At 42.2% G+C, this 144179-nt stretch overlaps 1 protein-coding gene and 2 pseudogenes across 3 annotated transcripts; 2 read left to right on the plus strand and 1 right to left on the minus strand.

Annotated features, from left to right (window-relative positions):
- The first annotated feature begins 6711 nt into the window (after nucleotides 1-6711).
- On the plus strand, nucleotides 6712-7216 carry LOC138757763 (large ribosomal subunit protein eL28 pseudogene; annotated as a pseudogene).
- A 33351-nt stretch (nucleotides 7217-40567) lies between these two features.
- mfhas1 (multifunctional ROCO family signaling regulator 1) lies at nucleotides 40568-113255 on the minus strand. Of its 3 annotated transcripts, XM_069925567.1 has the most exons (3): nucleotides 110189-113252; nucleotides 50454-50576; nucleotides 40568-42226 (listed from the first exon to the last, which is right to left on the minus strand). In XM_069925567.1, the coding sequence occupies exons 1-3, from the start codon at nucleotides 113028-113030 to the stop codon at nucleotides 42222-42224; spliced, it is 2970 nt and encodes a 989-aa protein (XP_069781668.1). In that variant the 5' UTR covers nucleotides 113031-113252; the 3' UTR covers nucleotides 40568-42221. The 3 variants fall into 3 exon arrangements, with proteins under 3 accessions (XP_069781668.1, XP_069781678.1, XP_069781657.1); XM_069925577.1 differs by lacking the exon at nucleotides 50454-50576 and having other exon boundaries at nucleotides 110189-113255; XM_069925556.1 differs by lacking the exon at nucleotides 40568-42226 and having other exon boundaries at nucleotides 50446-50576; nucleotides 110189-113254.
- Nucleotides 87580-88988, plus strand: LOC138753953 (phosphoserine aminotransferase pseudogene; annotated as a pseudogene).
- Nucleotides 113256-144179: the final 30924 nt, after the last annotated feature.

Below are 144179 nucleotides of genomic sequence, written 5' to 3' on the forward strand. Positions count from 1 at the left end.
TCTATTTGAATATTTTCTCTCTTTTGGTAGGTATTTATCCTGCGCCTTCCTCGTTTCTTTCAAAGCTCCATCCATTCCCTATTAGTGCCCTCTTCCAATCTATTTTAGCCAGTTCCCTTCTCGTGCCAGTGTAATTCCCTTTACTCCACTGAAATACTGACACATCTTGACTAGTTTCGCCTTGTTAAATTTCAAATTGAACTCGATCGTATTGTGATCACTTTCCCCTAATACTGTAGTTCCTTCAAGTTCTCTAATTACCTCTGGTGGATTACACAACACCCAGTCTAATACAGCTGATCTCTTTGTGGGCTGCAATAAAAAGCCATCTCCTAGACTACAAAATCTCTCTTGAGATCCAGTTCCAACCCAGTTTTCCCAATCTACTTGCATGTTAAAATCCCCCACGGCTACCTTCTGACAAGCCTTTTTGTAATTCGTTGTCCACATCTTGGCTACTGTTTGGAGCTCTATGTATAACTGCCAACAGTTTTTTTTTTACCTTTGCCATTTTTTTAACTCAATCCACAATGATTTTCTATCTTCTGATCCCTTGTCACCTCTTTCTCATGATTTAATATTGTTCCTTACCAATAGAGCCACCCCCTCTGCTTTCCTGCCTATCCTTTCAATGCACTGTGTATCCTTGAACATAAATCTCCCAACTACACCCTTTAGCCACGACTACGTGGATGGCCATAACATCATGCCTGCCAATGTGTAGCTGTACTACAAGGTTATTCACTTTATTTATTGTACAGAGTAAAGATGAGATTATCAAACATACTTCTTAAGTTGCATTTTGCATTGAGTCCTATTTCCCGTTGAACGTGCTTACTGATTCAGAATCATAAAAATTCCTATTTAAATATTTCCAACAACCTCTGCTTTCCCTGTTCCTGGAATCTGCTTTAGCCCTACAACATTTTTTTTAAACCAGCACTCTTCTAATTCTGGCCTCCTAGAATGCTCACAGATCATTTTAGTAGCAGACATATTTTCAACTACCTCATTGCTAAACTCTGGCACTCCTTAAATCTCCTTCCTTTAAGATGCTCTTTATGATGCTTCTGCCTTGACCTTTTCATATGGGTAGATGTCAGATTTTATTTGATAATGTTCCTGTGAAGCCACCTTGTAACATTTTAATGATTTAAAGGTGCAGTGTAAATGCAATTTGTTGCTTATGAGTTCTATGTGCTGGCCATTAATTTCATTGTTTATATTTAATCTTTGGACGATGAGAGGTAGGAAATTTAATAAAACATAAGAAATTTTCAGTAGGCTTAAGCAAAAATAAAGTACATTCCATGTTGATATTTCATAGATTGTGGATCTGAAAACTTAGCAGTTTGTCTCTGTAGATCTTTCCACTGAAAATTTTCAATGATTTTAATATCACCCTGACTGAAAGTCTCATATTCTACTCTCTGTAAAATGTCACTGCTGCTCCTGGCAAGGTGTTGCAAACCAGACAAGTTACTGTACAAAGTAAGGTCTTTATTACTGGAACATGAAATGTAGAAAGTAACGTTGCTCTGTCACATGTAGTATAATAGTGAATGTATTATTGGACTTAATTTATTTACATTTTAAAGGGCACAAAGCAAGCTTCTCTGAAGCTTGAGATTTTACAGAAGTTCAGGACGCTGCAACAAATTTATTGAGGATGAGATGCAAGTGACTGAAGTTATTGCCACCTGAAAGAAGACCATTTAAAATTGAGATTTTCAAATTTATCCACTGCTTTGAAGGTAACCACTGAATGATATTTCCTTTAATTAAGTCAATGTCAAAAGTGATTTAAAAAAAATTTTCCTCAAAGGATTCTAATTCAGTAAAAGTTCTGTGTGCCAAGGATTGTTGAAGCTGGATTGATTTGTCAGTGATTGAGATAGAAACCATTGACTTAGCTATAAATTTGGAACAGAGGTTACTGGTAGCTAGTAAGAACAGCAGAATATAGGGCAAACAAAGAGAAGCTGGGATGGACTCGTTCGGTCAGGCAGCATCCATGAAAGAAATGGTCAGTCAACATTTTGGGTTGGGACCCTTTCTCGAAACTAAAAAGAGAAGGGGAGATGGCATAAAAGTGTGGGGGGGGGGGCAATACTAGACAAGGAGGAAGAGGTGGAGAGAGATAGAAGAGGAGACCACAGTTGTGGGGATTGGAGATTGATAGTAAAGTGAGAATAGGAGCACCTAAAGGGGGAGTCAGCAGAACCAAATGGGGTGAGGAGCGCCTGAAAATGGAAACTTCATTGTTAATACTGTTGGGTTTTAGACTGCCCAGGTGGAATATGGTATATTTCTCAAGTGTTTGTTTGAAGGATGAAAATGGCTGGGTTAGATCCCATCAAGTTCCTGGCAGTCTATTTCAGAAGACCTTTGCTTGAAACAATCATGAAGAAGGCACACCAATGCCTCTACTTTCTAAGGAGATTTGGCATGTTGTTGAATACTTGCACTGTGGAAAGTGCATTGTAGCCTGGCTTGAAAAAGCAAATGTCTAGGAAAGCAGAAGAGTCCAGAAAGTAACAAACATAAGCCAGGCCTCCCATCCATTGCAGACATCTATGTATGGCAGCCAACATCCTAAAGAATCTCCATCTCCCTGGTCAAAACCTCTTATCACTGCACCCTTCAGGCAGAAGGTTTAGAAGTCTGAAAAACAGCACCTTTAGGTTCAAGAACAGTATCCATCTGCTATCAGGCTCTTGACTCTCCTCTTGTTACATTAATTATATATTACTCTGACACCATAAAAGAACCATTTGCAGTATTTTAAAGCCACTTTATTTGGACTAGGATTTTTTTGTATTTATTGTCACTTTTTAACTCAATTAGGTATATTATTTTTAGTGGTTTTATTTTACAAAGTTCCTGTTTTCCTGCTGCAAGAGTTTTCTGGGCATATAATCATATTACAATATACGTGATAAACTCTTTATTGTCATATTAGTTGAAGCAGTCGGCTCAAAAACTTAACAGATACAAAAGGGAAAAAGACCATTGGGATGTCGCCATGGTGGCAAAAAAATATGTTGAGACTAATATGGAGCATAAAGAGTAGCACAGACCAGTTGTGTCCATATCTTTGCTGAAATTACCAAGTGTTATTTGCCAAGAGAACCTGTCATTATTTGAAGACTGGAAACTTTTAGTTATCAGAAATAGAGATCATTCTCTCCCTTGAGCTTGTTTGCTTTTAGTTAATCATGGGTGATCCCATTCTTAATCTTTTCAAAGCTTTTGTTTAAAGCCCTTATCAAACCTTTTAGAAAGGGTATACTTACCTGTCAACTTGTTTCAAGAAATGATGACTAGAGATAAAAAAGAATGATCTTTGCTATTTCCATTAGGCTGGCTATTGCAGAGATATTTGTTATGATTCTACTTCAAATGAAGTTTTAACAATTTTTTGAAGAAATTCCATGAGGAAAATATTTGGATTGTCATCAAATATTAGCGTGAATATGTAGAAGATTAAAGGATTGAATAAATTGATTTTTAATTTCTTTTAAATTGTAGTTTCCACAAGTCACATGCTTAGGCTGAAAACTGCAAGAATTTACCAATTACCTTTACCTCCTATTTATTTGGCATTTTTCAAAAAAACCTGGATGGCAACTTAATAGTGTCAAATGGAAAACAGGTGCTTATGAAATGGTCTCCTTGCCTTGGCATTTCTGGTTAAGTTTAAGTTGAACATTTTAAGACTGACAGCAAGTGCTGGGTATAATGTGCCAATGGCTTGTTTTTGGCATTTCGAGTTCCATGATCCTTAATTAATAAACCTCTTTTGGAATTGCTCATTGTTAGTCTGAACCTTCTTTGAGTATCATTAGAAAAAGTAATGTTTTTGAACCAACTACTTGCAACATCAAAGAAGTCCCCATCCTTTTGAAATTAAAGATAATGCTTTACAACCAGAGTTGTTTGCCTACTTTAGAGCAGTGGTTTTCAAACTGTCCCCGTATACCCACATTCCACCTTAAGCAATGTGATGCCATAAGTATTCTCTGTGATTAGTAAAGGATTGCTTAAGGTGGTATGTGAGTGGGAAAGGAAGGTTGAGAACCACTGCTCTAGACCCAATTGCTACTGAAATATTTTGCTTGAGAAAAATGGTCATTGGCCCATTTCCTTTGGAGTTATGAAACCATGCACATAACAAGTCAACTAGGTATGATTAAAACAGTGGTTTTCAAACTTTTTATTTCCACCTACATACCATCTTAAGCAGTCCCTTACTAATCACAGAACACTTATGGCATAGGGATTGCTTAAGGTGGTATGTGAGTTTGGGGGCGTGGGGGCAGTTTGAAAACCATTGCTTTAGAGACTCAACCTTGCTGGCTTTGTGCTTGTTGCCTGCATGTGTTTAGTTGGGAAAAAAGCAGCTAGTTTAATTAAAAAATACTATAGCTCTTTCAGAAATAATACCAAAGATTAAGAAATGGGTCAGCAGATTTATAAATTGAATATTCTTGCAGCAATGTTAATGGGGAACTCCTAACTACTGGGAGGAACAGAACTTGCTCGTTGGTTCTTGCTCATCTGCCTGTGAGGTAGCTATGTTATTTTCAGAAGATAAATTTGGTGGAGGGTGTGCTTGAGGGTGGGAGGGGGAGGAGGGGAAGCAGTTCAGATTCTTGATCACAATAAGAAGAAAAATCACCCTGAAAACCCTTATGTGAAATTTGACTGAAAATTGAATCAAATCTCGATTAAATATATTGACTATAAAACCTTGTACAACAATGAAATATTGGTATTACAAATTGAAGACATGTTACAATCATGGGTAAATTCTAGTTTGAAATTTCTGATATGACACTTACTGCCATGCATTTGTATCATACTAGATCCTAGCCTCTGCAGACTTTCTTGTTTTACTGAGTCTTTGTAACAAAAAAAATGTGTTCCTTTGTAATGTAGAGTGGCATTGTTTCTGGTTCAATCTGGCTAGCCATCCCATAGGATGATGATGGTACCTTTCAGTTTGTGGGGCTTGATGTGAGGGTGCCTCACTCCTCAGAAAGGAACAGTGTGTGCGTGAATGGCCAGTCTAAGCTTCAAAACAAGGGGTGCCTTTCCGCATTTCATGAGACTTGTTTGCTAGATGGCTGTTGACCCTGCGAGAGGATTTGTCCGCCCTTTAACAGGTCTTGTTTTTCATCCTGCAGGGTGTCTAGCCATCCTCCACACCAGGCAAGCCTGGTGGGGTAGCTGGTTTAGTCACTGACCACCTGACCATGCAACAGGCAGTACTGGGTTACATGGTACTAGTAGCACTCTGAGTGACCTGTTTAAGGGCAAGGTGAAGGGTTTAAGATTGGTTGCAAATGCTGTATATACTGTAATATGCCCAAAGCTTGTTCTTGTGTCACAGGCTCTGTCATGCTCAATTTTTTAAAAAAAGCTCTGTAGGATTTGCTTATTGTTGAAGATATCCATCATTTGTGCTGAGGACTACTGTTAAAAATACTGTAATGGATTTAACATAACTCATCCCAGGTTTTCAGTTCAGTGGTTTTCTTGTGTAACATTGATGCATAAACTGCCTCTTTGTGAAAGGATCCTCATGAACATGTTCCAGCAGATTTTTTTTCTTGTGAATTAACCTGTTCAACTGATTTGAAGTGAAAGTAACTTGTATTCGCCTCTTAGCTCAAATGCTCTACAGGACTGCACAGAGGGATGAACTTGAATTTGTGTTTTGGGAGTTGTGCTTGTTTTCCACTCTGACCTTCCTAGTTTTATCTTGAACTTCAAAGCAATTGGACTTTTCACCTATGTGAAAGAGACATAAAAATCATCTATGTCATTGAAAATAAACATAAAAGTTAATATTAAACCTTAGTTGCACACATTCAGTCAACATAAGATCATGTTATCAGCAAGCAGAGTGGTTCATTCAATGTGACATTTTTATAAATATTAGTTGCATGAGTGTTTTGCTGGATTGTTCCACAAATTGGGAATCTTAATACGGCAATGTAATATATAAGAGCCTTGTTATCTTAAGTTGATCTCATTTTGGCATTTGCAGATTAATAAAAGCTGATCAACAACAGGGTGTCATTGTAATGGCAAATTCAGTGAGATGGCAATTTCAGACCATATTTGAATATAGAACAGTACAGCACAGGAACAGGGCCCTTGACCCACCATGTCTCCACTGACCATAATGACAATTTAAAGTAATCCCACCTGGTTTCATTTGGTCTATATCCCTCTATTCCCTGCCTCTTCATGTGTAAAATTAAGTGGAACATATGTTACTAAGAAGGCCAGAGTCTAGCCTTGGGTAAGCAACCAGAACTACCAGTAACTCAGGATAAATATGCATTCTCCAGTCTTGCTTGTTAAAATAAAAAAAATCTATACACAAATGCAATATATTTCTCCTCTCTGAAGGGGAAGTTGTCTGGGAAAAGGCAAGTTGTCTGTCCAGAGGCAATGTGTGGAGAAGAAGGAAATTTTTGCCTCAGTGAATGTTTGAGATCAGCTAGCTTTTTGAAAGAACTTAGCTTTATACATTTTTCTGAATTGCTTTGAATGTTGTCTTTAGAACTTATTCATGTATTTAGCCAAAGGGAACTGACAGATTTCCTCTCCCATTTAATGCAGTATTAACAATTCCAACATGCATGTTGCAGACATATTACAGGATATTGATGAAAGTCAGACGTGTATTGCATCAGAAATCTTTCTGTTTGTGCACTGGCGAAATAGGCCTCGGAATGTTGTCCCACCTACAATGGATGATCATCCGCAACTGCTCCAGCTTCCTCATCAAACGGAACAAGCAAACATACAGTACGGAGCCATACAACCTGAAGGCCAGAAATTCCTTCCGTTACAATGGCCTCATTCACCGTAAAACAGTGGGTGTAGAGCCAGCAGCTGATGGTAAAGGAGTGGTTATAGTCCTCAAAAAGCGAGCAGGTCAAAGGAAACCAGCAACGTGCTATGAAAGGATCACCATCAATAAGAATGGTCATGCTACCCTGAACAGTCTGCGTCACATCATCAGTAAGAACAACTATCGGAAGGATCTCCGCATGCCTGCACTCCGTCGTGCCAGCGCCATCCTGAAGAGCCAGAAACCCGTTGTGGTCAAAAAGAAACACACCAGGGCGACCAAGAATGCATGAACTTATAAAGATGTGTGTATACAGTTCGTGGCAATAAAGGATACCTGAGTGGCTAAAAAAAAAATCAGTATTTGTGTCTGTCCTGGTGTTCAGCTATGAACACAAAGTGGCCTTTAATATCTAGTGTTTTCAACTTGGTGGAACAAATGGCTCTGGTTAGTTTGGTTGCGAACCCTTTATCTGAGCTGACACACCTTTTCAATATGAACTGTTGCAGTTTTTACAATTCAGCTGAAGGGATTATACCAGGAACTTAGCCTTCTCTTTTGTATGAATATACAAGATCCGATAGAAATCTAAAAGAATCGAGTCCATCTCGGTGTTTTACCAATATTTTCCTCAATAAATAGCAATTTGTGGTTAATTTTTCAATGCATTGAGTGGATGTTTCATACCTTCATTTATCTTTTGTTCACTGCTGTATGCGATCCTGCTCCCTTTAATTGTTTCTTCTGGGATGTTTGTGGATTGTATTGAATGCTTCTCAGATGATACTTTCTGTATCAAAAAGGAACAAGAAAGCCTGTTTGTCTAAAGCAACAATTGTATTTACAAGATCAAAATAGGAGCAGGATTTGATCTTTCAAGTTCACTATTAAATTACCATGGCTGACACAAGAGACTTCAGATGTTGGAATCTGAAGTAAAAAGCAAACTACCAGAAGAATGCAGGTAGCATCTTGGGGCAGTGGGGGGGGGGGGGTGGGGGGGGAGAGAGAGAGAGAGACACACACACACATTTTGGGTTGAAATTCTTCACGGCTGCAGCAAAATGAAAATATAAGAGACTGCAAATTCTGGAATCATGGCTGATCTATCTCTAACATTTTCTGCATTTGCCTAATAACAAAACATTTGTTGATCTGTGTATTGAATGCAAATCAATGTCCTCGATGGCAAATTTCAAATAATTCTTTTGAGACTGTAACCGTTAGTTCTCCTGAGCCAGAGGAAACATTCTCCCTGTATCTAGTCTGTCAAGCTCTCTCAGAATTTTGTATGCTTCAATGAGGTCACCCCTCGTTCTTCTAAACTCTGGAGAATAGAAATGTGGCCTACTCATTCTTTCCTCATTTTTGATAGGTATATCATGTATCATCTGTTGGAACCAAAGGGTTAAGTAATCATGGCAAATATGTCTATGTACTATTCATTATGTATTCATTAATCAATTACTATGTAACAATTTACTATTTACTTCAATTATACTGTTTAAGGGAAATATTAATGCAATTAAGTAACAAAAGTTGGCTGATTATAGTATGTGTAGAATTTGCTGCCTCCAAAAACAAAATGGATAAACCAATTTAGAGGAAATAATTAGAAATATCTAGGGTATGAATTGACTTCTGATCAAAACAACAGGATCTTCTGGCCTTGGGGATTAAGATAGGAGGTCTACACCATGGATAATTGCAGAGCAGGAAATTGCTTGAGATAAATCTTATGCAAGGAGTCTATCAAAGAAAGCCAACTCGTGGTCAATGTCACAGAGTTGATCTATATAAACAGGAGACTCTGGACAGTAGGAGTCAGTCTTGGGGAATAGCTCACCGAGCAGGTGACTTATGAACTAACGACTGGACCAGAGCTCTGTTAAACTTTATTCTTGTACTATGTAATAAACTGATTGTGAAACGGAATACCTTCTCCTATCACTTCATTCAACGAGCACGCTGGACTCAGACGACACATAGACCAAACTGAGGGTAGGGTAAAGCCAGAGTCTGACAATTGAATAGAAATGTGGCCTACTCATTCTTTCCTCATTTTTGATAGGTATATCATGTATCATCCCAGAAAACAGTACAAGTCTTGGCTGCACTCCATCTATGCTGAAGTAAATGACAGGAACTGTAAATGCATGGTCTCACCAAAGCCCTACGTAATCTTTGAGCAACGATCATAATTCCTTATAATATAGCGATTCAGAATTGTTGAGGGAACATTGAACGTGACTTGCTGGGTTGTAAAGGAAATACAGTATGTCTCTTTAGTAGATATTCTGTACAGGTCTCCTGAATGTTGTCAAGCAATGCTACGTGAATGATGTAGATGAGTCTGAGTGTGAAAGAATGTACATGCCAAGTACTTCTAAATATGTATAGAAGAGAGAGGTAAGTGAAGGCCACATTGAAAATGATTAGTCACTCGTATGGAACAATATTCAGAGACCAGCAGAAGTAGATACTTGAACTAAGGGATCAATAATATCACTTGATGAGTATCTAACCCCAATGAGTTGCGAGGAAAAGAGCATTCTCATTCGAATGGAACGAAAGTCAAAGTGGCATAAGTACCTTGTGGTGTGGCCAATTGTGAACAATGAATTATTTTGGATATGTCTCTCAAATGATATGTAATAAATAGTCAAAAACTGAAAAGAAAAGCTAAGTGGTTATGTGATAGTACAGATCTATCACCAATGTACATAGTGTATATAGTTACTGTATCTAGACTGTGCTTACAGCGATTGGCTGAGAGCTAAGCCACGCCTATTGTCTAGACCTTAAAGGGTTGTGTCCCTAGCCAGGTCGGATCATTCCGGACTGGTCGGCCACCTGTGAAGAGCTCCTGTCTTTTGCTAATAAAAGCCTTGGTTTGGATCAACAAGTCTTTGGTTCTTTCGACGAGCTCTACAATTTTATTACCAAAAAGAATTTTATTTTTGAAAGGGATGGAGCGTTTAACTCGGCCAGAAAAACTTGATATCGACCCATAGTCAGCTACAGCCTTTAAAGCCTTTAAGTTCTGGCTGCTGAACTTTGAAAACTTCCTGAGATTCATTGAGGTGGAGGAGGATAACCAGCGTCTAACAGCATTGCTGTCTATGGTGTCCTTGAGAGTCTACGAGAACATCCAGGATGAGACCACTTACACCGCTGCCAAAAAGGTACTGAAAGAACTGTATAATCAACCGGTGAACAGAGTTCATGCCCGGCTCGTGCTTGCTTCGAGGAAGCAACAGCCTGGCGAGTCCAGCAGGGCATATTTACAAGTATTAAAGGCATTGGGCAAGGACTGTAACTGTGGACAAAACTGCTGCCGAGATCACAAATGATCTCGTCCGGGGCGCCTATGTGGCCGGGCTCCGATCGAACGAAGTGAGGCTGCGCTTGCTCGAGCAAGGGGTAGAAAAACTAGAGGACGTGGCCCGGATTGCAATCACAATGGAGGATGCAGCCTTAAAGTCCACCGAGCTCTCTAGGAACTGGACCCCACATTCTGATGTGAGTAGAGTGCCCTTCTACCCTACCACTGACGGCCTATCGGCTGCTGCTACCCTGCCCCCTGCGAACCCAAAATGTTATTTCTGCGGGAGGGACAAGCACAGCAGGTCCCAGTGCCCAGCAAGAAAAGCCAGGTGCCAGAAGTGCCTTAAAAAGGGCCACTTTGCTGCAGTCTGTAGGTCTAAAATGGCCGCCGGCAAACACAGTGCCTCGTGTGAAGCCCAATCGTCACTATCCCATTCAAACTCTTCTTCCCCAGAGCTCTCGTCCAATGAGAGCGAGGGCTCCACTGCACAGCAACGCCTGACGTCACGGAGACGCCGAACCCGGAAGGGGCAGCCCACCCTCACAACCATGGTGTTGGCCCGCCTCTCGCCCCCGTGCGGAACACTCGACGCTACCGCCGCTGCTGCCGCCGCCACAGACACCCCTGGGGCCGACGCTACCGCCGCTGCTGCCGCCGCCACAGACACCCCTGGGGCCGACGCTACCGCCGCTGCTGCCGCCGACACAGACACCCCTGGGGCCGACGCTACCGCCGCCGCCAGACACCCCCGGGGCCGACGCTACCGCTGCTGCTACCGCCGCCACAACCAGGTACTCACCCTAGCGTCCATCGCCGACGACCGCCAGGGCCCGACCGCCGCGACCAACGACCTACCCACCGTCAATCGCGAGCAACTACAAACCCCACTACTTACCATTCACCTGCCGACGCCGCCACAACAGCACTTCCGGGAGGTCCTCCAACCTGCTCCTCGAGCGTTGCGTGACGTCATCCCGTTGCGTGACGTCATCGCACAAAACTCCCCTGTCAACTGGTTCAATAACACTAAACCAGCAATGCTCTCATCCCCTCATCAGAGCAATGGAACTGATTAAAGTTCATGGACACTACACCAATTGCTTATTTGACTCTGGGTCAACTGACAGTTTTATCCAGCCAGATCTGGCCCTCCGTTGGGGACTTGACATTATCCCCACTACCCGGAGGATCTCATTAGCGACGAGGTCGCACTCGACTGGGATAAAGGGGTATTGCATCGCCACGCTGGAAGTACAGGGCGTAACGGTCACCCACTTCAAATTATTCATCCATCCCCAATTGTGCGCCCCAGTGTTGCTGGGATTAGACTTCCAGTGTCAGTTCCGAACGGTGTCCCTACACTTTGGGGGACCCCACGCCCCCCTCTCGGTCTGCCATCGCCCCACCCCCGAAGCACCCGAGCAACCCGCCCCCGTGCCCCGGGGCCAATCCTGCGGCCTTTCCACACTCCGGATTGCCCCGCCAGCACTCTTCGCAAACCTCACCCCTGGGTGGAAGCCTGTGGCCACCAAAAGTCGGCAATATAGTTATGAAAACAGGCAATTCATTAGGAGTGAGGTGCGTAGATTGCTGGATGAGGGCATCATCGAACCCAGTTCAAGCCCCTGGAGAGCCCAGGTGGTGGTTGTCAAGAACGGGGAAAAACTACGGATGGTGGTCGACTATAGCCAGACCATTAACCGCTTCACGCTCCTGGATGCGTACCCCCTGCCACACATCACGGATGTGGTGAACCAGATCGCCCAATACCGCATTTTCTCCACCATTGACCTACGTTCGGCCTACCACCAGCTCCCAATCCGCTGCGAGGACCGACCATTCACGGCCTTTGAAGCGAATGGGCGGCTATATCAATTTCTCAGGGTACCATTCGGGGTCACGAATGGTGTCGTGGTCTTCCAGTGGGAAATGGACAGGATGGTGGACCAGAACGGGCTAACCGCTACCTTCCCGTATCTGGACAATATCACCATCTGCGGCCACGACACGCAGGACCACGATGCCAACCTAGACAAATTTCTTCAAACTGCTCGTCGGCTGAACCTGACTTATAATTTGGACAAGTGTGTCTTCCGGACCACACGATTCGCTATTCTAGGTTGTGTGGTGGAGAACGGGATAGTCATGCCAGATCCTGACCGCATGCGTCCTCTAATGGACTTACCCCCCCCCCCCCCCCCCATACCCAGAAAGCTCTCAAACACTGCCTGGGCCTTTTCTCGTATTACGCCCAATGGGTTCCACACTACGCCGACAAGGTGCGTCCTCTTATCAAGACCACCTCCTTTCCCCTCTCGACCGAAGCCACAGCGGCTTTCGATCGAATCAAATCCGACATCGCTGCTGTGACGCTGCACGCGATCGATGAGTCTGTCCCGTTTCAAGTCGAGAGCGATGCATCCAACTTCACCCTGGCAGCCACCTTGAACCAGGCCGGTCAGCCTGTAGCTTTCTTCTCCAGAACCCTCCAGGGTCCAGAGAGTAGACACTCCTCGATCGAGAAGGAGGCCCAGGCCATAGTTGAAGCGGTGCGTCGTTGGAGACATTACCTCGCTGGGAGGCGCTTTACACTGTTGACTGATCAACGTGCGGTCTCCTTCATGTTCAGCAACACCCAGCGTGGTAAGATAAAAAACGACAAAATCGCCAGATGGAGAATCGAACTCTCCACCTTTAACTATGACATCCTGTACCGGCCTGGTAAGCTCAATGACCCGCCTGACGCGCTCTCCAGGGGGACGTCCGCCAGCATACAGATGGACAGACTACAGAAACTCCATGAGGCGCTCTGTCATCCAGGGGTCACTAGGTTTTCCCACTTTGTCAAGGCGCGCAACCTACCCTACACAGTCGAGGAGATCCGCTCCATGACCCGAGCCTGTTCGGTGTGCACTGAATGCAATCCCCACTTCTTCTGTCCGGATAACTCCCACGTTATCAAAGCCACCCGCCCCTTCGAGCGTCTTAGCGTAGACTTTAAGGGGCCCCTATCGTCGACCAACCGTAATACCTACATCCTTACGGCCATCGACGAGTACTCCCGCTTCCCGTTTGCTGTGCCCTGCCCAGACACCACACCCACCTCAGTGATACAGGCCCTTCACAGTATTTTCGCCATTTTCGGATACCCCAATTCCATCCACAGTGTTAGGGGGTCCTCATTCATGAGCACGGAGCTGCAACAGTACCTTCTGGAGTGTGGTATCGCTTCAAGCAGGACCACGAGCTATAACCCACGCGGTAACGGCCAGGTCGAAAGGGAGAATGCCACCATATGGAGAGCGGTAACACTGGCTCTCTGGTCTAAAGGTCTCCCCACCTCTCACTGGCAGGAGATTCTCACTAGTGCCTTACACTCCATCCGCTCCCTCCTATGTACTGCAACAAATGCCACCCCCCACGAAAGGATGTTCCTTTTCCCGAGGAAATCCGAATCAGGAACCACTCTACCGGCATGGCTCACCGTCCCTGGCCCCGTCCTTTTGCGACGCCACGTCTGGCACTCAAAGAATGACCCCTTGGTCGACCGAGTGACTCTACTCCACGCGAACCCACATTACGCCTACGTTGAGTTCCCAGACGGGTGGGAGGACACTGTTTCGGTGCGGGACCTAGCTTAGCACGCGGTAGACCCAGCAAACCCCCCAACCCAACCTTCCCCAACTCGTTATTCCCCAGGCCCCGTACCGCAACAGAAGGACCAATAGCACCCCAACGACCCGGGCCACCCTGCCGACAACACGACTGGGGAATTGAGCGACAGAGCAGTCGCATCCGACGAGCCCGCTGGCGACACCATCCCAGCGACCCCAATCCCGGCACCATGGCGGTCACGCCGGATGGTCAGACCCCCTGACCGCTACAGTCCTTGACTTACCCCTTCCTTTCATTCTCTCCCTCGTTTTTTTTTTTGGTTTTTTTTTCCAGTGTCAGTTCTCCAAGAAGGGGTGAATGTGATAGTACAGATCTATCACCAATGTACATAGTGTATATAGTTACTGTATCTAGTCTGTGCTTACAGCGATTGGCTGAGAGCTAAGCCACGCCTATTGTCTGGACCTTAAAGGGTTGTGTCCCTAGCCAAGTCGGATCATTCCAGACTGGTCGGCCACCTGTGAAGAGCTCCTGTCTTTTGCTAATAAAAGGCTTGGTTTGGATCAACAAGTCTTTGGTTCTTTCGACGAGCTCTACAGGTTATAATATACATTAACTAGATTTTCCAGTGCATCCCAGTCATTGTGGATTGTGATAAATTAACCTGACCAATTGGCCAGAGCTAGCCTATGCTGCAGACTTTACAAATCTACAAAGTAAGGTTCTGTGTTAGTACCTCCATGGTAAATCACCTTCCTGAATAGTGAAGGAAACAGTGATTGAGTGTGAATTACGATATAATTAAATTGAGATGCACTAAAATTAAACATTCTTTGATTGTTCATTTTCTGTCAGGGTGAATAAGAACTTCCAGGAAATCACTAACCAGTTCATTGCCCGATGGCCATTTCCTTCTAGTGATCAGACGGGTGTCCAAATATCTAGCAGGAAATCAAAAGACATGATTACCATTACTTTAAGTGCCTTATTTATTGCAGTATATTATAGATTGTAAAAGTGTAATTTAACAGAGAAGGATTTGTGGAAAACTTTCAATTAACACATCACATACTATCTTTACTAATTTTACTAATAATGTGCTCTGATTCAATAATAATAATGGACTTTTAGGATTTTATAGCATAAGAGGAGATCACTCCATTCACGATACTTGGACAACTATTTAGCTCTTTGATTAGTATATTCATGTATTCATCCAATTTTTTAAAGTTTCTGTTGAATCTGCTTTGGCCATACTTTCAGACAGTGCATCATAAAGTATGGCCAGTGTCTTCAAATATAAGCTCCGTTTAATCATTCTCCTTCTACAATATATTCAATAATTTGAATATCAAAACATAGTTGTATTTCTTTTGCCTTGACTTTCCAGATGACTCAATGCTTTCATCCCTTAAAGAACTATCATTCTAATACTGTATATCTACTTCCCTGAAGTGTTTAGATGTCCAGTATTAAGTAATGGTTACAGTACCCAGTTTTATGGAAATGTATCAATAGCACAACATAAGTAAAGATCTTTCACCACAGATGGCCATGTCACATATTTGTACTCTATAGAACTATCTTCCTTATTATCAAGCTCCAGCTTCTCTAGTGCATCCTCTTAACTATAGACTCTCAGATCATATTAGTGTCTCTCAAACTTATCTGCCAGCTGATAGCATCTAGATAGTGTAGCTTATGTATTTCAGTGCTGCATAATTGGAAATCAACTTTTCCTTTTGTAGTCCATATGATCCTGCCGTTGTTAGTTATTCCTGGTACAATATCCTGAAATTAATAGATCTGCACTGCACCAGGTCCATTTCGATGCCATCCCATTTATTTGACTTCCAGACCATCCCTCCCCCTCTCCCCACCACAGTTCTAGGTTCCAGCTTCTCTACATTCACTAATCTTCCCCACCAGGTCACTTTTTCCTATTCACCTGGGTGCTTGACTTTCCCAATTGTGCCTGGATCTTGACCTCTCCAATAACAGTATTTCCCAAACCCAAACTCTTTGTGTGATAGTACAGACCTATCACCAATGTATATAGTTACAGTATCTAGAGCACACATGTCAAACTCTGGCCCGCGGGCCAAATTATATTTGGCCCGCAAGATCATTTCAAATATGTATTAGAGGTGGCCCCCCCTGCAGCGAGAGCCGATGCTGTTTTTGGGTAATGTCACCCCCACCATCCTCCCCCTTCATTGCACGTCCTTCCCCATTGTAACACGAGAAATTGTAACATGAGAAGTCTGTCGATGTCATCAGCCGGCAAGCCGGTTGGAAGGCTCCCCGCACAACCAGTCACTTCTCCCACCTGTCGAGCGATGCGGCAGATGGGCGAGCGCCTGTGATTTCCTGTCGGCGCAACGGGAATGGCAGGCTGCGCATGGCCCCCGGGCAGCGCGAGCCCTGCGCGACTGGCACTGGACGGCCCTTCCACAGCGCGAGCGCACTTCTCCCGGTCGCCACGGCCTTCAGCGCTTGCACCCGCGCGGACCCCAGGGACGGCTGGTTCGGCCCTGCACGTGAAGAGAGATGGTGGCTGTCTGCAAAGGCTGATTGGCAGCGCACTGGGCCTGAGTGGGTGGGTAAGCAGGGGTGGGCAGAGGGTGTGAGGAGTAATGAGCAGGGGAAGTTATGGTGGTGCGAGGGGCAGCTAGAGGGAGGGATGAATAGAAGGAGGGGTGGATAGGGAAGAGGTAAAAAGGGGAGGGGCAGGGCAAGTAGGGGAGGGGTGATTAGAGGGTGAGAGACGGGTAGAGGGAGGAACAGGTTGAGGGGAGAGGCAGTAGAGGGCCGTGTATAGGATGGGGTGGGTAGAGGCAGAGCGAGTGGAGTGAGGGGTGAGTAGAGGTTGGGTAAAGGACTGGTCAGGTAGAGGGATGGTGGGTCGAGGGTGAATAGAGGCCTAGAGCCTGAGGAGTGAGGAGGAAATGCTGAGTCCTGATGCAGGCCAAAATGGACACAGCCTGTGAATGCTGACGACATCTCCACAGGGACCAAATATGTTTCCCTCAGATCAAGCAAAGGGTGAACTTGAGCTACCTACTCCTGACCTGTAACATTATCCTCCTAAAGTTATATCCTAAAGTTTAACATTACATATGTTGAAAGGAGAAAACATGCAGATGTTGTTGAAAATTTTCAATACATATTTAGTTCGGCCCTCGACTTAGTCCAAGTTTTTAATTTTGGCCCTCCGTGAATTTGAGTTTGACACCCCTGATCTAGAGTATGTAATGACTGTGCTTACAGTGATTGGCTGAGAGTTTAGCCACGCCTACTGTCTGGGCCTTAAAGGGTTATGTCCCTAGCCAGATCGGATCATTCCGGACTGGTCGGCCACCTTTGAAGAGCTCCTGTCTTTTGCTAATAAAAGCCTTGGTTTGGATCAACAAGTCTTTGGTTCTTTTGACGAGCTCTACACTTTGATAGAGGGAACAATCTCTGAGCTGAATCTCCTTTCCCCAACTTTTGCATCCATCCCCATCCATTCCAATGTTCTGATCAATCTTTCATGCAATACACCCCCAAGCCTTAACCAGTCTTTGAACATTACTGCCTATCTGGTTCTGCCTCATCCCAATGCCCAAACCGTCTACAATGTAGTCCACAGAATATCCCTGTCCACATGCCCTGCCTGCTATAATGAGCCTCTAAAGAAGGATGAAGCTTCCTTCCATGGATCCAAGAGGGCTTTTGGCCACTGGCCCTCTTTTCCCAATACTCCTGGTCCCTGATGCCTTCCATATTGCACTGCTTGTAATGGCTAATCGGTCATTGTTTACCCTGGCATGCCCATGATTGAAATGGTCATTGTCACACCTCACATTCTGTGCACTTTTATGGTAGTGGATCTATTTCTATGCTGGAATCTTGACTTTCTGGAAGGAAGCAGGTAGTTAGCAGTCGAACACTATTGCTAATTCTTTGTCAAGCTAAGTCCACAGCCTGGAACTCCCTAGCCTATAGCATTTATGAGAGCCCTTTGATGACTCAATGCAGCAGTTTAGAAGGTGGTCCATCATCAGCTTCAAGAATAAGTAAGCATGAATAATCAATGATCTCCTTAACCATATTTTGTTTTAAAAAATCCCCTCAGTCATGCCATTTTCCCCAAAGGAACCCAAAACTGAGCTTATTTGCAATAAGTTCCTGAAGAGGTTCTAATTATCTGCAGTAATCATCAGTGAAAATTCAGAATTCTCTGAATTACCATTTCTTCAGCATTTTTATTGCTATTTTGTTGGTGACCACAGAAATTAACTTTGCATGGTAAAATTAACCAAAATTTGGGATCAGAATTTCAGTCTCCTGTGTGACTTTGCATAATCTCTGATTTTGTACCAAAACAGACACAATCTAGGATTGAGTACAAATGCTTTCTCATTGTCATTCTAATCTCCCACCTGGCATCTCTTTGACCTTTCTCTACGTACATTTGGTGTGCACTTCCTCTTTATTTTAACCTTTTAATCTATATTTCAGCATTAAATTTCAATTAAAGCTCTGTCCTGTCCAATCTATTAATCTGTTTAACATGTGGTATATGCTTGTTATTGCTCAATTGGGTGTCAACATCTCCAAGGATCTGTCTGGAGTCTCCATGTTGATGCAATCACAAAGAAGACTTGCCAGTGGCTATACTTTGTGAGGTTCCCGTTCTGGATGGCTGCCTGGTGTTCTGCAGGGGTCGGTATTGGGGCTGCTGCTGTTTACAATTTGTATTAATGATTTGGATTGTGGTATGAAAGGTTTTGTAGCCAAATTTGTGGATGACACCAAGATAGGTGGCGGAGTAGGAAGTGTAGTAGAAATTGTAAAGTTGCAGAAGGATATAGACAGATTGGGAGACTGGGCAAAATTATGGCAGATGAGATTTAACATAGAGAAGTATACAGTTGTACATTTTGGTAGTGGAAATAAACAGGCAGAATACTATTTGGATGGGGTGAAAATTCAGACCTCAGCTATGCAAAGGGACCTGGGTGTCTTGGTGCAGGGAAACCTAAAAGTTAATGGCCAAGTGAAATTGAATGCTATGTTGGCATACATTTCGAGAGGAATAGTGTATTAAGAGTAAAGAGGTGTTGATGAGGCTTTGTGGGGCACTGGTGAAACCTCATTTGGAGTACTGTGTGCAGTTTTGGGCCTCTTAGAAAGGATGTGATGTTGTTGGAGAGGAGATTTACTGGGATGATTCCCGGAATGCAAGGGCTAACGTACAAGGAGCATTTGGCAACTCTTGGGTTGTATTCATTGGAGTATAGGAGAATGAGAGGAGACCTCATAGAGGCATTTCATTTTTTGAAAGGTTTAGATAGGGTGGATGCGGGTAAGATGTTTCCCTTGGTGGGTGAATCGAAGACAAGTGGGGGGGGGGGTCGTAGTCTGAAAATTAGGTTATTCATATAAAACAGAGATTAGGAAGAACTTTTTTAGCCAGAGGGTACAACAGTGGAAGCCAGATCACTGGGAATATTTAAACAAGAAATAGAGAAGTAGCTCATTAGTGAGGGCATCAAATGATATAGTGAAAAGGCTGGAAATTGGAACTAGTGTAGAGAATATTTATGAACAGACTCAATGGCCCTATTGACCAGCTTCTGTTCCTTTGACCCTCGTAAACTTCTACAGGTGTATCGTGGAGAACATTCTGGCTGGTTGCATCATTGTTTGGTATGAAGGCGCCAACTCTCAGGACAAGAATAAACTTCAGATAGTTGTTAACTTGGCCTGCGACATCACAGGCACCAGACTTCACTCCATCGAAGACATCTACATGAGGTGGTGTCTTAAAAAAAGCAGCCTCTATCCTCAAAGACCCCCACCACCCAGGTCATGCCCTCTTCACTCTGCTACCATCAGGAAAAAGGTACAGGAGCCTAAAGACAAGCACTCAGTGGCACAAGGACAGCTTCTTCCCTTGACCACTTTTTCACTGTCTTCACTACTTGTGCTGTAGTCCTCAGCCTCTGCTTTTACACCAGCTGTAGAAGTGCAGCTAGGTGATCAGACTTGTCGAAATGTGGTCATGGTATGCCTCAGTAGGCGTTCTTCATGGTCATTAGCAGTGATTGAGTGTGTTGGCTCCTCTGATCTCGAATATAAAGTGTTGGTGGCTGTTGGTTAGTCTTCTTCAGGTTGATCTGATTGAAGTCCTCTGCAATGATCGGGAGGCTTCAGGATGTGCTGTCTCATCGCTGCTAATCACAGTGCTCATTCCCGCCAGTGCCAGTCTGACTTTAGCCTGGGTGAAGTGTACACCGCAACCAGCATGATGGAGGTGAATTCCCTCAGCAGATAGAGTGGGTGGCACTTGATCGCCAGATGTTCCAGGTCAGGGAGCAGGACTGGGACGTAACCGGCACTTTGTACCTTGATGAACTGAAGATTCCATCCTCCCTGGCTTTTCCTGATGCCGGTATTTTTTTTAAAATTTGGAAATGTCATATCAAGACCCAAAGCTAAAATCAAGATTGTACAAAACAGAACAGCACAAACTTTGAAAAATAACAGCCATTCATTCTGATTATGTGCCTTAACTTCCCATCAATTCTCACTTTCCATTTAATACTGTTTTTTGTCTAAAAACCTTTTATTTAATGTTATTATCAAAGGACATGTGCATTTGAGAGGGGGATTTGAGAGTTCAAATTTATGAAGGATAAATACACAACAAGCTGTTTTTGGTGTCAAAAGGTTTGGTAATCCCAAGGACCAGTGCTTTGTATGGATTAGAATACTTTAAAAGCAATTTTCTTTTCAAAAGGAGCGATTTAGCACACTGAATGAGTGGCCAAAGTAGGTCCATTGAAGTTAAACAAGAAAATCTGCAGATCCTGGGGTTTCATGACTTGTTCATAGAAATAAATTCTGATTCTGAGTGCAAAGCACATGTGCTGGAGATACTGCTGAGTTTTCCTCCACTTTTGTGTGTTGCAAAATGGGTCCAATGTTAATTTTAAACTGGATAAGTTTGTAGGGTTAAAGGAAAGAGCATCTTCTGTACAGTCATTTTGTCCTTTGTTAATACATCATTCCTGATTCTTGATTCTGGAATGTTAGGTGGGTGTGTAGTTCCAATCAAATCACCAGCAGTAAAATGTCAGCGCAGGCTTGTATGGCTGGGTGACCTACTCCTTCCTGCTCCCCACTAAATTTATCAGACAAAATTTACCATGAATGTCTTTAACCCACCTACGCCTTTCCATGTGACTGTACAAATATGTGCAAGGTTCATTGTGCAACTTAATTATTGACTGTGAAAAGATTCTAGGAGTACCAGAGGCAAAAAAAACTTAAAATTCTCTCAGATTAAAGAGCAATGTGGGCTTTATTTATCCACCCAGGGAGGGTTACCAAATGAGTGACTGATAACAACTTGGCATCCATAGAATTTTATTTGGTGATGTGCAATGCAATAACCAAAAAAATACTTTTATTACTCTACTTTGTGGTAGTAATAATTATCAGCTTAAACCATAGAAAATTTGTCAGTTTTTTATTGATTGGATTGTGGTACGTGGAGGAAGTGGGAAGGGGATGGAATGATTAGGAGTAGGTAGGTTTTCCCTGCTACATTATTACCTGGTTAAGTAGTTAGCTCTCTCTTTTGTTTGAGCCTTTCTGTGAGCACCAAACCATGAGGTGGAGCACTTTACTAAAGCAAGAATGTGAAGCTGTGACTGTCCCTGCTGTGCAGCTCCTGAACGTAGACAGACATCTCACTCCAGCCCACTCCACAAGTGGCTGGAAAGTCCCACCAATGCTGAAGCAGGCTCAGAATGTAAAGCTACCAAAAAAAAAAGAGGAAACAAAATGCTGTAAATTCTTGATCAATCTTCAAAACTGACAGAAAACTGCTCAGGTAGACCTGTTCCTTTCATAAATACTGACTGATTTCTTCAATGTTTTAGATTTTATTTTCTGTTCAAATTTCAGACATTTACAAATTTTTGTTATTTAAAAGAACAAAATTGCATTTTCAGCAAACCGTCAAAGTTACAAACTTCTCCAAATTCTGCAAAGTGCAGTGATCGAGTGCTAGTGATGCTCTTGATCGCTAGAGGGAGTCGGAGATGAATGTTAAAGTTCGGGTTAGATGAAGAACATGGCTGCATCACGAGGTTGTGAATTGTTAATAAAATATTGTTAATAACAAAAGAACCCAAGTTCCTTTATTACTTTAAAGGAGATTCCAATTACATGAGCGAACCTTCACTGGACAGAATTATCTTTGTGCCTGTTAATGGATGATTCAATTTACACACTGAGTAGAGGCTTTATTGCGCACCCATAATCTCATGGCCAGTAACAATTTACAAAGGAGTGGCACACACGCACTTCTACTGATTTCAGATCTAGAGGTCTGGTTATTTGTTATGACTGTGTGGGGTGGGATAGAGGCAACTCCTTCTACCTCCAAGGTGGGATGCTACTGCTGAACCAACAGTGTACTATGGGATTTGTAAGGTAAAACATCATGAGATGGGAATGTGTAGGGAGTTACCCTGTACAGGGCAGTAACAAGAAGGGGAGGTGTCCTTGTACTCCTGTTAGGTAAAACATCATGAGATGGGAATGTATAGGGCTGTAACAAGATGTGAATGCATCCTTGTACTTACAAGATAAGAGAGACATTGATGGATTGAGAGGCAGGAAGCTAGCAGGGAAAGGATAGCAACAGTTTTAGTCATTGGACAAGTAATGATATGATGATGTTCTAAGCACATATCCAAGGGTATAAAAAATCACCATTTTGCTGATAACGGCAGAATGCATTCTCCGACTAACCTGGTTGGTCGCAAGTGTTACAATCCGGTAATAAAGAACAAAGAACCCTGATTTCGACTCAGCCTGGTGTTTGTCTCACTCATTCATGAACAAAGCAGACCTAACAGATTATACAGGCACTTTCCCTTACACCAGTGTGCCTTTGCCTCTGTATGAGCCAACACTCTGGCAGTAATCAATATGACTTAACATCCTTTCCACAAAGTGTAAAATATGCATGTTACAACTGTCACTATTGGTGATAAAATTCTTCTCAATAGCTCGCAAGGTTCAGCATTTATATCAAACTGCTGTCTGCTGTTCCCTCATTCTTTGCTGTTCGTGCCTTTGTTCTTTCTGCTGATCCCTCTGTGTTTCTTTGCTGCTTCCACTGTCTCTGTTATTATCTTTGCTAAATTTATCAGACACAATTTTCTGCTGCTCCTCCACTGTACAACCTCATTGCTATGGTGCCTTCTATTACCTACTGTTCACTCATATTCTGTCTCTGCTGCTGTTGTTTCCTTGGTCTCTCACTTGACTGCTCCTTCACCACCTCTCAGAGCAATGTGTCTGCTTTGCTGATTCCTTTTGCTTTCTTCCTCCTCCTCACTGTCTCTTTACTCTGTTTATTTGCTAATCCAGATGTTTCCTTGATTCCTCACAATTATTTGCTGCTTCTTTGCACTTCACTATCTCTGGTGATCCCTTCAACTTTTCACCTTTTTTCAAATTAAAAAATGTTCATATTGAATTTTCTGTAAATATCTTTATGAATAATCAATAAGTGACTTTTTAAATATTTCATCGTGTTATCCAATCAATACATTCATTGTGCAGGCAAATCTATGAATTATATGTACAAAGTACCAATGTCATTCACATGGCTGCTTTGAATAATATACCCAGCAAGTGTTTGAGAAGCTGTTGCATAGGGTTAAACCGGGTCCAATGGTGGCAGAACCTTAGATTGCAGTCATTCCCCACAAAGGCTCTATGTTGGCAGTACTGAGCTTCAGTGTGTTAAGCAGCACCTGTCCCTGCAGTTTGGAGTACGTCAGTCAGCATCAATCACTTATAGACCTCTCATTGCAATGGAAGTTTATCAGGTTACAGGCAGACCAAAGTGCGTCTTTCACCAAAGATCTTCCACAGTAATGTTTGCCTGCTATGTGGACCTAGAAATAGCCAATAGATCAGAGTCCTCTGTTACACAATTACTCAAAATGAATCTCAACAAGGGCCCTTTCGTCCTTTTCCAGACTTTCTTTGCAAATTCTCAGTCCACAGAGAGGTGGACAATTGATTTGATGGTGATGGCTCCTCTCAGTACCAGCCAGGTCTTGGTGCTTATTGGCAAGATCTGATTTTGAGGCATTGGCCAAGTAGTTTTGACACTCTGTTGAGGGTTTTGTGCTGATCATTCCCTGATGAGCTTGCAGTCAAATGTGTTTATCTGCAGAAACTTTACTACAAAGGGCAGGTAATAGGATAAGTCCAACCGAGTGCAACACAAGGCCAAGTCCATCCTTTACAAACACCAAGGTCAGGTAGAACCTCAGTGCTTAGAGACACTTGGTGCTTGCACAATTTGATGCAGACAGGAACAAGGTGGACCTTGGGATTGTTAGACCTGGCTTATCTGCTCCAGCCAATTTTTGCCATATGCCACAGGCCTCTCTGAACTGGATGTCCAGCACCTTCAGGTAATCAGAGTAGAGGATTGGCTGGGCCTCTCTCGAAACAGTTATCTCTGGCTCCAAAGCCAGTTCAGACTGCAGATGGACTGTGGATCCATGCAGAAGACCGTGGTATTGTCCATGGCTTTGATCGAAGTCTCCACTGAATGGCATCATCATTCCTCTATAACTGTTCTTCCTGATGGACTTAGCAAAGAGTTCTGTGCAATATGGGTGGCACAGTTGGTGTAGTGGTTCGAGCAATGCTTTTACAGCAACAGTGATGGGGACCAGGGTTTGACTCCCATGCTGCTGGTAAGGAGTTTGTACCTTCTTCCCGTGTCTGCCTGTGTTTTCCTGTGGGTTCTGGTTTCCTCCCACCATTTGAAACATACTGGGGGTTGTAGGTTAATTGGGTGTCATTTGGGCGGCACGGACTCGAGGGCTGAAAATAACCTGTTAGCATGTTTAAATTTAAGACAGGTGTTATGTGGATTGTGGAGAAACATGTCGCCTCCCTGTCTGGAACATTGTGGATTGAGGATGGTCACGTGACCTCCCTGTCTGAAACGAATTTGGGAGTTGCATCACCTGCCAATCAAGGTTGGACTCTGGCCACCCATTAGTGCACGCCTTACTTTTGGCCAATTTAAATGACTCCGTATCATCGGTGGCCAGTTTTTCAGCTCAGAACAGTATAACACATCGATGCATGCCACATTTCTCTCTCTCTGTCTCGTGGTTCCAAGACCAGGACATCATTCCATGCCAGGTCACTGCTGTGGATATCACTGGAGGAGACACAAGTAAGATGTGCACTACACTGAGTTGAATCATGGGGCTGCAATAGATCAGTGTTTGCAGAGAGCCGCACAGTCAATCGGGAGTGTGTTTGAAAGTCCTTGGCTATGAAGTGCAGGTGAGTGTGGTAGGGTAGGCAGCCACCAGTATCAGAATCCCTTCTATCTGATGCGTCTGTTTGGACCTTAATAGTTTTTTGTCTCATACCATGTAAAATATAGGCAGCCACTGGTATCAGAGTCCAACCTGGGTCCAAAGTGAATGTCCAGATAGTTATTTAGTAGTACAGTAATTAAATATCGTTTGACGTCTTCACTTGTTCATCTCCCATGTGTTCAATAAAGTTAGCTTTGACTGTAACACTGGTGTCCAGACTCGTTTCTCAAACACAATAGGAGAGTGGTCATCCTTTGCCTAATATCAGTCTTCATGGGGAAATTTACTCTTTGGACTTCATTATTAATGTCCGTGCATAGCAGTTGGATCTGAATCCTGATTTTCTCCCATTTTGGAAACACCGAATAGTACACTTGTGGGATATTCTGTCAAAGGCTTTTCCCTGTTTAAAACTGATAAAGCAAGTGTCCTATTTTATCTATAGGCTGATTCTAGTTAAATCAAGGTTACCTATAAGTAGTATGACAGATCATCTTAATTTACCTATAATCAAGTTTATTTAAAAAAAAACCCAAGGCATTTTGGTTGACCAAGGGAAGTTGTCGAATCAACAATTAAATTGAAACTAAGTAAAACATGAAAGTCTGCAGATGCTGTGGTTGAAGTTAAAACACAATGCTGGAGAAACTCAGCAGGTCAAACAGTTTACTTTATAGAGCAAAAATAAAGATAAACATAACCAATGATTCGGGCCTGAACCCTTCATCAAGGTATGAACAAATTGTGGGCAAGCACCTGAATAAAATGGTTGGGGTGAGCAGAAGGGGAGGAACACAGGCAAGAGGTAACAGTTGGATGAAGGAGGGAAGGCACAGCAGCAAACACAGGGTAGGGGGATGGTTCAGTGAATCGATAGGGAAGTGGGTGGAGGGCTGGAGAAAATAAGGCAGCTGGGGAAGAGTAGGAAAACGACAAATGGTCTAGCAGAAACCGGAGAAGATGATATTTGGCAGTGCATTAGACCATGGATAGATATGTCGGCGCAGGAGTAGAGCACAGAGTTGAAATGGTTGGCCACTGGGAGATCCTGTCATTGATGTGGACAGAGCAAAGGTGCTCAGTGAAGTGATCTCCCTGTCTGCATCCAGGACAAATAGGAACTCCTCATGTGCTATGCTATGTTCCAGTTTACAGCACTCTTAATTTGACTATTCACATAAAACCCTTTCTCCTGACCCAGCAACCAAGAATAGTCAAGCATTAGTGTGGTGCACTGAGGTAGCAGCAAGCAAGCAAAAACTCAAAAAGACTGTACAACAGGCTTTATTCCAGTAAAAGTCTGAACACCAGTTCATGCCTTGGTGGCTCCCATGTGACTGGCTCAGGAGGGGCTGGCTCAGGTTTATATTCAGGCCGGCTGATTGACAGCTGGCCAGGTGGAGTCAGCTCCATAGGTGGTTTTTCTGCATGTACAGAGATCATCCCCTGTATAGGCTGGTGGTCGTATCACCACAATTAGTAATTTGCAGGAGCGAGGTCGGGACTGAGAATAGTGCTACTCCTCTACTCTTCCTTCACGTTGTAGATGTTTTCTTTTATTATTTATCAATATAATCAAGCAAATCTTTTGTTAATGTAATGAAGTTCACATCCAAGTTTATTTATCTTCCAATTGTACAGATACAGAAATGAAGCAGCATTCTCTGGTCCTTGGTGCAAAACACTGCAAACACACATTATAACAAGCGATACATATGCACAGTATTTGTATACAAATATTAAAATAAATAAATATTATTGTTAAATAAATAATTGAGTCACAGAGAATTTGCATGAGCAGTTCATCAGTCGTTCAGCAGTCTCAATGCTCGCGGAAATAAGCTGTATCTTAATCTGGTGGTTCTGGCTCTGATAATCCTGTACCTCTTTCCTGAAGGGAGTAGCTGAAAGATGCTGTGTTCAGGGTGGTAGGAGTCCTCACTGATTTTGCTCTCTTAAGACAACGATCCAAGCAGATCCCATTGACTGGGGGAGGGAGACGTCAGTGATGTCTCTGCTGCTCTTGTGGTTTTGTGGATTGCTCTGCAGCAACCTTCACACTGTCATTAGAGCTCCGATAGAAAGTAGACAGGATAATGGCCAGTAGCCTTGCCCGCCTCAGTCTTCTCAGGAAGAGCAGTCTTTGTTGCACCTTACTGATAAGTGAGGAGATGTTGAGTGTCCAGGATAGGTCACTACTTAAGTGAACTCCAAGGAACTAGGTGCTCTCAGAGTTGTTGAGGGTAGTCGTCCCTGGTCCTCCTGAAGTCCACAATCATCTCCTTCGCCATGTCCATGTTGAGTCTCAGTTTGTTATTCTTGAACCATTTCACAATATTTTCCACCTCTTCTCTGTGGTGCAACTCATCTGTAGCTGATGAGGCCATCTACTGTTGTCTCATCCGCAAACCGGATGACTCTATTGGAGTTGGATCTGCTGCTGCAGTCATGGGTCAGTAGCATGAACAAGAGCAGGCTGTGTACACAGCCCTGAGGTGTTTCAGTGCTCAATGTGATGGTGCTTGAGGTTCTGCTGCTAATATGGACAGACTGTGGTCTTTCTGTTAGGAAGTCAAAATTTCAGTTGCATAGAGGGGTGTTGAGTCCCAGCGAGGACAGATTCTCCACCAGCCTCTAAGGTGTGATCATATTAAATTCCAAGCTGTTCTTTTTTTTTAAATTTTTTATTTTTCACACCATAAACCACATTGATCAAGATACATACATTTTCCTTTTCAAATATATAGTGTCGTTTTCTCCCCCCCCTTCCCATCCCACCCTCCCTACCTCCCTTCCCATTCATTTAAAGTACAGAATCTAAGATACATTAAACCAGTCAAACAATGTTGTCACTCAATAAACACAAACAAGAAATTCCACTGAGTCAATTCTTTTCATTTCCTTTTCCTTCTGTCATTTTAGGTGATAGATGTCCCCGGTAGGTTTTCTCTATTGTGTTTCATGTATGGCTCCCATATTTGTTCAAATATTGCAATATTATTTCTTAAATTATATGCTATTTTTTCTAATGGAATACATTTATTCATTTCTATATACCATTGTTGTATTCTCAGGTTATCTTCTAATTTCCAGGCTGACATAATATACTTTTTTGCTACGGCTAGGGCTATCCTAATAAATCTTTTTTGTGCACCATCCAAATCAAGTCCAAATTCTTTGTTTTTTATGTTACTTAGGAGGAAGATCTCTGGGTTTTTTGGTATATTGCTTTCTGTAATTTTATTTAATATCTGGTTTAGATCTTCCCAAAATTTTTTCACTTTCTCACACGTCCAGATTGCATGAATTGTTGTTCCCATTTCTTTTTTACAACGAAAACATCTGTCAGGTACTGTTGGGTCCCATTTATTTAACTTTTGAGGTGTAATGTATAGCCTGTGTATCCAGTTATATTGTATCATATGTAACCTCGTGTTTATTGTATTTCTCATAGTTCCATAGCATAACTTCTCCCATGTTTCCTTCTTTATCTTTGTTTAAATCTTGTTCCTATTTTTGTTTAGTTTTACCATTTTTTTCCTCATTCTCCTTTTCTTGCAGTTTAATATACATATTTGTTATAAATTTTTTGATTATCATTGTATCTGTAATCACATATTCAAAATTACTTCCCTCTGGTAACCTCAGACTGCTTCCCAATTTGTCCTTCAAGTAGGATTTCAGTTGGTAGTATGCCAACACTGTATTGTGAGTTATATTTATCCTTCATTTGTTCAAAAGATAGTAATTTATTTCCTGAAAAACAATTTTCTATTCTTTTGATCCCTTTTTTCTCCCATTCTCTAAAGGAAAGGTTATCTATTGTAAAAGGGATTAACTGATTTTGCGTCAGTAATAGTTTTGGTAATTGGTAATTTGTTTTATTCCTTTCTACATGAATCTTCTTCCAAATATTGAGCAGATGATGTAATACTGGAGAATTCCTACGTTGTACCAATTTTTCATCCCATTTATATATGTTCGGGTATCTTCTCCCCTATTTTATCTAGTTCTAATCTAGTCCAATCTGGCTTTTCCCTTGTTTGATAAAAATCAGATAGGTATCTTAATTGTGCGGCTCTATAATAATTTTTAAAGTTTGGCAGTTGTAAGCCTCCTTGTTTATACCATTCTGTTAATTTATCTAGTGCTATCCTCAGTTTCCCCCCTTTCCACAAAAATTTCCTTATTATTTTCTTTAACTCCTTGAAGAATTTCTCCGTCAAGTGTATTGGCAATGCCTGAAATAGGTATTGTATCCTTGGGAAAATGTTCATTTTAATACAGTTTATCCTTCCTATTAGTGTTAGTGGTAAGTCTTTCCAATGCTCTAAGTCGTCCTGTAATTTTTTCATTAGTGGATAATAATTGAGTTTATATAGATGGCCGAGGTTTTTATTTATTTGTATACCTAGGTATCGTATTGCTTGCATTTGCCATCTGAATGGTGATTCTTTCTTAAATTTTGAGAAATCCGCATTATTCATTGGCATTGCTTCACTTTTATTTGCGTTAATCTTGTAACCCGACACTTCTCCATATTCCTTCAATTTCTTATGTAATTCTTTTATTGATATTTCTGGTTCTGTTAAGTATACTATAACGTCATCTGCAAATAAACTGATTTTATATTCCTTGTCTTTTATTTTTATCCCTTTTATTTTATTTTCTGTTCTTATCAATTCTGCTAGTGGTTCTATAGCTAACGCGAACAATAAGGGTGATAGTGGGCATCCCTGGCTTGTTGATCTGCTTAAGTTAAATTGCTTTGATATATATCCATTTACTGTCACTTTCGCCAATGGCCCCTTATATAATGCTTTAATCCAATTAATATACTTCTCTGGTAAACTGAATTTTTGTAATACTTTGAATAAATAATTCCATTCTACTCTGTCAAAGGCCTTCTCTGCGTCTAAAGCAACTGCTACTGTTGGAGCTTTATTCCCTTCTACTGCATGAATTAAGTTAATAAATTTACAAATATTGTCTGTTGTTCGTCTTTTTTTAATAAATCGAGTTTGGTCTAGATTTACTATTTTAGGTACATAGTCGGCTAATCTGTTTGCTAATAGTTTAGCTATTATCTTACAATCTGTGTTAAGTAAAGATATTGGTCTATATGACGCTGGTGCGAGTGGATCTTTCCCTGTCTTTGGTATTACTGTAATTATTGCTGTTTTGCATGAATCTGGTAAGCTTTGTGTTTTATCAATCTGGTTAATTACTTCCACGAGGGGAGGAATTAATAAATCTTTAAATGTTTTATAGAATTCTATTGGGAATCCATCCTCTCCTGGTGTCTTATTATTTGGTAATTTTTTAAGTATCTCTTGTATTTCTACTATTCCAAATGGCTCTGTTAATTTATTTTGTTCCTCTATTTGTAATTTTGGTAGTTCAATTTTAGTTAAAAATTCATCTATTTTGTCTTCTTTCCCTTCGTTTACAGTTTGGTATAATTGTTCGTAGAATTCTCTGAAGTTTTCATTAATCTCCGTTGGATTATATGTGATTTGTTTGTCTTTTTTCCTTGATGCCAAATACCATTCTCTTAGTTTATTCTGTCTTAAGCTGCCATGCTAGAATTTTGTGCGTTTTTTCTCCTAGTTCATAATATTTCTGTTTTGTCTTCATTATGTTCTTCTCCACCTTATATGTTTGTAGTGTTTCATATTTTATTTTTTTATCTGCCAATTCTCTTCATTTAGTTGTGTCTTCCTTCATTGCTAATTCTTTTTTTATATTTACTATTTCCCTTTCCAACTGCTCTGTTTCCTGATTGTAGTCCTTCTTCATCTTGGTTACATAACTTATTATTTGCCCTCTGATGAATGCTTTCATTGCGTCCCATAATATAAACTTATCTTTCACTGATTCCGTATTTATTTCGAAGTACATTTTAATTTGTCTTTCAATTAATTCTCTAAAATCCTGCCTTTTAAGTAGCATGGAATTTAATCTCCATCTATACATTCTTGGAGAGATGTCCTCTAACTCTATTGTCAATATCAGGGGTGAGTGGTCCGATAATATTCTAGCTTTATATTCTGTTTTTCTTACTCTTTCTTGCATACGAGCTGATAACAGGAATAGGTCTATTCTTGAGTATGTTTTATGTCTACCCGAATAATATGAATATTCCTTTTCCTTTGGGTGTTGTTTCCTCCATATATCCAAAAGTTGCATTTCTTGCATCGATTTAATTATAAATTTGGTTACTTTGTTCTTTCTGTTAATTTTTTTCCCAGTTTTATCCATGTTTGAATCCAAATTAAGGTTGAAATCCCCTCCTATTAGTATGTTCCCTTGCATGTCTGCTATCTTCAAAAAAATATCTGGCATAAATTTTTGATCTTCTTCGTTAGGTGAATATACATTGAGTAAATTCCAAAACTCCGAATATATCTGACATTTTATCATTGCATATCTCCCTGCTGGATCTATTATTTCCTCTTCTATTTTAATTGATACATTTTTACTGATTAATATAGCTACTCCTCTAGCTTTTGAATTATATGACGCTGCTGTAACATGTCCTACCCAATCTCTCTTTAATTTCTTGTGCTCCATTTCACTTAAATGTGTTTCTTGCACGAATGCTATATCAATTTTTTCTTTTTTCAGTAAATTTAGCAGTTTCTTCCTTTTGATTTGGTTATGTATTCCGTTAATATTTAAAGTCATATAGTTCAACGTAGCCAATTCATACTTTGTTTATCTATCCTTTCCGTTTCCCCATCATCACCTTTCCTTCTTATCCATTTCTGCTTTCTTGTTTTGAACACTTTATAAGACAGCATTTCTAACACATCAAACATTTCCCTTATTCTCCTATCTAAAATTTCTTTAACCCCACTATTCCCTCCCCTTCCTGAGTTGCCCTTTATCCCTTGTCGGGCAACCACATCTCCCCTCTCCATTTGGATTTGCGAATTCACTCGCAAGCGTCAACTAATTTCACAGTGACCGTAACTCCTCCCCACCCAGCCCCCCGAAAAGATTTCAATTTTCATATATAACAAAGTCACTCTCTTAATTCCCTCCTTACTTCCTCTCTTCCCTTTCATTCCCTTATTAATTCTTCTTCCATTTCTCTATGTTCTTCTTCTTCCTCTGGGTTGGTCATCTGTTGTTTCCTTGTTTTCTTTTTACTCTCTTCTTTCTTGTTCTCTTTGTTTTCTGTGTTCTCTTCCTGTTGTTGTGTTGTAGCTGTCATCCTCAGCTGTGGAGATCGACTCCTCAGCTGTTCCCCCCTCCCGTCAGTTTTTTTTTTCATGCGCGGTTGCGCACTTTTACTTGGCTCCGCGAGCCATTTTTGTAGTCCCAAGCTCTGGACTTCCACTGACCTGAGGGAGCGGGCTTCTCTCTCCGCGGCGGGCCTCCTCGGACAGGTAAGGCCTTCACCTTCTTCTTCTGACGTTCTTTCTTCTTCTCTTCTTCCCATTGCTTTCGATTTTTCTTTCTTCGCTGCCATTTTCTTCCCACCTTTACTTTTACTTTGTTTTAATTTTTATTCTTGTACCTTTGTGTTTTGTGTATTTTTTTTTTAAACTTTTCCGGAGAGGGCTGGAGTTTCCTGACCGGCCACTACTCCATCACGTGACTCCCCCCAAATTCCAAGTTGTTCAATGAACATTAGCTTGGCGTATAAGGTATCATTCTCCAGTGGGCCAGGAGTGAGTGGAGGAACAAGACTATACCATCATTAATGGAACATTTCCATCTGTTTGTGAATTGAAATAGGTCCATTGTCTCTGGGAAGTCCACTTTGATGCATTTCATCAACAGGCACTCAAAACATGTTGTAACAGAGGAGGTCAGTGCCACTGGCAGTAGTCATTGAGGCCTGATAGTGAAGTTTATTGCCATGTCCATAAATACAATATACAGATGCAATGGAAGTCTTACTTGCTGCAGCTTTCCAGGTATATAAAGTATACAACACTTAAGAAGAAAAAAGCTAACATAAAATGGAGGGGAATAAATAAATATTAAATATTATATTATAGATTTCAAATAAGCCTCAAATGATGATAAAACTCTAAATTTCTAATAACTCCACTAATTAAATTAAAACCTGATTTAATCAAAGATATTTAAAATAAACAATAACCAAAAGAATGTTAAATGTGAAGAGAGAGTCAAGGCAAAACAGACTGGCATGGACAGTTTAGGAGAAATTTTCCAGGCCAACATTAGTTTGCTCATCTATAAAGTTCACTGTGCAGCTTTGATCCTTACCTCTGCAAGTAAGAAGAGTTCCCTCTTCTTGGGAAATGAACTTTGCCTGCATCAGGCAGCCATTTTATGGAAGTGTCAACTCCCACTCCGATGTGTCCTTCAGCTCCTGAGGAGATCGGCATCTCCAGTTAATTAAAATATATCCAATTGCCAAGTATCTGTATTTCGAGCCATACAGTCAACGTTAACAATCAATTCTGCACTACAGCAGATTTCCTGTGTTCCTCCAATCTGTAAACTTGTTCAGTATTGGGACCTTCACATTACGCTGACTTTACACTGGTTTGTTTGGTTGTCGTGGCAACAGCTTTCTGATTTACTCACTTGCCACAGTGTGTTACAATTGTAATGACTCAAATCTAGCCAAAATCTCTGTGCCCATTCCTTTCAACAAATGTTAATTAAAAGTGAATATTAAAGGTTTGTTTTATCAGCTACAATTGAGTTTATGTTTCAATTAGTGTGTGTTATTTTTGGAATGCACTCTGCACAGGGCAGTGGATATTTGGACCACGTTTATTGTGGAAGAAATAGGAAATAGAAATAGGAGAAAAGAGAGATGGGTGAGGACTTAAATTTCTGAGTCTCTCTAATTGCCAGAGTAGTGCAATATTGATTACAATCCCATTGCTTTCTAGGCTGGTCTCGTGAAGTTATCAAAAACTTTTTCCCATATTCAAAGTTACACCAGCTTCCAGTTAACATCAGTGCAAAGTGCATACCTAAAATATCTCACAATATTTATAACCATATAACAATTATATCATGGCCCTTCTTGTCTGTGCCAAAACACTTACACTCTCCTCGTCCCACTGACCTCCATACCTTTTACATCCATATACCTATTCAAATTTTTGTTAAAATATAATATTGTACCTGCCTCCACCACATCCACTGGAAGCTCGTTCCACACAGACCCCGTTCTCTGAGTAAAGAAGCTTCCATTTGTGTTGCACCTAAACTTTTGCCCCCTAACTCTCAGCGTATGTCCTCTACTTTGAATCTCCCCGATCCTCAATGGGGAAAAAAAACCTATCCACATCTACTCTATCTATCCCCCTCAAAATTAAAAAAAAACTCTATAAAATCTCCCTCAGCCTTCTACACTCCAAGGAATAAAGACCTAACTTGTTTAACTTTCTCTATAACTTAGGTGCTGAAACCCAGGTCTCATTCTGGTGAATCTTCTCTGTATTCTATTTTGTTCACATCCTTCCTATAATTTGGTGACCAAAACTGAACACAATATTCCAAATTTGGCCTCACCAATGCCTTGTACAATTTTAACATTACCTCCCAACTCTTTTACTCTTATACTGATTTATAAAGACCAGCATTCCAAAGGCCTTCTTCACTACCCTATCCACCTGAGATTCCACCTTCAAGGAACTGTGTACCATTATTCCTAGACCTCTCTGTTCAATTGCCTTCTTTAACACCCTACCATTCACCATGTATGTCCTATTTTGATTAGTCCTCCCAAAACGTAGTACCTCACACTTGTCAGGATTAAATTCAATTTGTCAACTTTCAGCCCTCTCTTCTAACTTGCATCAATCTCTCTGCAAGATTTGAAAACCTTCCTCTCTATCCACATCACCACCTATCATAGTATCATCTGCATACTTACTAATCTAATTTACCACCCCATGATCTAGATCATTAATGTATATGACAAACAACAAAGGACTCAGTACAGATTCTTAGGCACATCTCTAGCCACCAGCCTCCAACCCGACAAACAGTTATTCACCACCACTCTCTGGCATCTCCCATCCAGCCACTGTTGAATCCATTTTACTACTTCCATATTCACACTGAACGATTGAACCTTCCTAACTAACCTTCCATGTGGAACCTTGTCAAAAGCCTTACTGAAGTCCATATAGACAAAATCCATCACCATACCCTCGTCAATTTTCCTGGTAACCTCTTCAAAAAAAAAATTCAGTAAGATTTGTCAAACATTACCTTCCATGCACAAATCCATGTTGACTGTTCCTAATCATTCCATGTCTATCCAGATAATTATATATACCATCTCTAAGAACATTTTTCATTAATTTGCCCACCACTGACGTCAAACTTACAGGCTGATAATTGCTCGATTTACTCCTTGAACCCTTTTTATACAATGGAACAATGTGCACAATCCGCCAATCCTCTGGCACCATCCCTGTCGCTAATGACATTTTAAATATTTCTATCAGGGCTCCTGCTTTTTCTACACTGACATCCCTCAAAGTCCTAGGGAATATCCTGTCAGGACCCAGAGACTTGTCCATCTTTATATTTCTTAAAAGCTCTAGAACAGCAGTTCTCAACCTTTTTCTTTCCACTCACATACCACTTTAAGTAATCCCTATGCCATCAGTGCTCTATGGTTAGTGAGGGATTGCTTAAGGTGGGATGTGAATGGGAAGGGAAGGTTGAGAATCACTGTTCTAGATCTATTTGTTACCACGTTAAGCAGTCCCTTGCTAATCACAGAGCACCGATGGCATAGGGAAGACTTAAAGTGGAATGTGAGTAGAAAGAAAAAAGGTTGAGAACCGCTGCTCTAGAACTTCCTCCTCCTCAGTCATCAGTTTCCATAACTTTCCTACTTGTTTCCCTCACCTTACACAATTCAATATCTTTCTCCTTTACTGAAGAAAATAAATAGTTCAAAAATCTCCCCCATGTCTTTTGGTTCCACTCTGATTCTCTAAGGGACAAATTTTATCCAGGTAGAAACCCTTTGGATTTACTTTCTCCTTATTTGCCAAAGCAACCTTGTATTTTTTTTTAGCTTTTCTAATTTCTTTCTTCAAATCTTTTTTACATTCTTTATATTCCTTGAGCATTTCATTTTCTCCATGCTTTAAAATCTAAACTCAATTGTAGCAGATAAAAGAAACTTTTATCGTAGCAGATAAAACAAACTTTTATCGTTCACTTTTAAACTTTTCAGTTTTTAAAACCCTTCATAATCTTGTTGTCCAAATCTTCATGAGACCTGAAAACATGCAAAATATCGACATTTCTCTAAAGCTCCCCTTTTAATCGTCCCCAAATTTAATTGATTCAAAATTGGTGACTGCATCAGCTGCCAAGGCCTAACTTTTGCAACTCCCACTCAAATATTTTGGTCCCTTGGATTCCCTTGCTTTCCTTTAAAATATTACTGTTAAAGTTTTTGACCATCTGAACTAATAACTTCTTAATTGGTTCAGTTATTTTTTTAATTTACTCAAATTTTTGCTCTGTTAAAAGTGGAATTTGTTAATGGAAGGTATCATTCAACACATAAGCCCTGTTATTGAGTTACTGGGTAGTTCAGGTTTCTGGAGTAGGTGATTCAATTTCCACAAGATTTTTTTTCTTAGTTTCCTCTTTGGATTTAAGAAGGTTTCCTTTAAAATGATGGTGGAATTTAAGGTACACAGAGATGGTTTCTCTGTCCACAGATGATGTTGGATTGGCTGTGTTCTGACAGCATTTTGTTTTAGTCACAGTTGTCACAAGGCTGCAAATTTTAATTTCTTTTTGTATTCCTCTAAAAATTAAACTAATTGATCATTATATAGTCGAGATAATGTGAACTATTCTGTAACCACATAAGAATACACCCTTCTCACTGTAGTGCACCACTATCTGGCGCATCTATATGTTTATGAGAGTGTGTGAATAGTTTTCGTTAAATGGTGGAAGGCATGAGTAAGTAAAGTCTTTTCTGTTAATGAAGTCTCACCCCTCTAAGTTATTTAAGAAGCCTCCCAAGTAACTCAAGAGACATAACATTGACCTTCCTAAATCAGAATTAATTCAAATTGAAACTCGCTTCTCTGAAAAAGTTACCAATCTTTAGACTCCTCCCTGCCTGAGGGTGCATTCACAAGCCATTTCTACCAGGGTTAGCTCAATTGGGACCCCAAGTAGAGCTACAGTTACAGGAAGGGATGTTGCTGATCAGGACTCTGTCTGCTTAATAGAGCATTACAAATTACGTTGCCGGACTCATTGGATGTCACTAAATCTCTTGGAAAATATGTGGTGTGCATCCTATTGCTGCATTAAAATGAAATAAGAATAAGGATAGATGGCCACTTGGCATGATCTGGCCTCAGTCAGTTGAAGCTGCCACTTCCTGAATATTTCAGGACTGTATCTAAATTGGATGAATTACCCAAGGTCCTCATCACTCAGTGAATCTTCTGTTCAGTTAACATCACAGATATTCACTTTGTCTTTTGGTAGGCCAACACCTACTATAAGATCAAATCCACCATAGATGGTGGTGCATATTCAGGTGTGTTTGATCTTTTGTTGCCAGAATTCTGGCAACATGGACTGCATGGTTGGCATAGTGGTTAGTGCAACACCTTTACAGCACCAGTGACTGGGACCAGGGCTTGAATCCTGTGTTGACTAAGTTTATACGTTCTCCCTGCATCTGTATAGGTTTTTGCTGGAGGCTCCAGTTTCCTCCCACCGTTCAAAACATATAGGTTAATTTGGCTGTACAGAACCTCCCTATTTTTAAACATTGAGCTCAGGCCCTGTGATGTGCCATGGCATCAGATTCTGCTGATTGCCATCCACTGTCCTGCCCTGGCTGATGAGATAATTGATCTTGAACATGTGGGTGGAGAAAGCAATAAGTATGGGACTGCTTAAGATGACAGGAGTGGGGACATGGCTGGAAGTGATTACAGAGATAGGGTGGGATAAAAAGGTACTTGAAAACAATAACACAAGAAGAATGCTAATATTGAGGCATGGCTTAAATGGGATCCTATGTTGTTAGTAAGCACAGCGGCATCAGGTAAAGGAACTTGGTGCTGGTTAGAGCTCAAGAAAATAGGAGCAGGAGTAGGCTTATCAGAGCCTTCAAGCTTTTAACGTGAGTATGGCTGATCTATGCTGGCCTGAACTCCTCTTCATACCTTTCTGTTACTTAATCTATCAAATATTTATCTTCCACTTTAAATGCTAGTGATCCAGCTTCTTCCATCTGCAGAGGTAAACAACTCTAGGGATTCACAGCCTCCTTTTACCTGTTATTATTGTGCTTGCTACCAGTATAGGTAATTTTCAAATTCTCAGTCTGATAGCTTTAAGAAGCAATTTCTAAGTGCTCCGGTTTTAAATGACGGGAACCTTTTTGCAATGTTAAGCCAAACACAATCTACTGGAGGAACTCAATGGGTCAAGCAGTATTAGTGGGAGGAAAAAAAATGTTTGCTATTTCAAGATTGTATTTGACCTGATTCCAGCATCTGCTGTGCCCTGTGCATCTGTTCTTGCCATTTTCCTTTCAGTCTTTCCTACTAGAGAGAACATCTCAACATCTACCCTCTCAAGCCCCCTTTGGACCTTGTGTGCTTGAATAAAGTCAGCTCTCATTTTTCTAAACTCCAAGAAATACTGGCTCAAATTATTTTGTCTCTCTTGGAGGCACCACCCTCTTATCCCAGGAATTAGTCCAATGGATCTCCACTATATTGCCTCCAGTGTTATTGTATCAGTTCTTTTGTTGCCAGAATTCTGGCAACATGGACTGCATGGTTGGCATAGTGGTTAGTGCAACACCTTTACAGCACCAGTGACTGGGACCAGGGCTTGAATCCTGTGCTGACTAAGTTTATACGTTCTCCCTGCATCTGTATAGGTTTTTGCTGGAGGCTCCTGTTTCCTCCCACCGTTCAAAACATATAGGTTAATTGGGCGGCACAGACTCATGGGCCGAAATGGCCAGATATCATGCTGTATGTCTAAATTAAAAAAAATTTAAAAATGCTTTATGGCTGTACAGAACCTCCCTATTTTTAAACTCCAGCCCCTTTGCAATGAACATCAAAATTCTGTTTGTCACCTTAACTATTTGTTAACTACTTACACCTTAACTACAACTTTAGCTACTGCCTGCTTGCATTTTATGGTCCTGCATGAGAACATCTAGATCCCTTTGCATTTCACTCACAGGCTTTCTCCATTTAGAAAATAATCTGCCTTTTGATTTCTCTTGCCAAAGGCTTGATTCTTGGGCCCACTCAATCTATTTATATCCCATTAACTGTAATCTCATTACGACATCCCTCCACCTAATTTGGACATATTACTCACTGTTCCTTCCTCCAGATCATTAATGTAAATAGTCAATCAATGTGGTCTAAGAACTGATCTCTGGGGTACTCCACTAGTTACCTCCTTCCAGTATGAAAGAGACCCATTTATTCCAACTCTGTTTTTTGTGAGGACAGCCCAATTTTCAATCCATTCTAACTCAGTTCTTCCAATATCATTAACTTATGCACCATCCTACGTAGCACCATGTCAAATGTCTCATTGAAATCTATAAATACACATCAACAAGATCCCCTCTATCAGCTTTCTCTGTTACACCTTCAAAGAATTGAGCAAATTTTATATATGCAGTGCCCTCCATAATGTTTTGGACTTTTTCTTTCCTTTATTTGTCCCTGTGCTCCAGTTTTAAATTTGTCATCAAACAATTCACATGTGATTGAAGTGCACATTCTAGATTTTATTAAAGACAGTAGGTAGATAAGAGAGGGGATTCATTACCTGAATTTGGAAAATTCAATATTCGTACCATTGGGTTGCAGGCTGCGCAGATGGAATATGAGTGTTGTCCCTTTGGTTTGCATTGGGCCTCACTCCGACAGCGATGAATGCCAAGGATGGGCAGGTCTGTGAAGGAATGGAAAGGGGAGTTGTAATGGCATGCAAAAGGGGGCTTAAGACACTTAAGATACAATACACAATCAGGAGTATGAGGAACTCGGTGGTGGTTAGGGGATTAAAGGGGGTGATGATTTAGGGATATTTGTTGCAGTTCTCATATTGGCAAAGTGAGATAAAAATCATGTGGTCCTGGTGATCCCCTACAATCAGTGCTCGCAAAAGTAGTTTTTAACTGCAATGTGGTTGAAAATCATTTTAACTTGGAGAAAACCAAGTTTTTGGCCATCTCTTGGCCAAAATATTAGTACTAGACCATCAAATTTGAAGGGCATGTCTTAACGTTGATTTTTGAATGGTATTGTCTGTACAAGGATTAGAAAATGAAAGCAGAAACATTTTCCAATGATTCTTTTATTAATGTTAATTATCCAAGGTGACTGATGTGCAAATATTTGAGATCCATTGCAGTACGTTTTATTAACAAGACATAAAAATAAGATATTTATCAGCTGTACTGATCATCGTTTCTTTCTTTTAGATTAATTGATTTAAAGAAAAACACGTTTTGATGATACACAATTGTACGATTTCCTTATGAGCAGAAAGTGCCCATCTTTACATACTGTCTTATCATGCCCTCAGAATGTCCCAGCATACTTCACATACAACAGATTACCTCCTGAAGTGTCATTAATCTTTTGTAGGCAACTTTGCCCAATACTTCTCACGCAGCAAAATTCCATGAACAGTAAATGAATGAACAACTGTGTCTTTTAAATGGTGTGAGGGATAAATGTTGTCCAAGCACACCTGGGAAACTCCCCATCTCTTCAAATAAGGCCATGGGATTGTCTCCGATCGTTTGGGAGAGTATGGTATTTGATTTTGAAAAAGGGTGGCTCCAAAAACACAGCTCTGCCCAATGCAGCCCTGTGGTGTGAACCTGGTAATATATGGACTGAAGTGGTACTTGAACTCACAAGCTGAAGAGCTGCATTGGGAAGGGCGGGGACAGAAGAAGAGATTTTTTGATAAATTTTTGTGAGAAAATAATAGAATTAAATTTTAATGAATACCTCCAACAAATGTACAAAAATGATTTGGGAAAACTAATTTTTCATCCCTAAACAAATAAACATTAATTAAAGCCCTAGAAGGGAAGAAAATAGTGTGGATAGACTGTTCTGTCACCCAGAGTATTGCACAATTTTTTCTTTATTTAAATGCAGCAGTCTCTTAAATTAAAACTTTCAGTAAGTTTAAAGAACAAAATGGTTGTGATACACTTTGCAGACTCAGAATGAACAGAGCCCAATCAAGAAGAGAAAGATTACTTTTGGCATTTTATTCCTACAACACTTGGTATGGCTTTCATTAAACACTGCAAAACAAAATCCCTGAGGAGCCACTTGTTTCAGAAAAAGCTGGTGGAACTCTGTCTTTCATTCTTCAGGATATGGGCACTGCTGACAAAGATTTTACTGCCCATCCCAATTACTGCCACCTTGAACTTGCACCATCTTTCTGGTGAAGGTACTCCCACAGTGCTGTCGAATAGGGAGCTCAGGATTTGGATCCAGCAATGTTGAAGGAATAGTGATATATTTCCAAGTCACGTCGGCCTGCGACTTGCAAGTAGAACCTGCAGGTGGTGGTTCTTTTATGTGCCTGCTGCCTTTGTCCCTCTTGTTGATAGTAGTCACAAATTTGTGAAATGCTGTTGGAAAAGCCCAAATGAACTTCTGTGTATTTTGTAGATTGAATACACTGCATCATCCAAGAATTGGTTTAATGGGTCAATCCGCTTTCAAATGATACAAGTCCTCTGTTCCTCATTGAAAGCAGGACTGTTTGAAGTAGATGATAAAAGTCTTTTTCTATACCTTGAGTATACAATCAAGACAGTCAGTTGGTCAATTGCAAGATCTTCAATGACCTGTTCCCATTGAATCCATTGGAAAAGAGCATCCATGTGCAATGGATCAAGCCTTCTTATATTTCCAAGGACAGACATTCCTCTACTGTTCACAAATGCCTCAACTGAACGTCAACCTATGAAAAAGAAAAGACAGTTGAATCGCATCACTGTAAGGTAACCGCGCAACTGAAAAAAATGTTTATTTGTTCTTGGCTGCTTGTATACTCCAAATATACAGTTGGTGGAAAGCAACTTTCAGGCTAACAGCAGACTAATTATTGGACGAGGAAGGCCATTCAGCCTTCTTAGTTCATCATGCAGAAATATCCTACAGCACTTGTATGGCTCCTGATATGATCCAAGCAGCTTTTCATCGCTAGTATTTGATTCCCTCAGTAATGAGGACTAAGTACAGGATTTAAGGTGCAGTATTACCACATCATAGAAATATAAAATCATAGGACATTTACAGCACAAAGAGTATGTGATTTGTGTGTTTGTGCCAATCAAATAAAAGCTCCGAACCTAATCCTATTAATCTAACCAACTAGTGTTGACCCCATATAACTCTTCAAGTACACATTCAAGTACATCCTAAGTGTGATGAGAGTTTCATACAATTAATTCCAGCATCACCCCACCCCTCCCATTAGCCACTGGGTGAAAAAAATTCTCTATCCATCAATTACTCCATTTTAAGAGAACAATTTGATAACCATATCCACCAACTTAAACCAGTGTAAAATTACAACACCGTAGAAGCCAATTCCAGCCATTTAAACCTGGGATGCCCAATTAACCTACAACTCCATACATTTGAGGGTGGGAGGAAACCAGCGATCCCAGGGAAAACCCAAGCAGACATGGGGAGAACATACAAACTCCTTACAAAGAGCACCAGGTTGGAACCCGGGTCACTAACCGCTATGCTAATCATGCCACCCAATATTTCTCAATGATTAGGTCAAATTTTAAATTTTTTTCATGTTTTCTTTTACCATGAAGTCAATGAGTCTGTGCTGTCCCAAGATACATCCCCCTTCCCCCCACTGATTTTCCCTGTAACTTATTCTCTCTCAAATGCTTTCAAGTTTCCCCAAATTTGTATGAGGTGAAACCTTTATAGTTGCTAATGAACATTAAATTTTCTGTATAAATGTCATATCAAATAATCAAATTCGTCAATATTTACATTTTGATGTGTAGGGCTCATTTATCTCAAGCACAGGATTTCTCACTAGGCATCAAACCAAACAAAAGCTTTACATATCATTAATATTTTGATTTCATCCACTTGTTACAAGAGTTCCAAGAATTCAGTGCAGATCCAGATCCCACCCATGCTGGGGGAGGGGGCTGTTTCACGGAGAGCCCTGCTCTTTCAAACTGTGAGAGCTTTCTTGAATTTGGCATTATACTGGAAGATGACCGCAAGGCTTCATCCAAGGGCATACATCCAAAAAGTAATTAAAAATAAAAATCACACCATTGTTAAATGTTACTGTATACAATTAACAGTAATTTTTCCCCCAACTCACATTTACAAGTTCATACACAACGAACGACATAGCCATGAATTTTGTCTTTGTGGAGGTGTTGCATGCAATTAAAGTATGATTGATAGACTAAGATCAAACTCACCATCAATTATAGTCTGTCCAGAGATGCATAATCTACATTATTGAATTAGGTTTACTAATTTACAGCATGCAATGCCTCACATTTCACACAAGAACAGTCACTCAAGAAAAGTCAAGGTTCACTCAGGTCTCCCATTGGACACGTTGCTTTTTACTCTCACATGGATATCTTATATTTAAAAAAATTCCAATGAATTCCCTAGCAGTAGGGAAACTGCTATTAAATTCCAGACAAGAAAGTAGAATAACAAAAGGTAGCCATCTGCACCAAGCTCAGCAGAGCTTCAGCATTTACATTGTAATAAGGTATTTGGCAAATCTTCGACAAGCTAACACAACTGAAGCAATGTTACAGAAATTGGTGACATACTAAAAAACAAACAGATCTGGGAATATTTTTGTAGGCTGCGGGAAGGATCATGTAACTCTGGTTAAAAGACAGGGCTTTTAGCAAATGCATTATGAAAGATCGCCCACCTGGAATGTTATCTACCTCTTTCCCCATAGATGCTGCCCACTTTTATTTCAAACTATAAGTGTGTCAGTTAAGCTGCAGTCACGGGTGTGTTGGTAAAGTGTCCTGGAATTTATGATCAGTAGTGTCATAAACTCAAGAGTGTAAAAATCAATGAAGTACTTGAAGATGTGGTAAACTATTGGGAGGACAGTTACAGACTCTAAGAAAGCAGAAAGGCTAATAGAATAAGCAGGCAAGTGGCATATAATAGAAACAACAATATAAAGCGTGCACAAAACAAAGTTTCTTGGGTAGTTACGTGCTTTGAACTTAGAAGGTGCAGAATATATCGAGTCATAGATCAGACCCTTCAGCCCAACTAGTCCATGCTGATCAATATTCTGGACAAATCTCATTTGCCACCATTTGATCCCTATCCCTCCAAGCTCCTCTTACCCATAAATCTCCCCAAATGTCATTTGAATGTTGTAATTGTGCCTACTTCTATCATTACCTCTGGCAGCTCATTCCAGAGGTGGACCACCCACCCCCTGAGTAAAAAAAAGACTTTCTGGTCATACAGTTTTACTGCACAAAAAAAGGCTCTTTGGCCCAAATTGTCCGCGCCAACCATTTTCACACATTCCTCAAATTATTTCCTATCTATGTACCTGTCTAAATTTCTTTTAATCATTACAACTTTTTACCACTTCCTTTGCCAGTTTTCTCCATATATCCACCACCCTCTGAAAAAAATGACTTCAGATGCCTTTAAAATGTTTCCCCTCTCACATTAAACCTATGCCCTCTAGTTTTAGATTCCCCAACCCTTGGGAAGAGACGATGACTATTTACCTTAAATCTCTAAGGCCCCTCCCTTAGCCTTCAACGTCCCAGGGAGAAAAGTCTCAGGCTATCTAGTCTCTCCTTCTAATTCAAGGCCACCAATCCTGGTAACGTTCTTGTAAATCTTTTGGCACCTTTTCCAGTTTAATTATATCTTTCCTGTAGCTGAATGCTCAGAACTATGACCAATACAAAAAGTGTGGACTCACCATTATCTTTTACAGCTGTAGCATGACATCCCTAGTCCTGTACTCAATGGTCTGAATGGTGAAGCTAAGCATGCTAAAACATTCTTCATCATCCCGTCTACCTGTGACGTTACTGTCATGGAACTAGATATCTGTACTGTTAAGACTCTCCATTTTACCTACCAGAGCGTAACACCTCACACTTGTCCAAGTAAATTTCAATCTGCCATTTCTTGACACACTTTCTCATTTTATATAATGCTCAGATAATCTTCTTCACTGTCCACTATATCATCCATTTCGCTGTCAAATGATAAATTAATAATCATGCTTTATCCAAACTATTAATATAGATCAACGGTTCTCAACCTTTTTCTTTCCACTCACATTCCCCTTTAAGTAATCCCTATGCCATCGGTGCTCTGTGATTAATAAGGGATTGCTTAAGGTGGGATGTGAGTGGGAAGGGAAGCTTGAGAACCACTGCTCTGGACCCAATTGTTACTGAAATATTTTGCTTGAGAAAAATTGTAATTGGCCCATTTCCTTTGGAGTTATGAAACACTGCACATAACGTCAATTAGGTATGATTAAAACAGTGGTTTTCAAACTTTTTCTTTCCACCACATACCACCTTAAGCAATCCCTTACTAATCACAGAACACCTAGGCATAGGGATTACTTAAAGTGGTATGTGAGTGGAAGAAGAAAAAGGTTGAGAACCACTGATATAGATAAACAATTCAAGTCATTAATATTGACGATAAACATTTTTGAGGATATGATTTGTTAAGCAGAAAGGATCCAGCGTTTCTCAAATAACACCGCAGATTATGTTGATTCTTCGTAAATTATTGTTCAGACTATAAAGGTGATTGGAAACCAATTCTGGTCACCACACTTTCTGGAAAAAAGGGAAGGTGCTTGAAGGTGCAGAGCATTTTAAAAAGTAAAAGGTATTTTAGCTGACAGGCTAGAGTGTGATAATAGAAATAAATTGTTCTCATCACAGCCAGTTCCAGGACCAGGAATCTTACATTTAAAGTAATGAGCACAGGGAGAATGTGAGGATGCCTGAGAGTGTTTGTGATCTGGAACTCAAAGCCTGTAAGGGTGGTTGAACAAGAGGGAATCAAGACTTTCAAAAGAGAACCAGAATAACATACGAGGAAAAATAATTGACAGAGCTTGGCAAAGGAGTGGGGGTAGAGTCAACTGCTGTAGCATTAGAGGGCATGGACTCGATGGGAACATGGTCTTCTCTGTACAGGTACGCGATCCTTTATCCGGACATCTAAAATCCTGAAAGCTCCAAAGTCCGACAAATGGGGAGCTAAGCAGCAGCGTGAGTCAGACAGGCGAGAGACCAGGGGGAGGTGGGGGAGAGATCGGCAGCTCGAGTCGGGCAGGTGGGGGGGTGGGCGGAGACAGAAGGGCAACTGGAAGGGGGTGGATATGGCAGCACAATTCAGATGGGCTTTCCAAAATCCGGAAAAATCCAAACTTTGGAACACATTGTCCCCAAGGGTTCCGGATAAAGGATTGTGTACCTTTACTGTAATAATTCTATCACACTCAGATGTACAAGAAGAATATTAAAACATCAAAAATTAAGGATGACATTTCTGCTAAAAATGCAAACAGATCTGTTTGAGAAACCAAGAGTTCATGTTTGATTCTAACTTTTAAACTGAAGTTATTTTTGTTATGTTGCAATATGCCTCATTGTGTGTTCTCTCTGATTATTCATAATGAGAAACATCGGCTTTCTCTTTTTGTAAAGAGCCTGTTCAATCTCCCTTGATTGGGATAATGCTTTGTTTAAGTTGTATTTTTTTAAAATAATGTCTTCATAACTATTCCCTCTATCTTTATTGAATATACCCAATGTTCTGACCTTGGAAGAGTACACTTTGAATGATAAAGCTGAAAGTCACTAATGTAGAAAGTTTAATCGGAAGCCAAGGACTACAGTACTTCTGTTTATAATCATTCGTAAGTTCCCATCAAACACAACAGCCATAGGGTCAAAGAAATCTCCTACGGGTAGAACATCGAACATTACAGCACACTACAGACCTCTCGGCCCACAATGTGGTGCCGACCTATATAAACCTACTCAACAAACTAAACCTTCCCTACTTCACACCCAAGGCCCTCTGTTTTTCTTGGATCCATGTGCCTCGGAGACTTTTAAATGTCACTCGCCTCTCCTACCACCCAGGCAATGCATTCCAGGCCCTGTTTAAAAAAAAAATTACCCCGACATTTCCCATAGACTTTCCTCCCCTCACGTTATACTAATGTCCTCTGGTGTTTGCTAGACTTGCCCCAGAAAAGAGGTGTTGGCTGTCTTTGCCTCTCGTAATCTTGTATACCTCTATTAAGTCATCTCTCATCCTTTTTTGCTCCAGAGAGCCTCATAAGACACATTCTCCAATCCAGGCAACATCCTGATAAATCTCCTCTGCACCCACATAGTTTCCACATCCTTCTTGTTATGACAGGACCAGAACTGAACACAATATTCCAACTTAAATTTTAATCGATCTGCAACATTACCTTCTGACTCTTGAACTCAATCCCCCTACTAATGAAGGCCAGCAAACACAAGCCTTCTTAATTGGCCCATCAACCTGTGCGGCAACCTTAAGAGAGCTATGGATTTAAACCCCAAGGTCCCTCTATTTTTCCACACTGTTAAGAACCACTGCCCTCTGCTGTCTGCAGGCAAGCCAGTTCTGAATCCACACAGCTAAGGTTCCATGGGTCACTGCCTCATGGGTTTCTGAATGTGTACATCATGGGAAAACTTATCAAATGCCTTAATGAAATCCATATACTCCACGCCTGCCACCCTGCCTTCATCAATTTATTTTGCTACTTTCTCAAAAAACTCACCTAGGATTGTAAGGCGTAACCTTATCCCTCACAAAGTCATGCTGACTATCCCCGAGAAGATTGTTCTTCTCCAAATGCTTGTAAATCCTGTCCCTAAGAATCCTTTCCAATAGTTGATCCACTACTGATACAAGACTCACTGGTCCACAATTCTCAGGATTTTCTCTATTACCTTTTTTAAAACAAGGGGACCACATTTGTCATTCTCAGATCCTTTATCATCTCCCATGACCAGGGAGGACACAAACATCAATGCTGATGCCCCAGCAATCTCTTCCCTTGCTTCTGCTAGTAACATGGGATATATTTAATCTAGTCCCAATCCTAATGTTTTCAAGAAGGTCCAACACGTCCTCTTTCTTAACCTCAACATGCTCCAGCACACTTTTGTCCTATACTGATATCAAATTGACGAGGATCCCTCTCTCTTGTGAACAATGAAGCAAAGTATTCATTAAGGAACTCCCCTACCTCCAGGCACATATGGGCTCCCTTATCCTTAAGCAGCCTTACCTTCACTCTCATCATCCTCAGTTCTTCACAGTTCTTCACATATGCCCTCATTTCCTTAGTTTTCCTCAATCCTACCTGCCTTATCGCTCTCCTAAGTCTTTGCTCAAGTTCCTTCCTGGCTACTGTTCAATTCTCATGCACCCTGCCTGACTTTTGCTTCCTTCTTCCTCTTAATTCGCTCTCACCTATTTTATCAACCTTATTCTACCATCCTTTCCTCGTCTCAGTGGGACAAACCTATCCAGATCCCAATGCAAGTGGTCCCTAAACATCTTCCACATTGCTTCTGTGCTTCTCCTTGAGAACATCTGTTCTTAATTTATTCTCCCCATTTTCTGCCTAATCCCAACATAATTAGCCCTTCCACGATTAAACACTTTATCACTTTGTCTACCCCTATCATTGCCCATAGCTATGCTAAAGGTCAACGTTATAGTTACCATCACTGAAATGCTCCCCCACGGAGATGTCTGTCACCTAACCAGGTTCATGTTCATTACCTAGTATGGCTCTCCTCAAGTCGGCTGGCCCACATACTGGGTCAGGAATCCTGACATATTCTACCCATCTACCTTACTGCAAGAAAGATAAAGAATCTGCATTACGTGCCAGTCAAAATTTGGGAAATTGATGTCTCCCATAACAACAACCCTGTTATTTCTGCACCTTCCAAAATCGTCCTATTTATCTGGTCTTCAGTGTCCCGGGGGCTATTTGGGGGCCAAGAAACAATGACAGCTCCCTTCCTGTTTCAGGCTTCCATCCACACTAATTCAGTAGACAATCCCTCCACAATGTCCTCCCTTTCTGCACCTGTGATACTGTGCCTGATCAGTAATGTTCCTCCCTTTATCTGCCATCTTGTCCCTTTAAAACATCTAAACCTGGGTATCTGCACCAGCCAATCCTGTCCTTGTATCAGCTAAATTTCTGTAATGGCCACAACATTGTAATTGCACAGTAATGGGGTATTATTGTCACAAGAGGCACACATTTGGTCCAGCAACTCTATGCCAGCTCTCTTTAGATCAATACAAGGCAGTCCATTCCCACACTTCCTGCAGCTCTCAAGTTGATTTCCCTCAAGTGCCTGTCTAATTTCCGACTGAAATCACTAATTATATTTGGGTCCACCAGCTTCATAGGCAGCGAGTTCCATTGAGCTATTTCCAAGTCATTACCCTCATTTCTCATCTTGTGTATCTTGAGCAAGAATGTTTATCTCTGTACTCTTTCCAGGAACATCATGAACTGAACAGCTTTTCTTGGTTCCCTTATCCAGACTTTTCCATGTTGTAGAAACTGACATGAACTGGTCAGGCTGTAAACGTCCACCCACAGATTCACATTTGCTCAACCTGGCAGCCAAAAGAGGAACTTTTTAAGAATCTTTTATATGAATTGGTTTTTTATTGAATTGGGTGTTCTTTGTTTTTGCCTATCCAATGATTGTGAGAGTTGGAATCATTGTTTGTGTTAGCAGGATAGCTTCTCTTTCTCTGCACATCCTCTGGCTTTCATTTCTGGTCAATCTCATCTGATCGCTGGGCACATAGAGTCAAGCCGCCAGTTTGCATTCAGTTTGGAGGATCCACTCAGGTAAAAATGCAAATCTACTCTGCTTGATTTATACCACTAGGAGATCTTCACTAATTCTTGAAGAGTTAACGGACAAAACATTAATTTTAAGTAAACCCACGTCCCTCTACCTTACCTTATTCTTTCTACAAAACTTGTTGTCTGCAAAATATTTGAACAGAATTTTAAAGGTATCTTTTCTGAGGAAGACTAGCAGGGTGGCCCACTGCTCACTTACAGCAGGGACTGATCACAGTGGGGGTCGGGGGGTAAACCAGGGCCACATCCACATGCTCACTCCCATTTTTGGGGCAGATAATCTCAGTCACTCCTTCAGGCCTGGACTGGGTCAATAGCTCCCCTGTTGAAAGAGAAAGAAAGAGATTGATAAATAGTCATTAATTCATTAGACCCTCAAGTGAGTGCTTAGATATTGTTAAGGAACTTAAAGTAATTTGCAAGCCTGGTGGTAAACTGGACAGTTACCATGCGTGGCACACGTACAACGAGAACACTGTGGATGACAGCAAAGTACCTGAACTCCCAAGATCTCTTCGTTAAGTACCTTCTTTCCATCAGTTATCCTATGAAGCATTGTTTCTGAATGTAGAATGTATTTCCTGTCCTAAGAAAAACTTGTTTCACATGATGTTGTCCAGAGATATTTTTGGATTGATTCCCTCATCCACACCCCCCTTCCTCATTCCCACTCCCTTTTTACACATTTTTACTCTTCATTGAACTCAGAGGAACAGACTGCTGCCTGTTGCCACCACTGTTGACAATGGGAAATATAAAAGTCATCTTAAGGAGTTTTTTAATAACTGGAGACATCTTGAAGCAATTGAAGCAAAACACTGCAGAAGGTGGTCATCAGAATCAAAAACACAGTGCAGTATTTCAGCTCCAGGATCCTTCATCAGAACGGGAAAATAATCTTTGACTTAAATTATTGACTCTGTTTCACAGCTCAAAGTAAAATAGTTATTTCTTTGACCTGGTTGCAGACCATTCAGTAAGTGCAGATGATGGTTTCTGAAGTATTGTGGATGGCATTACAGTGATACTTGTGCATTTCGAGATGTAAGCAAACTTTGAGAAAGTTCCATCTTTCACTTTGCAAACCTGAATCAACAGATGGAGCTAACAAGTTGTCAAAGGAAACTGTCATCAACCTAGGCCGAAGTTAGCAAAGGACCCAAGCAGTCATTATCACACTACATGGTTTCTTATTGACAAATGGCAAGTACCAAACACACAACTTAAATATTTGCAGATTCCAGTTCAACCATAGATGTAAAATCCAGATTATTGAATTAGTCATGCATGTGATAAGTAAATAAACAAACACATTTTAAAATCACATTCAAACCAAGAACCTATAACATGGTAAAATTGTATAATTATATCACCTACTCATTGGGTAGCCATAAATGGGTCATTTTCTTATTCTTTGTTACAAGGAATTCCTGTGCCACACAAATCGATGCTGGTTCCCCCTTTTTACAAATTATGCAAATAACATGTATGATAGCATGGAAAATGGACTTGCAAAATTTGTGGCTTACAGAATGATAGATTATGAAGAGGACATTAACACACTGCATGCAGATATCTTTGGCTTGGCTTCGCGGACGAAGGTTTATGGAGGGGTAATGTCCACATCAGCTGCAGGCTCGTTTATGGCTGACAAGTCCGATGCGGGACAGGCAGACACGGTTGCAGCAGTTGCAAGGGAAAATTGGTTGGTTGGGGTTGGGTGTTGGGTTTTTCCTCCTTTGTCTTTTGTCAGTGAGGTGGGCTCTGCGGTCTTCTTCAAAGGAGGTTGCTGCCCGCCGAACTGTGAGGCGCCAAGATGCACGGTTTGAGGTGATATCAGCCCACTGGCGGTGGTCAATGTAGCAGGCACCAAGAGATTTCTTTAGGCAGTCCTTGTACCTCTTCTTTGGTGCGCCTCTGTCACGGTGGCCAGTGGAGAGCTCGCCATATAACACGATCTTGAGAAGGCAATGGTCCTCCATTCTGGAGACGTGACCTACCCAGCGCAGTTGGATCTTCAGCAGTGTGGATTCGATGCTGTCGGTCTCTGCCATCTCGAGTACTTCGATGTTAGGGATGAAGTCGCTCCAATGAATGTTGAGGATGGAGCGGAGACAACGCTGGTGGAAACGTTCTACGAGCCGTAGGTGAGGACCCATGATTCGGAGCCGAACAGAAGTGTGTGTATGACAATGGCTCTGTATACGCTAATCTTTGTGAGGTTTTTCAGTTGGTTGTTTTTCCAGACTCTTTTGTGTAGTCTTCCAAAGGCGCTATTTGCCTTGGCGAGTCTGTTGTCTATCTCATTGTCGATCCTTGCATCCGATGAAATGATGCAGCCGAGATAGGTAAACTGGTTGACCATTTTGAGTTTTGTGTGCCCGATGGAGATGTGGGGGGGCTGGTAGTCATGGTGGGGAGCTGGCTGATGGAGGACCTCAGTTTTCTTCAGGCTGACTTCCAGGCCAAACATTTTGGCAGTTTCCGCAAAACAGGACGTCAAGCGCTGAAGAGCTGGCTCTGAATGGACAACTAAAGCAGCATCGTCTGCAAAGACTAGTTCACGGACAAGTGTGAGCTTGCAGGCGCCTCAGATTGAAGAGACTGCCATCCGTGCGGTACTGGATGTAAACAGCGTCTTCATTGTTGAGGTCTTTGATGGCTTGTTTCAGCATCATGCTGAAGAAGATTGAAAAGAGGGTTGGTGCGAGAACGCAGCCTTGCTTCACGCCATTGTTAATGGAGAAGGGTTCAGAGAGCTCATTGCTGTATCTGACCCGACCTTGTTGGTTTTCGTGCAGTTGGATAACCATGTTGAGGAACTTTGGGGGGCATCCGAGGCACTCTAGTATTTGCCAAAGCCCTTTCCTGCTCACGGTGTCGAAGTCTATGGATGAACGACGCCTATCTGGTGTAGGCTTCATGGTCAAGAACTCCATTGCCTCCAAACTCGAAAACCTCCCGACAGGCCACTCGGACCAGATCCTGTCCATGTGACTCCCCCTTCAAAACAAGCGTCGCATCACCCTCATCAGTGTCTATGCTCCAACCCTCCAGGCGGAACAAGCAGAAAAGGACAAGTTCTACACTGATCTGCGCAACCTCATTCAACGCATGCAGATATAGAGACAAGTTAAATGAGAGGTCAAAGATTGACTACATATAATGGAAAAAAATTGTCCATTCTGTCAGCAAAAGTAAAACAAAGGACTGATGAAAAATTGTAAAGCTCTGGGATTGGAGTATTCTCATGCAATATTCACAAAAAATTACATGCAGGTACAACAATTAGTAAGGAAGACTAAGAGAATGTTTGTTACTAGGGCATTAAATATCTTTCTTTGGCTTGGCTTCGCGGACGAAGATTTACGGAGGGGGTAAAAAGTCCACGTCAGCTGCAGGCTCGTTTGTGGCTGACCAGTCCGATGCGGGACAGGCAGACACGATTGCAGCGGTTGCAAGGGAAAATTGGTTGGTTGGGGTTGGGTGTTGGGTTTTTCCTCCTTTGCCTTTTGTCAGTGAGGTGGGCTCTGCGGTCCTCTTCAAAGGAGGCTGCTGCCCGCCAAACTGTGAGGCGCCAAGATGCACGGCCCGAGGCGTTATCAGCCCACTGGCGGTGGTCAATGTGGCAGGCACCAAGAGATTTCTTTAGGCAGTCCTTGTACCTTTTCCCTGGTGCACCTCTGTCACGGTGGCCAGTGGAGAGCTCGCCATATAATACGATCTTGGGAAGGCGATGGCCCCCCACTCTGGAGACGTGACCCATCCAGCGCAGCTGGATCTTCAGCAGCGTGGACTCGATGCTGTCGACCTCTGCCATCTCGAGTACCTCGACGTTAGGGGTGTGAGCGCTCCAATGGATGTTGAGGATGGAGCGGAGACAACGCCGGTGGAAGCGCTCCAGGAGCCGCAGGCGGTGCCGGCAGAGGACCCACGATTCGGAGCCGAACAGGAGTGTGGGTATGACAACGGCTCTGTATACGCCCATCTCCGCGAGGCCCCTCAGCCGGCCGTCCCTCCAGACTCCCCCGTGCAGTCCCCATATACAGATCAAATATATTGATGAGATCAGATCTGGAATATTGTGCAAAGGATCAGTATTATTTTTGGAAAGATTTTAATGAATATAATTAATTGAGAAGATTTACTGGTCGTATCTTTGGAATGAGTGTATTGTGTTTTAAGGAAAGGGTGAATAGGATTAATATGCATCTGTGGGAGTTTGGAGGAGTGAGAAAATACAATTAAAACATGTAGGATCTTGGGGGTTTTGACAGGGTGGGGTGAGGAGAATGTTTCCTCCTCTTGGAGAACATGGAACAAGAAGCATTTGTTTATAAATAAAATCATCATTAAAGACAGAGATGACGCAAAATGTTTTCAAAACTCTTTCTTGAAGGGCAGTAGGTTCAAGTTCATTATCATCCAATTGCACAAGTACAACCAAACAAAACAATGTCCTCAGTACACAACATGCAAGCACACAAGTGAAGAAGAGTATTTGAATATTTCAGCAACAAGTGTAAGTAAATGTGATCATAGGTGAAAGGTTATTGCAGTTAGATAGCAATGTGGAATCGAGGTTCGAACGAGATCAGCCATGATTTATTAAGTGGCTCGAGTGTCTCAGTGGGCTACTCTTGGTACAAATTTGTAATCAATCCATCCACATCCAACAAATGAATAAATTTTAAAAAAAAACTCTACCAGAAATAAAATTTATTCTGGCAAAACAAAGTTATACTTGAGAAAAATCAAAACAGGGTTTTGAGGAATATAAGTCGAACTATTTATTTTTATAAGGAATCTGGACAATCAATGACTGGATGATACTTGTGGCTTTTGGGATCGGATATTTAAATTTAAGGCCTTTTCCTCTTCCCAAACTCCCCTTTTTAATGTGACAAGAAAAGCACAAACTTCTTTGTTGGGTAGTTTTACTTCCAGTTTTGATCTGCATTATTGTCACAATGTTAGTTTAAAAACTGGTCAGGAGGTTGTATTTTTTCCAGGCTATGGGCAGTGGTTGATAGATTAAAACTGTCAGGTATCTCATCTTTATACTGAGCAAGCAGTGTGCTTTACCACAAAATACAATCAGGACAGCATTAACTCTTTTTTGACCTGGTGTTTCAATATTGGTTTTTTTTTTCTGGGACGTGTTCTCTCTAGTACATTAAAAACAGTCTCCTTTCTGGAAAGATTGTAGAAACACAAACAAATCAATCACAATATTTGCAACCACTAACTATTGATGCCCATTAAAAACTGTAGATGCAAGACCACTGCAGCAAAATGTTCCAATTGCCGAAGGTCTGCTTTGACCATGACTTATGGCAACAGTCCCTCACCTCAAAGTATTTACTTAAATATACAAAGGACAATTTAGGAACCCAGTATTATAAAACAATGGATCCAATCAAAGTTGCGAAAAAAAAACGTAACCAGTGATGCCAATAGGATATCATGCTCTTCCAGAAACAAATCTTATGGGAAACTATTTCTTACAACTTGTTTTCCAACAGAACTGTTCAGATTCGCAGTTCATGTTTTAAGAACACAGGGCAGCATAGCAGTTAGTGCAATGCTAATACACAGCCAACGACCCAGTTTCAAATCTGCCACTGACTGCAAGTTCTCCTGTGACTGCATCAGTTTCCTCCGGGTGTTCCGGTTTCCTGCCACAGATGTACAGGTTAGCAAATTAATTGGTCGCATAGGTATATTTTGACAGTTTGGGTTGGTAGTCCGGAAGAGCCTGTTACTGTGCTGGTTCTTTAAATTAAAACAAAATTACATTAATACGTACACGGTAAGAACTCCTGTAAGTGGAATGTGTGAAGAGGAACTGAAAGCAGATATAGGTTGAATAATTTTCTGACTGACAGAGGATTTCACAAAATGACTCAGATTATGGCCAATCAGCCAATACCCATGCCCTAGAGAGCAATCAACGACATGGAAAACCAGTGGTTGATAGTTGTGAATTCAAATTTGGATGGAAGTCACTGATGAGCTTACTTGTACAGCTTACTCCACAGCTGGGGCAGTCAATTAGAAATGATACCCTTCAGCAAAAGGACTTTGTTGATGGAAACAAATTTTGTATGTAAACAATAGGGCGTAATTCCAAACAGGGCAAGCAGATTGGTGCTGTATCCAAAAAATCTACAAGTTGCATTACTGGAAGATTAATAATTCCCTACATAATAAATCATTAGGATTCAGAAGTAAGACACCACTCCCATACAAACCAAACATGTTCTCTCCAATTAGATCAGCACACTAACTGGATGTATTATCTTCTTTGGCTTGGCTTCGCGGACGAAGATTTATGGAGGGGTAATGTCCACATCAGCTGCAGGCTCGTTTGTGGCTGACAAGTCCGATGCGGGACAGGCAGACACGGTTGCAGCGGAAAATTGATTGGTTGGGGTTGGGTGTTGGGTTTTTCCTCCTTTGTCTTTTGTCAGTGAGGTGGGCTCTGCGGTCTTCTTCAAAGGAGGTTGCTGCCCGCCGAACTGTGAGGCGCCAAGATGCACGGTTTGAGGCGATATCAGCCCACTGGCGGTGGTCAATGTGGCAGGCACCAAGAGATTTCTTTAGGCAGTCCTTGTACCTCTTCTTTGGTGCGCCTCTGTCACAGTGGCCGGTGGAGAGCTCGCCATATATCGTGTTATATATATGGCGAGCTCTCCACTGGCCACCGTGACAGAGGTGCACCAAAGAAGAGGTATATGTATTATATACAGTCTAGTAAAAGATACATTTCACATCTTTACAGGCTAGCTATTTTTACTTATTTACAAAGCCACTGTGATGTTAATAAAAAATTCCAAATATTGTAACTTTTTTTCATCTAAACCTTTACTGCACATATTTTCCACTGATATCAGATTCAATCACTGGGAGTAGAATCAATTACAGATCAGGCAAGGATGCCAGAATTTTCTTCCCTTAACTGAAACACAAGGAACAAATTCATTTCTAAAAAGAAAATAACAATTTTGACTCGAATAGCAATTAGTCAGAAAAGACGACGACTTCAGTGGGAGCCTGTCAGAATAACGCTTACACTACTCTGGAAAAAAATTAATTATTCCAAACCTTTCATAATCCAAAGCATTTCGCAACCAAATAAATATTTCAAAATATGGTCAAGTCAGGAAATATCACGGTCAATGTTCCCACAGTAAGGTACCACAAGAAAAATAATCTATTTTAGTGTTGTTGATTGAGGGATAGATTTTGGCCACATTGCAGGAACTCCTTTACACTTCTTCAAAATATTGCCAGGATCTCCGAGAGGCAGACAAGATTCTGCCAAAATGTTTCTTCTGAAAAATGACACCTCTGACAAGGCAACAAATAAAATATCCATCATCTGCCTGACAGTAATGACAGAATTCCAACCCAGGCCTCCATTTGGATAAACCATGATGAACTCAAAAGCCTAACCTTGCCATATCAGAGTCCAAAAACCACAGCTGATGACTGGGATCAACATTTCCCAACCCTGGTACAAGTTCAATGCCTACAAAAAGCACATCCCCAAACATCCTGCACTCAGCCATTGGCTTGTGCTGCACACAGCATTGGCTTGGCTGGAATCAAGATGTTGAAGTGCGAGGTAAATCAAGAAAATCTGTAAACACCGTGGTTAAGGTTAAAACATAAAATAGTGGAGAAACTCAGCAGGTCAAACAGTATTCTTTATGTTTCTTTTCTTTGGCTTGGCTTCGCGGACGAAGATTTATGGAGGGGGTAAAAAGTCCATGTCAGCTGCAGGCTCGTTTGTGGCTGACAAGTCCGATGCGGGACAGGCAGACACGATTGCACCGGTTGCAGGGGAAAATTGGTTGGTTGGGGTTGGGTGTTGGGTTTTTCCTCCTTTGCCTTTTGTCAGTGAGGTGGGCTCTGCGGTCTTCTTCAAAGGAGGTTGCTGCCCGCCAAACTGTGAGGCGCCAAGATGCACGGTTTGAGGCGTTATCAGCCCACTGGCGGTGGTCAATGTGGCAGGCACCAAGAGATTTCTTTAGGCAGTCCTTGTACCTTTTCTTTGGTGCACCTCTGTCACGGTGGCCAGTGGAGAGCTCGCCATATAACACGATCTTGGGAAGGCGATGGTCCTCCATTCTGGAGACGTGACCCATCCAGCGCAGCAGGATCTTCAGCAGCGTGGACTCGATGCTGTCGACCTCTGCCATCTCGAGTACTTCGACGTTAGGGATGTAAGCGCTCCAATGGATGTTGAGGATGGAGCGGAGACAACGCTGGTGGAAGCGTTCTAGGAGCCGTAGGTGGTGCCAGTAGAGGACCCATGATTCGGAGCCGAACAGGAGTGTGGGTATGACAACGGCTCTGTATACGCTTATCTTTGTGAGGTTTTTCAGTTGGTTGTTTTTCCAGACTCTTTTGTGTAGTCTTCCAAAGGCGCTATTTGCCTTGGCGAGTCTGTTGTCTATCTCATTGTCGATCCTTGCATCTGATGAAATGGTGCAGCCGAGATAGGTAAACTGGTTGACCGTTTTGAGTTTTGTGTGCCCGATGGAGATGTGGGGGGACTGGTAGTCATGGTGGGGAGCTGGCTGATTTATGTAGCAACAATAAAAATACATAACCGATGTTTTGGGCTTGAGCCCTTCATCAAGGTATGAGAAAATTCCAGAACAAATGGTGGAGGGGGGTGGGTAGCAAAGACAGGAGATGATAGGTAGAGAGAGAAGGAAGGGGACAGCAGCAATGAGGGGGAGGAGGGATGGCTGGGTGGGTAAGGGGGGAGGGAGGGGAGAATTGGAAAGACAGAAAAGAGGGAGGGTGGTCTGGACAGGATAGTACATAAGGCCATGGACAGACATGCGAGTCCGCGAGCGTGACTCAGAATTAAAATGGTTGGCTACTTGGAGATTACTGCTATGTGGACAGAGAGGAGGTACTCAGTGAAGCGATCTCCCAATCTGCGACTGGTCTCTCGGAGGTAGTGGAGCATGAATTCTGCTTTGTACAACAACTGATAAGGCCAGCTGATGGTCTGCAGAATGTCTCCAAGTTTCCCCCACCCAATGTTCTTTTTCAGTAAGATGAAGATCATCTTAAACCAAACATCATTTCAGAAAGATACTTTTTTAAGGTCCATTGGTCATCTCCTAATGATCCATGTTCAGGAACATTTGCAAACAGAGACAGACAGCACTATCAAGATGTCATCTTACAGCGGTGACTCTTTGCTTGCAGCTCTGATGGGAATTATCAAATTATCCCATTCAGAACTATTAAATATTCAACACCAGAACCATAAAATCAAACTCACCCGTAAATAAGGATATCCTACGATCGTGAGCAGACCTCGGAATTGGAAGAATTGGCAGTCTCTATCAGACCACGGGACCTTTAAACAGCCAACGCCCAGACAAGTTCAACATAGCGGGAGTTCTAAACATTCAGCAATCAGGCTATCTAAACATCATGGGAGTCCCAAACAGCAGACGCTCAGTCCATTTAAACGTTGAGGGAAATTTAAACACCACGGGAATAATCAGCAGGGGACCCACAGGCCATGTGAAAAAGACCCAACCACGTGGACACAGAGGGGGTCTACAGGTTAAGCTGAGACACCGGCCCCTGAGGATTCCATTCCCTACGATCCTCCTGACCAATGTACAGTCCCTGGAGAACCAACTTGATGAAGTCCAAGCCAGACTTCAACATCAGAGAGATATCAGGGAGTGCTGTGTGATGTGCTTTACAAAAACATGAATAAACACGGACATTCCAGACATGGCGCTACAGTCTGTGGGCTACACCCTCCACTACGCTGACCAGGAAAATCCAGGGGAGGTGGCATTTGTGTAATTATCAATTCATCATGGTGCACAAACATGAAGGTTATGTCCCAGTCTTGCTCAACCGACCTGGAACATCTGGTGATTAAGTGCCACTCATTCTACCTGCAGGGAGAGTTCACCACGATCATCCTGGTCGCAGTGTACAATTAGCCCGAGGCTAATGTCAGACTGGCACTGGAGGGACTGGGCACTGTGATAAACAGCCATGAGACAGCACATCCTGATGCCTTCCCGATCATTGTGGGAGGCTTCAATCAGGCCAAACTGAAGAAGTCTCTGATAAACTACCACCAACGTGTCACATGCAAGACCGCTGCTAGATCACCATGAAGAAATGCATACTAAGCCATATCATGACTACACTGTGGCAAGTCTGATCACCTAGCTGTTCTTCTACTCCTGATGTACAAGCAGAGACTGAGGACCACAGCACCAGTAGTGAAGACGGCGAAAGTATGGTTGAGGGGGGTGTTGGGACGTCTGCAGGACTGCTTTGAATAGGTGGATTTGAACACAGACTTGAATGAATATACAACAGGTGTCACTGACCTGCGTGGACAAATTTGTGCCCAGGTGTTCCACGACCAGAAACCTTGGATGAATCAGAGGATTTACAACCAGCTGAGGGTGAATAAAAAGCCAGGGATCTAGATCATTTCAAGAAGTCCAAGTATAAACTGTGGAAGGCTATCTCTGAAGCAAAGTGGAAATTCCAGAGGAAGCCAGAGACAGATACACAACAGATATAGCAGGGAGTGCAGGCAAGGGCGAACTAGATGACTGTGATGCTTCTTTGCCCGATGAGCTGAACACTTTCTATGCCCGCTTTAAGAAGAAGAACCTAACAGCCCTACTAGAATACCTGCAAAGGCTGAGGACCTTGTGATGTGTCTGAGGACAACATCAGAACATCAATTCAAGAGGGTGAGCCCTTGCAAGGCCTCAGGCCCTGTTGGCGAACATGGCAGGATACTGCAAATCTGCGCCAACCAACTAGCCGGAGTATTCACAGACATTTTCAACCTCTCTGCAGCAGTCAGAAGTTCCCACCTGCTTCAAAAGGGCACCAATCATTCCGGTGCCCAAAAAGAACAGTGTGAGCTTCCTCAATGGCTATCGCCCAGTAACACTAACATCCACTGTGATGAAATGCTTTGAGAGGCTGGTCATGGTAGAATTAACACTTACATAAGCAAAGGTCTGGACCCACTGCAATTCATCTATCATCAAAATTGTTCCACAGCAGTTGCAATATTGCTGGCTCTTCACTCAGTTCAGGATCACCGCGAAAACAGCAATTCATACATACAGTTGCTCTTCATCGACTACAAGTCAGCCTTCAACACCATTATTCCCTCAGTGCTAGTCAAGAAATGACAAACTCTGGGGCTCTGCACCCCCCTCTTGCAACTGGATCTTTGACTTCCTCAAAGTAAGAGCTCAGTCAGTACAAATTGGAAACCATGTCTTCTCCTCACTGATTATCAACACAGATGCACCTCAAGGATGCGTGCTTAGCCCACTGCTCTACTCATTATACACCCATGACTGTGTGGCCAATTCCAATGCTATCTACAAATTTGCCGATGACACCATAGTTGTCGGCAGAATCCCAAACAGCAATGAAGCGAACAGGAGGGAGGTGGATCAGCTCATTGAATGATGTAATGACAGCAAACTTACGCTCAACCAAGAGCAAAACCAAGATGATTGTGGACTTCAGGAGGGAGTGAGGGAAATACGACCCAGTCCTCATCTGGGCTCAGTATTGGAGAGGGTCAATATCTCAGAGGATCTGTGCTGAAGCCTCCATGTTGATGCAATTACAGAGAAGGCTCACCAGTGGCTATACTTTATGAGGTGTCTGAGGAGATTTGGTATGTTACCAAAGACTCTCAAACGTCTACAGGTGTACCGTGGAGAGCATTCTGGTTGGTTGCATCACTGACTGGTATGGAGGCGCCAACTCTTAGGACAAGAATAAACTCCAGAGGGTTGTTAACTTGGCCTGCGACATCACAGGCAGCAGACTTCACTCCATTGAGGACATGAGGTGGTGTCTTAAAAAAGCAGCCTCTAACCTCAAAGACCCCCACCACACAGGCCATGCTACCATCAGGAAAAAGGGAACAGGAGCAAAAAGAAAAGCACTCAGCAGGAGAAGGACAGCTTCTTCCCTGATGCCATCAGATTCCTGAATAATCAATGAACCAAAGACACTGTCTTACTTTTCCTGCACTATTTTTATTTATTGTTGTAAGGTGGGTTATATATGAATGTTTGCACCGTGATGCTGCTACTAAACAAATTTTGTGACTGTTCATGATAATAAATTCTGATTCTGATTTAATGCAGGCAAACTTTCAATGTGCCTGAGATTATTGACAAAGATCAGAGTTAGAGAAATGCTTCTTTATACATGCAGACTTGTTGGAAAATGTGAAGATAAGTTCTGACAAATTAAGGTACAGCATTTGTTCTGAAACTATTAGTGAAGCATAAAGATGTTATGATGGAATTGATCAAAAGCACAAACATTGCAACAATCTACAGCCAAGACCAGAATGGGTGAGCACAGAAACAGAAGTGTCCGTTAAATATGGGTGAGCAAAGAAATAAGCAGGTATCAAGGCTTATACTTAAAGAGTCGTACTGCACTGTTGGAAAAATTTCCCTCTGAATGAGGCATTAAACAGAGAATGTGATTGCAAGGCACTGTTCAAAGAGTAAGAAAGTTCTCTAGAACCATAGAACATTACAGTACAGAAACAGACCCCTTCAGCCCTTCTAGTCTGTGCCAACCATTTTCTGCCTAGTCCTACTGACCTATACCCAGTCCACAGCCCTCCATGCCTCTCCATGTACCTGATCAAATTCTTCTTAAATGTTAAAATTGAGCCCGCATACACCACTTCCCCTGGCTCCCACCACTCTCTGAGATGGAGAGGTTAACCCTCATGATCCCTCTAAACTTTTCCCCTTTCATCCTTAACCCATGTCCTCTGGTTCGTGTTTCACCTACCCTCAATGGAAAAAAGCCTACCTATATTTACTCTGTCTCCCCCCCACTCATAATTTTAAATACCTCTAATAAATCTCCCCTCATTCTTCTATGCTCCAGGGAATAAAGTCCTCACCTGCTTAACCTTCCTCTATAACTCAGTTCCTGAAGTCCAGGCAACATCATAGTAAATCTCTGCACTCTTTCTATCTTATTGATATCTTTCCTGGAGTTAGGTGACCAGAACTATACTCATAACTCCAAATTTGGCCTCACCAATGTCTTGTACAACTTTACCATAACATTCCAACTCCTATACTCAATACTTGGATTTATGAAGGCCAAAATGCCAAAAGCTCTCTTTACAACCCTATCTATCTGTGATCCCTCATTCAGGAAAGTATGTATCTGTATTCCAAGATCCCTCTGTTCTACCACATTCCTCAGTGCCCTGCCATTACCATGTATATCCTTTCTTGGTTTGTCCTTCCAAAATACAACACCTCACACTTGTCTGCATTAAATTCCATCTGCCACTTTCAGCCCATTTTTCCAGCTGGCCCAGATCCCTCTGCAGATTTTGAAAAGCTTCTTTGCTGTTCACCACACCTCCAATCTTTGTGTCATCTGCAATTTACCACACCTTCATCAAGATCATTGATATAGATGATAAACAACTATTGTCCCAGCACCGATCTATGAGGCACACCACTAATCACAGGCCTCCACTACTCTCTGGCTTCTCCCGTCCAGCCATTGGTCAAAGCCGGTTCACCATTTTGCCATGAATACAGACACCTGAACGTTTCTGACTAACCTCCCATGTGGGATCTTGTCGAAGGCTTTACTAAAGCCCATGTAGAGAACATCCACAGCCTTCATCAACTTTCCTGGCAACTTCCTCGAAAAAGTCTACAAGATTGGATAAACACAACCTACCACATTGACTATCTAAATACTTGTACAGGTCGAGTACTCCCATCCAAAAATCCAAACTTTTTGAGCACCAACATGATGCTACAAGTGTAAATTTCCACACCTGCCCTCACTTGCCCATGTGAGACTCTGACACTCTGTTGGCATCAGTCCCTGACAGACCTACGTGCATTACTCTCTGTGATGACTCTGGAGGAAACATTTAAAAAAGCCATCCTAGTATTTGCTGGATTTATTTTTATTTTTATAAGTAGAGATCCAGTTTTTTTATGTTAAGTACAAAACATTATTTTTATGTGAAATCTGAAATTCATTTCCACCTCAAATGCCTTGTTTAAGTGGAGCGTGATAATCAACATTATTGCATTGAAAAATAAAGCGTACTGTAACGTTCTAATCAAAACCCAGCATTGTAGGAGGAGACTGAAAGCCTGCCTTTGTTTGTTGTTGTTTAACAGCTGATGCAGGTTTTCTGCTGATGCTACTGTGCTGCTTAGTTACCCTAAACCCATTATTCCAAAATCCGAAAAAATCCAAAATCTGAAACACTTCTGGTCCCATGCATTTCAGAAAAGGGGTACTTGACCTGTATATCCACTCTTCGAACACCTCCTAATAATTTAGCTACTACTGACCATCCTATAGTTTCCAGGGTTACTTTTGGAGTCTCTTTAAACAACGGAACAACGCGAATTACCCTCCAATCCTCCGGCACCTCATCTGTGGCTAAGGACATTTTGAATATTTCTGGCAGAGCTCCTGCAATTTCTACACTAGCCTCCCTCAAGGTCCAAGCAAATATCTTTTCAGGCCCTTGTTTGCTTTAAGACAGCAAGCACCTCCTCCTCTTTAATCTGTATAACCTCACAGCTTGTTTTCCTTTTTCCCCGACTCGGTAGCAGTTTTCTGACTGAATAGTGATGAAAAAAAACATTTAAGATCTCCTCCATCTCTTTTGACTCCATACAAAGCCAGCCACCCTGATCTTTGAGGGGACCAATTTTGTCCCTTACTATCCTTCTGCTCTGAATATACCATTAGAAACTCTTAAAATTTCCTTCACATTATCTGCCAAAGCAACCTTGTCTTCTTTTAGCCTTCCTGATTTCTTTTTTGAGGTTTTTCTTGCATTTTTATACTCAAGTATCTCATTTCCGCCTTGTTGCCGGCACCTATTATACACTTCTCTTTTCTTCTGATATCCCTCGAAAACCAAGGCCTTCTAACTTTGCCTCTAACCTTGACAAGACCATACAAACTCTGTACTCTCAAAGTTTCACCTTTGAATGCCTTCCACTTACCGAACACATCCTTGCCTGAAAACAACTTATCCCAATCCATGCATTCTAGATTTTTTTCTCATTTCTCCGACATTTCTGTAATTATATTTTCAATCTTGGGATTCTCAGACCCACTAAACAAAATCTTTAGAAGAGTAGCTTCATAGGAAATGTAACAAATTCGCATATGCAATTTCAGAAATAATAACTTGCTCTTTCAGGTGTTAACAGTATTAACTAGCCCACTGGAATGATGTTCCCACCCCTGCTTTACCTGTACCCTTGAGAGGTTTTCTATTCATTTGAAAGACGTCACTTGATTTAGAGTTTCATCTAAAAGACAACATCCCGGTTTGTGCAGCATTCCCTCCAGCATTATAATGGCTTTAAGCATCTGGAACCCAGAGCTGAGCTTGCCCCCACTGTCCTGTGGCAGACATCTGCCTCAGCCCACATTTACTAATAAATGTTACATCACCAAGAAGAACTCGGAAGGCACGCATTACCATGTTATCAGAAACAGCAATCTACATTCATTGAATTACTTCAGTGCACGGACTGTAAAAAAGTTGGAAAAGGTCAGAAATTTAATTACTAATTAAATAAACAAGGATACTTCAATTATCAAACAGCATAATATAAAACCTTGATATTAAATGTGGGCAAACAAACCTAATTGTTGCACTAACTCAATAGGAGCCATTTATTTTGCACTTGATGGTTCAGAGAAAATAATGATACACCCTGTGCATGTCCTCCCAACAAAGTATCCACAACACCGGCTTGCGGGGCACACCTCCTCTTCAAGCACAGGATCTGGCTTTCATTGCCAACACTAATTGGTGCATATCCCAAAGTGCCCTTGACAATGTCAAGAGTGATCTGGCTTGAAATGTTGTGATTTTCAGGTAAGGATCCTCTCACAGTTCGGTTAGTACCTTGTAGTTCTGGGTGTGACTGCAGACAAGAGGCCTGATGCAGCAATAGTAGAGGGAGTGAAAGTAGGAGGCAGTGCTTGGAGTATACATAGCTTCTAAAATATAGACAGATTATTTATGTAGCTATTGCAGTAACATTTCTAACCAACACAACCCCCAGGATGCTGGTGGAGGACAAATGCAGATAACGACCATGAGAAACTGGTTAGAACCTCTTGTGTTAAAGAGGTTCATTGTCTGCGACTTCAGTGGTGTCAGTACATCAACCCATCCTGGATGATGTCCAAGGCAGTTATGCTAATTCCATTTACTGAGGAGCTGCGAATGGAATTGAAACTGTCAATCACCTTTGCATCTCTTCAGTTTTAACATTATGGTGGAAGAAAGTTTAATGATGAAGTAGTCATCCCAAGACACTGCCCCGAAGAGTTCTTGAAATGATGAACTGGAGCAGGGATGACTGTTCTAGTGACCACAGCTATCTTTATTCTGCTATGGACAGCTGTTATCACGGTTGTTTGATGCCACATTCGACCAAGGCCTTCCCCAGGTTGTCAACTCACAGCTGGAACTCAGCTCTTCTATTCATGTCCAGACCACAGCTGTAATGCAGTAAATCAGACCTGGTGAAACCCCAAGCATCAGTGAGCAGTTGATAGCATGAACATCAACTCTTTGTTAATGATTGAGAGTACACTGATGGTGAAGTAATCGCTTGGTATGATCTCGTGCTGCTTCTTGTTGTCAGGACATACCTGGGTAGGTTGATGCTATGGTTGTAGTTGTCCAGGAACAGCTGGGGTGGAATAATGGATTGTATTTGTGCATAGGTGTTCATCACTACTGCAGCCACACTGCCTGCAGTGTCTTCTTTGAATCATGTGGACTGATAGGAATTGGGTGAAGACTGGCCTGTGATTGCGCTAATGCTGGAGCTTGACACCTGGCTGTTATCATCTTTGCCTCACAAAGAAGGATTATGTGGGTCATGTTTGCTGTCACCACTAGCATCTCCTGCTTGAATATTGAAGGCATGAGGCTTGTCAAAAAGGAGCTACTTGGTTATTAGGGATCTAAAGGGTTAACATTTGGTGGGAATTCACTGGATTCCTTCCAGATTTAGAGTGCAAGTTAGCAACCACTAGATCTTTCATAAACTTACTTAGTTATTCATCACTTTTATTGAAAGCCATCATTTATTTCCACCCTTCCCCACCCTTCCTCTAAACGTGCTTGAGATGTTGGTGGCGGGCTACTGCCTTGAACTGATGCACGTCCTTCTGGTGAAGGAACATCAACAGTGCTGTTACATAGGAAGAACAAACAGGACTGTTAAAGGAAAGCCCATAAATCATTTCTAGTCCTAGGGAGATAGTCGGGATTCCTACGAGACAATTTCAGGAACTAAGCAGCTTGTTCAAAATGGAGCAATTAGATTATCCAAAATGTGAGCATAAAACAAAATGCTGGAGGAATTCAGTGAGAGAGAGATAGCCGATGTTTCGGGTCAAGGCCTTGAATCAGGACTCTCTGCATCAGCAGTTAAATCTTAGTTTCAGATTCCAGCATTTGAAGTTGCTTATGTATCCAGAATGTGAAGTCCTGCCACATAAATTGAAAAATTCAGCCAGTTCATTCCAGCTCAAAATACATTCCAGCCGTCTAAGAAGTTGGATGTGCCAAAATGAAGACTCAGTTGCTATTAATTTGTACTATCTGATTGGAAGAGCCACATTATGCAAAAATCATTTCATCTCAAAAGGAAGCCTCTACTTTTCTGCTTATCAGAACCAGTGAGATATTGTCAGAAGTTCCATCAGCCCTGAACTGATCAAACCAACAATTATACAAACTTACAGGAAATAGCGCAGCTACCTTTGAAGTGTGTAGGGAGGTGAGTCATGTGCTACGAGCTCCTGGATCCACAGGGAGATCAGGGTAGATATATACTGAAATCCAGCCAGGATGCTGACTTCAATCTTCTGTGCTCAGCCTCAAACTATTCTCAAATTGAAATTAAAACAGAAATTTTGGAGGATCTTAAATCTCTTTCTTCTGTGAAAAGGCTTGCTACATCCTGCAACAATTTTTAAACCATAAATCTTGCACGCAAGGCTCAGTAATGCATCTCATTTTTTTTTAAAGCAATTCTTCCAAAACAGTATAATTTGTTAATAAATCTCTTTTTTAACAATAAAAGTTCTTGACTGAATTCTTCAAACAGTTGATTGGTACTTGGCTGGTTGACGGTATGGTGCAAAGCAAGGAAATGCACCAAACCACTAGAAATCTACCCTAATATCCAGGGTCCTCCTACAAACACCCGGCAGAGAAAAGAGACACCGAACAAAACTTTTTCACTTGGTGTTCATAAAAATATTGTTGAAGGAGGCAAGGAAAAACAATGTCACCAATAGTCAACCATTTGAACTGCCTGGGTAATAAGAAGCTTGTTCCCTTTCTGTGTACTGTAAAGGGAGTGTACCTGGTGGGTAAAGAAGTGCTGGGAGTGACAAAGAAGGATGATTTAAGGTAGGTGGTCGTGTGAATAAAGTAGAAGGAAACCCATGAAATGTGAATAATCCTAGGACTATGACATGTTAATTCCTTTCCAAATTGGTACTGTTCCTATTACTGGCCATCACTTTCAATACAGATTATTTCTTTAAATATCTTCTTTGATCCAATCTACCTCATCTCTCTGAACACCCAACAACATTTAAATTCTCCACCTCAGCACCCACTACTCCAATTCCATCCTTTTCCTTCTTCCCAACATCTTTGAAATCTCAAGCGACATACAATCTGCTACACACTCACATACCACTTTAAGTAATCCCTCTCTCATAGATGCTCTGTGATTAGTAAGGGATTGCTTAGGGTCATCCGCGAGTTGGGAAAAAAGGTTGAGAATCACCTCCCTAGACCCAATTGTTACTGAAATATTTTGCTTGAGAAGAATTGTCATTGGCCCATTTCTTTTGGAGTTATGAAACCGTGCACATAACGAGTCAATTAGGTACAATTAAAACATTGGTTTTCATACTCTTTCTTTCCATTCACATACCACCTTCAGCAATCCCTTACTAAATCACAGAGAACCTATGACATAAGGATTAGTTAAGGTGGTATGTATGTGGAAAGAAAAAGTTTGAAAACCACTAAGCTAGAGGAACTCATCAGTTGAAGCAAGCAGCAGTGGGATAAATAGAACAATAAATGTTATGGGCCTGATTCCTTCATCCACCTTCAAAAATTTTCATTCTCATTCTCTTCCTCGCCAGCCATCCTCTTTAATTTCCTACAGTTCAAATCTCTTTCTCCCATATTCTGTATTATTCTCTTTGTCTAACTTCACTCCTCTCATTTCTTGAATTTTTGTAAATGTCATCATTATTGAGACTGGTCAAATGTAGCAAGAAGCCAGTGTAAAGAGGAGAGAGGGGCTGGGAAATCAAAATAATCCAGTGGGGAGATGGGGTGGAGGAGGATAGAACAAGATTGGGTGGGAGCATAGAAGAAGAGATCTGTCTGGCATTTGCCAATTGTCCATCATGTTTCACCACTACCTGGTTGAACAATCCTGTATGGGACCCCACCCACCCAGTCCTCTACATTGGCTTCTTTACTCCATTTCACCAATTCTGAAAAAGGGTTTCATCTCAAAATATTCAACCATTCTTTATCCCCCCCCCCCCCCCCCCCCACCCACAGTGATGCAGCTCACTTGACCTGCCGAGTTCCTACCAGTTTAAGCATCTTACATCGAACAAAATATTTTCTAACCTCTGCTCCTCTTTTGGGATCATTTTAAGTACATGCATTCTTACTTCTAGCCCATTTCATAATTTGCTTCACCAAAATTCCTCACATTTTAAAGTAAAAACAAAAATGCTAGAGAAGCTCAGCAGGTGAGAGACAGTGTCCTTTATGTAGCAAAGGCCAAGATATATAACCGACGTTTTGAAGGGCTCAAGCCTTTAACTTGCAGTTCAAGTGAAAAGTCAACAGCCTCTTTTTGCAACTCCTTATTATTGTGGTTTAATGCACGTTTTAATAGATATTAACACTCTGCATTTCTAACTTTTAGAAAAATTGACATAAACATGCTTTTTAAAAGGAAAGTAGCAGCCAAACATTTTGAAAATAAAATCAAATTCCCTCTTCATATCATTAATTAATTTTAAATTACATTTTGGAATCAGAGAGGAGGCTCAGTCAGTTCCTCTGTTTGTTAGGGGATGACTCACACAGACCACAGCTCAAAACATGGTTCCATTCACAGACATATCCTTCAGCTTTTCAAGGGGTTCCAGAGTTGAAAAAAACAAAATGACCCACAGCCACCAGCACTTCCCTGCATTGTGTATGAAACTTAGCAAAAATAAAGCAAATTTCTCATATCCTGTAGGCACAGGGGTATGGGCCTCGTGTTGTGCTGGGTCATTTGTCCTTGTATTTGGTGCAGCAAGTTTAGACTTTTGCCAATCTCTGCAGTCAGAGTCCTGACCTTTCCCAGCTTTGTGGATGTGGATGGCTGTGTTGACTGCAATTAATTTATGCGCAGTGATGGAAGAGAAGAGGGAGAAAAATGAGGAGACATGGAGCCCCATCATCCAAATTGAACCAGAAATGTGTGTTGGGTGGGCATCAACATCAAGCCTGGTGTCTGTTTATCTGGCCCATAATCAATGTGTCAGATCACATCAGGTATCCTCAGGTTTGTGTTGGTTTTTCAATTACCCACAGTTGAGGTATGGAATATACACTGTATAACCAAACTGAAGTCTAATATATATTTACCTGGAAAAATCCAAGGTCAACATCAGATTGCAGGTCGACAATATTGAATGTCTATTTCTCTCTGTGGATGCTGTCTGAACAACTACTCCAGCTTCTCACTGTTTTGCTCACCAGATTCAAAGCCTTCTTTCTCCAAGTCTGGGAGATTCAATTGCACAATATGTAGCTAAATGCCAGTCAATATCAATTATGGGCCATTCTGCTATCATTTAGCCTGTGGATCTGCAGCATCTGCTGATCACCATTCAGCACGTCTCAGTCTTCTGTGCATTCCCTGACTTCAGCCAAACTCAGGATTCCAACATTCCAAATTCCTCATCTTTATGTACACATAAATGGTGGCAGCAAGTAAGAATTTCAGTGTATCTGCACATTGTACTCATGTAAATGACAATAAAATCTCCAACTTCGATTCATGCACACACACCCAACTTCAAGGCTGGGCTCCTGGCAACTTCGGCAGGACAATGCCAGAAAGATTCCTCCTGGAATGTGCAGGTACCAAATTCTTATCCATTTGCTGGATATTATACTGGACAACAATTCCCCCCCCCCCCCCCCAAAAGGTTTGCTTCCTGAAAAAAATTGATTATGATGGACAACTTCAAACTAAACACAAAGATAATTTCAGATTTTCTGGATCACATAGGAAGTTAGAGAAACATTAAATTAACTTCATAATCAGTTCAATGGACTTAAAAATGTTTTACTGCTGATTTTCATTTGTACTTAGCATCTGATGCCTCTCGTGTCAGTCTCCAACAATAATTGGCCATCACTGATGGATTCCAGTTGCCCTGACACCATTTTTCCATGGTTGCAATGTCCCAGTGAAACTTTTCACCATGTCCATCATCGACTGCAACAAGATCAGCAGGGAAGAAGTCCAAGTGCAAATGTAGAAAATTAATTTTCAATGACATGTTGCACCTCATAGTTTTGCAAGCTTGAAGTAGATTTAAAATATGATGGGAAATTGCAAAATTAGGTTACATCTGAAAAAAAGGTAGGCGATAGGAAAATTTTAAGGTGATTTTCATGATCAGCAGCCCAAAATCCAAAAATATAGTGTTCAGGAAGCAAAATCTTCATTGTCCGGTATTATCTGTGTGATGACTCGAGGACAACAGCTCATTTTCTTTTATGTGTCCTTTCATGATGTTGGAAAACCTCCTGATCTTTTGCTGGCTCTCCTCCCGAGAGCAAATGGTTTTAATATAGTTTTGTAATGAAACAGACCTCACAAGGAAATTTAATTAAGATCCTTTTCCTATCAAATCCAAAATTGAGTGTGAGACAGTCATTTCATTTTAAACAGGAATCTGTTTCTCTTCTCATTCTGCCTTGTGTAGAAAACATATCCATAACTTCATTTCCTCTATACCCCATGCTGATGCTCTCTCGTCCTCATCACATCTTTTCCCTCAACTCATTAGAATCCCTTATTATTCCAAACACTATCAGATCTCCTCTACACCCCCTGCTCTGATGAAACCAATTTCTCAATCTGTTCTTGTAAATAAAGCCTCTCAAGCACTTGTATTACTGTGATTGCACTCTTCCCATGACCTTGTCCGAATTCCCACTAAGATGCTGAATGTTGGATTGGTTGTGGCTTCAACAAAAACACTGCAGATATAAATATTACATTTGAATACATCAGGAAAAATACCATGGATTGATCATATAGTCAGCAATACTCAATGTAATTCATGGAAGACAAAAGAAGCATGATTACAAAGCCACAATCTTAGCAAGAAATTCAGAGAAAGTGATAAACCACATGGACAATTAAAATCAACCCACCCTTCTGAACACAGTTAAAATCAACATCCAAAACAATTCCTTCATCACAATAAGGGAGAAATTAGAAGAATTTGGTTTTCTACATGGAAGGCCATTTGCTTGACTGAGAGGAGAATCCATGAATAATTTAAAAGAAAAGGATTGGTAAATGAAAAAGAATTCAAGAGCATAATATCAATGGGCAGGGGGTTGGGCTTGGGCCTTTTCAAGGTAAATCCTGTTTTTAGATCTTTAAATACAAGAGGCTCACTTCTTATTAATGGTTCAGAAGTAAATAAAATGACCTCAATCAATCCTCTGGTTTACTGCCACCAACTGACCACTAAGACAATAGGCATTTGAATCAGTCAGGAAAGCCTTGTGATCCACAAATGATATCAGTTATGTCAACACACATTCTGGACAGTACAGAATCAAGGAACCAAAGCAAATTGAATGCTGATGAGGGAGAAAATCTCATAATGTAAGATTTCAAGAGAACCATCTCCCACATAAAACGTGGAGATCTACAATTAATTAAATAATGCAAATATAATGGACAGGATGAAATGTTGATCAACTGGTATCAAGTAGCCCACTTCTTTTCTTCTGACATGCCATAGCATGTTACGTGCTCTGTAACATTACACTCATTTCTTTAGCCATGCAAGAGAGGGAAGAAAACAATTGGGTATCTTCATTCCCATTGAAATGATATTGTGACCCCTATTAGCCAGCCCAATTATATTGTGAGTTATTGAAGCATAAAACTGCAATGAATTTCATATTTCTGGGGACTCCCAAATTGCTTCGTAGACAATAAGCTTTGTTTGCAAAGTACCGTAAATATTTGTGTATAATGCAAAATAATTTCCCCCTTTTTCCCCTCAAAAAAATAGGGGAGGGGGGGGTCACATTATACACGAGAATAAAATTTTTTAAAAATTCTGCAGGTGGGCGGGCGGTAGTCGGCAGCGCGACTCGGGAGGCCGGGCGAGCGGTAGTCGGCAGCACAACTCAGGAGGCCGGGCGGGCGGAGAGTCGCGAGCGTGACTCAGGAGGCCGGCCGGGCGGAGAGACGCGAGCACGAATTAGGAGGCCGGGCGGGCAAGCGGAGAGACGCCAGCGCGACTCAGGCGGCCGGGCAGGCTGGTGAGTGGAAAGACGCGAGGGCGACTCAGGAGGCCGGGCGGGCAGGCAAACGGAGAGACGCTAGGGTCATATTTCCCCTCTTTCCCCTCAAAAATGGGGGGAGGGTCGCATTATACACGAATGTTTGCGGTAATTATTGATGTTTGACAGACAAGTGCATCAGTAAACAGCACAATGCAGGATCCCATAAAAAGCAAAAGTGGATGGTTCATTGTAATGAAAGTAAATGCTTACTCAATTGAGAGCTGCCTCACAGCTCCAGTGTTCAGGGTTCAGTCTTGACCGCTGTTGAAATTTGCTCCTTCCCTTTCCTCTACTTTCCTCAAAAAGACCTAAGATACGAGTCTCTTGGTTAATTGACCACATTAAATTGTCATTAGTGTGTATTTGAGTAGAATCTGGGTGGGGTTGAAGGGAATGTCAGCCAAATTAAACAAGATGAGTGCTTGTTGTAGCATGTAAACAATAAAGACCTTTAGAAGAGCTCTAGCATAGTAACTACATTGAGATCACTGAGCATCACGGATACGTATAACTCCCATCCTTATCCGCAATCTAGATTCTACAGATTGCATCGGAGAAAAAAAAACTCGCACAAAATGTTTTATGTTTCTTCGCTTCTCTCCATGGATGCCTGCAATAGTGTTTTTAGGATTAACCTTTGGAAATTCCAGAGCAACCATGCAGCATTAGCAATGTCAGTGAAACCTTCTTATTTTCTACAATACATCACCAAAGGCTGGTTCAAACTCTCCTTTACCATATATCAAAAACTAAATGACACCAAAGGATAGACAAATCGGCTCAGAAAAGGAAGCTGGAGCTAAATGAGAGACTCAAGAGATGAAAATGATGGACTCTAGAACAACTACTGGAAGGACAGGACAAGCAGCATCCATGGATGCAAAGGACTGACTGACATTTCATGTTTGAGGTACTGCAACATACAGACTCGACCCAAAACTCCGACCATCCCACTCGCTCCAAAGATGCTACTTGTCCTGCTGAACTGTTCCAGCAATTGGTTTCCTTTTGGCACAAAGTTTGCACCTCTTCCAATCATCATTAGATGCTAAAACAAGGAATGGAGTGAGTGACAAAATGCATTGCTTTGACTTTCTAAGGAGGAAGGAGCCACATTATTTATTTCTGCTTTCAGGTGATTCTCCAGCAAGAATGCACCTCCAGACCTGTGGAATGGTTGTTCAGGTGGCAGCCCTGAAAGCGCTGCACTGTCCACCTGAAAGGGACAGCTGCAGGAGAGGTGCCTCAGAGCGCACTCCAGCTCCTGTCCCTTCAGGACAATGGGGCAGGTGGCGCAGGATGCCCCTGCCCCGACGACTCATGCCAGGGGGCAGGGGCAACGGGGAGGGGGGCTGTTGGGCAGCAGGGAATTGGGTTGCCGGCTGATTATCATCAGCCCGCCCCTTTACAGCCGTTTTCAGGCTGTTGCATTCAGGTGCCTAGGGGGAACTCCAGTGCTCCGGCGATTATCCCTCCCGGAGGAGGGTTAGAAAGTGCGCCTCCTGCTCTTTCAGGTGGGTACCCCGAGAGCCGCATAAGAGTAGAATATGCGGCTTTACATAAGGGCATCTGGCCACCTGATAGAATCTTATAAGAGCTTTATGGGAAAGGCTAACATGATTTATGGAGGAACCATCCAAGACAGACCTCAATTTCCTAGTAATTTTCCATTCAATTACAGCAAAGGAGCAAGAGCTTCATGAGTTTTAAATTTCCAAATCAAATGGGTCGAGGGAAAGACAGAAAGGGACTATGAAAAAGTTGGGTAAAACATTTGAGAATGTTTCATAAGTGGAGATGAAAGCAGTAGAGATAGTTTAAATAACAAATCAGTGGAATTGCTGTTATTCAAGATATGATATTCTGCTCCTTTCTGTAAGCAGGGCTCCACTGACATCCTGCTTTGCTTGGGAATTCTGCCAGGGAATTCAAAATATGCAAGAATCTTCTAAAAGCCTTTTGTGGCTTTTCTATAAACATGCAGGACATGGTCATCTAAATGTTGAGTTTTTGATTAATGATAGTAAATTTATAAAAATGCACTTGTTAACATGAGTAGCTAAAGCAAATTTTTTTTTCAAAAACTGTGCAACCTTTAAAATTAAAATTACCCAGATAAATAATCCATTTATGTAGATCAGGTTTATAATTAAAAAGTTGAAGGGCAGAGTTCTGACAGGAAAACAAGATGGACTCCTCTACTTCGGAGAAATCAGATTGGTTGATTGAGAGCAGACAGACTGTAGAAATGAACTGGAGCTTTTGGACTGCCTGACCCTTTAATTCACCATCGTACTCTGAACTCTCCATCTGTGGCCTCTTGCCCTGCTACACTGAGGTCCCATAGCGAGCATGAAGAAAAGCAGCACATCATTTAGTGTCTGGGCATGTTGTAGCCTGCAGTAAATAAAGTTCTGGAGGGACTCAGCTCAGGAACAGCGTCGGTGTGGGTAAAGGAATTGTCGATGTTTTGGGTAAACACCTTACATCAGGACTGAGATTGGTCTAAGTGAGATTGGAGAGGAAGAGAGAGTTGAGAAATCGATGCAATTACAGCATTTCAATACTGCATTCCCCAACTTCACATAATTTGCTTTATTTCTGCTTGTGTCAAGACTCACCATTTGTTTGGCATTGCTCTAGCTGTTTTATTTCCCCTACAGTTGCATAGTCTTGTCTGCTCAGCCAGTAGGCCAGATTTTACAATACTACCCATATCTCAGCGTTAGTAAAACATTTCCTATACTTCTTTCCCAAATGCTGGAAGCAAATCAACAGCCAATGTTTCAGTCACTAACTGTCCACCAAACTAGCAAGGGCTGTATTAGTGCCACCTCTATCTATGCGTGTCCTCTGACAGGTTAGGATTTCGCATGTTTGCTCAAGTTGTAATGCACAGAAGACACTGCATGCACAGGTCTTAGGGACAAAGAAATCCTAAAATCCCAACTTTGAACACAAGGACCCGACTTGCATCTTGAACAATTGGTGCGTTTCTGTGCCTCCTTCTGATTGCTACAGGTCAGTTTGCAGCATGACAAAGTGGAGCATGTGCACAAACTTCTCAATTATTCATAACTACAATATAATTCATCTCAGTTCCCTAATTAATTTAACTTTGTGATATGAATAACTCTAAATTTCTCAGAAATTACAAAATACAGCAAAGATAAATTAACTAAAAAGCTTCAAGCTTGGTATAAAGATGGGAAAAAACATATTTGCAGAGAAACATGCAGAGAAATGCACCAATCCAAAGAAAATCAATGCCCCAGAGGAGGTTCTTTAATGCTGCTTGTCATTAAGTATGTTAAATACCACCACTGTCCCCATGGTTTCCCTTAAGGGACACTTGTTGAATAAATACTTTATCTACATCAGTGTGAACACTAGTACATTATCTCTATTTTATTATTTTTATATACACAATAAAACCCCTGTTATCTGGCACCAAGAGGTTGGTAGATGCTGGATAAATAAATTTCCTGATTGCTTAAGATTGTGCACTGTATGAATTGGCAAGATGACTGCTAGGGGGCGCCAAATTTAACCTAAAGTATTTATTTTGCACAATTTATTTTGACAGTTGTTTGAAGCTTCTGGTTGCTTGAATTCCAGATAACAGGGATTTTACTGTAAATGAAAGATTTTTACCTAGGCAGTTGACTACTACAATCAAAGCAGTGGTCTTTACCCAACCCCAACCAACCAATTTTCCCTTGCAACCGCTGCAACCGTGCCTGCCTGTCCCACATTGGGCCTGTCAGTCACCAACGAGCCTGCAGCAGACGTGGACATACCCCTCCATAAATCTTCATCCGCGAAACCAAGCCAAAGATAATAATTACATACAAGGCAGTGGTCTTGTTTCATTTGCTAATCTGTCAGCCTGCACCTTGTTGGGTGTTGTAAATCAAATCCATCAATCCACTCGAAAGAACAGGATTTTCCCCAGCCAAAAACCTTCCCACCCTGTGAGTGTGTGTGTATACATGCATGTAACTGTATGCATTATATAGCTTGTATATAATGCATGCAGTTACATGCTTGTATACACACACTCGAAATTAATTTCAATTTGCAGCACAAATAATCTTGTAAATCCAAATCCAACTCGATTCTGAAAACATTTGGAAAAAAAACGCTATAGTCTATTCCCTTTAGCCCCCGATGCTATGCTGATCCATATATTCCTTAAAAAATACTAACATATCCTCACTCTGTAACCCTATATTTTTCTTCTCTTAAATGCCTCTAATGTTTCAGCCTCCACCACCATCCCAGGCAAGGCATTCCAGGCACCCACAACTCTCTGTGTAAAAAAAAACTTACTCCTGATTTCTCCCCTAAACATCCCTCCCTTCACTTTGTACAGATCTCCTCTGGTGTTTGCTGATTCCACCCTGGGAAAAAGGCATTGGCTGTCCACCCTATCTTTGCCTCTCATAAGTCTCCTCTCATCCTTCCATGCCCCAAAAAGAAAATTTCCAGCTTTGCTAATCCTGTCTCATAAGACATATTTTCCAATCCAGATAACATCCTGGTAAATCTCCTCTGCACCTCTCCATAGCTTCCACATCCTTCTTATAATGTGACCAGAACTGAACACAATACTCCAAATGGTCTCACCATTTGCAGAGTTACAACATGACCTCTCGACCCTTGAACCCAATCCCCCTATTAATGAAGTGCAACAAGCCATATGCCTTCTTAAATTCCCTATCAACCTATGCAGCAACTTTGAGGTATGTATGGATTTGGACCACAAAGCCCCTCTATTCACCCACACTCATAAATAACCAACAATTAACCCTGTACTCAACCTTTTGGTTTGTCCTTTCAAAATTCATCATCTCATACCTATCTGGATTGAATTCCATCTGCCACTTCCTCACCCAACTCTGCATCCTGTCTAATATGTTCTTGTAACCTACGACAACCTTCAGCGCCATCCACAACTCCTCCAACCTTCGTATCATCCGCAAACGTACTGACCCATCCTGCCCCCTCTTCATCTAGGCAATTTATAAAAATCACAAAGAACAGGGGTCCCAGAACAAATCCTTGGTGAACTCCACTAATCACTGACCTCCAAGCAGAATACTTTCCTTCCACTACTACTCTCTGCTTTCTACATGCAAGCCCATTTTTGTTTATCCACGCAGCCAAGGTTCCATGGATCATGACTTTCTGGACAAATCTCTCATGGGGTACTTTGCTAAATGCCTCACTAAAATCCATATAGACCACATCTACTGCCCTACCCTCATCAATTTGCTGTTATCTCCTAAAAAAAACAATTAGACTCATGAGACACAACCCTCCCTTTACAAATCCATGCTGACTATTCTAATTAGTCTGTACTTCTCCAAATGCTCATTGATCCCACCTTAAGAATCCTCTCCAATATTTTTCACACCACTGACATAAGACTCACTGGCCTATCATTTTCAGGATTCACCCTATTACCTTTTTGAAATAAAGGGACCAAATTTGCCATTCTTCTCCAGTCCTCTGGCACCTCCCCTGACTTAAAGATCTTAGCTACTGCCCCAGCTATCTCTTCTCTCACTTCCTACAGCAACTGAGGTATACAGGCATACCCCACTTTATGAAACTAGAGTGTAAAGCAAAGAAGCAATTACTATAGATTTCTATGGGAAAATCTTTTGAGCATTCCCATACCCAAAAAATAACCCACTAAATCATAACAAAAAATGCATAAAACCTAAAATAACACTAACATATAGAAAACCAGGAATGATATAATAAATGCACAGCCTATATAAAGTAGAAATAATGTATGTATGGTGTAGTTTCACTTACCAGAATCAGGAAGTCAGCGAGTTTTGACAGCTCTGCTGGCTGCCCTGTGACCATCCCACCAGCTGCGCGCTGACGGCCCTGCCAGCTGTTTTTTTTTGTAAAAGTGAACACAGGTTTCATCGAAAAAGCAAATTTGTGTAAAATGGGGTTTACCTGTATTTCGACTAGTCCTGGGGATTTCTCAATCCTAATGTTTTAAAAAGATCCAACGCCCTTCAATAGCCCTCAGCTCCCTTTTTAAACACACTCACCAAAGCTGGTTCCTGACACTCATGGCTCTCCCAAAGGAGGCTGTGTATTCCAAATACTTAATGCATATGCTGAACAAGGGCATTGTATGCATATACCATAGGGGATGGTGTTTGAATATTACCATAATTTGTACTGGATTTGGGCTGTGGATTAAACAACACAAGGAATGTGTTTGCAAAATACTGAAAGTAATGCAAAATGAAGGTGCCACCTGTGCAGCTTACCACAGCTGTGAATTTCCATGGATACCACAGCTTTGCCTGAAAAAAGTCACAGTCCTTGTAGCCTCTTGCTTGCCTGCTCAGGCAGACCCAACTGCTGGATGTGCAAAATGACAATTGTTATGTGGTGACAGATGGAAGTTTAAACTCAAAACAAAATCATTAAGAATCCAACTAATCCTGTTCTTGAACGGGAGCTGGAGAACCTATTTCCACTTTGTACACTTGATTGTCAGAGGCATTAGAGATCAGTCTCGAAGGTCAGTGCAGTCTGCAGAAATGGTCCAAATTACTGGGAACAGGCTCATTGGCAGCTATTTTTATTCCCTTTTCAAATGAATAAACAAAGCAACGTCACTGAAGCAGGTTTCTTGGAGGGCAAAGGTTCCATTCGATTAAAAACAACGGCAGCAGCAGGCCCTTCACTAATTTCCTGACAAGTAGTGACTTTTGAGAAGGGGTAGTTCAGAAGGAAATCTTTTAAAATTTCCTGAATATAGACAACTTCTGGTGTAAACTTCCAAATAGTCTCAACATGAATAGGTCAAACTAAAAGATTTTTTCAATTACAATTGCAACCATAAACTAAAAACATTATGTGCCCATGAAAGGGAGTACATTACTCTACAATTAAAACAAAACTTTAAAAGAAAAAAACAAACCAGGACGTTCTAGGAACTACAGGAAGTCCAGGAGTGCCCTTAAATCCCAACCATAATGCCTTGACACGAACTAAAAATTCTGTCTGAGATTGAGGCTGAAAAGGCCACATTAACCAGGAATATAGGCAAAAAGTCACTTTATTTTAATATGACTGCATAACAAGTCTTGACAAGAATCTGAAAGTCTATTTAGAATTTATAAATACAGAAATGAGGAAATGTTCACTGCTGATGGTCCCAGAGAGAGGATATATAATCAGCTGAGCCAAGGCACTAGGGCAGATGGTCAATTTTACAAACTGAAAGTTACACTTATGTCCAAACGGAGTACACTTCTTATGTCTCTTTAAATCTTTAGTTAAAAGACACGTTGATAAGTATTTGTGTTGATTGAGGTATTTTGTTTAGTTACAGTAGTAATTTGGAACACAAATAATAGAGAAATTATTCTCAATTTATCTGATTCCAGGTGCAAAAAAAAAATCATTGGGATTGTTACAAAATCCCAGCCACCTTTTGTATCTTCTTTAAGGTAGAACAGTGGTTTTCAAACTTTTTCTTTCCACTCACATACCACCTTAAGCAATCCGTGCCATAGGTGCTCTGTGATTAATAAGTAATAACTTGAGGTAGTAAGTGGGTAGTGAGAAAAAGTTTGAAAACCAGCTTTAATCATACCTGATTGGCTCGTTATGTGCATGGTTTCATAACTCCAAAGGAAATGGGCCAATGACAATTTTTCTCAAGCAAAATATTTCAGTATCAATTGAGTCGAGAGCAGCGATTCTTAACCTTTTTTCTCCCCAAACACATACCACTATAAGTAATCCCTTATGTATCACAGAACACTTATGGCTTAGAGATTACTTAAGGTGGAATGTGAGTGGACAGAAAAGGTTTGAAAACCCACTGGGGTAGAGCTTAGTACACACAAGAAAACAAGTGGGCTGACTGAATGCAACATGGGTCAAAAAGCTGTGAGCCTTTCCTTTTATAGTTCACTGGATCATTCGCTCATTCCCATAAAGTGGGAATAGATGGTGGTTAAAATCTCAACTGGTTCACTAGTATCCAACCTAAAAAGGAACCTGCTACACAGTGCAATATAGACCTAAAGCCCTCAAGATATCCAATAAAACAGCATCCTTAGGTTATTATCAAGGCCTGGAATAACCAGCATATGATTATTTACAGAGTGCAATATTACTGTAACACATACTATGACATATAGAATCCATTAGAATTTGAAGAGTAATTAATGGGTAATGAAGAAAATGGTGGAGGCTTTGAACAAGTACTTTGTATCAGTCTTCAGAGTGGAGGACACAGGTAACATACCAAAGAGTTGATGGGAGACAAGGACCTCAATGCAATCAATCACTATTACGAAAGAGGTAGAGCAGAGCTGGGCAAACTAGAGGGCCTAAAGACAGACAAGTCCCTAGGTCTCGATGGAAAGCATACCAGAGTATTAAAAATATACCAGATGCAAAAATTCTCTGGACTCTGGCCGGGTCCCAGAAGATTGGAAGACAGGAAGTGTAACACTACTGTTACAAAAGGAGGTAGGACAAAAGAAAAGAAACTGTAGGCCATTTAGCTGAATGTTCACAGTTAGGAAAATGCTGGAAACCATCATTAAGGAAGAACTAGCAAGACACCTGGATAGAAACTATTCTATCACCACAGATTCAAAGAGGACAGGCCATGTTTAGCTAATTTACATGTTCTTTAAGGATATTTTAGGAGACAAATGTGCTCTATTTACCTTTGTTGGGTTGGTTGCTGGTGCTGGTGGTGTCCAGGGGTCCGAAGGCTATGATGGCCACTGCCATCATTTCCCTGGCTGTTCCCATTGACACTGCCCTTTTCCAGCACCACGTTGCATCTGCACATGCGCACTGGGTTTTGTGTACTGGGGACAGTTAGCACAGGCTAAATCCTTTAGCGGTATAGAGACGAGGAGGGTGAGTAGGGCTCACCTATTTTCTGTTGACGGTTACATTACCATGGATTAAATTTTTGTTACTACAGATCATTCATTGCACACATAGTTGTTATAGATAATTTCCTCAAAGAGATTACTACTTGGAATACTCGGACTACATTATAATAAATCATTACAAACCTTTGTGTTCATCATTAAACAGTTAAAAAACTCATCTGGACTTGGCAGTGGATTATATCCAAACGCATCACAGTAAAGAGCTCCACCTAGTCTCCAAGCAGCTTTTATGTATAGTAGTTGCTACATTCATTCAACGGAAAATTATACTTGGAACATTTGAAGGGAAACCGTCCCAACAAAGTCTTTGGCTTGGAGTGATACCAAACACAATATGGGGGCCACGTTAGAAACGTTGAGTGCAAGTTGCTGACAACTATCCGCCTCCATCGGTCCGAGTATCGGCCATAGAGGGGTCCAGAGCTGCTATTCCTAGAGCAGAAAGTCCTGCAGACACATTGGTAGAGCCATTTCCTGAGAAAGAGCGGTATTATTGACTACAGCCACTGTGGAAACTTGCTTGTTGACAGCAATACATCACAGCTATCAGAAGCAGTAGGATAATGTTTGTGGATTCCTTCTGTGTATTTATTTACTTTGAACTCATTTTGGAGGTGCTGCTGCTCGTCCATTGGGGACTGTTGATTTTGTGCTCGTGTGATATTGGCAGACAGTGGGTTGGAGACGCGTAAAATGGCCACCTTCACTGCTGAGACATGATTAAAACCATTGCAGAAGTCATTGACTGAATTTAAAGTCACCAACTTGGAAATGGCTGAAGGTGTGTCACAAAATGATGGTGAAGAGGATAAAGATGCAAAGGATGTGCAATTCAAACTGGAGAAAGGGTCAAATATTAAGGCAACATCCAACAATGCAGTTTGAAATACAACCAGGTGATAGTGTGTCAAACATTGGAAGCAGGAGAAGCAAACAAAGTTCTTCTGGATCAAGCTCCAGAGTTTCCAATACTGCACCTACATATAAAGGCTGAAATGGCTGCTCTTGTTATACAACAAAAAAATACATAAGGATAAACACGCTTTAGAGGAGCAGGAGGAGCAGCTAAGGAGCCATAAAAAGCCCCACCTAGCCTCCAGGTGGCTTTTATGGATAAAAGTCGCTACACTTAGTCAACAGAATTTCTGATGCTCGACTGCAGTGTCCAGGGAGCTGTGGTGAAAGATTGGATTTGAGGTACGGCTCTGTCCATGGTTTTTGTGGATTGGTAACATTGAGATTTGGGAGGATTTGTCCATGTGTATGCATACCTGAAACAGGGAGAACAAAAGAAAATAAAAGGCAGAAATTAGATAATTACGTTAAGATTGATTCAGATACTTCCAAGGAGCCAGCTAAGGAGGAAAAAAAAAGAGCAGCTGGAGCTGGAAGCAAACATTACTGCTACCAGGGCCAAAGTGAAGGTACTGGGAGCCTCAGAGGGATTTAGTGTCTGAAGTATCAGATGGTCTGGAGTCATGTTTGGAGAAAGGTCAACAGAAAAAGAAAACATTTAATGTTACAGCAGATCTTGCACATGGACAAATCCTCCCAAGCCATAGTGTTACCCATCCACAAACAACAATAACAACTGCAGATAGAGCTCTGGCTCAAATCCAATCTCCCACCACAGCTCCTTTGACACTCCAGTCAAGCATCAGAAATCCAGGTGAACATGCACATGACATCTCCAACTACATTACCTTCTACAAGCAAAAGTGAACAGAGCAACATATTCTCAGTCATGGAAAGGCAAAATGAATTCATTGCATCATTAATTCAGCTGCAGTGTTTCTCTTTCCATGCCCAAGGAGGTTCAAGTTTTTGATGGTGTACTTCAGTACCGAGTGTTCATTAAAACCTTTGAGCACAATATTGAAAACAAGAACGAAAGGCACATGGATTGTCTCCTTATCTGGGACAGTGCACAAGTGGACAGGCAAGGGAACTTGTAAAGAGTTGCCTACATATGGTCTCGGACAGAGGATTCATGAAGGTTGAGTCTTTACTACAGGAGCATTTTGGCAATGAGCATAAAATTGGTAGGGCTCATATGGAGAAGGCTCTTTCATGGTCATTGAAAACAGGAGACACAAGGGCTTTACATCCTCTTTTAAGAGAGTGTTGTAGTGCCATGGAAGATATCAGCGACATGCATGAGCTGAAGATGCCTGTTAATATGCTAGTCATCATAAGGAAGTTGCCATACTGACTGAGAGACATAAGGAGAACTATGGCCTGTGATTTCCAGAAAAAATACAATCAAAAGGTTACCTGTTAAGGATATGGTGGATTTCGACAGGTATGAGGATTGCAAGAGCCAGTATTTGGAGATATCAAAGACGCTCCAACAGGTCCAAGTCACAGCCTCATCCAAGATTAAAAGGAAGCATCTTTTCCAAGACTGTGACAGTTGCAGATAAGGAAAAGATTAAGGAACAAAGAAAAAGGAGAGTTTGCCTGCTCTTAAAAGCTGTTTGTTCTGTGGAGGTGGACATGCTTTGGAGATGTGTCCACAGTTAAAAGAAGAGGGCACATAGTGAGAAAAATCACTTTGCAAAAAGAAAATGGAGTATGTTTTGGCTCTCTGTGTATTGGACACATCAGGAAGTAACTCAGCTGCAACATATGCAGTTTAAAGCATCCCAGGATGCTGCACATTCACCAGAGAAAGAATGAAATGGAAAAGGAGCAAGCAGAAAGAAAAGAAGCAGCTCAAAACAGTGCTACACCCTCTGTTCAGACCAGTGGTTTACTGGGGCCAGTGAGGATAACTGCAAACTCTCAATCGTGCCCTGTACAAGTCGAGGCCAGGAAGGGAATTGCAACAGTGCATATTTAGGCATTTCTTGACCGAGGTAGCACTGCATCAGTTTGCACTGTGGGACAAAATGAATAAGCTTAATCTTTGGGAAGAAGGTCAAGGATTCTATTGAGAACTATAGGTCAGGAGAAGGTCATTGAAACCAGAATTATTTCAGGCTGGGCTGGATGTAAGGGATTTTTGTGATCTCCCAGGCATATACACTCTGAAGACTATGCCTGTGCACAAAGAAACCATCCCACATCAAAACGATATCGACTGGTGATCTCATCTGAGGAATGTTCCTTTACTTGAGATTGGCTCTGAGATATAGTTGCTGATTGGCTCAGATGTACCAAAGGCTCTGGAACCACTAGAGGTAATACGGAGTGTAGGAGTGTTGGACAATTAATGGACATTTAGGAGTGGTCAGAGACAGGTGACAACAGGATATCAGATGTGAAACTTGATGAACTGTGGGAACAGCAGTTCAGGACTGGCCTTTCTGAGTTTCTCAATGATAAGAACCTTCAGGAGAAGACAAGCAGTTCTTGGATTTAGTCTCAAAATCTGCCAAGCTAGTTGATGGCCATTATTGCATTGGATTATCTTCAAACGAAAGTACTATGAAGGTGTTGGTTAATCCCTTGGACACAAACTCTGATCTGGAAGTTCCAGCGACTAGAAACATGATGGATCTTGAAGCTGGATCTATTCTTCCTAAATGATGGACGTGGCTTCCTCATCCCTGATGCTAAATCCATTCTCAATAGCCAGTTTTACATCTACTCTTCCTGCTGAAGTGCTATTGTTGAAGTTTTAAAATGCAGCCAGAAAGACATGGATTCTGCAATTCGAGCTGTTAAATAAGAGCTTGCTGTCCAGGAAGGTATAACTTTGGAATGGAAACATAAACATGAGGAAAGCTTTGCACGGGGGTTCAGAGATGAAAAAGTTGTTGATGAATATGCTAAAATCAATTTTCAAATGATGGAGGCCTATGACAAAAGGGATGAAGTGGCCAAGGCAGAGCTAGAGAAAGTAACAAAAGAAAAGCAGCAAGTCTTAAAGGAGATGAATTCAATTGAAACATCATTTCCTGAGTTGTTCAAATGATTTAAGAAACAAAAAAGTACAGGAATGGATGTGTTAGATTCAGGATCTTCATAAGGTGGAAGTCTTTTAAGGTTGCCAGGTGCTTAAATCCCACAAACTATGGAACGGTGACATCTGCTCAACTGTATCATTTTGCTGATGGTGTGAGGACAGTTAATGGAACTGTTGGTTACCTATTACTAGATCATAACCAAGGTCAGAAAATGAGCAAATGCAAGAATTACCCAGATCCAATTTACATTATTAACATCCATGGTGCAGAAGCATTGAGCCTGTACTTTATCAATTCTCCTGTTGTAAGAGCAGAAAATTTACAGTTTAAAGAAGAAGGCGTGAGAAATGTTCTCTTGGATGTCTTCCTACCTGGTACAATGCATAGATTCCTTATTCTGAATATTCAGAGAACGCTGAAGGAGAGGGTATTCAATTTCTTTTCAATGAAAGTACAGTTGAGGACAATGACAACATCATTGATAATAGATGCTTTAATTGACAAAATCCCAAATCCAATTTTTCAAAGCAGGAATGGAAGCATACAGACTCTACACAGTGGTGCCAGACTAGTCAAATTTGTGCTCACAAAGTGGTATGTGCGAATGAAGAGTAGAAGGATAAAGGGTGAAAATAGTACCGAGAATTGTGAAAGAGCTTTGGAAACTTTGCAGTTTTATTCGACATGTGCTGGCTGATGGCATCCATTACACCATTTATCACTGAACTCATGCACCAGAATGTAAGGCACTTGGTTGATCCATCCTCTAGAGAAAATAAGGAGACAGAAAGCATTCACTACCTCATGCTCCCACAAGTAAGGGAATCTGTTATCGATAAACATATTGAGGTAGCCGTCACCCAAGTACAGTGAGTCATTGAGCTTGGAAGGGTGATCCATGGCAGAAAGACCCTTCCTGTTAAGTACCCTTTGAAAGACGTTGCAGTTATATACTAGGATTCAGAAACGCTGAGAGATCTGTTTGATTACAGAGGGCTTGGAATTAGTGTTCTGGAAATGAGCCATAGATTGGCAGACTTCATCAAAATTCTCAACACTGCAGAAAATTACCTGTAAAAACTACTAAAAATTTCTGAAAACTACAAACTGATCTTTCTCCAGGGAGGTGGAACTGGACAGTTCAGTACTGTACCTTTAAATCTTATGGGATTAAAAAAAAAGAGGGCAGATTATGTGTGACTGGAGCCTGGTCTGCCAATGAAGCCAAGGAAGTCGAGAAATATGGAAAAGTGAACATTGCTTGATGATTGCAAAACCATTCCTAATCGAAGCAATTGGAATTTGAACCCAAATGCGTTTTATGTTTACTATTGTGCCATGAGACTGTTCATGGATGGAATTCCCCTTTAACACAGACATAAAGGGAACTATGCCGCCCTGTGACATGTCGTCAAGTTTTCTTTCAAAGCCAGTGGATGTAACCAAGTTTGGTTTGATTTTTGCTGGTGCTCATAAAAATATTGGATGTGGCGGGGTGACTGAGGTAATAATCGGAGAGGATCTTCTGGGATATGCACTGAAAGAATGTCCAGTCATTTTTGACTATAAAGTGCAAGGGAGTTGAAGTTCTCTGTACAACACTCCAACGACATATAGTATTTAAATTATGGGATTGGTCTTGCAATGGATCAACAATTCTGGGGGTGTGAGGCAATGGACCAGAACAGTGCTGTGAAATCAAAGGTGATTTATGATGTAATTGATGGATCAAATGGATTCTGTGGGTGCCTGCCTGCTTCAACCTGCACAATAAGTATTCCAACACGCATTTGGAAAGCTAATTGAGACAGTGTTCTTGAAAGAGTTTCTTGATAAAGCTACAAAAAAGTAATATGATATTGTTGAAAGGCCACAAGTCTGTCAGTGGAATTCAAATTTCTGTATATAATGCTGTGACAGTGGAAGAAACCCAAAAACTGGCTGACTTTATTTTTGTTGTTATTTTGGACATTGCCTACTACACAAACTACAGACTTTACTGGTCCATAGTGGTGGCACAGATCACTCTTTTTCAAGGCTATGTGCTAGTAACCTCTGGCCTAATGAAGAATGAAGAAAGAAGATCTACATAATATTGGAAAGTACTGTGTTTGATTGTTATTTATAACTGTGTAATTAATATGATACATTATATTTCATTACAATAATTAGGGGCTGGTATTGTAGGAGCTAAATGTGCTTTGTCAGATTGGTTGCTGCCATTGGCAGCAATGTCCAGCTGGTGCTGTTGTTGTTTCTGCGGCTGTTCCCATCGATGGTGCCCTTTCCAGTGCCATCTTGCATCCACGCATGTGCGGTGGGTTTCACGCACTGGGGACGGTTGGTGAAGGTGCTTGGGCATGAATTCTTTAGTGGCATAGAGACGAGAAAGGCTCGCATATTTTCCTTTGACCATTACATTACCACGGATTAAATATTCGTTGTAATAGATCATTTCTACATAGACGCTACTACTTGGGATATTCGGACTATGTTACAATAAATCATTACAAGTCTTTGTGTTCATCAATAAACCATTAAAAAACTCATCTGGACTTAGTAGTGGATTATATCGAAACACATCTCAATAAAGAGCTCCACCTAGTATCCAAAGCAGCTTTTAGGTATAGTAGTTGCTAGAGATATAATGAGCACAATGGATGGAGGGCAATGGGTGTATGTGATGAGGTCATTCACTTTGAAAGGAAAAATAGTAAATTGGACCATTATTTAAATGGTAAAAAATTGTAGCATGTTATTGTGCAGGGAGAGAACTGTGAGTGCTCATAAATGAATCACAAAAGTTTAGCTTGTAGTTGCAGCAGTAATCAAGAAGGCAAATGGAATGGATTGAAATGAAAAGCAGGGAGCTTCTACTGCACTGTACAGGGTACTGGTGAGGCCACACCAGGAGTACAGTGTGCAGTTCTGGTCTTCTAACTTGAAAAAGAATATACGGGCTTTAAAGAGGTGCAAAGAAGGTTATTCTGGAAATGAGATGGCTGGGGGGGGGGGGGGGGGGGGAGGGAGAGGAAATGTCAGCATATGAGATTGATTTGCCTTCAGCTCGACTCAATCAAGTTTAAATGGTGGATATTATGGACATGTTTAAAATTATGAAAGGAATAGATAAGATAGAAGCAGACAGGTTGAATTAAGGGACATGGAGTAGATTTAAGACAGAAATGAAGAGGATCTATTTCTTCCAGAGAAGTGAATCTGTGGAATTCTCTGGCCAATGAAGCAGTAGAAACAGCCAGACATTCTCATTAAATGTATTTAAGACAGCAATATATCTATATCCATCTATACGAATAGTAGGGGAATTAGGTGATGATGGATGAGCATATAAATGGAGCTGAGTTCAAGGCAGGTCAGTTACTTTCTTATTGAATGGTGGAGCAGGCTTGATGTCCCATGTGGCCTCTTTCTGCTCCTATTTCTGATGTTCTTATGATCTAACTGGAGGTGGTTTTGTGTACTGATGAAAAGCTCCACATACAAATTTGGTGGTAAGCATATTTTAATTTGTATACAGGTTCCTTACTGCTTTCTCCTTTTTCAGCATCAAGAGGAGCATGTCTTTACCTTGGCACCAACCATTTGTGCAGAAGTTAGAACATAGGTATTCAGATGACCTTAGTGAATGAACCCAGATCAGACATTGCACTGAGTTCAGTAGGAATCTAGAAAACCCTCTTATCCTTTCAGAACAACTACCTTATGGGCTGATATCACAGTTCATCAAATGGTTCATTACTCACATACTAACCCACTCACAGTCCTTCCGGAGAATACATTGAGATACAAACATCAGCACTCTCAAGAGAAACAAGATTTGCTGATTTATTGGCCAAGTAGGACAATGATGCAAACAGTCTCAGAAAAAACCTCACTGTGGCTCCACCATCGCCTAATCTGTTTCTTTACAACCTTTTATCTATTAGAAATATAAATATTGATAAGAAGGCAGAAGGGGAGAGGGATGGGAGAAAGGGGAGGCAACAAAGTAGACATCCTCCAGGTAAGCAAAGGTACTGCAGTGCACCTACCCAGAATAAGCATGAAGTGAATGAACCTGGGTCTCAGTCAGGGCTCATTTTATACCAGCAGGAATCAAAGGATTTTATGACATAGCAGGAATACATAGAGATCTCACAGACCACATCTTGCTGGTAGCAGACAGCCACAGTACGATCACAGAATATCAAGGGCAATTCCCACATTCTTCCTAATTTCAAAACCGGATGCTACAATCACAGGGCTCTCAGATTCTATGGTGGGGAGGGGGGGGGGGGGGAAAGGAGGTGAACACAAATGGGCTGAAAAGATTTCTTCATCTGTGAGTTTATTGGTTGCTTTGAACATTTAAAATAAAACAAATTCTAACCTTGAGCATTTGCATCGCATTTTACATTTTACCCTCCCATCCCCTCATCATCTATTAAGATGGCAGGTTATTCATCTTCTAACACAACTCTCCTGGATGATAGATGGGAATGTTTCTAATCCAAATTTCCCTTCCCAGAAGTTACTGATGCACAAAAAGAAGATTCCCTTCTGCTGAAATGAAACAATACATCACCAGGATCTGTGTAATTGTAAGTTGATTAAAATGAAGTCAATAAAAATATAAATGTTTCTCAGATGTAGAGGGAGAAATAAAGCCCTGGTAACAAAGTCTAGCAGGAATAAATGGCTAAGGAGAAATTAACTAACAAGAAACTTTACCTATGGAGTATGATACACAAGCCTTGAGCTCGCAAGAAGAGGATCTTCTCTAGTTCCAAAAGCCATTAAGCAAGCCACCTATTAGATTACACAAGAAACTAGACACTCAGTCAATCAGAGCCTTGCTCCTCATGTCACTTACAAATGGAATGCAATTTCCTGTCAGATTTTCCAAAGGCATAAAACATTGTGTCAAAAATGCCTTGAAAGGTTTCAAGTTGCTTCATGTTGCCAAATTCGATTTACTTGGTTCAATCAATGATAACTGGCACACCTAGAAATTTATCACTATGTGCTGTCAAGAAAGAACTGGAACACATCTACAAAGCAGATGGACATAATGAAAGCTCAATGGCCCTTAAATAGCAAGACAAAATAATTCTGATTAATATTAGTTTTCACATATTAGTTAGTGTGTCTTGCTGAGTTTCTCCAGCATTTTTGTGTAAGCTACAATCACAGCTTCTGCAGATTTTCTCGTCACTGATTAATATTATCTGTCTTGTTACACATATTTGTCAGTATATTTTAAAGATAACAGCTCCTGAACAAATAGGGAGATGGCAGATAGATAACTGAGCTTGGACCCTTAAACTGTAGCAGATGGGGCAGCTTTAGTTCTGGTATCAGGTTAATACTGGTGAGACTTTTTCACATTTGGGAATACAAGTAAGCTCTTCCAGCTAATAACTTCGTTTAAAAGTATTTAAGATAAAATTATAACAACTGGTACTCAAGTTAATCACAATTCTTGGATTTTGTTTTCTCTAATGAGAGCTCTTTTGCGAGATCCAAAGATGAAGATTGCATATTTTTTTGAAATATTAAATTTCATGTGTCAAGTCAATGCTTCTTTACTGTAGAGCAATAATTGCACCCAGATTTATTGTTGGAGTAAGCACAGGTAAACCTATTATTATTAGCAAGGAATAAACCTATTTATTTTGAACCTCTTGCATCCTACTAATGACTTACAGCAAGTTAGCTTCTCTTGCAGTGAAATCATTGTTGTCACATATGGAAGCTTACTGCCAATTGAAGCAAAGAATAAAATAAATAGCTATGCTGCAGCAACACAAAAATTGTTGGAGAAATTGACTGTTGAAGTCAGACAGCATCTGTGGGTAGGAATGGTTAGTCAACATTTTGTGTCTGGACCCATTATAAAAACTAGAGGGAAGGGGGAGAAGTTGTATATAATTTTGGGAAAGACCCTGTTGAATGGGCTCAGAGGAGATAGAAGGTGTGCGAGGTGGAGAGACAGGTAGAGGGAGGAACTATTGGGAAGAGAAGGGTGGTGGCAGAAAGAAAAGTTGGAAAGAAGAAATATCATGTGTTCCTCCTCCTGGACATCCTAACAGCATGAACATTGATTTTTCTAATTATAGGTAACCCTTCCACTCTCATCAAATTCTACCATTTCCCTTTCCTCTTCTGTACTTATTTTTTGTTTTCCCTCTAACCTTTCTTCCTACACCCTGCTTCCTAATGGTTTCTTCCTCCACCTCCTATCCCTTCTATCACCCCTCCCCAGCTTCATTCCCTCTTTATACCGTATATACTCATGTAATAGTCAGGTGCTGGGGACCAATTTTTAGGGTAAAATTTAGGTGGGTGACAATTACACACATACTTCTTTTGACCGTGGCAAGTTCCTGCTTCATTCAAGACGTCGGCAGCTCGGATGCCTGGGACCAGGTAGTGAGTCCGCGTTCAGGATATCGGGAGCTCAGATGGGCGGGCAGCTGAGGCGAGGGTTTGCGGATGGGACATGAGAAGCTCAGATGGCTGGGACCGGGTGGTGAGTCTATGTATGGGGCATTGGGAGCTTGGACGAGCAGATGGCAGAGTTGAGGGTCCTCAGTCATGGCGTTGAGAGCTCCAATGGGCGGGTGACAAAGGGTTGGTGGTTGGGGCGTTGGTATCTCCGGTGGACGGGCAACTGGGGCAAGGGTTTGTGGTCACATATTAGGGTTAGGGTTTCACAGTCAGGGCTTTGGGAGCTCAGATGGCCAGGTGACTGGAGCCAAAAAATAGTGGGGTCAACTTTTACATGCCATATGGAAAGTACCAGATTTATGGGCCAAAAATAAAGGGAGGTGGGGGTCAACTTTTACACGACAAACTGTAACACGTATATGTATGGTATATGTAATTTTGCCCTTTTACATCTATAAAGGGACCAAGCACAAGATGCTGACTGGCCGTTTCTACCCAAGGACACTGTAACCTCCTGAGTTCCTGGAGCAATTTTTTAAATAGCCAAGCTTGTTGAGTGATAAATATCAGAAAACCTGTGAGAAACCTCTGTACTTCTTTAAGAAGTTCTAGAAGTGACCTTGAACCATAGGGCATCTAATTTATAGGGATATGAGTTATCTTTGAACCACAGCCATCTCATTCTACTGACTGCATTTTTTTTCCCAATTTTGTGGTACAACTTGCTAGTTTTAAGATCCAGACAGCAAGTATTCCCAGGCTGAGCCACAGTAAAGGATTTCTTTCTCACTTGTATGCCATTAAGTCACAGCTCTAAGACAACACATTTTGATTCAGTGTGTGTTTCAAATCATATTCATTAATCTCCCTTGCTGAAGCAAATGGAAAGACTCAAGTGAGGTTCATAGATGATACAAGTTAATGAAGGACACAGGCCTCTTAAGCACATTTCATTTTAAATGTATATGCCTAACATTCTGAGTTTCTATTTTCATATTTATAATCATGAGCTGACCATGTAAAATGGTCATGTAGTAATGATGTCTTCCTCCAATCGTACCTCTACTGGCTGAAGCAGATATTTACAGCATTACAAGTTACCTTCAGCAAATAAATGCAGATACTAAGACAAAAAGCATCAATTGTTACAAGAAGGAATTTATAGTGCAGGGATGTGAAGGGATGTACAGTGATGCAAGCTTTTCAACATATAGTGGTACCCCGATTTAACGCTGTGGTGATACACCACTAGACTACTGCAGGGGGCGATCTGTGTACCTGCAGGAAGAGCACTGGAGGACAAGATAACACCTGGCCGGCTGTCAATCAGCTGACCTGAATGGACCAAGCCCCACCTGGTCGGGTGCCAATCATCCGCTGGGATAGAAGCCGCATCCGGCCCCTCGAGGTCAATCACTCAAGAGCTACAGCTAACTGCAGCGGGGACTTTAAGTGGAATAAAGCCTGTTGATCAGTCTTTAAGTTTTGTGTCTACTTTTCTGTACAACAGCGCACCACAAACGCAAATTCAGCTATAATGCGATGAGTCATTGGACTCGGGCTTCAGGCTGCCATCAGGAGTGAGTGCAGGTGCTTGGGGCAGCCAGTTTAATAAAAATGAATTTGTGCTTTCATTTCAACTGTAACTATAACAATTTATTGAAACCCCAAATTAGCACGACCCTGCCTTTTTCGTGATGCAAATTTTTGGGCCCAAACCATTGCATTATAATGGGGTTCCACTGTATTAATCTGACATGTACCAAATACTTAAATTTAAATGATATTTATCGATTTGATACACTGACACTCATCTACAGACTAAATAAAAAATGATCCTGGAACTAAAACTGCCAACGACCAGTGCTGGATTTATATTTAGCCCTCTAATGTTGCAAAGGCTCATGAACAGAGAGTCTCATCAGCTTGGAGAAAAGGAACTCGAACCCTGGAACTTCCTTTAAAAGGAAGAAATAATTTGGTCAGTAACACATCACAGAGGCTGCAAGACAGCCAGAACTGCATTGCAACAATATGCCAAATCCCCCCAGGGAAAATCACCTAATTCAAAAACCTCAACACAAATGTTCTATTTTTTCCCCACTGCTTTTTGATGACAAACCCTTCAAATATTAGCAATTGAAAGCATCTGCTGCTTTCTGTTCTGAGACTGCCAAGGCATCTACATCTCTCTCTCTCTCTCCCCCCCTCTCCCCCTCCCCCCTCTCCCCCTCCCCCCTCTCCCCCTCTCCCCCTCCCCCCTCCCCCCTCTCCCCTCTCCCCTCTCCCCTCCCCCCTCCCCCCTCTCCCCTCTCCCCTCCCCCCTCTCCCCCTCCCCCCTCTCCCCCTCCCCCCTTCCCCCCTCTCCCCCTCCCCCTCCTCCCCCCTCCCCCTCCCCCCTCTCCCCCTCCCCCTCCTCCCCCTCCCCCTCCCCCCTCTCCCTCTCCCCCCCCTCTCCCTCACCCCCCCTCTCCCTCACCCCCCCTCTCCCTCACCCCCCCTCTCCCTCACCCCCCCTCTCCCTCACCCCCCCTCTCCCCTCCCCCCTCTCCCCTCTCCCCCTCCCCCCTCTCCCCTCCCCCCTCCCCCCTCTCCCCTCCCCCCCTCCCCCCTCTCCCCCTCCCCCCTTCCCCCCTCTCCCTCACCCCCCTCTCCCTCCCTCTCCCTCACCCCCCTCTCCCTCACCCCCCTCTCCCCTCCTCTCTCTCCCTCCCCCCCCTCTCCCTCCCCCCCTCTCCCTCCCCCCCTCTCCCTCCCCCCCTCTCCCTCCCCCCCTCTCCCTCCCCCCCTCTCCCTCCCCCCCTCTCCCCTCCCCCCCCTCTCCCTCCCCCCCCTCTCCCTCCCCCCCTCTCCCTCCCCCCCCTCTCCCTCCCCCCCCTCTCCCTCCCCCCCCCTCTCCCTCCTCCCCCTCTCCCTCCCCCCCCCCTCCCTCCCCCCCCCTCCCTCCCCCCCCCTCTCCCTCACCCCCCCCTCCCTCACTCTCCCCTCTCTCCCCTCTCTCCCCTCTCTCCCCTCTCTCCCCTCTCTCCTCTCTCTCCTCTCTCTCCTCTCTCTCCTCTCTCTCCTCTCTCTCCTCTCTCTCCTCTGTTCATTCTCTTTTCTGATCCTGCAGGTTGAAATGCTGGGTGAAGAACCAGGCCCAAAATGCAGTTTCATCAACTACAGTTCCTGGTTCCTTCAGGGTGTTGCAAATTACGGAGCAGCCAGCTGGAAGTAGAACAGTGGGAGGCTCTGCAAGTAGCAGGAGCTACTAGCTTTACTTCAGCTGCTAATCACCCCTCAGATCTAGCAACCATCCTTAAGATATCAGGATCAATTTCTAACCAGGTCTGTCATCTATTTGGTATATTGTCCACCAAAGGGAGAGTTATTTTTCTAAGTTACCAATGGTACACCTCTAATTTGGCTACTGATTCTTAGGTTCTAATGCAGACCAATTGATGAGTTAGATGATGGCAAGAGCAGTGTCTGCTTTTGTTGTGAAGCAGCCACTGCAAACCTTTGTGGCACTGAAGGTGCCCATATTTAATGGCATTTCCCTGATGATAAAAATGTGATGTCAGGCCAGAGAGGATTGTAAGGGTTAAAGCCTGAATGAGGCCTAGATGGGTCAGGTTAGCCATTGGGTTAGATGGCTCGGGGGGGGTGGGGAGGGAACACACTTTGACAGATCAAGGGTAGGAAAGAAAGGAGAGGAGGAAGGGAGAAGAGAAAAACAGAGGGTGTGGCAGGGTACAGGAGTCTTGAAGGAGTATGGATGAGTAGAGTTCAGCTCTGTGACTATAGCCCCTTTTCCACTGGCACATTGTCCCAGGAATTAACTAGAACATGGTCCTGTGGAAAAAGAAAACAGTCAACACACCGGGCATCAAATGACACCATTTCATGCCAGGGATTAACGTCCTCTATCCCTACTCATATCCTGACTGTCAGTGAACGCCGGCGTGCCAATTAAACCAGTGGAAAAGGGATAGCAGAAAGTCACCCATTTCCAGTTGAAAGTAGAACACTCCGATCCCCAGTGGAAACAGCACAAACAGCTTCCTATCCTGGGACACTTCAAGGCCAATTAACTGGGATACCACTAGAAAGGGGCTATTGACTTACTTTCCTTGCTTGCTATGGGGCAATCTGGATTCATTTCCATTGCAATATTTGCACAGGGAAAGTGCAGATCGTCATCAAATTCATGGCAGATCTGGCCGTGGACTCAGCTCCATTTTACCCACCCATTCACAATAACCCTTAATTCCTCTATTTTTCACGACAGCTCTACTGCCTTGGCCAGAAAATTCCACGGATTCACTACTCTCTGAGAGAAGCAGTTCCTCCTCTGTCGTGTTCTCTGACCAAAGCAGCTGATTTTCAACATCCAGCATCTGCAGTACTATGTGATCTATTTTCTAGGCTATGAGCTTGCATCGTTGATGATAAATTTTGAACAGGTTTCAAAAATGCACAAAGAAATAAAAATTAACCAAAGGAATAGATAGTCAAATGCTTTGACTCTAAATCATTAACATCCAATGTTTCTTTTGCTGTATCTCATGTTGTAGTTACTATTGGCCCAAGACACAAACACCTCATCTGTTCATCCTTTGGAAAAAAAAACTTAACTGCAAGACTGCAAAAGGCTATTTCTTCACTCCGTCTCTTCTCAGGGGGAGTGTGTAAACATATGTTATTCATTGACTACACGAGTTTTCTTCTCCTTCTTGTTATACCTTCAAATTCCTGTAGTTTGAGCAAGCACATTCTAGTGATGCTGGAATCTTGAGCAAAAGACAATCTGCCAGAAGAACTCAATGGATCATGCAGCATCAGTGGGAGAAAAAGAATGGTCAATGTTTCAGGCCAGAAGCCTTCATCAAGGCCAAGAGGGCAGACTGGAGATAGCTAGTATAATGAAGTTAAGGTGAGAGCAGTTGTGGAGGAAGGGATAAAGATGGGCAGGCAAATGCCAGACAAAGGGGGAGAGAAGCAAGAGTAAAATACAAGGGTCAGTTGGAGGAAGAGGAGTCCTACAGGGTGGGGTTGGAGAAAGCTAGAGGAGGATGATGAGCAGAAACAAAAGTTACTCGTGCTGGAATCTGACAAGTTGAGGTGGTGATAACGCAAGCAGTTAGGGAAAAGTGAAGAACCTATTGGACAAGATGGAACCAAAAGGAGTGGTGAGCAAGATGTGAACATGCTCGGTAGAGCAGTCCCCAAGAGCACACTTTGTCTCACCAATGTAAAGGAGGCCACATCAGGAGCACCGAATGCAGACCAGGTTTTGCACTTCCTGTTTTTAACAGGGGATAGTACCAGGGGTACAGATGGGTGGAGAAAGATGAATGGACAAGGGAGCCACTGAGGGAGCAATCCCTATGGAAGGCAAAAAGGGTGGTGAGGGGTTGATGTGTCTGGTGGTGGGGTCCAGGTGAAGCTGGAGGAAATGACAGATTTGCTGAAGGTGGAGGGTGGTGGGGTGAAAGATAAGGACAAGAGGTAACCTGTCTCCTTTTTGTTTGGAGGAAGGGATTGAGAGCAGCACACTGGAAAATAGAGGAAATGCGGGGGTTGGCTCGATTGACCACGTTGGAAGGGATGTAGCTTTTCTTGGAAAAAAAAAGGGGGTAATTTCAGATGTCCTGGAATTACATGAGATAGGAGGAGAGGAGATGTAACCTAAAAGGAGTCAGTGGGTTTGTAGTAAATGTCAGGAGATATCTTGCTTCCTGAAATGCAGAGAGAGCCATCATGAAACTGGAGAAAAGCATTTGAAATTGTCCAACCACACTCTAGGCTTATTTGGCTCTGCCCACAGTCACTATTACTGCTATTTATTCTCACCATGGCTGAAGGGCCTGTGTTTATTTATCATTCTTACAGATTCTTGGCAGGTGAAAGGGAGCCAAATTTATGAGCTTCTACAGACTCACGCAGTACAAAGGAGCAAACCTTTATATAACAATTCATTCTTTCTAACATGTCCTATGTTAGCAGTATCACCTGCCTGTGACGGAGTGGATTGGGTACATTGTGATCAGTAACATTACTCCGTACACATGGAATGGGAATCAGACCATGTGAAGAATTGCCCCATCCTGTTGTAAAGTCATCAGCTACATAAAGAGCGAAAAATGATCGGCTGCAGATGCTGTAATTGTAGTAAAAACACCAGAATTCTGGAGAATTGGAATACTGGTCTTTTCAGCATCTAGAGGAGACAAAGATATAGGGCTCGGGCCCAAAACAGCGGCACTATATCTTTGTCTCCTGTAGACACTGAAAAGGCCAGCTGAGTTCCTCTGGCATTCTGGTGTTTATACTATCAGCTACATAAAGTTTTGTGGGAGTTCAGAACATTCAGTCTATGCAGAGAAATATTTGTCTCCTCCCACACCAATGGTTTCATGTCAACCACATTTGGTGGTGCAGCCTTCCTCCCTCCTTCTGCTCTTGGTATCCTGGCCCAGTAGAAGTCTTATGCGCAGACCAGGATCATGTCTCCCCTGCCACACTGCCCACTACCTCACTGGTCACCACCTGGCAAACACAATAGCCCCTTTCAAATTGCAGCACCTGGGTAGCCCTCCTGGGACCCAGGTGTGATTACTGGAGTAAAGGTGCTGGTGCACTTTTCCAATCACAGGGGGATCTACCCATTAAATCGCCAACCTGTGACTTAAGGGGGATCCCGCCCCCGCGACGATGCTGTCAATAATGCATCACGCATTCACCAGAAGTACTGCTGGAAATTTAGAATCAAAGTCCAAATGGGGAAACGGGAAGGATGGTCAGACGCTGGCTTCCGTGGTCATGCAAGCGTTGATGTCATCGGAATAAGTGGTTTGGCCATTTTCCTTTACAAATTGGCCATGCACGAGACCCAAGTAAATTTTACTTGGTTCTCTAACTACCTCTGAGGTAGGTCAAGGACCCGGTTGGGTTCTGACAGAGTTGACCCAGTTGGACCCTTTCAAACTGCCATGTAACTGGGGCACTAACCCTTCAAATTGTCTGGTTAACCCCATTTTACATGGCAGTTTGAAGGGGCCTAATTATTCCATCACACTCCTGATGCCCATACCTAGCCAAGTTCATCATGGGCACCCACCTCCCAATCAGTGAAGACATCTATGCAAGGCGCTGAAATTACCCAGCATCCTATAGGAATCTCAAGACCCTGGTCATGTGCTCTTTTTACTGCTACCTTCATGAAGAAGATAGAGAAGCCTGAATTTCAGTTCCTCCAAGTTCAAGAGTAGTTTTATCCAACAGCTATCAGGCTCTTGAATCTCCCCTTATTATCATAAACAGAACACTACTCCAGGACCACTAAACAAAATGTTTAAACTATTGGAAAAACACTTTTTTTTTGCAATACAGCAACTGTGAATGTTTATCTATCCTTTTATATTTATTACCTTGTTTCACTTGTGACACCATTATGTTAAATCATAAGATTTAGGAGCAGAATTAGGCCATTTGGCCCATCAGGTCAGCTCTACCATTCAAATCATGGCCAATGTATTTTTCCACTCAGCCTCACTCTCCTGTCTCATAACCTTGGACATCTTTACTAATCAAGAACGTATCAACCTCTCCTTTAACTATGACCAATGACTATTTAATTTATACACATTGTTTCCAAATGTGTTTTCATGTACCCGTGGAACTGCAGCAAATAAGAATTACAATTTGCATTGTACTTTGTACTTAGGAATATGGCAATAAACTCTCATAAGTCCGCCACTCCTACCTGTCATCTCACCATGCATACTGATTGCCATTCAAGTCTGTGACTGTGCACAGAGAAACAATGTAATGATCTTTCCACATAAATGCAAATCTCAGATGACAATGCTGCAGTTTTATCTGTTTCTTGGGATAAAATTTTGACTTTTATTGTCCTGTGAAATAAAATTCAACCTGGTGGGGCTGGAGGATGAAATTCCCCTCAAAACACTGGGAACCAGTGGGTTATTAATGACCATCAATATCATTGGAGATCATTTTACCCTCTTGCCAGCTGGTAAATGATCCAATTATTGAATTCCATCTCACATCCAGATGTGGAGGGATTTGAACATCAAACCTCTGATGACTACTACATTCCCATAAGTGACTCAACCCACAGACTGATGCTAATCAATGAAAGAAACACAGTGGTTGGTCCAAATTTCTACAGCATTTAGCATTGTTCTTATCCATACACAGTAGAACTTTATCAAAAGTCCAATGGCTAACAGCAGTGTAGTCCCCTGTGGATTTAAGGTGGGCCGCATGGAAATGCAGTACACACACTGACAGATTAAGCTTCACATGGAGAAGCTCGGGTCGTATGCCTGCAACTGCATAACCCAAGGGACCCTTCCCTTCCTGAACCACTGCCACAAACTCCTGCTGTGAAGAGACCTACAAGAACTGCCCAGGGACACGGAAGGCTGCAGTAAGTTACAAGCCTAGCCAAGTCAATCAACCTCCTATCCATTGAAAGAATCACTGCCAAAAGAATGCAGCCAACAAACAACATTAGGGTTAGGACCCCCATCACCTTGTTTGCACTCTCTTCAGGCATCTTCATGGTTCCAGAGGTTTTCCTGCCAGGTGGTTGAAACTACTGGTTATACCCCAGCCATAACCACTATTCCACCACCAAAGATCTGTTTGCAGTTTTGAAACATCATGTTATTTTGCACTACCTCCAGCTGTGAAATTTATCAATTATTTTTTTTTCCCCCAATCGTGTGGTAATTTAATTTATACTTATGGATTGTTAGTGTATCTTATGCACCTACACAGCTGCAGCAAGCAAGAATTTCAGAGCATCTGTAAAATGAACTCTCATCTCTTGTCGTCATCATCCTCAGGATGGGTGGTTAAGTGTTGGGTGCGCTCCAGACATTTCTCAGCTTCCTCGACAAACATCACAAACCACCGGATCCGCTTTCAATAACCCTAAAGACAAGAAGTTACCTGACTGATAGGCTTTTATTACCATAAACAGAAGGCACATCTCATGTTGCTGACCTGAGACCCGAGCTTTTCTGGGGGAGGGGTTATGGCATTACCTCCTTTATTCAGGGAATAAAGGGGAGGAGCCACAGGTACAATCAGCAAGGGGCGGGCCAGCCATACGTCTTCTTTGGCTTGGCTTCGCGGACGAAGATTTATGGAGGGGGTAAAAAGTCCACGTCAGCTGCAGGCTCGTTTGTGGCTGACAAGTCCGATGCGGGACAGGCAGACACGATTGCAGCGGTTGCAAGGGAAAATTGGTTGGTTGGGGTTGGGTGTTGGGTTTTTCCTCCTTTGCCTTTTGTCAGTGAGGTGGGCTCTGCGGTCTTCTTCAAAGGAGGTTGCTGCCCGCCAAACTGTGAGGCGCCAAATGCACGGTTTGAGGCGTTATCAGCCCACTGGCGGTGGTCAATGTGGCAGGCACCAAGAGATTTCTTTAGGCAGTCCTTGTACCTTTTCTTTGGTGCACCTCTGTCACGGTGGCCAGTGGAGAGCTCACCATATAACACGATCTTGGGAAGGCGATGGTCCTCCATTCTGGAGACGTGACCCATCCAGCGCAGCTGGATCTTCAGCAGCGTGGACTCGATGCTGTCAACCTCTGCCATCTCGAGTACTTCGACGTTAGGGGTGTAAGCGCTCCAATAGATGTTGAGGATGGAGCGGAGACAACGCTGCTGGAAGCGTTCTAGGAGCCGTAGGTGGTGCCGGTAGAGGACCCATGATTCGGAGCCGAACAGGAGTGTGGGTATGACAACGGCTCTGTATACGCTTATCTTTGTGAGGTTTTTCAGTTGGTTGTTTTTCCAGACTCTTTTGTGTAGTCTTCCAAAGGCGCTATTTGCCTTGGCGAGTCTGTTGTCTATCTCATTGTCGATCCTTGCATCTGATGAAATGGTGCAGCCGAGATAGGTAAACTGGTTGACCGTTTTGAGTTTTGTGTGCCCGATGGAGATGTGGGGGGGCTGGTAGTCATGGTGGGGAGCTGGCTGATGGAGGACCTCAGTTTTCTTCAGGCTGACTTCCAGGCCAAACATTTTGGCAGTTTCCGCAAAGCAGGACGTCAAGCGCTGAAGAGCTGGCTCTGAATGGGCAACTAAAGCGGCATCATCTGCAAAGAGTAGTTCACGGACAAGTTTCTCTTGTGTCTTGGTGTGAGCTTGCAGGCGCCTCAGATTGAAGAGACTGCCATCCGTGCGGTACCGGATGTAAACAGCGTCTTCATTGTTGGGGTCTTTCATGGCTTGGTTCAGCATCATGCTGAAGAAGATTGAAAAGAGGGTTGGTGCGAGAACACAGCCTTGCTTCACGCCATTGTTAATGGAGAAGGGTTCAGAGAGCTCATTGCTGTATCTGACCCGACCTTGTTGGTTTTCGTGCAGTTGGATAATACAACAGTATTAACAGTGGTTTCGCCACACCAACCACGTTGAAAACATTGCCACCCCTCATGTGTGATCCATCTCCATTCCCTTCCAATGTCTGTAGTCCTCCAGCTCAATTCCTAAACCTAACCTATATTCTCTCTGTCTCCTCCCTGCAAGTAAATCCCTGATTCCCAAATCCTAGTCTAAACACGATCTTCGTGACATAATTCTCTGTCCCTCTCCAACCATTGTGGGCCACCCAAATTCAAGACAAGCAGCTTGAATATTGATTGCCTAATTGGTGCAGAGTACATTATCTATTTTCTCTGATATTCTCCATTTATAAAAGCCCCCAAAATGTCTGTATCTTTCTGAGTTCTATCAAAATGTTTTAGACCCTTTATTTCTCTCTCCACAGGGGTTGCAATCTATGAAGCAAACACTTCATAGCGACACATCAATCAAGAAATTCTCCCGCAGAATCGTCAATTATCAAATATTTTCTCAAGAAGGTTCACTAAAGTCCAGGATTCTCACCACCAAGAGGAACCAAGCTGTTAAACATTGTCACAAGTGCTACCTGGCAAGAACAATCTTGGCAACTCATTAACCTTGGGAAATCCACAGGCGATAGGTGGAAAGAACCATCCATCAGAAGTAAAAGGCAGCTTATTTCCAACAGCAGGGATCCTGCAGCGTTCTGTTCCACTAAAGACTACTGAGGCAATAATTATTTTAAAAAAGTGATTTAAAAACATCAAAAAGGAGGAATCTTGCCATCTTAACAGAGAGCATGCTAGTAATTTTGGAAGTGAGTGACAGCTTGGCCCCCCAATAGTGATGCAACAACCTGTGGCCAAAGACACAGGAGGTTACTCAACCCATCATGGCTGTGCTCATCCTACAAAGGAACTTTTCAATTGATTTCACTGCTTGGGCTGAACAAAAGTTATTTTCAAGTGTTTGTCCAGTTTACAATGATTGAATCTGCTTCCATGATAAATCGGGGCAATTTATTCCAGATCATTCTGATCTTAGCTGCTTCTCCCAAATAAAAACAGCCATACCAACAGAAGCCACTGCCTAAATGACGCTTGAGCCTGCTCCATCATTCAACAAGACCATGATTGAACTTGTACCTCAGCACCACCTTCCAGCACTTCCCCAAACACCTCAGTTTCCATAATGCCTCAAAACCTATTGATCTTGGTTTTATGTAGCTGAATCTCTGCCGTATTCCAAGGGAGAGAATTCCAAAGGTTCACCAGTCTATGAATTAAGATGTACTAAATGTCCTACCCAACTTTTGCAAACTATTACCCATGGTCCTAGACTCCTCAACCAGGGAAAAGACCTACCCTCTACTTCACCAGTCAAGCCCTTTGAATTTTGTCACCCTTAATGAGATTTCTCCTCTTTTAAATTGTTGTTCTCTGAATCCCAGTGCTTTTCTAGGAGAATTAATATCCCCTTGATCGATCAAAACTCATCCCAATTTTAAACTCCACCATCATGCTCCTAATATTCAGTTTTAAGAGAGTTCTCTAACTTCACCACATTACTGAAATTCCTCATTCCTGGTACCAAAGTTCAAATTTATTGTCAGAGTACATACATGACATCAAATACAACCCTGAGATTTTTTTTTCCTTCAGGCCAGGCAGTATTTCTATTTATTGGTTGTGTAAGATGTGTATACAAAAGGTCAGCAACATGAGATGTGTAATGCATAATAAAATAAATAATGTGCAAATCAAGAGCCCTTAAATGAGTCTCTGATTGAGTCTAATGTTTGAGACTAATGGTTGAGAGGTAGTAACTGTTCCTAAACCTGGTGGTATGAGTCTTTTGGCATCTATACTTCTTTCCTGATGACAGCAGTGAGAACAGAGTGTGTGCTGGGTTGTGTAGATTGTTGATGATTGCTACTAGTCTCTGACAGCAAGCTGCAAGTCTCCAAAATGTTCCAAAGTCTTAACATTCTTTCTAAAGTATGATGCCCAAAAATGGACAATTCAACTAATTTATAAAGATCTTCCTCGTGAAGTACAACATTTTGTATATTCACAGTATCTGGTTACACTGGACAAAAATTTTTTTTCAAAATGTTTCCTGAAAAAAAAAATGGGGATTATGATAGATAATGTCAAGATAATTTCAGATTTTCTGTATCATGAAGGAAGTTGGAGATTAAATGAACTTTTATTGAATTTTACATGTTTAATCGCATAATGTTGTTGAGCCAAGCTCTCAGGTTAACTGCACACGTGCATTACAAATGTGAGAAGCCCAGGGTTTGTCTTGGTCACCAATTTTACAACTGAAGTGGAGCTCATAGGCTTTCTTAATAAGTATAGTCATGCTGCGTATTTGAGCCTTAAGCGTACACTCGCCACAAAAGAAACAAAATATATTGCAGCTGTTATGACATTGACGAGACATTTCTCCTGTGTGGAATCTTCCTGAAGACAATAAATGCTATTGTTAAGTGCACTCCCTTGCTATTGCCTAAAGAATATGTGCATCAACATGCAATCAATCTACATCAATGTAATCCAAGCATCAGTTTATGTGAGTCGCTTTTATAGACTGTCTGCATCTATCCTGACTAAACATCCCCAGGCCTAAGACAACATTTCCATAGCACCTGCACTGAGTCCATGCCCAGGCATGATTGGACTGACTCAAACAGCTTGCTTTGTAGGCAATATACTAGCAGACTTAAAATATGACAGAAAATCATAAAAAGAGATTTATATCTAAAAATATTTAAGGTGATTTTTGTGATTGGCAGTACAAAATCCATAAAATACACCCAAAAGTGTTTGGGAAGAAAAACCTTTGTTGTCCAGTGTTATTGGACACTATTCACCATCCATCTCAAATTATCCTCGAAAATACCTTCTTGCCTCACTGGTGCTTTTAGGCATGGAGATGCAGGTTTTGGATGGAGATTGTTGAAGGAACAAAGTTACATTGCCAAGTCAGTTATCTGCCTGATTAGGAGGAGAACTGCGGTGTATTTTAGTTGGGTTTCTGACTTTTCCTCAATTAATTTTATGGGTATGGGAGGCACCTTCAAATAAAACACCAGAAATAGGAGCTGGAGTTGGCCAACTGGCCTGCTCCACCATTTAATAAGATCATGGCTGATCTGATCATTGACTCAACTCCACCTACCTCTCTTTTCCTCATATCCCTTAATTCCTTTATTATGTAAAAATCTATCTAACTGAACCTTAAATATGTTTAATGAAGTAGCCTCAACTGCTTCCCTGGCAGAGATTTCCACAGATTCTCTGGGAAAAACAGTTTTTCCTCATCTCTGTCTTAAATCTGAATGTAACCTGAACTGAAGAAGTGGACAATAGAACAAACTGCACTTCCACCCAAGTGTTGTAGTTCAGTTACCACATGAATTGCATGCATATATGAAAAATTCTCAGATATATCCAAGAATCTCCAAACATTGATTCTTCACAATCTGGTCTCCCCAGTAAACCAATCAAATGAGGCCAATTGAAAGGACAATAAACGATTGCATTGTTGAAAGAGTAATTGTACTTAATTATAAAACTAACAGTGTCAAATCTTTTCTTTTTAAAGAGACCTGGTCTCTCTGTATTGAGCAGGCTGCGCTGCGAGGTCTATTCACTGGCGCGATCCGGCTACTGATGGGCATGGGGACTTTGACCTGCTCTGTTTCCGACCTGGGCTGATTTACCCCTCTTTACGCAACCTGGTAACGCCGGACTCCTCCGGAGACACCATATCGATGCCCAACTTAGTGAGGACACCCACTCAACACAGAGCACAGCAGCCCAGAACTCCTGATCTCAAGCGATCTGACAGCCTCCGCCTCCGAGTAGTCGGATTACAGGCGCACGACACCACGCCCAGCTAGTGTCAAATCTAATGCTGTAATTTTACAAGAAACTTGGAGATGTTAAGCAAAAGGTGTTGTTTCTATAGAACACTGCAAACCCACAAGAAACATAACTTACAGAATCTCTCTTCCTTACTGCAGGTTTGCTGGCTAATTTGTGCATTAATAATAACATCATTAAATTTTCAGCAAGATCTGGCAATGTGTTCAAGGCTCCAGAATGAAGACTGAACTCTGAAATCCTACACTGTACACTGCAGACTATTTAAAAGCCCTTCAACTATGCACCTGCTTCTGACATAACCATAAAGAGCGACTTCTTGATCAAACCTTTCAACACATCCAACATTTTGTCAGAATAATCCACTGATCCTTAAACTGAGGTCTCTGATCATTTTTCCCAGAAGGAATGTCTATCTGAAAGGTACCTCCCCAATAAATTCCTTAGGAGAAAATGAAGCCAGACACCAAATAGAACAATGAGGCAATCTAATGGACATCAGCAGCAGTGGAGTGGGGGAGGGAAAGTAAAGAAACTACAACTCAAGATCAAGGTATGTTTGCAATTTGAGGCAGTGTAAGGAAGGATACTAATTGTAGTGTAGTACAGACAGATTTCTGTAGCAAGGATTAGATTCCATATCAAAAATTTTACTGTTCACCCAGACAATGAAATGACGACATCAGCAAGTTGGATCAAATCCTCAGACTTGCATTAATTACACCTTCCTAACTTTCAAAACCAAAGAATGAAATGCAAAATCTACTGCACCTGACTGTCAAACAATCCAATCTAATCAAAATACTTTTAACCTGCACTGTTACTGAATGAGAAAGCAAGTCCTGTGCCATTAATAAATTTAATTGGAAAACAAAATTGCCTAAATGGTACACACCAATAGCAACTCTCTGCAACACGCAATACCTGTTATAAGAAGGGCATCTGTCAGAAAGGCGATTGGTGTGATATAATCATACGAATAAAATAAAATTACACTAGGATTACTTCCAGTGGACCAGAGAAGGCCAGAAGACTTAGTAGAAATTGTGTACAGTCAGAAAATTCTAGAATCAATCATCAATTTTAAAAAACATGGAATCAGTAATAAACAGTGTTATTTTGTGGATTGTTAAGACAATGAAATGTTTCACAATATAGATTAGTTAAAGCTAAGAACTATTGAATATTGGGATGAGAAAGGATTACTAGAGAGACTCAGGTCAGCCAGCATCCATGGGTGGAAATGCTCAGTAAACACGTTGGGTATGGACCCTTTATCAACCTTATTGGAAAGGGTTAATAGTATGGATTCGTATTCGTTCGAGTTCAGAAGAATAAGAGGAGATCTTATAGAAACATATAGGATTATGAAGGATATGGATAGGATAGATGTAGGAAGGTTTTTTGAGCTGGCCGGGGAAACTAAAACGAGAGGACACAGTCTCAAGATTCGGGGGAATAGATTTAGGACAGAGATGAGGAAAAATAGTTTTTTCCCAGAGAGTAGTGAATGTTTGGAATTCTCTATCCAGGGAAGTGGTTGAGGCTGCCTCATTAAACATATTTAAAATTCGGTTAGATAAATTTTTACATGATAGAGGAATTAGGGGATATGGGGAGAAGGCAGGTAGGTGGAGTTAGGTCATAAATTAGATCAGCCATGATCGTATTGAATGGCGGAGCAGGCTCGATGGGCCATTTTTGGCCTACTCCTGTTCCTACTTCCTATGTTCCTATGGATATAAAGGAGAAAAGAAGTTGGGGGAGGGACCCCACAGATGATAGAATGTTTGAGAGGTGAAAAGAGGGAGACACGATTAGGAAGGGAAGGGTAGATTTTTGGCTAAGCAGACACCTGATGGTGTTTGGTCCCATCAATGGAAGAGGCCAAAGTGCATCAAATGCAGTATATTAGGTTGGTTGATGAGCATTTTAACAAGAAATATCAACTGTATGCTGGGTTCAACAAGTTTAGCTAGATTAGATGCTCCTTACAAAATCATCTGGAATAAGAATATTTTGATTACAAGCAACCCACAGTTTAGTCATTTGTTAGCTTGTGCCAACATCATTACCATCTCATCACTGCAGACTCGAATCCAACCTGCAGAATGTTCTTTATCTGCCCACCAAGACTGACATAAACACGAGTCACCCACCAGTCTTACTCCTTGGATTTACCCCGTGGCCCCACTAGATTTCCCTCCAGGTGAATTTTCTGAAAACTGAAAGAAATTGGGAGAAAAATTCTCATCTGAACAAGAACTTCTGCTCCTTCTTGGTCTCTTGCTTCCCGCAAAGCCGAAGAAACTCTGGACTTTCTGGAAAAGTCTGGGTTTTACCCACAGTGAACAACACCTGCCTTCATTTAATCCTGTTCATCCATCAATCTCCTTTTGAAAATTTCTGCTTGGTTACACTTAACATCCACAGCAAACAGTAGGTGCAACATTGGGTCCTGCAAGTGCGAAGTTCCACTTTTGAACCAATCTTGGGTACTGAAAGATTTAACACTGAATTAAATAAGATGCACTGGCTTATGGATCACAGACAAGGTGTTGAGGAAGTTTGGAAACAGAACCTTACCTGGGAAGGTGTGAGGATTTGACGATCCTCTCTTAAGGCACTTGGAACACAGGACATGCACAGAAAAGTATAGCCCCGGCCATTCCTGCAGGAGCATGTTGAGTTCTTCCACCAAAGGAATTATGGCTTGCCATGCAGTCCAAATATTAGGTAAGGTAGCATGGCTGGCAATAGACAAGGTGTCCGCTTGCAGGCTGCCTTGGGACGGTTTGTAGCTGATGATCACCGGTACCTTGCCCCTGTAAGCAAAGACCTGGTATTTGCCATCAGACCGGTGCACGATGTGTGAGTTGATCTGGACGCTGTATCTGGCGAACAACCCAGGCGGGAACAGAAAGGGAAAGCTGTACTCCACCTGCAGCTGCTCCACTGCGATCGGCTGCCCAGAGAGAATGAAGCCATTGATCCAGGCCTCGGCGTGGGGCACCTTATTTTTCACGTAGCAGGGAAACTTGAACCACACCGCCGCGCCGTTCAGAGGCGTCATCTTGGGCTTGTTGAGGCAGTAGCACAGCCCCATCTTCTCCAGCAGCTCCAGAATGAGGCGGAGGTCCTGCTGCGTCTGGATGTGCGGCTTCAACAGCAGCCGGACCACGTGCAGGGGAAGCAGCCCGTGCAGCAGGAAGCCCTGCACGGAGTGATGGAGCTGCGCTGCCCTCAGCTCGTCCACGGCGGCGTCCGCCAGAAGTTTCTGCAGCAGCACCGAGGCGTCGCGCTGAAAGAAGACGTTGAGGATGTCGATCAGCCTGGTGAGGTTGTGGAAGACGCACTCCTTGAGGAGGAGACTGTCCTCGAAGTACAGCAGCTTGCCGCTCTCGTGCAGGTAGGACAGGGCGCTCTGCAAGCGGTCCTCGGTCAGGCCGGCCTGGAGTCCCAAGCGGGCGGAGTCCCACCAGGACAGCCACAGCTCCTGGGGCTTAAAGTGCAGCTCCTCCAACCTCTGCCAAGACCTCGGCAGGACCCGGTGCAGGTTGGGGAATATCTCGCGATGCTCCGCCACCGACAGCAGCTTCTCCTTCAGGCGGCCGAGGCCGTGGCCGCGGCAGCTGACGGGGAGGACGGGGGACAGGATCTGCAGCCGGTTGTTCAGCAGGTACTGCACCTGAGCCTTCTTCCTCCGCAGGTTCTTGTCCGACACTCCGTAAAAGGGGGCGTGGGGGTTGGCAGCGCGCAGGTCCAGGCCCTGCCCCTGGCCCAGCGCAGCGTCCACCTTCTCGGCCACGGCCTGCATGCACTCCACGTCGCGCTTCTCCTGCACGGCGATCTGGTGGTGGATGTCCAAGCACTTTTCCTCCACCTCCCTCTCGCTGCACTCGTCCACGTGCGCTCCCACCACGCACACCACGCCGTGAGGGACCCGAGCCCCGAGCAAGTGCAAGTAGTACCCCACCTGCTCATAAAAGGCACAGGGCCTGTAAGCTTTTAGACTGACCACCAGGACATAAAGAGCGCCGGGAGAGAGGAAGAAGGGTTGGATGGGCTCATAACTCGCATCTCCCGCCAAATCGTACACAACAAAGGTCAGGTTGTTCTCGGCGTCAGCCACCCACTGGGTCACCTCGATTCCTTTGCTTTGCACGGTCGGGGCAGCCGGTTTGTTTCCAACCAGGCACTGGCGCAGCGAGGTCTTGCCGGCGTTCTCGGGGCCCATGAGCACAAGCTTGAGCCTGGGTTTCACCGCCGGCCGCGAAAGCGCTAGCTCCTTCTGATAGGCGGCGATGTAGGGAATGCCCTTCATGCAGACTTCGTAGGGCGGCTGGATCAGGGGGTTGTCCTTGATTTTCCACAGGCTGACTTTGGAGAGCTTGCCGAACGAGTCCGGGAGGATGGCGATCTGATTCCCCTGAAGCACCAACTCCTCCAGGTGAGGCAGGTCGACGATGGAGTCGGGGAGGTAGCGCACCTTGTTGTTGTCCAGCCACAGCGCGGCGAGCTTGGAAACGTTACTAATCTTCTGCGGGATCACCGACAACCGGTTCCTACTCAAATACAGCTCCTCCAGATGAGCCAGCTCCAACAGGGCGCTGGGGAAGTTCTCCAAGAGGTTGGACGACAGGTTGATCATCTTGAGCTTACCCAAGCGGCCGAAACTCTCGGGCAGAGAATGCAAGGCGTTGTTGTCCAACATCAGGCTCTCCAGCGCCGTGAGTTGGCAGAAGGTCTCTGGCAGGTCGGCCAGCCTCACGCCGCTCAACCACAGGATCTTCATCGAGCGCAGCTGCAGAATTCCCTGGGGCAAAACGTCGATCTTGTTGCCGGAGAAGTCCAGTTCCTCCAGGTCGCCGAGGCGCAGGATCTGCTGGGGGAAGCAGGGCAGTCGGTTGTGGTCCAGGTCCAGGGTCCGCAGCCGCTGCAGCTGCCCGAAGGTGGGCGGGAGTTGGCCCAGTTCATTGAAGCTAACGTCGAGCTCCTCCAGGCAGTGCAGGGTTCCGATCTGCGGCGGCAGCAGCTGCAGCTTGTTGTGGCTCAAGCACAGCTTCTTGAGGCGCTGCAGGCGGCCCAGCTCCCCGGGCAACTGAGCGAGGCAGTTGTGAGCCAGGTCCAGCTCAGCCAGTTGGTCGAGGGCGCAGACGGGAGCGGGCAGGCGGTACAGGCGGTTCCTCCGTACGATCAACGCCCGCAGGTTGGTGAGGGTGGAGTCCACTCCGTCGGGCAGCTCCCGCAGCGAGTTGTTGGCTAGGTCGAGGATCTGTACCTGGCTGAGGTTGTCAGGGAGAGCCATGCGCTGGTCGCTGGCGCTGCACAAGCTGAGCTGGCGGAGATTGCTGCGGAGTTTCCTGCAGCGCAGCGCCGCCTCCCGCCACACTTTGGCCGCCTTCACGCTGCCACTGCTGTCGGCCATGGCGCTGCTCCTTCTACATGGTCAGCCGCAAGCCCCGGGAGTCTCCGCCACGGCCGGTCTGAGCGCCAAGTCTCCCAGGCGCCCACCGTCTCCTAGCCCAGGAGCCATGGACCGTGAGTGGGAGGGGGAAAGCGAAGCCCCCTCGATCCAGTCCGCTTGCCGCTGTCTCCCCGAGGGTGAGACTCCTCCTTCCTCTGGCAGTGGCTTAAAGCCGCGCCCGGCAGCCAATCCAACAGCACGTCAGGCCGAACAGGCTCGGTACCGCGGGTGGAGCCGCCGCCCCTCCGCACATTCCGCTCCCTTCGCGCACCCGACGGTAACAAAGAGCAGGCCGGCCCGTGGAGAGTTAAGAGCTGAGAGGTGGTCAGAGCTCCCCTGGGCTGGAGGGGCAGTGAGACCAACCGGTGTATCCCACCATCAATAGCAGTTGCAACTCCCTTCATTGAAATAATTCCTTTTTTTTACATGATGTACTTTCAGCACTTCCCTCTTACAATTTACCATTTTAAATTGTACTATTTTTATTGTGGCCGCAATTTATCCACTTCATGTTATAATCCAGCCCCTCGGTTTTGGTGGATAACTGCAACAACAAAAAATGACGCGAGTGAATTGCAGGGACTAGCTTTGGGATTGGAGATTTCACTTTGAAACGTTATGAATAAAACGGGCATCTCATTCACTGTCTCGCCATGTCCCTTTGTTGTAAAGACACCGTGAAGCGTGTTTTCCGACGGTAAAGTGATGTTGCTCCCCTTTTCTGCTACAGTGTTCTGAAAGGAGTTCAGTTTGTTTCCGTGTTTCAGGACAAGGAAATCCAGCTCTTGATCATTTGTTTCGGAATATAATATGCAATTTTTAATCTTTCCTGTTCTGGTTCAGAACAAAGGTAGCCCACGTTGAGGAGTTTAAAATGTTTGTCCTACCTTTTCACTGGAGGAGTGCAGAAGCAGACATTGTACTTTAACATAAAGCAACATCATTAAATAAACATATTAGTTAACATTAATAAAACATAGCCAATGGATTGTTCAGCTAAATTAGTTATTAATAATACAGGAAGAAGGATGTAAAAATTACTATAACGTTAATAAGGGAAAGGGTTCCTTTTATTCTGGAGAATGTAATAAATTTCATGTCAAGGGCTTGTACAGCAAAGACAATAAATTTAGAAGACCAAGGCTAGAAAATAAGGGTGCAATATAAAAATGTCACAGATCATTTTTAAAAAAAAACGTGTAGTTGAACCAGTAATGAAGGAAACGTTGCAAGCCCTTTGGAATTTTCAGTGACTTTAAAGATTGCAGCATTCACAATTCCCATGAATATCTGTCTATCTGTTTTCTACAAAGATTTTTTTTACTGAATTTGTAGTATAGAAATTCACTAGTCAGTGTTGATTAACTGGTTATATTGCTGGTGTTGTCAGTACACCCTTTGATCAGCTGAGGAAATAAGTGTTTGAAGATCAGTACTACAAGCCTGGCACAAATTTGTGGGCTACTGGACAGGAGTAATCCCTGTTTCCTTTATGCTTCTGAAACTTGGATTCCTTCAGCAGGCACGTCAAAGAACTGGAGAGATTTCATCGACATTGTCTCTGCGAATTTCTCAGCATCCACTGGAAGGAAAGGTAATGTTGTCATTCTCTCCTGGCCAAAATCTCCTGCATTTAGGTTCTAATTATATTAGGAAAATAATTATAGGATGTTTGGAAAACCTCCAAGAAAGATTGTAATGTTGTTACAGAGGGTGGGGGGGGAAGCAAATTTAAGTTCTTGGGAGTCATTATCTCGGAGGATCTCATCTGGACCCAACACACTAATGGCATTGTCAAGAAAGCACATCTATTTCCTCAAGAGTTTACAGAGGTTTTATAGGACATCGGAAACCCTTGCAAATTTCTACAGATTTGTGGTGGAAAGTGGGCTGCCGGCTGCATCGTGGTCTGGTATAGGGACACCAATGCCCCCAAGCATAAACCCCTGCAAAAGGTAGTGGACACAGCCCAGGATATCACAGGTAAAACCCTCCCCACCATTGAGAATATTTACGGGGATGCTGCTGTCGGAGAGTAGCAGCAATCATGAAGGATCTACTTCACCCATCGCACACTTTTTCTCACCGCTACCATCAGCAAAGAGTTCTAGGTGCCACAAGACTCACACCACCAGGTTCAGGAACACCTACGACCCTTCCACCATCAGACTCCTCAACAGTAAACTCAATCAGGAACTCATTTAAGGACTCTTACTATTGCACTTTATTGTCTTTTCCCTCTCTATTGCACAATCAGTTGTTTACATTTCTTTGTGTTTACAGTTTTTTTGCACTATCAATAAGTGGTAATTCTGCCTTGCCCACAGAAAAAGAATCTCAGTGTTGTATGTGATGTCATGTATGTACTCTGACAATAAATCTGAATCTGAAATCTATTCCTGGCCCATGACCACTGACACTGGAGAAGGAACATATGGACAGACATTGAATTCCTGCAGGGATTCTGAAGCCCTGAATAAACAGCAGAAGCCGATCACCATTTCACAAACTTATCACACACCCATACTTCCTACTTTTGCCTCGCCAAGTCACTTGAGAACACACAGAATTGCTTTTGGAAGCAGGTTATTTTTCATCCTGAGGACTGCCCAAGTTGATGAAAGGTAGATGCTCCTATTGCTAAGGTGATCAATCCTGTTGTTGGGGTCTAGTGCAGTACACAAAAGTGCTGTGGAAATTCAGCACCTCATGCAGCATCCATAAAAGGCAGTTGATGTTTTAGGCCTGAGCCCTTCTTTCAGAGTGTCAAAAATCAGGCAGATGCCTGAATAAGAAGGTGGGGAAGGAAAATAGGGAGGTGCACAGGCTAGCTAGTGATAGGTGGATACAGATAAGGAGGGGGAAGGAGCCATGAGATTAAATGAAGAGAGGACTGAGAAAGATAGCTCTATAATAGAAGGAAGGAAAGTGGCTAGAGGAATGGAGACAGGAATGAGGGAGGGAGAGAGACTGGTAGGGATGGATAACAAATTGGAGGTCGATATTGATGTCATCTGGTTGGTGACTACTGAGACAGAATGCAAGGTGTTGTTCCTCCAATTTACAAATGGCCTCTTAGTAGAATATGAGGCCATGGACAGACATCAGTGTTGCAGTGGGGTGTGATGGGCAACTGAATTAGTTGACCACTGGGAGGTCCTTTCTATTGCTGTACACAACATTACAGATACAGGATGAAGGTGTTCAACACAACTGCCTTCCAGTCTCCCACCAGATGGAGTAACATCAGCAGACTTGTAGGCAAAGTGTTGCTTCACTTAGAAGAACTGTTTAGGTCCCTGAATGGTAAAGAAGAAGGTAATATAGGTGCATGTAGATCTTCCCCTATTGTCATAGGGGTAGGTACCAAGGGGCAATTGATGGAAAGGGATGAGTTCATAAGGAGACATGTAGGGAGTTATCCCTGAGAGGGGGAGAGGAAGATGTTCCTGGTGGTGCAATTGCATTGTAGGTGGCTGAAATTGCAGAGAATTATATGTTGAATGCATAGGTTAGTGGGGTGGTAGGTGAAGATGAGGGAAGCCCTGTCTTGTTGCAACTGTGAGGAGAAAGGGCCAGGGCAAGTGTAAGAATTAGAGGAGATGTGGTTGAAGGCTGAGTTAATGGCAGGAGAGGGGAAGCCACATTTTCCTAAGAAGGAGGACCTCTCAAATGTCCTGGAATGGAAAGTTTTGTCCTGAGATGAAGAAATTGGGAGAAAGGAATAGAATCCTTGTAGGCGATCAGGTGGAAAGAGGTGTAGTCAAGTTATCTGTGGGAGTCGGTAGGTTTATAGAAGGTATCTGGAGACAGAGAGAGCAAGAAAGAGGAGAGTTACCAGAGATGGACTAAGCAAATTTAAGGTCAGGGTTGAAATTGGCAGCAAGTTGAGTTCATCATGGGTGCAGGAGGCAGCATCAAATGAAGTCAATGTAACGGAGAAAGATTTGAGGAAGCCTTGCCTGTGATGGCTTGCAGCATGGATTACTCAATTTGCTGTTGAAAATTTTATAAAACATTACAAAAAAAGATGAAATACAAAAATAATAATACAATAAAAACAAAAAGGTATACTATCCCCCACCCCCTCCCTCCCTCTACTAACCTACATTATCTCACCTCTCCTCCCCCACCCCTCGGAGCCTTACAGAGAATTTTTTAACCTTTAAAATTAATTAATCAACATGCCAACTCTTTACGTATCATTCACTTAAGATCTATAGTCATACATTCCAAATATAAACCCAACATTTTAACAAAAAAAATTATTTTGCAAATTATAAGTTTTGTTTTCCAGGTATAAACATGATTGCAATTCATTATGCCATTTTGTATGTTCAATTCTACATCATCTTTCCAAGTTATCACTATATATTTTCTTGCAACCGCTAACCCTAAACACAAAAACGCCAATTGTAACTTATCAGCCAATCCTGGAATAACAGCATTCATATAGCCCAATAAACACATCATCGGATTCATTTGCAAATCAATTTTGAATAAATCTCTCAAGAATTTTATAACTTTTTACCCAAAAAATGTAACTTTCTCACACATAAAAGAACCTGAATTTTCTCCACACCTAAAACACAAATCTGCTAAACTAAACCCATATTTCTTCAGCTTCTCAGGATTCAACTATAATTGATGGATAAAATTATAATTAACCATACTATTATCTCACATTAATTAATTTTGTAACACTATCAATACACATATTTGACCATTCCTCCCAAGTCAGCTCAATATTTAAATCTTTCTCCCATTTCTCCTTTGTCCTATTTACCCCAACTTTTTCCATCTTTCAACAATCTATACATATCTGATATAAACCCTTTTGTTTCCTTATCAACCATTAAATTCTCAAACTTAGATTGACTTGGTAAAAATAAATCCTTACCAAATTGTATTTGCAAAAAAGCTCAAACTTGATAATAAGCCAAAAAAGAATTTGCAGAAATACCAAATTTATCTTGTAATCTATTAAATGTAGAAAATTTACCCACCTCAAAACAATCTTGTATAGTAGTTATTCAATTTCCAATTTTTCAAATAAGGATTATTTAAAGAAAATGGAATTAATTTGTTCTGATACAATGGTGATTTAAGTGAAATTTTCCCTTTAGAATCTATAAGTTGATCTCACTTGTACCAAATGTCCAATATATGCCTTAATACTGGTAATTTATATTTTTGCCACAGTAAAAGATTCCATTTATAAATAAATTGACTCATTTCTTTTTCCAAAATTTGATCCAATCAATATTAATAAATTTCAACTGTGCCACTTCATAATAATTTTGAAAATGTGGTAATTGAAGTCCTCCCCATGTTAATTTATTCATAGAAACCCTAGATAATTTACCCTTTCACAAAAATAATTGAATTACTTTATTTAATTCTTTTAAAAATTTCTTTGGTATCATACATGGAATAAGTTAAAAAGGATATTGTATACGGGGATAAATATTCACTTTAATACAATTTACTCTCCCAATTAAAGTTAATGGCAAGTCTTTCCATTTCTGTAAGTCAATTTTAATTTTATTTAACAATGATATATAATTCAAAATATATAGATCCTGATATTCTCTATTAACTACAACTCCTAAATTCTTAATTTTATTAGACCATTTAAATTTAATAATCTGTTTACAATCTGTATAATCCTCATCTGATATAGGTAATATTTCACTTTTCTCCCAATTAATTTTATATCCTGAAAATATACCTAAATTCTTAATTTTATTAGACCATTTAAATTTAATAATCTGTTTACAATCTGTATAATCCTCATCTGATATAGGTAATATTTCACTTTTCTCCCAATTAATTTTATATCCTGAAAATATACCATATTGATTTAATAAATTTTGCAACACATTCAAATCTTCTTTAGGATATGTTAAATATATCAACACCTCATTACCAAACAAATTAATTTTATATTCTGTAAGGTAAAACATCATGAGATGGGAATGTGTAGGGAGTTACCCTGTGCAGGGCAGTAACAAGAAGGGGAGGTGTCCTTGTACTCCTGTTAGGTAAAACATCATGAGATGGGACCGGAGAAGGAGTCACCCAGTACTAAGGAGTAACAGAATGCATCCTTGTACTTACAAGATAAGAGAGACATTGATGGATTGAGAGGCAGGAAGCTAGCAGGGAAAGGATAGCAACAGTTTTAGTCATTGGACAAGTAATGATATGATGATGTTCTAAGCATGTATCCAAGGGTATAAAAAATCACCATTTTGCTGATAACGGCAGAATGCATTCTCCGACTAACTTTGTTAGTCGCAAGTGTTACAATCCGGTAATAAAGAACAAAGAACCCTGATTTCGACTCAGCCTGGTGTTTGTCTCACTCATTCATGAACAAAGCAGACCTAACAATTTGGTGACCCCGACGTGATGGGTGAGTGAACACTGGACGACGGTTTCTGTTTTTTCTGACAATCATCTCAGCCGGCTGATAAAAAGGTCCAGAGAAGCCTGTTTTAACAAAATTCTCTTTTTTTTAAAAATCTTTATGATTGTCAGTAAGAACTGGAGATCGGACAAATTAGACGACCACAATTGAAGGTCGCATGCCAGGATTGTAACACGTAAGTGATTACAGACAAGATAAAAGTCCTTAAGGTGTTTGAATGACATTTATTAAGTGCTTCGCAAGAAACTACTAGAGTTTAAAAGTCTTTATTGTGTCGTTGCAAAGTCCAATAGAGTGAGAAGGTGGTCTATAAACAATTGAGGACCTGAGTTTTCTGCCCTAAACTGGTTATTAAGAGGAGAAATCTCCCACGTGAAGGTTGGGCTTTGAAAGAAAACAAAGGTTCAGGCTTATTGGCCTCAATTGTATCTGAGAGACTGACTTATAAATGTCCGGTAGGTATGATAATGTCTGTACACTTGAGAAGTTAAGAATTTATTTCCCCAATTCGCCGTGGTGGAATACCACAGCAGACACTAGAGACCTTGAGACAACAAAAAAAGTACTCAGGGACGCCTGCCTGGTGAACAAGAACGACGACAGAAGGCTGCGACAGCTGTGTCCGGATCAGGTAGGAGATATTAATGAAAAAGTTGACAAACTCCTAAGAGACACCCAGTTTATTCGAAATACTTTTGATAAGTTAAATGAGGGTATTCCCAACATCACCAAGGAGATAAAGTTACGTAAATTCATAGATTGGTACAGGGAAACAGGACAAAAGTATAGCCCAAATATTTGGTTTTCTAGTTGTAATTTAACTTTCAGACCCCTTTGGGAAAACAGAGAGTGGAAAACGAGCAATCAGAGTATACAGGACAGTCTGAAGTCAATTGGAGGACAAGACTTAGAGACTGTTCTTTTAAAAGATATTAGTCATCCAGCTTGCAAGGAGACATTTTTAAAAGCAATTTTCGTTGACATAGATCCCCTAAACGGACAAGAACCTAAATTAAAACAGGCATTAGAAAGCGGTCCCGCAGCTATGGCTGTACAGTTGCCTGCTAAGACTTTTGACCAAGTTATTAAGGAAATTAATCAGGAATTAGAGGAGCGAAATACCAGTAATGCGGCATTGGAAAAACAAAAAATGCTCCGAAAATGTGTAGACCGCTGGAGGAAGAGGGGTTGGTTACCCGGGGGCACTGAGATGTTCCTGACAGGTGAGGGAAACAAAAATTTTAAAACGTAGAGGCTTAGATAAGCTGGAAGAAACAAAACACAGAAGGGAAAGGAAAAGTGCCTGTTTCCAGTTTCCAGCCACGAAGTGTCCGGGTTTGCTCTCTCCCTCCCTCCTTTCACCCTCCCCCCTCTTTCTTCTCTCCCCCCCTCTCTCTTCTCTCCCCCTCTCTCTCTTCTCCCCCCCCCCTCCTCTCTCACCCACTCCCCCTCCCAATCCCAATCTGTGGTGGTGCTGCCCTGAAATCCCCAGGTTGGGCAGGGCAGAGAAATACAATTTGGTTTTAATTTTGTGCCCACAATTCCAGCTCCGCATCAAATGGGATCCTGTTTTATCCTCTCTCCCTCCCTCTTTCCCGCACCCCCACCATTGCGGGATCAGGGCAGACATTGTGGGCTGACGTATAGCTCACTCGAGGTGGGAGGGAAGGAAGGAGTGATAGTTCCCAGTGGTGGGAGACCCAATCTGATCCAGACCAGTGATCACAGGATGAGAACCTTTTAAAACCTTTGAAACGAAAGTGTTAATCTGAAGACTTTTCTCCCAGTGGGGCCAGTGCAAGGCATTTTCTCTCTCTATCTCTTGTGCTCTGTGTATCTGCCTCTCTATCTCTTTCTCTCGCTATGCTCTCTCTCTCTCTCTCTCTCTCTCTGGCACCCCAGATGGGACACTGGAGTCACGTCCCTTATATTCAGATATTGAGACACTGGGGTGTGACAAGAACCACGGGAATAGGGATACATCAGACGAGGTACAGGCCCCTTTAATAAAAATAGAAGGGGGAGTAATAGATGTAGAGACCCCTCTGGAGTCCAAGAAAATAGAAAAGGAGTTAGAGATACAGAAATGGAACATGAAAAAGGTTCAGGATAACATTAAAAACTTAAACAGAGATATTAATGTGCTGGGGCAGATCAGTGAGGATCAAAAAGATTTAATGGTAGGTGTATTGAAGGAAGTGGAAAAGATAACTACAACACTGTCAGGAGAAATTAAAGCTGAAGGAATGGTAATAGGAGTAAAGGACGAAAAGTGTAGTACAGAAGAGGAAACGAGATACGATCCACCATGGGAGGAAAGTAGAAGGAAAAGACTCGGGAGGGAGAAAAATAGACATGCCTACCTGGACATAGTTAGGACAAAAGAGAAAGATGTGAAACAACTAAACTATGGCCGAAAAGATTATCTTAGAGATGAACGTGACCAATATACCTTTGACCCTGAGACATTGGAAGCTGATAGGGACAGTGACAGTGACGAAGAAGAGTCAGAACAAGGTGGGATAAATAAATGCATTACAAGAGTAAAGAAGGAGCAGAAATCCCCAAAATTGAGATATCAATGCCCATTACTGATCACGGGACGGGGAACTCAAAAATATGTACCCTGGTCACGAATGGACTTAGAGAGTTTAATGAAAAAACTACCTCCGTTGAGTAATGGGGCTAGTCCATGGATTTCTTGTTTTGAGCGAGAAACCTGCCAAGAACAATTAGCACTCACAGATGTCAGAACTATCATGATAAAATTAAAGGCAGAAGGGGCCCTGAAGCAAATAGAGAAAATTGTAAGAAGCAGTAAATTGGGGGATGAAATAGAATTTAACCCACTTCGGAATAAATTTTGGGAAGCACTTAGAGAAACATTTCCTACACCCTATAGTTTGGATGCCTTGGTAACCCTTCAACTAAAGGAAGGAGAGACTGCACACGAGTATTTCACTCGAGCATGGGACTTATGGGAAACAGGGACTGGAGAAAGACCCGACCACAGCCCCTTAGGAAGGGCTCACTTTCGTAATGGGATAATAAACGGACTACCTGCTACGGTTCAAGCAAAATTAAGGGACATTGTGGGATTAGAGACAATGTCAGAGGATTTGTGGAAAAGACACCTGACACATGCAATCAAACGACATCGTCAATCAGAGCATGCTAAGTCAGAAAGTGCGTCCCAGAAGGAGGTGGACAAGACAACCGATAAATTGGTGAGAGCCATAGAACATATAGGGGTTAAATTAGCGGCCCAACAGATAGTCCCACAGGTCATGGGGCCAGTGATAAATCCGGGACCCCAAGTAAGAAATGGTTGGGAAAGACAGCTAGGTACAATGTATAGAGGGGAACATGCAGTATGCTGGTACTGCCAAAATCCTGGACACTACCAGCGGAACTGTCCAGAGGCTGGGAGAGCAAGGGGAAAAAGATTACCCTCTATTAGAGGCTATCGGGGAAGAGGAGGAAACTTAAGAGGACAAGCAAGGGGTAGGGATGGACACATTGATGGGCCCCAGAGAATCGGGGGGTGGCAGAGTGATCAACAAGTCCAGGCACCTCAGTGTAATGACTATATTGAGGAAGGTGCTGAATTTGATTATTGAAGGTGCCCAGGAGAATCAAAAATCACGCCTCCCTGGGAGCCACCAAAAATTTGGGGGACGGTAAATGGAGAAAAAATTGAATTTATGGTTGACACAGGGGCAGCAGTTACGACAGTGATTAAAAAACCCCCAGGGAGCACATTTTCGGGCAAAACATCTACAATAGGATTCTCCGGGATAAGGGAAACACAGCCCTATACAGATAACATCAACATGACATTTGGACGACAAAGGGTTAAAACGCCTGTCCTGGTTGTGCCAAGTTGCCCCATTAATTTATTAGCAAGGGACATTCTTACCAAACTAGGAATAACCATACAATGTTCTGAGAAGGGCCTTCGGTTAACATACCCAGGGGATACAATAAGAAGGGGAGGACAGTTTATAGTAATGACCCCATCTAACGCTTCAGAAGACTCTGTGGAGGTTAGTATTTTCTGGAGTCGGCTACTGTATGATGAACCAGGCCCAGGGCTGATTAAACAGTTTTTTGAGTGGAGGGCCAGTATTCCTCGGTATGGGGATTACCATTATCCACTAGATCCTATGCATGTTACATTAAACTACACCATCCACCCGGACCAGGAATATGAGGAGAGGTGGGACTCTCTAAAAGAAGGGAAGACAGAAACGATACATTGTCCATTTATCTTTGTAGGTAAGGAGGGAATAGCTGCTATGGTTGTCATGACAGAAGAACAAATGGAGTGGTTCTGCTTAGGAGTAGAAAGTGTGCCTCATGTGACCTTGGGTATTGCCAAAGATCATCACGCTCGACAGCTGGGTCCGATGGTAAAGGAAGCGATAGGGTGTGAATACAGGCAGACAGAAATCCCGGGATATTCCACCTCGGAGGGAGGAAAATTTGTCAGACTGAATATTGAAGCATGGGACCAGGTTGTGAATGAGAAAGTAGAAAGAGACCGAGCCATAGAAGGAGAAAATATTGATCACAGAGACTCAGACAAATATCTTTCTAATCTGAGTCCACATATATGGACAACGGGGCCCTATGATGTGGGAGTAATAAAAGGAGAGGTATTTCTAGAATTGGCCAACCCCGGGCAGAAACCAATATGGAGAAAACAATACCGCTTGTCGCCCAGTCAGGAGGAGGGTATTAAAGGAACGATAGAAGGGTTAATGGAGTCAGGGGTTTTAAGGGCGGCACCTGACAGTATGTGGAACACGCCCATCATGCCTGTTCCCAAACGGTAGAAAAGACTGGAGGATGGTACACGACCTCTGGGAGATTAACTTGGCTACCAAGACTATCGGGAGACCAGTCCCAGACCCATATGTAGCACTTAGGGCTCTGAGTCCGGAGCACGAATACTATACTGTCATTGATCTGGCAAACGCATTCTTCTGCTTGAAATTAGCTGAGGAATGCCAAGACTGGTTCACTTTCACTTACCAAGCACATCGGTACACATACACTAGATTACCTCAGGGTTATAAGGACAGTCCAGGACTGTTCAATCAGGCCCTTAGCGAAATCCTAATGAAATTAAGGTTCCCGGAAGATGTTACACTGATTCAGTATGTAGACGACCTACTATTAGCAGGGAAAACGCCACATGGGTGCCTGACAGGGCAGCCAAACAGGTTACTGGTTATCATGAACATATACAGGGGATGATTTTGAGGTCCCATAACAAAAAAAATGAATCTGAAACTAAGGAGACTTGTAGCAGATTGAATGACTACACAGATGAGTTTTGTGGAGGAAGAGTGCTGTACAACTGGCTCCCCGCTAACTGGGATGGTCGGTGTGCTCTAGTAACCCTTAATGCGCCAGTGCTGATTGTCAAAAGACAGGAGGGAGACGAGGATTCCCTAAAATTGCGCCACACAGAGAGTTGGCTGTGGAGAAAAAGGAGGAGTGTTGGACTCTTGGGGCCGGGAGGAAGGAACCCTGATGGGGTATGGATTGATGCCATTGGCCAAGCCCGGAATATTCCGGACGAATTTAAATTAGCCGATGAGATTGCAGCTGGGTTTGAAAGCTTTCCTGTTTTTAGTGCAATTTTTCCCATCACTGTAAATAAAAATGTTAATAGGATCAACCTTATTCACTATAATGTCCAGCGCCTTGCAAATTTGACCAGGGACGTTGTTGAGGCAATACATCAACAACTGTCAGAAACTTCCCTTATGACACTTCAGAATAGGATAGCGATTGATATGGTCCTGGCAGAGAAAGGTGGAGTGTGTGCTATGTTTGGAGATCTATGCTGCACTTCTATCTCTAATAACACAGGGCCAGATGGATCACTCACTAAGGGGTTAACGAAACTTAGGGCATTGGCGAAAGAATTAAAAGCCCAGTCTGGAGTCTCCAATCCTGTTTTATCCTGATTACAGGGAGTGTTTGGGAGATGGAGCACATTGTTAGGACAACTTTTGCTGGGTTTGTTCATTTCTGTATCAATTTTTATCACTTGTGGCTGTTGTTGTATTCCATGCATTCGAACGCTGGTCACGAGGACCATAGAGAAAGCCTTTGCTGACCGTGATGAACTGCCTCCGAAATATCAAGCTGTGCAGGCTGTGGAGCAAGACTATCTCACATTACAGGAGACGGAGAAAGTTGCTGAGATCGATCTGGAGTCTGAAGGGGAATGTGATGGGAAGGAGGGATTGTGAATTAGATTGTTACACATATAATTTTAACCTTGCTTGTAACCCAAATATTATAACATTGATTGTAACACAAACATTATTAATCAGATTGTAGACCATATGTTAACTTGGGTATTTACTAATGTACGGGGGGTTAGCTAGTTTTTTGCTTGGGGGAAAATGGGATGAAACTTGTAAACGGGCAATGGGATCGGGGTGACGGATGGGGGGTGTACGCAAAGGAGGGTTGGGGGAGCCCTTGCCCACCAGCCGAACTACCCTGTGAACAGAACCCGTATAGAGCTTGGCAATAATAGGCGAACTAATGTAACGCGGTGGTAGCATAGTCAGGGCGAGATTGTCCTCTAAAGAGGACAAAGGAGGGATTGTAAGGTAAAACATCATGAGATGGGAATGTGTAGGGAGTTACCCTGTGCAGGGCAGTAACAAGAAGGGGAGGTGTCCTTGTACTCCTGTTAGGTAAAACATCATGAGATGGGACCGGAGAAGGAGTCACCCAGTACTAAGGAGTAACAGAATGCATCCTTGTACTTACAAGATAAGAGAGACATTGATGGATTGAGAGGCAGGAAGCTAGCAGGGAAAGGATAGCAACAGTTTTAGTCATTGGACAAGTAATGATATGATGATGTTCTAAGCATGTATCCAAGGGTATAAAAAATCACCATTTTGCTGATAACGGCAGAATGCATTCTCCGACTAACTTTGTTAGTCGCAAGTGTTACAATCCGGTAATAAAGAACAAAGAACCCTGATTTCGACTCAGCCTGGTGTTTGTCTCACTCATTCATGAACAAAGCAGACCTAACAATTCTTGTTCACCTATTCTAATGCCTTTAATATCTAAATTTTGCCTAATAGCTTGAGCTAGAGGTTCTGTTACTAAAGCAAACAATGCTGGTGAAAGAGGACAACCTTGTCTAGTTGATTGAGATAATGTAAAAGCCGAAGAAATCTGTCCATTCGTTATTATTTGTGCTGAATGATTGATATATAAAGCTTTAATCCAAGTGGTAAAAAGCGGTCCAAACTGAATTTTTTTTTTAAAACCTTAAATAAAAGTTTCCACTCAACTCTATCCAAAGCCTTTTCCACATCTAACTCCACTATCATTGGTTAATTAACCTGTTGTCTAGCAGCATTAATTATATAAATCAATTTAGTAATGTTATCAACAGAATATCAACCTTTTATAAATCCAGCTGGATCAACATATACTAATTTTGGCAAATAATTAGCCAATCTATTAGCCAGTACTTTCACCACAATCTTATAATCTACATTTAGTAATGATATTGGTCAATAAGAGGAGACTTTTAATGGATCTCTATCCTTCTTTGGAATAACAGTAATCAATGCCCTGGAAAATGATTCTGCAAATGAATCTATCTCAGTTGCTGTTTCAAAACATCCATATAGACCGGAAACAGCAAATCATTAAATTCTTTATAAAATTCTGCTGTAAACCCATCCTCTCCTGGAGACTTTCCTCCCAGCATTGATTGCAATGCTTCCTTTGCTTCCAATTCCATAAAAGGACTATCTAAATCATTAATATCTTTCTCACTCAATATGGTAAATTTAAATTATTCATTCAGATGTATAAAGTTCCCTTTAAAATCTAAAAAAACTCCTCATTAATTTCTTGTGGTTTGTAAGTAATCTCTGAATTTTTCCTAATTGCATTGATTGTTCTTGATACCTGTTCCGTTTTTAATTGCCAAGCCAAAACTTTATGTGCTCTCTCGCCTAAATCATAATAACGCTGCTTTGATCTCTGAATGATTTTTCGTATTTATATGATTGCAAAATATATCGTAACTTTAGTTTAGATAATTATACCTTATTATCTTGTGTAGAATTATTCTGAAATTCTTTTTCTAACCTTTCACTTTCTTTTTCCAAATTCTGAACCTCAAGTAAATATTGTTTTTTAATTCTTGCTGTATAACTAATAATCTGACCTCTCAAATGTACTTTTAAAGCATCCCATAAAACAAACTTACTCTGCACTGAATCTTGATTCACTTATAAATAAAAAGTAATTTGTTCTCTAATATATCTAATAAACTCAGGTCTTTTTAATAATATCTCATTTAATCTCCAACGATAACTATTTTCTACCTTCACGGTGCCCAAACAAGAAGCCAACAACAACGAGTGATCAGACAATGTTCTACTTTTATACTCAGCTTGTATAAATCTGTCTTGCAATGGAGCCAAAACTAAAAATAAATCAATCCTAGAAAATGAATTATGTCGTGCAGAATAAAAAGAATAATCTTTTCCATAGGATTCAATTTTCTCCATATTTCCACTAAATTTAAATCTTTCATTACCTCAATTATTCTCTTTGCCATTTTAGTTCTCTTTACAATCTTTGGAGATTTTTTCCAACAAAGGATCCAAACAATGATTAAAATCCTCTCCCACTAAAATATTTCCATTCGATTGGTTCAAATTTAAAACGGTATCTGCAATAAATACTTCATCATCCTCATTTGATGTATAAACATTCATCAAAGTCCAAACTTCCAAAAAAATTTTACAATTCACCACTAAAATTCTACCAGCATTAACAAAAAAAGAATCCAAAATAAACGGTACTTTTTTATTTACCAAAATAGCCACTCCTCAAGCTTTGGAATTAAAAGGTGAAGCAATCACATGTCCAACCCAATCTCTTTTCAATTTCAAATGTTCCTACTCTGTTAAATGTGTTTCTTGCAAAAATGCAATATTCACCTTTAGCTTTTTAATATAATCCAATATATGTTTCCATTTTATTGGATGATTTAACCTCTGAACATTAAACGTTGCAAAATTCAGATTGTTCATTATCACTTATAGAGTGGCTCTTAACACAATTTACTCTTACAATAAAAATGGGCTCCCTCTAAACCTAGTAAAAGAAAGACCCCGCAAAAAAAACCTTTCTTACTAATCTAAAGTAAAAAAGAATAATATCCCCCCTTGAAGAAAAAATCCCCAATAACAACCAAAAACACAAACACAAAAATTCCCTTCTCCCCACCCCCCCCCCCAACTGCGAAGCAATACCCCACTCGTCGACCGGGTGTGGTCGATACCATTAGTGGCAGATGTCTTCGAATTCAGCAAGGTCATCTGCCTCTCCCTGGCCAGACTTCCAAAAAATAAAATTTTTTTGGAAAAAAATCACAAATTTATTGTCCAGACTGCTTTATTATATCTTCTGCCATATCAATCAGCTGCAACATCTCCATCTTCTGCAATTCACTTCCATTTCCATTCTTGACTTTAGAAATATTGATTGCTGGCTTCTCGAAAAGATCAAAACTCAACTTATTATCTGGTAAAGAATTAGCAAAGGTTAAAGGATCTTGAACTTTTTCAAAAAAATCGATACTGAGTTGGCCCATAAAACACTTTCAGAACAGCTGGATAACTAAATGTCACCCTATAACCCTTCTTTCACAGCACCATCTTAGCCTGATTAAACTCCTTATGCCGTTGTATAACCTCCTGACTTAAATCTGCATAAAAGAAAAGTCTACTGCCTTGAACCATAATTGGATTTTGATCAACTTGAGCTTTCTGCATAGCGAGATGCAAAATCATCTCCTGATCCTGATATCTTAAACATCTAAATAAAACTGCTCTCGGAAGTTGTCTTGGAAAAGGTTTTCTTCTTAATGCTCGATGAGCCCTGTCAATTCCAATCCATCTGGAAATGCTTCAACCCCTAATATTTCTGGGATCCATTTACAAAAAAATTTGTAGGATCTTGGCCTTCAAAGTCCTTTGGAAGTCCAATATTCTTTACATTATTCCTTCGACTTTGATTTTCCAAAGAGTCCATTTTTTGCATGAACACACTCTTCTGCATATCCCAACCAGATACTGATTCTTCCACTTGATCCATTCTGTCTTGAACATTCTTACATCTTTCCTGTACTTCATCCACTGCAATCAACCAATTATTAAGATCTTCTTTCATAGCGGCAATTTCTCCACACACATCAGATATATTAGCTTTCACATCAACAAATTGTTCATCAACGTAAACCAGTGGTTATATAAGTCATAATATTTTCATTCTGTTTTGTTAACTCCTCAAACATTGTAACCACATCAGGTCCAGGTGAAGGATTTGAAGTAGGTGAAACAACAGACTTAAAAGAAGAAGCCATTTTTGTAGTTCTGGACCTACCTTCCATTACTTCTGCTGCCATTAATAGCAGCTTTTGATCTTCTTCATCCAAATATTCTATTTGTTCCTCCTCATCACCCTCAGGTATTAGAATATCCTCTTTTGCCACTCTGCTGCATGTCTGAACCCCAGTTCATGTCAGGCTGACTTCTTCAGTCTGACATGGAGCAGGTCCCTCAGCAGCATGGAATTGATATAGGACCTCGCAAAAAATTGCGTAATAGCGAGCGCTTGCTGGCATGTCGGTGCACGTTGGAGCATTGCTTACAGCGCTGTCCCGCTCACACCCCTGCGCAGCCCTGCACAACTCGCCCCTCCCAGCCGCACTAACAGCGCTGCGTTTGCAAACGTCCTGACCAACATAGCCAGCTTTGGCTGGCTGAATCCTCAGAGACGTCGACCTTCTTTCAAGTTCATCCGAAGACATCCGCTGTGACTTGGGTTCCATGCTTAATTGATCCTGGAGATTCTTCTGTTCGTTAGGCCCATATTTTTCACTTTTTCCCACATCTTTAATAACTAACTTCTTTTGCTTCTGACCTTTTCCTTTCTTCATTTCTTGTGATTAATAATACATCTAGTAAACTTTTTTAACTTTTAAGCAGACTTTACAACTCGGGCATTAATTTGTCCTGCCCTGGAGAGACGGAACCCACGTCTTGGTTCTATGCCATCTTGCCATGCCCCGATTACTCCATTTTTAAAAACGAATATCCCTTTTAATTTTTTATTATTTTGTACTAAGGGGACTTTGTTTGCACTAACAATGGAACAGCAATGGAAAATTCACCAGACAATGGTAAATTCAAAATAATAGTTTTTATTAAATTATCAATAACATAACATTTCTTACTTATTGCTAAATTTGACTTGAAATTTAACCCCACTATGCGCAAATATAACCATGGCAGTGTGTGTGTATAATAAAGTCCCATTCTGAAATGTTAATTTTTAAAAAACTTTACCATCATTTTAGTTATGGTTGAAGGTCTTAAATTCTCAGTTCAGAAATAATTATAAAGTGCTTTTAAACATCATATCTTCAGGCATCTTTACTCACAATTTTTTTGATGAGATGTCTTGAGAGTTATTCTTTAAATAGAAGTGACCATCTTCTGAGCCACCAATGTACCTCCTGTGAAAAGAACAATACTATTCCTGTCTTTCCAGGATCAAATCATTTTACTGAAGATTTTGGAATCTGTTTTCCACATGAAGAATCTGCCCTCTTTTCAAAAGCCACTTTCAGGTGGCCACAATTCCCGACTGTAAAGCCACCTATTATACTCCTATGTGGCTGTCGGGTGGCCACCTGAAAGTGGAGAACCTGGCCAGGAGGTTTACCTACCTAACCCTTCTCCTGTAGGTATGATATCCTGCTCCAAGAATCCCCCATTGCACTTGAAAGCAGCACCAGGTGGCTAGCAGAGGGTGGGGTGATGACAGTCAGCCAGCGACCCAACTCCCCACTGCCTGACAGTCCCCCAGTGGGGGACTACGGGGCTGGGGTGGCCAGCGGGGGACTATGGGACTGGGGCGGCCAGTGGGGGACTACGGCCCCGCAGTCCCCCGCCAGCCACCCCAGCCCCGCAGTCCTCCACCGGGGGGCTGTCAGGCAGTGGGGAGGTGACCTGCCAGACAGCTGCTCCTGCCCGGACTCAGGAGCCAGTGATTGTTCTGCGGCCCCTCTCCCTGCTTCAGACCTTGCAGGTGGCAGAACGCCGCCTTCAGCGCTGCCACCTGAATGTCCCTTCACAGACACCTGCAGCAGCTCCAGAGCCGCATTCTCCAGATGATTCCACCTGAAAGCGGCTAAAGAGACAGTGAATATGGCTATTTTCTTCCACGATGAATTCATAAACCCGGACGAGGGTTAAATGAAGTTTAAAATGGACCCAGTAGAATTCTGTCCTCTTTTCCAAAGAGACAGCCAAGTGGTACTCATTTCAAAAGCTACTTATTCTGTGTTCCCCTTTTCTCAGGAGTAACACACAACAGTACCTATTCTGGTTACTCTGTCTTCCACAAGGTTACAACTCCTGTGTATGTCACAGGAGTTTAGACTGCTGAAAAAACTGATCACTTCATCTCTCATTTGGATAATATATTTCCAGGCCATTTCTCATGTCACATGGTATGTGATATCATTTCTGTATTTGAAGCTCATAAGGTCTTTGACACGAATGTGCTAAAAGCATTTAAGTCACTTATGTCTCCGAGAAGTCTGCTTTCCTCAGAACTAAAATGGTCGGAGCATTTATACAGGTGCTTCTGAATTAACACCTATTGCTTCCAGTATCTGAAGAACCATTATAAATCCTTTTCACCTTCTTGACTCAATCAGCATTCATTTTCATCTCAAACTGGTTTATGTTTTCTATTTCAAAGGACCATGTATGTTTAAAATGCCAATGTGTGGTCTTTGTGCCCCTGTAACCACCCAAACTAACATTAAGCCATATCTAGATAAAATATAATTTTAACATTAAACTAAGGATTCATATTAATACAGATCCGTTACACCATATATCCAACAAATAGACGGGTATTGTTGGGAACCATATAACTATCCATAGCTACACCTTTGATTTGGAGAAATTGAGAGTTATTGAGGTGAGTACAAGTTCTGCTGGGTGGAGGAGGGAGTCTGGTTATCCAAAAATAAGCAGAAAGTTATGAGGCTTCCTTGCAGGGTGGTCTTTCCCAGGGAACTGAATGTTGTTGAAGTTCTGGGGTGTATGTGAGGTGTCCCAGATGTAAAATAGAAAGGGCTTGACCAAGGGAGATGCATTATATTGGAATTAAGGTATGATGGTAGCAGTTTGGTGGTGCAGGAGCACATGGATAAGATGGTTCTAGTGTTTGTAGATCTTGGGTAAGAGGTAGAACTGGGCAGTACTTAAATGTGCTGGAGAAATTCAGCAGGTCGCGCAGCATCCGTCGGAAGTCGAGGGTAACCAGTGTTTTGGGCCTGGGCCCTGACATTTGTGTATTGCACTTGACTCCAGCATCTGCAGATTTTTTTTTGTTTAACTAGAACTGGGCAGTGTGGGGTTGGGAAACAATGAGGTTTGAGGCTGTGGAATGGAGTTTACTGGAAATGATGGTTTGGGAAATGTTGGCCTGATATTTCTTGGTGCCATCCTGTTCAAGGGGTATGTAAGAAGAGGTGTCTGAGTCCTGTCACCTGACCTCTGCAAAGAGGTCAGTGCGCCAGATCACAACAACACCACACTTGGCTGTGGCTTTGACAGTGAGGTTGGGATTGGTGTAGAGGGAATGGAGGGCAGTGTGTTCTGAGGGGATGATTGGAATAGATAAGTTGAGTGGTGACATCAAGACCATTGATACCTCAGCGGCAGTTGGAAATATAAAGATCCAGAGTTGGCAGAAATCCAGAATGTGTCCAAGAGGAGGAAGACGGCTTGAGGCAGGAGAAATGGTCCTTAGTGGGGTGGGGAGAGAATTCTTGTTGAAGAGGTAGGTCTCAAACAGTCCTTCCAAGTGAAGCAACACCTGTGAATCTGTGGGGTCATTTACTGTATCCAGTGCTCCCAATGTAGATTGGTGGACCACTTTGTTGAGCACCTGTAATGCCAGTGATTTACCACAGCTTACAAACAAATAAAGAATACACTGACTCGTTTCTTTCAGCAGACCATGAAGTTGTCTTTCATTTTTATTATTCATTGGACATAACATTGCATTCTTTGACTCCCTGAACACCACCTAGCTAAATGCCTCTGGCCTTCTCATTGGCTCACTGCCACACAGGTGATCCTGACATTCTCACTCTCCTCCTCCTGCATCTGAGATCCATCACCCATATACTGATGCTTAACGCACCCATGCATGTGTGACTCCCGCGTGTCGCTTTGCTTACATCATTAGCAGAGCCAGCACCGCTCCTGACAAAGGTAAGTACGTGACTGTGACACACCTTTGCTTTGTCCGCTGCAGCAACAAGGACGTCCCAGTGGATACCCACTTCATTTCAACACCCGACTGCTACTCTGGAATGTCTGTCCATGGCCTCGTGTACTGCCAAGGTAAGGCCACTTGTAAATTAGAAGAACAACTTGTATTCTGTCCTGGCAGTCTCCAACCAAGCGGTATCAATATCAAACTCGAATTTCTGTTAATCTCTTCCCTTCTTTCTCCTATCTGAGAGCGATCTTTCACTGCCCTCTGGACCTCGACTTGTCACCTATAAAATCACCCCCCTCCCACCTGTATCCACCTATCACCTGCTAGCCTATACTTCCCCCCCCCCCACCCCACCCAACACCCTCTTCTTACTTTGGAATCTGCCTGATTTCCAGCATGCCTAAAGAAGCAACCAAGCCCAAACGTCAACTGCCTTTTGCTGTGTGACTTGATGACTTTCTCCAGTACTTTCGGTTTGAGGCTACATGAACATTGGAGGTGAATCCATGGAAACTCAGTGACTCTGGGGGAACTCTCTCTTGCTTCTCTTTCTCTGACTATAAAGGGCACTGGCAATGCTAATGGTAATTCTTTGTCTGCCTTATGGCAAACTAAATGCAATTTTGTGTAATATTACATTTCTGTTTTATTACATGACCATAAATAGTATCAGATCTGGTTTTGTGTATTGATCCATCATGTCAGCATATCTTCTAATTGTCTTTACCCTCACTCATTTGTTTAACAAATGTAAGGATTTTGTCCATTCTTCCCGTGTTTGTATGGGTTTTCTCTGGGGGTTCTGGTTTCCTCCCACCATTCAAAACGTACCAGGGGTGTATGTTAATGGGGTGTAAATTGGGCTGCATAGACTCGTGGGTCGAAATGACCTGATACCATGCTGTATATCTAAAAATATATATATAATTAATAAATATATGCTCTATTTGTCCAAGTTACCTGTAATAATACAATTGATATTTGTGGATAGATTATTATAATCGTAAAACTCTGTGTATTACTCCTGATATGTAATTATGATAGGTGTTTTGAAATAAATTAATTGTCTGGTGCATTTGAACTAAAATAATGTTAAGGAGACCATGGCTATTACAGATATTTCTCACTCTGCTGTCGATCTTGGAAAAAGATTTTTAACTGTATCAACAACGGGTATAAATATATATATCTAGTGCTTCTGAAACAGCTGAAGTGGTTGACAGGAATGTAATTGCTGAATCACAAAAGTATTATGACAGATGATCACAGTTTTGGTAAAAAAATTGAGAGATTTGGAAAGGGAATTCAAGAGTTTGATAAGAATGAAGATGGGATTAATATTGAATCATGGTAAATCAATGTTTTTTTTGGTCAATAGAGATTTGATGGGTTAAAATGAGTGTTTTCTATGTCTCACCAACTCTGGGATACTCCTGGCAGCTGTCCGAGATGGACCAATAACATGAGAGGATTTGAATAGAGTCAGGAATGGATAAGTACTGGGGGATATCCAGGAATGGTGCAAGGGAATACCCACCAACAATTCAAAGGACTTTCAAGATGGTGAATATTTCAGATGTATGGAGAGGTGAGATTGGCATGGATGAATGTTTCAAAATCTATGTCTTTAACTGGCAGCAGATATAGGTGAATAAATGCAGGCACAATCGCTCCTTTTTCTGGACCACCTTCCCATGGAAATCCCCAGCCTTTCACTGCCTTGTTCCACTGGTGATCCTGACAATTATCAGCTGTGCAGTTCTGGAGGTGGATGAACATCTAAAGTGAGCAATCATTGATATTGAAATTCAATTACATAAAAGGGACTGGTTAACTTGTGTTGGAGTGCACTACTCATACCAAGCTGAAGCAGATTGAAAGATACCTTTGGGAAAGCACAGCCAGTAAGGATAATTGTGGCCCCTGTTCCTTTCTGCTACTCACCTGCACGATGAAAAGACTTTCCCAAGGCTAGCCGAGCTCAACAGACCTGAAAGTTACAAAGTGACAGGGTTTTAACTTGGGTCTGCATGTGAAACCTGAATCCATGCCCCCTTGATTGAGGGTGGTCGTGAGAGCAACATCAGAGGCATCACACTTCACCTGGAATGGGGTGGACTCATCCACGACATTCATTGTGGCAAAAGCAATGTCCTGTTTGATTTGAGCAAAGGCCGCTTGTGTCTCGGGGGGGAGGGGAAAGGCGGTGGCTTGGGCCAGTGGGCGGACCTTGTCCGAGAAGTAGGGGACCCCTTGGGAGTAGTAAGAGAAGAGCTCTAGGCACCTGTGGAGGGCCTTGAGCGTGTGAGGGAGGGGAAGTTCCATTTGGGGAGCATGCATTCTGGGTCGGGACTGATGACACCATGTTCCACTATGTACCCCAGGATGGCAAGGTGGTTGGTGCTGAACACGAACTCCTCTTTGTTGTAAGGGAGGTTCAGCTCCTCAGCCATCCAGAGAAATCTCTCCAGGTTGGCATCATGGTCCTGCTGGTCATGGCCGCAGATGGTGACATTGTCCAGATACAGATCCTTAGATTGTGCCGGTCTACCATACGGTCCATCTCCTGTTGGGACACGGAGACCCCATTTGTGACCCTAAAAGGAATGTGGCGGAATTGGTAGAGGCGCCTGTCTGCCTCAAAGGCTGTATAAGGTTTATCCCAGGCATGGATGGGGAGCTGGTGGTAGGCTGACCAGGTCAATCATGGAGAAGTCCTTATAGTGTAATATCTCATTGTCCATGTCAGCTATTCGGGGTAGGGTAGAGCTGGGTGTACCGGTTGATGGTTTGGCTATAATCGATGACCATCCTCAGTTTGCTTCCCCCTTTTACAACCAAGACCTGGGCTTTTCAAGGGCTGGTGTTGGGCTCTGATTCCTTCTACCAGAAGCCATCTCACCTCTGCCTTGATAAAGGTCCTGTCAGCCACACAGTAGTGCCTGCTCTTGCCCGTTATAGGCATACAGTCTGGCATCAGGTAGTTGAAGAGAGATGGAGGGGGCACCTGTAGGGTGGAGAGGCCGCAGGTGGACTGGGGGCAATCGCTGAGCTTTGTGCTGTGGACAGTGAGTGGGGGGAGTGGGCCACTGAACACGAGGATGAGGCTTTGGAGGTGGCACTGGAAATCCAGCCCTAAGATGACAGGGGCACAGAGCTTAGGCATGACCAGGAGTCTGAACCATTGATATGTTTCCCCACCCACTGTCATATCTGCTAAGCAGTGCCTGAGTACAGTGATAGTGGTTCTGGGCAACAAAGGCAATAGAGTCTACCTTTAATTTCAGCATCCGGGCCACATTCGGGTGCACAAAGTTCTCAGTACTGCTGCTATCAAACAGGCATTTGTTACCTTCTTGTTGACAGTGATGTCCAACATTGAGCACCCAATCCATGAAGAATCCCCTTCTTTAGCGTGGTGGATGCTAGGACCATCTTGGGGTCGGAGTCACTGCCTCCTGATGGTTGTGGTGAGTGGCAGCCAGCGGTTTCCTTCTCAGGCATGGGGAGCGGCAGGTGCGTGGTTGTGTACGCGCACATGTTGACCACATCATCCTATCGACAAGGCGAGTAAGTTGATGTGGTTGGGGGCTGGCTGACCCATGATGGTGGCACCTGGTGGATGTGCATGGCATCGGTGCAGTCAGGCAACCCGACTGGAAGTGATGCTAGAGGTGACTTCTTCAGTGTGGGCAGAAGTTGGGTGAAGGAAGACGGCGGTGCCCATGGTGAGCACACTGGCGGGTGGGTAGCCAGGCCAGTAGTGACATCGGCATTGCATGCAGAAGTAATGCCCAGTCTTTGCACATGGCAGCGTCCAGGGGAACTCCTGGTTGATCATGGAAGGCCTCAGCGCTCCCGGCAGGTCTAGAGAGGCACACCTTAGTGAAGTGCCCTTTCTTACCACATCAGGAGCAATGTGAGTTCCTCACCGGGCAGCTCTTCTGGGAGTGCCTGTCCAACCCACACCAGGACCAGCAGTACTTACAGGCTGGAGGTTAGGGGAGTTGAGCATCAAAAACTTCTACATGGTGGGCTGCAGCTTCCAGAGAATGGACCACCTCCATGATTCTGGAAAGGGAGACAGTACTTTCTTCCAGCAGTCTCTGCCAGGTGGCCCTTGATCACAATCCTCGCATTCTCCACCTCCCCTTCGGTCACCCCTGTCTCTGCAGTGCACGGGTGAGCTAGCTCATGCAGATCCCCCAGATAGACATCTACCATCTCACCTAGCTGCTGCACCCTGATGCTGAGCAGGTACCGGGCATAGAGCACATTCATTGGAGGTCTGTACATGCCTTCTAGTTCGAAGTCCAAACAGTCTCTGATGGTCTGGAAAGTGCGGGAGCCCAGTTTGGTCTGAAGTATCATGGGTCTCTTTTGGTTCGTGTTGATCACCTCAGTCTGCATTTGGATGATCACCTCAATCGCAAGCTTCCAGATCTCGAAGCGCGCCAGGGCATCCAGGTGTTGAGGGTCGATTTACAGCTCCTCGATGGTGAGGAACTTCTCCATGGTCTTTAATTTTAAGTGGATTAAGTTGTGGTGCACTGTGATGCAGCAAGCAGACATAAAACACAGGAAAGACTGTACAACAGGCTTTAAACCACTTAAACTTTGTAAACCACTTAAACATGGAGTATCTCGGTGGCTCCATGTGTGTGACTAGCTCGGGAGGGGCCAGCTCAAGTCTATATACAGGTTGGTGATTGACAGCTGGTCAGATTGACAGCCTTCAGGTTGTCTACCTGCAGGTACAGAGGTCGCCTCCTGCAGTAGGCTGATGGGCATGCAGCCCAGTGCTGTGGTTGTCAGTCTGCCCGTTTCTGCACAAAGTTCTACTGGAGTTTCTATAGAAGCCATCGGTTTAAGTTCAGGTGGTTGGTGATCGCTTCCATAATTATAGTTAGAAGCATATAGTTTTTGATTTTGGTGAGTTTTAATTCATCAATTGACTAACCAAAATTACTTTGCTGTACAATCGCAGGTTCAATCTATGCAATGTGATCCAGTTCTCTATACTCCTCTTCATAAGAAATTTCTGGAGATTGCTTTTCACAAGATCACAAGTTGAAGGAGCAGAAGCAGGCCACTAGGCCCATCGAGTCTGTTCTGTGACTCTAAACTAAGCTGAATTATGCTCACACCTCGTTCCAGTTTACAGCCTTTTCTCGATATCCCTTGATACCCTAATGAGATACCTATCCATTTCCTGTTTAAATACTCCCATACTGGCTTCCATTGCTTTGTGTGGCAGTGAGTTCCACAGATCCATGACCTTCTGACGATAGAGTTCTTCTCTGTTTTAATTGGATAATTTCAAATTTTAAGACTATGACCTCTTGTCCTCGATTCACCCATCAAGGGAAGCATCTTATCCACATTCACTCTGTCAAAACCTTTTAATATTTGAAATCTCTCTTTGAGATCCTCCCTCATTCTCCTATATCCAACGAATACATCCCAAGAGCTGTCAAACGTTCCCCATACACCAGCCCCTAATTCCAGGAATCATCCTAGTAAATCTCCTCTGCACCCTCTCCAACAACATCACATCTTTTCTAAGATAGGGGACTCAAAACTGTACATAGTACTCCAAATGGAGACTCACCAGTGTCCCATAGAGCCTCATTAACACCTCTCTACTCTTAAACACTATACCTCTCTAAATGAATGCTAGCAAAGCATTCACCTTCTTCACTACCAATCCCACCTGGGCATTATCTTTTAGATTACTCTGCACAAGGACACCAAGGTCTTTTTTCACCTCCAAGGATTGAATTTTCTCCCCATCCAAATAGTTCTGGCTGTTTATTTCTATTGCCAAAGTGTAGAACTAAACACTTCTCAACATTTACTGCATCTGCCATATTTTTGCCCAGTCTCCCAATCTGTCTATATCCTTCTGCAATTTTACGATTTATTCAACAGTTCCTGCTCTGTCACCTATCTTAGTGTCATCCACAAATTTGGCCACAAAACCAATTGTTCTACATCCAAATCATTAATATAAATTGTAAACAGCAGTGGCTCCCAAGACTGACCCCTGTGGAACACCACTTGTTACAGGCAGCCATTCTGAACAGAGATCTCTTAATTTCATCCCTTTGTTTTCTGCCTATCAGACAATTTTCTATCCAGTCTAATAGTGTCCCTGTAATTCCACAGACCTTCATCTTATTTATCAGCCTAACATGTGGCACCTTATCGAAAGCCGTTTGAAAATCCAAATATATAACATCCACAGCCTCTCCTTTGTCTTCAAAAAACTAATAGGTTGGTCAGTCATGATCTACCCTTTAAAAAACCATGCTGACTAGGACCTATCCTGTCATGCATTTCCAGGTATTTTATAACTTCATCCTTGAGGATTGACTCTAATATCTTCCCAACCACCAACGTCAGACTTATAGGTCTATAGTTCCCTTTTTTTCTGTTTCCCACCTATCTTGTACAATAGAACCATATTCGTAACCTTCCATCCCCTGGAACCATGCCAGAGAGTAATGATTTCTGGAAGATTGTCACCAAAGGATCTACAATCTCCAAACCCACCTCTTTCAAAACCAGGAGGTTTTTTACCTCCTATGGTCCGGGAGATTTATCTGTCTTTAATCCATTCAATTTACCTCGCACAATTTCTCTAGTAATCTTAACTGTATCCAACTCAACTTCCTGAAGCTTCTGTCTGCCAGAGATATTATTAATGTTCTCCACAGTGAATACAGACGTAAAATATTGATTTAATTCTTCTGCCATATCTTTGTAACCCATTATAATTTCCCCAGCATTGTTTTCTAATGGTCCTATGTCAACACAAGTCTCTCTTTTATTCTTTATATATTTTTTAAAACTCTTAGTATCTTTTTTAATATTGTTTGCCAATCTCCTTCCATAACTCATCTTTTCTTTCCTTATGACTTTCTTTATTTCTTTCTGTAAGTTTCTAAAGGAATCCCAGTCCTCTGATTTCCCCCTAGTTTTAGCTTCCTTTGCTTTTATCTTAGCTTTAACTTCTTTTGTTAACCACATTGGAACCATCTTTCCTTTAACTAATTTCCTTTTCCTTGGAATATATCTATTCTGCATGCCTTTTATTATTTGCAAAAATATCTTCCAATCCTGCTCTGTCCCTCCGTCTACTTGGCTTTTCCAGTCGACCCGAGCCAGTTCTTTCCTCATACCACCATAGTTTCCTTTATTGAAATTGAATTCGACCATGTGATGGTCACTGCTTCCTAGAGGTTCCAAAACCTTTAACTCCCTAATGACCTCAGGTTCATTGCACATGACCCAATCTAGAACTGCGGATCCCCTGGTGAGTTTCTCAACAAGCTGTTCAAAAATATCCATCTCTTAGGTTTTCTACAAACTCACTCTCCTGGGATCCAGTAAATTCCTGTCCTTCCCAATTCCCTGCCATATTAAAATCTCCCACAGTTAATTGATATTATCTTTGCGACAGGCCCTTTGTATTTCTGTCTGTATATCATAGTCCCCTTCCCGGCTGGTGTTTTGGGGCCTGTATGTAACTGCCAATAAAATATTTTTGCCCTTGGCATTTCTTAATTCAACCAATTCTGATTCTACTGCTTTAGACCCTATGTCCCTTCTTTCTAATGATTTAATGGCATTACTTATCATCAGAGCTACCTCTACGCTCCTGTTTATCTTTCCTATGGACTATGTATCCTCAGATATTGAGCTCCCAATCGTACACCTCATTGAGCCATATTTCAGTAATGGCCACAATGTCATACCTTTTAGTTGAATCTTTTTTGAGTTAATTTCCTTGGATTTGAGTATCCCTGGTAAGTATGTCCTTAATTGCCCATAATCATCCTTACGAATTCTGACAAGGACCACAGTAATCTTCTGCTGAAGAATCCCCATGGGTGGGGAGTTTCAGATTCAGGCTAATGATGACGAACAACAAGCAATATATTTTCAAGGAGGGGAAGCTGCAGGTGGTGGTGCTCCCACTCACCTGCTTCCTTTGTCCTTCTTGTTGATAAAGGTAATTGGTTTGTGAGGAGCTATTGGAGAATACAACTTACTATCTATGCACCTGTTGTGAAGCTTATAATGCCTATCACCTGCCATTTCCCCACATTAGGCCACATTCACTTTTCCTATCCAAGTATCTATCCAAGGTCCTTTTAAATTTTATGATTCTATTTGCCTTTACCACCTCCTCTGACAGCTTATTTCAGATAACCCACCCTCTGTGTGAGGGTAAAAGTTACCTTTTGGATCTCTTTTAAATTCTCTCCTCTGACATTAAACCTGTGCCCTCTAATTCTCAATTCTGCTAACCTGGGAAAAGAAAGCTATGGACCATCTATGGTCCTTGTAATTTTATACACTTTTCCTATCCAAGTATCTATCCAAGGGCCTTTTAAATTTTATGATTCTATTTGCCTTTACCACCTCCTCGGCAGCTTATTTCAGATAACCCACCCTCTGTGTGAGGGTAAAAGATACCTTTTGGATCTCTTTTAAATTCTCTCCTCTGACATTAAACCTGTGCCCTCTAATTCTCAATTCTGCTAACCTGGGAAAAGAAAGCTATGGACCATCTATGGTCCTTGTAATTTTATACACTTTTCCTATCCAAGTATCTATCCAAGGGCCTTTAAAATTTTATGATTCTATTTGCCTTTACCACCTCCTCTGGCAGCTTATTTCAGATAACCCACCCTCTGTGTGAGGGTAAAAGTTACCTTTTGGATCTCTTTTAAATTCTCTCCTCTGACATTAAACCTGTGCCTTCTAATTCTCAATTCTGCTAACCTGGGAAAAGAAAGCTATGGACCATCTATGGTCCTTGTAATTTTATAAACCTCTACCTCCTATATTCCAATGAGAATAAACCCAGCCTATCCAACCTACCCTTGGAACCACAGCTCCTTTCCAGGCTACACACTGGTGAATCACCTAATGGACTTCCCATTGTACATGAAGAATGCTAAGACTGAAGATGTGGGCAGGAGATAACATGACAAACTCAGGTGACAAGAGGTACTGTTCCACCTGTGATGACCATGTATAATAGAAAGGTGATAGCAGTAAAGGTACATTTGGTGTGCAAAACAATATCCATGCAGAGAGTGGAATGGACTTGTGGGCCAAAATGGCCTGTTATTGTACTGGATGTTGAAATATAAAAAATAAAATAAATATGAACTCAGAATAATTCCGAACCATATACCACATTATTGAAGATGAAATAAAGGAAGGGTAAAGTGGATCTGACAATTCAATCCCCATATTTTATGATCTTTTATCTCCAAGTATCAACTAATTCTGCTGGATTTTACGATCCCAGAATCCACAGGCATCCTTGCATTAAATCCAAATTTTTGTCAATATCAGTCTCTATTTCTTCCAGTCTGCACCTCACAACAAATAAAGTCATGTTGTTAGCTTATGTTTAAAATGAAAATTTAACATTTGTGAGGGACCCACGTGGCAAGCCCGTGATTGCCTCAAATACTGTAACATCCAGATATTTTCAAAATGAGCATGGTAATCTGTTTCAGCTCAGGACCAGTTTTAATACTTCTCATAGTCATGTTGCTGCTGTCATGGATGTAACCGTGCTGGGACTTGGTTAAGTGAATCAGAAGGTCTTTGTCTTGTCTGCTTCTGAGACTTAAGCACCAAAGGTCAGGCAAAGTCTTCTGTCCAAAGCAGGGAGTGTGTTCTGCAATCACGGATAAGCTAGTGCAGTATTATATGGATGATATAACGTCAGAGGGAGTTCTTGGACATGACCTCCAATGCAGTTACGAGGAAGTGTCCTTCAGTTAGAGATAAGCCTCCAGTGTAGTATACTTTGGTTGAGACATTAATTCAAAGTCCCAACAACACTCTACAGTGAATTTTAAAGATTCTCACATTATTTTGACGAATTATCCCTCCATCAATATCATTACATCTTGTTATCTGTTTGTTGTCATATTGCTGTTTGAGTGTTTTCGGTTTGTAAATTAACTGCCAAGTTCTACATACCATATAGTGATTTGGACAAAAAGTACTTAATTAATTATAAAATACTTTGGGTCATTTTTGAAAGGATGTGGAAGACACCATATAAATGCAACTAGTGAAAACACAATGCTGAAGAAACTCAACAGGCAAAAAGTGTACGTTATCAACTCAAGTTTATTGTTATCTAATTGTACGAGTACAACCCTTCGAAACAGCATTCTCCGGGCCTTGGATGAAAACATGCAAACACACAACCTGACAAAATGCACATACGGGCAAACAAACATATGCAGGACAAG

The sequence above is a fragment of the Narcine bancroftii genome, chromosome 1 (genome assembly GCF_036971445.1).
Source record: "Narcine bancroftii isolate sNarBan1 chromosome 1, sNarBan1.hap1, whole genome shotgun sequence".
NCBI lineage: Eukaryota > Metazoa > Chordata > Chondrichthyes > Torpediniformes > Narcinidae > Narcine > Narcine bancroftii.

Coding starts and splice junctions, on each gene's coding strand:
- mfhas1 (XM_069925556.1), bottom strand. CDS start 113,030: ATGGCCGACAGCAGTGGCAGCGTGAAGGCGGCCAAAGTGTGGCGGGAG. Junction 50,577..110,188: donor AAATCCTCACACCTTCCCAG/GTAAGGTTCTGT, acceptor CTCTTTCAACAG/GGGAGCTATTGACCCAGTCC.